At 31.9% G+C, this 144,179-nt stretch overlaps 1 long non-coding RNA gene across 1 annotated transcript; it reads left to right on the top strand.

Annotated features, from left to right (window-relative positions):
• Positions 1-1,981: 1,981 nt before the first annotated feature.
• LOC126885057 (uncharacterized) lies at positions 1,982-3,193 on the top strand. The gene is made up of 3 exons (XR_007698254.1): positions 1,982-2,062; positions 2,249-2,366; positions 3,073-3,193. It is a non-coding gene; the product is annotated as an uncharacterized LOC126885057 (long non-coding RNA).
• The last annotated feature ends 140,986 nt before the right edge of the window (positions 3,194-144,179 follow it).

Here is a 144,179-nt window from a genome sequence, read left to right as displayed (position 1 = left end):
CATTTGCATTATTTATTGTACAAATAATTTTTTTTTATTTTTGAAAGCTTTAAAATGAAGACCTTTCAATTACAAACGTAAAAAAAATTGTATAGCCAGATTAACGAATTTGTTGCTTAGATATTATAAATTGTTTATCCCAAGAGGTCAAATGTCGAAGGCTATAACTTTTTGAAAAAAAAAATCGTATAGAGTTGGTGAAACATCTAGTTTCCTTCTAAAGAGTTATACTTTCATATTCTGATGTAAATAAATGCGTAAAACATTTTTAAACCTCTAATTTTTGGGTTTGAAAATAAGGGGGCAAATTTCGTTATAAACATTAGATCTGAAGCGGCCCTGTACATCCTATGAGTTTTTAACTTACAGATTATTGTTGCTGAAGATGAAACAAAGATTTATAAAAAAATAAAAAATTTCTACGACCAACTGAAGCCGAGATAATTTTTGGGTTTGAAAATAAGGGGCAAATTTCGTTATAAACATTTAGAGCTGAAGCGGCGCTGTACATCCTATGAGTTTCTAACTTACAGATTATTGTTGCTGAAGACAAAACGAAGATTTATAAAAGAATAAAAATTTTCTACAACCAACTGAAGCCGAGATAATTGTTTTTTTTTTTCTTAAGTCGTAGTGCCTTTATTTATAACAATTAAGAAATTATTTTACACTCATTGACTAAAGAAGGACTCATATTATCTTAAAATAAAAATTATTATAAAATATAATTACATTTAATTATTAAAAATTATTTTTAAAATCGGTGCTTTTGCGAGCGGCCGAATTTTGCAAATCGCCCGGCTTGCTTCAAATCCGCGCGGTCGGAAAATTTTTACGTAACTTGTATTAAATTTTGACAGAAAAAAATTTAGTAATATTACCATTATAATATACAGTCTATTTACCACTGTATTTGTTTTTCTTGATAAATTTTATATGTGAAATTTCATTTCTGAAGAAATAATATTACAAAAATGATACATATATGTGAAATATATAACTATATTTTTAATTTTTTCATTGTTATATAAATATAATAATTAATGTTACTTCTTACTATAATATACAATATAAAACTTTTTCTTCTTGTAGTGACTATTCTTTTTGGATTTCACATATCGATGGCTTAGTGTGAAAACCTCATATCTCAATTTTTTTCGAAAATGACATTTTTGTGGTTTTAGTTTGAAAACTTTGTCTCTCACGGTTTACAGCTGTTAGAAAAAATCCAAATACACCATGTTTTCTTCTAGAGCCATAAAAAGAAAACACGTATATGAAGTGATTTCTTGATTTAGTGTGAAGACCACGTATATAATCAAGAATCTGGTACTTAATTTGGAGTGTTTGTTTGAGAGTTTTGACTTGGAGAAGTGTTTTGTGTGAACAATGATAAGTTGTCATGCAAGTAGAAACATTTTATTTATCTTAATTCAAAAGATTTGTACTGTATTAACCTGGTATTTGGAGGTGTCCACTAGGATATTAAAAATGAAAACCTCGTAAATAATCATGAACACAGCATAACTATCTATAAAAAACACGTATATCAAGATATACGAGGTTATCATAGTTACTTGAACAACGTCTATATCTACTGCAAGGATAATAATTACGAGTTTTTCATAGTTAGTATTTGTGTCTTCATTTTAAAAGCAATATTTGAACCATATAACAAAATATTATCTACAATAGAGCAATTTTTACAACGCCTAATAAACGCTAGAGGTCTAAGCGCAGGTGAAATTGACAACGGACCGTATAACAATATTTTTTCTGTAATAGACCGCTTTTACGGTACCTAATAAACCCTAGAAATTTAAACGCATTTATTGTAACTAAATATTAACCGACCAGAAAGAAATAAAATTTAATTTGGATGGGTCAGATGTTGACAAAACAATTATATTCTTCAAACACAACCGAAAACTCAATATAATACAGTAATATAAAAACCATCACCAATTCGATATAATTCAAAGCCTAAGCTAAATCTCCGACCCTATAATAACATCCTTTTCACAATAATCTCATTTTACAATCATTGGAACATTTTTAAAACGTAAGCTTTATCTCAGTGTCGATAGTACCTGATTAAGAATACGGGAGCTGTGTCAGTTGACTTGTATTCGTTCAGAAATTAGATTAATTTATAGCCTAGATTCAGGAGGGAGTAATAATATATGAAGGTATGATACTTGTTACCAGAAAAATCTATATACTCTAATCTAATATTTTTGTGTTATAGGTAATAATGTCAAGAGGAAGCTTAATGTTAAACCTTGCCCTCAAAGAGAAAACAGTTAACGCAGATCGTGTTTGTAGCAGTTCTAAATACATTCCAGTTAACAAAAAGTTTACTCAAGGTAAGTTATAAAATAATAGGCCCAGTACCAAGCCTACTTATGCACTAAATGTGTATGATGTTATAAAAAAAATCATAGGCTATTTTGCTACATCTTAACCTTCCGATGACCTAGGGGGTGAATTTTGACCCCAATGCATGTTTTTATTTAATTAATTCATACATATTTTCAATTTTAAACTCATTATTTTTTTATTTGACTTTAATATCATTCTAGATACCCTCATATTTTGTAATAAAAATATTTTCTGAATTTGAGGGAAACGAACTCCTTTGGCCTTCCATGTTCCAATTTTATATTAAGTAAATACCACCCTGTTATGTGGAATTGTATGTAAGAAACATTCCAATATTGAAAAAAAAAATTGTTTGTTAAACCTGTGGCGACGTAAATTAGTGTATATTTTAAAACTCTTTTAGTTATAAGTTCAGAATGATGATTCCTGTTTTTGTTCAATTGTAATTAAAAATATGTTTTACTAATGTTTATTTATGATTTATTAATACAATAGTAACAAAAAAATTACGAATACATACATTATTTTATTTTTTAAAACAACTTAATTTTTTTGTCAAATGTCATTTTTTACTGGGGGTAATTTTTTACCCCCGTTGGTCATCCCTGTAACAAAAAAGGTTGGTCATCGGAAGGTTAACTGAATAATTATATTCCTTATTATTATTACTATAGTTTTTAATTGTTTCAGACGAAGAAAATCAATCCTACTATGTAGGGCTAAAAAAATAATGAGTGCGCCTGTATTCTTCAGGTAAGAGTGGACTCTAAACAAAGTACAGACTGACATAATTAAGATATAATTAAAAGACTGAGACCATTAAGACATTTTATTATAGCATTGAGTTTGTTATTTAGATTAAAAGTCAATGATTTTATTGTTTCAAAAATCAATATATAATAATTTCCTCGTTTAATGTTAATTTTGTAAAATATGTCAATAAATTAAATAAATAACTTACTTTTATTTTTTATATAACCCTTTTAGTATTCAAATTTATGTTAGACATATATACATGAATCAATAACTGATATGAAAAAATCGAATATTTTAAATATCTAATATGAAAACCACGTATATATAGAACTTAAGAATTAACACCTCGTAGGTCAGATAAAAAATTAAATAATAATAATATACGGGCAAAATTTATGTGTAACTATCGAAATGTGTCCAAATTAAAAATATGTAAAGATAGTTTTTTGTTTTTATGTTATAATATGCAGTAAATAAGTTTTTTGCCTCTCCTGTAAAATTGTATTTTATTGAGATACGAGGTTTTCACACTAAGCCATCGATATATAAGTTTATCAAGAAAAACAAATACAGTGGTTAATAGACTGTATATTATAATGGTAATATTATTAAATTGTTTTCTGTTAAAATTTAATACAAGTTACGTAAAAATTTTCCGAGCGCGCGGATTTGAAGCGAGCCGGGCGATTTGCAAAATTCGGCCTCTTGCAAAAGCACCGATTTAAAAAAAAATTTTAATAATTAAATGTAATTATATTTTATATTAATTTTTATTTTAAGATAATATAAGTCTTTCTTTAGTCAATGACTGTAAAATAATTTCTTAGTTGTTATAAATGAGGGCACTATGATTTAAGAAAAAAAAAACAATTATCTCGGCTTCAGTTGGTTGTAGAAAATTTAAATTTTTTATAAATCTTCGTTTCGTCTTTAGCAACAATAATCTGTAAGTTAGAAACTCATAGGATATACAGGGCCGCTTTAGCTCTAAATGTTTTTAACGAAATTTGTCCCCTTATTTTCAAACCCAAAAATTATCTCGGCTTCAGTTGGTCGTAGAAATTTTTTATTTTTTTATAAATCTTCGTTTCATCCTCAGCAACAATAATATGTAAGTTAAAAACTTATAGGATGTACAGGGCCGCTTCAGCTCTAAATGTTTATAACAAAATTTGCCCCCCTTATTTTCAAATCCAAAAATTAGAGGTTTAAAAATGTTTTACGCATTTATTTACATCAGAATATGAAAATATAACTCTTTAAAAGGAGATTGGATGTTTCATCAACTTTCTACGATTTTTTTTTCAAAAAGTTATAGTTTTCGACATTTGACCTCTTGGGATAAACAATTGATAATATCTAAGCAACAAATTCGTTAATCTGGCCTTACAATTATTTTTTATGTTTGGAATTGAAAGATCTTCATTTTAAAGCTTTAAAAAGTAAAAAAAAATATTTGTACAATAAATAATGCAATTGTAAAAAACGGCCATTATGGAATTTCGCAGGCTGTTTTTCAATAACCAATTAACAAAATTAAACTTACCATAGCTCAAATTGTAGGTTTTTTAATTTACTACAACTTTCTATTAAAAAGTTTTTCTCTAAAATCAATATCCTAAGCTACAAAATTAAAAATCAATAAAAATTGCAAATTTAACAAATGAAAATTGCAATTAAAAAAAAAGCGCACAATATTTTTGGTTACATTTCAGTAGAAGTTATTCCTGGCATCGTCCTTTACAAAATCTGATAGGTTTCAAGAATTCCTGAATTATATCACGTTTTTTCACCCACAGCCTGGAGTATTAGGAATTCCATCTCGGTTGCTCTTATTTTTTGATTTTCTTATTTTATCTTAGGTTTTGAACCAATTAATTTTTTTGTGTGTCGTCTTGGATATTTTTAAAAATTTCAACAACTTTACCTCAACCTGTTAATATATGAGCTTTTATCTTTGTTTATTAGCCCAAAAATTATTTTGTACAGTGCCTTAGAATTAACTTCGGTTAAATGTAGGAGGCTTAATAATTATTTCATTGACAAAGGAACAAATCACCTACAGTTTACTTTTAACTGTTGCTAGGTCTTTTCAATCTCCAGGCTAGGTATTTATATTTTTGAGAATTCTTTTTACTTCCTCAGTCTTTTCTCTACTAGACCTTCTGTTTCTTCAATTTCTGCTCTTATATCTTTTTTCTCCTGCTCGATTTCTCTCAAATCTTCTTTTGACTCTTTAATTTCTCTTTTCATATCTTCCTTAATCACTTTTGAGGCCTCTCCCTTTCACATAAAATTCACGAATAACTCTTTGTCTTTCTGACGACATCTCTTTTCAGTTTCCTTTTCGTCCTGACGACGTCTCCCTTCATTTTCCTTTTATTCTTGACGGCGTCTCTCATCAGATTTCTTTTCCTGAATGCATTTGAACTGCATGAACTGCTTTCATTTAAGCGCACTTCTGCGCGTTGTTGGTATCAAACGAATTGTCTGGTAAATAGCTGACTGGGCGAGGATAACTCAATAAATTGATGAAGGTTATCACTTTATCACCATTAGGGGTAGAATATAAACGTGTTGAAAATAATGAGAATTAATATCCATAATAGGCCGGGCCGAAATTTTTTTTTTAATTTTTCTACACGGCTAGTTGCCAAAAGTTGGAACTAGCATTTATTATATTCCTATACCAAATTTGGGCCGGTTTAAAAAATATTTAACCGGGCCCCCTGGCCCCTAAAAAAATGTTTTTGGGCCGATTTTTTTTTTAAATTCTTGTACAAGGCTAGGTACTAAAAGTTGTAACTAGTATTTAAATACCAAATTTGGGACGATTTAGAAAGTAATTAACCGGGCCCCCCGGCCTTTAAAGAATTTTTATATTATTAAAATAATGTTTGGAGCTATTAAAAAAGCTTCTGTTGTCATATTCTATTATTAAGCAAAAGAAAGATAATACAGTAGACAGAAAAAATACTGAAGCTTTTAAATACCGTTTTAGAAGATCTAAACGAAATCTTCAAAGATAATACAGTGCTGGTCATCGACAAAAATAAGATTTGGAGAGGAGTTAAGGGAAACAGACGGCAACTCCAGCATGGGAATAAAAATTTAAACAAGTCAATATTTAAGGGCTACCCTTTGATGAAAGGAAATATCAAACCATGTTATTCGGAAAGGCGAGACGAATTATGAAAACTAAAGACCATATAGCTTTAATTGAAGGACCCGGCAGTTTATATTTTGGGTACTTGAATCTTAGCCAGTCTCATGTCATAGATATTGTCGAAGGAAAATTAGACTACTTACAACGCCATAATATAGGTCTAAGCAAATTAGGTGTTATGTGATGTGATGGTTCAAATGTAAATATGAGCTGAAAGGTGGAATCATTCGAGTTATAGAAATGCGAGTAAGTAAACCATTACAGTGAAGTGTATGCCCGTTGCACGCTAATGAACTTCACTTGCGATATTTTCGGCAAAAACTAGATGACCACACAAAATATTTATTTTGTCTCTATTCATATTCTGAGCCGATTGGATCCCTTCTTCCCAATTAGGAAAAAATGCCTCTTATTAAATTTAACACCATAGAAGCTGTCCTGCCTCTTGTAAATGAAAATGATCTAAGTTCAGATCAATAGTATTTGTCCAAACCAGCCTAAGCAATAATTGGAGATGGAATATTTTCTCAAAGTTTGGCAGAGAAAAGTCCAGGGGAGAGGGCACAAACACGTTGGTTCACGACAGCTAACCGCTTTCTTAGAGTTTATGTAGCTACAACTGATCCTTGAGAAAGCTTAAAGATTTTAGCTGAGTTTGTGATACAAGTATATTCACGTATTAGGTTTGAGATAAAAATCTAGCCAAAATTTGAATATGGTGCCATGCATCTATGGAAATCAATGCAGCCCTCGAGAAATTTTCCGAATAATGTCTTATCAATTTATCAATAAAGTTATTTAAGACAATGCTTAATTTGCGCACCCGGAAATCATTCAAATTTGTATGTTAACATATTAACGTCAACGTATTAGAGAGGATGTTCTCAGAAGGATTGTAAAATGTAGGAAGGACGGTATAAATTTGTGCTTTCATAGTATCCCAAATCCCTAAATCGATTTCGATGCAGAAGATTACATAGACCTCATAGACTGGATGAATAGTACTGTAACAGATACATGGTGAAACAAGTTCCAAAGTTTGACAATTTTCCTTGCCATACTCAAGCGGTGGAGAGGTGTGTGAAGGTAATTACTGATGCATCAATAAAAGTGTGTGGAATCTAGAGATGGTTATATTCGAGCTAAACTTGATGCCAGAAAGAACTAGCCAATATTTGAAAGTAAATGTCGACACTATGCTTCAAGGAATGAGTAAGTAAAAATGTTGAGCAAAGGAGGGTGGGCGAGTGGAACTCACCATGCAGCAACCTCATCGTGGTGAGTTCTGGGTTAAATGAATATACAAAATAATGTTAAATATGTGCATAATAGTTCAATATAAAAACCTTTTCGAATAATGATTCAAGCAAAAAGCTGCACAGTTCACAGCGCAAAAATAGTAAATAAATATGCATTGGTTACCTCTCTCTTATATTTTGAGTCCTGGGGGCCGGTTAAATCTTTTTAGATCATGATGAAAATTTTTTAACAAGATAGTAGCATTGATATTAATATTTTAGACACTAGCCCGCCTCAAAAATAAAGCAAAGAAAAATAATATTTTTATACCCCCGGTGGCCCGGTCAAAAATAATTTAATTTGGCCTATGTTTGGTACACAGTATTAGGACTACCATACACAACGTTTTTTTACTAGCCCGTTTATAATTTCCCAAAAAATTTTTTTTGCCCTTTTTTGGCCCGGCCTAATCCATAATTTACAGTACGAAGAATTGGTGGACCCATGTTCAAACAGAAGTAATTATCATAGAAAAAGAAGATAAGAAATTCAAAATACTGTCGATGACACTTATTAAAGTAAAATAAAAGCAAATAAAAAAACTATTTAATCCTAATTTTTTTAAAACATAAAAGAAAATGAAATAAAAAAGAGAAAATCGTTTAAAAATTTTAAACGCTTTTATGGTTTGTGTTGTTTTAACTGAAACTATGCAAGGTCTATTATTGATACTCGCCAGGCGCTATGTTCTACGAGCCAGAGGGATAATATATTTTTAAGGAAAAAACTCCAAGAGATATTGCGGATGATTTATGAACCATAAATCTCTCCTCTAAGCAGTTTTCCTCATTTTCTTTGGTATATATAGGCAAAAATACAAAAAAGCACAAGTAATAAAGTGTGCTTTGGAAGATTATTGTTTTCTTAATTGATTTTAGTTTTTTTGGATCCGTGAATCGTCGATAGTTTAAAAAATATCGATTGGTCCAATGTAACTGCTATTTCCTAATTACAACAAAAACTGCAAATATCTCTTCTTAAAAATATGTTGTTTTTGGATTTCGTCCAATTTGATAGAGATTTGTATGTTATCGTGTTTTCCACAATATAGGTTATTAGAGAAATATCAAATTGTTTTAACTTACGTAACATATTGCTTTAAAATATAGTTTTTGATGTAATTTTATTTTTAATTTAAATGTTTTGGAATTAACAATAAAAACAAGATAAATAAAACATTATACCTATACAGGGTAAGGCAGATAAACGACCTCTTAGAAATATCTCGAGAACTAAAGGCAACATAATCATGAAAATTTGAATAAAGAGGTTTTGAAGAGAGATCTATTTAATGAAAATATTTTCATATATTCGCTACTTCCGGTTATACCGGAAGTTGCTTAAACCTTCATTTTTTTTAATTGGACACCCTGTATATTTTTACATTTTTGGATTTTACTCGACGTCTTCTTTCTTAAAATATGAGGTTTTGTAATGTTATACAGGGTAGATTAAAAGATAATTCCGTTGATTTTAATTTCTTAGTAATATTCACACCCTGTAGAATTGTAGTAATTTGACATCAAAAACACTATTTATGTTTAAATAATTTTTAATTTTTAATATAATATTCAAAAAAATTTTAATCTAACACAATATTGTGACAAATTGATAGTATAGCTAGATTTTTAATTTTAGTATACAGGGTTGGTTAATACCGGAATAAGTATTTTCTAAGTTTTCTTAAATGGAACACCCAGTATTTTAGTATTGTAATGAAATGATATTTTATGGTACTTTTTTTTATTTTTTAAGCATTCCCTATACGGCTTTAATTTTTGAGTTATTGGTGATTCAAGCCAAACTTTAATTGCAACAAAAAATACGTGAAATTTTATTGGGTTGTCCGTGAAAATATTTAATCAAATAATTTTCGGAAATAAATATATACTATTCTAGAATGATCCTTAAAATTTCCAACAATGGAGCTATCAAAATACCTACGTAGTTCGGATTGTTGGTGCGATTAACAATTAAGCGCAAATTCAAGCAGTTAGGTGTAGGGAATACTTAAGGAATAAAAATGTACCATAAAATATCATTGTATTACAATACTAAAATACAGGGTGTGCCATTTAAGAAAATTCAGAAAATATTCATTCCGAGTTTCGTACCCTGTATACTAAAATTCAACCTTTATCTATACTAATAATTTTTAAGAATATGTTTAATATGTGTTTAATAACTATGTTTAAAATCATTTGAACATAAATAGAGCTTTTGATCTCAAACTATTACAATTCTACAGGGTGTGAAAATTGCTACGAAATTAATAAAAAACGTAATTATCTTTTAAACCACCCTGTATAACATTACAAAACCTTATATTTTAACAAAGAATACATCGAGGACAATCTAAAAATGTAAAAATATATAGGTCCTCCCATTAAAAAAACGAAGTTATAAGCAACTTCCAATATAACCGGACGTAGCAAATAGACGAAAATATTTTCATTAAATAGATCACTCTTCAAAACTCCTTCATTTCAATTTCCATGATTCTGCTGCCTTTATTTTTCGACATATTTCTAATTAGCCCAGAAAGTCACTGCGCATCCGCTAGGAAAAATATTCTAATTCTGATTTTTTGCACAATCTTACTCAAAAAGGATCCCTCTTAACAAATTTGCATGTTGCCAGGACCAAAGTTGGTCAAAAATTTTTTAAACGTTTTTTTTTTGTTTTTTCCTAGAATTATTTTTTTTGCATCGAACAAAACTTTTTTAGGTTTTTTGGATCATTCCAAATAGAAAAGGTCTTTAGTAACTTTTCTCTAAGGCTGATAGCTTTTGACATATAAGCGATTAAAAATTGAAAAATTGCGAAATCGGCCATTTTTAACCCTCAAAAACTCTCTGAAAAACTAAAAACTTGAATGTTGCCAAGGTAGGTAGATATTCTTTTAATATCGATTGATGAAATCCCGAAGAGTTTTTTGCAATACAGTATCAAAAACCCCTTTGTTTTTTAATTGCCAATCAAGCGTGCGGGACATTATTTTCCACCGTTGCATGTGTATACAGTATGGTGCAAATGAAAGGAATAAATTCGTTATTTCGTAAACCGGTGACTTTAAGGAAAAATCCCAAAACAAGTCGGTTTTTTTTTTAGGTTATAATATTGTGGCATATATAGTATACTAGTGACGTCATCCATCTGGGCGTGATTACGTAATCGATGATTTTTTTAAATGAGAATACAGGTCGTATGCCGGCTCATTTGAAAGGTTCTTCAATTCTCTATTCAGTAATATAAACATGTACATAATTATTTATACAGGGTGTCCAAAATTTTTTTATTAAATTAAATCATTTGGCAAATTGACAAAAAAATTAAATTATTGGACACCCTGTATAAATAGTTATGTAAATGTTTATATTACTGAATAGAGAATTCAAGAACCTTTCAAATGATCTAGCACACGACCCCTATTCTCATTTAAAAAATCATCGATTACGTCATCACGCCCAGATGGTTGACGTCACTAGTATACCATATATGTCACAATATCATAACTTAAAAATAAAAATCGATCTGTTCCGGGATTTTTCCTTAAAGTCGCCGGTTTACGAAATAACGAATTTATACCTTTCATTTGCACCATACTGCATATACATGCAAAGGTGGAAAATAGTGTCGCGCACGCTTGATTAGCAATTAAAAAACACAGGAGTTTTGAATATTGTATTGCAAACAACTTTTGGGGATTTCATCAATCGATGTTTAAAGAATATCTACCTACATTGGCAACATTCAAATTTTCAGTTTTTCACATAGTTTTTAGAAAAACTGTCAACTTTAGAGAAAAGTCACTAAAGACCTTTTCTGTTTGGAATGATCCAAAAAAACTAAAAAAATTTTGTTCCATGTAAAAAAATAATTTTAGGAAAAAAACAAAAAAAAAACGTTTAAAAAATTTTTGACCAACTTTTGGTCCTGGCAACATGCAAATTTGTTAAAAAGGGTCCTTTTTGAGTAAGATTGTGCAAAAAATCAGAATTAGAATATTTTTCCTAGCGGATGCGCAGTGGCTTTCTGGACTAAATAGACCGTTTATCTACCTCGGCCTATATAAAGTATCAAATTCTATATTTAAAACAAGTTCTTTTTCAACAAAATTTCCATGTTGAAAACCAATTCCAAATATAAAGTTTCTGAGATAAACTGATGATACGCTTAATTTTCAATGGGACTACCCGTATATTTACACCTTTGTTACATGTTATTATTGCCGATGCAATATCTAATCGGTTGGTAATGTAAAATCTATTAATGGTCAATATTGACCACTTGCATGCAGAAATTAGGCAAAATATTTTTGTTTTGTAATTAATAGATGTTGCTGTATACACAGAAAACGCCTTAAGAAAAAAAACTAAAAGTGGTATTCAATATTACCAACTTGTCTTTGGAAACAGAAATCCAGTCTGAATAAAAATTTAAGATTTTCTAACCATTTTCGGAGAAAGTATCGCTATCTGTTTTGTAATTCACTCTGTCTTTTAGTTCTTGTATAGTCTGTGGCATATTTACATACACTTAGCTTTATAAGCCTATAAAAATATTGTAGAGGTGTCAAATCCGGGGGTCCTGCTGGTCAACAGATTGCTATTTTTCTTCCAATCCAACGGCTTTAAAATGTATTCTTAAGAAACTCACGAACACTCCCTGTTGCTGAAAATGTGCTCCCTGTTGCTGAAAACAAATTGATCTATTCGCGAGATGAGGATTTATATCATCAGGAAAGGGTCTGGAAAATTCAGGGATTAACTCCAATTTTAAAAATTCCCACATAATATATCTCAAGTATCCCAAAAATAGGGTACAATGTTCGACAAAAATTGATCTTTTGTTGATACTGTGTATGTGCCTCAAACGGGTCTAGGATGTTTCATCGCCGCCGTTTCGATACCGCCAGTTCATCGCTGGCCGATTCGTCGCCGGCCGATTCATCGCCGGCCGATTCATCGCCAGTCAGTTAATAGCTATCTGATATATTTCCGAGTTTTCGACAGTTACAATTATTATTTATTTTTAGTATTAACTAGGAGAATGCGAGAAATGACGGCGATGAAATGGACTGGCGATGAACCGGCGGCATCGAAACGGCGGCATCGAAACGGCGGCGATGAACCGGCGGCGATGAAACGTCCCATTCCGGCCTCAAACGTAGCCTATTCTCAAAAAAATGAATTTATTCCATAATTTAGAAGCTCGGTGTATATTATCCTCTGCGTTCTTGGGCAGCGCAAAATGAACACTTTTTATTTTGCGCCTTGCGCATTCGCCAATTCACTTATCGGTTAATGTTTTGCGAAGTAATAATATAATGTAGGTCATTGGCTTTGTTTTCGTTTTGTCAGTATTTTTAACAATTTTGTGACAATACAAAATAAAACTATTAACAATAGCAGTATCAATATTAAAATAGAAAAGCTTTAACCATCATAGACGATTTTTTATTGAACTTATTAAGATGACAATGTTTTGGTAAATCATTATTATATTAATTGAGATTGCAGTCATTGTTTTTAGGTCATAGAATATCTGTTATTATTAAGAGTTTGATGCTTCAACAGAATATCCTAATTAATTTTTTTGGTAAATACGAGGAAATTAAAATGACGCAACATTGCACAAAAAGAATAATAAATATCTAATATTTTAGAATATTTATCCTGATACAGCAAATAAATTTTGCGACAGCTTGTATAAATATCATAACAATGCGATGTCATATTTATATCAGTGTGTTAAAATGTTTTTAATAAACCTGAATTTTTAACACAATTCCAACCAAAAAGCCTCTTAGCCTATCCGTAAATGTAAATAATTAAGGTAAAGTATCCATTATTCTTTCCATTAATAAAGAAACAACTTTCCACATCAGCCAATTAAAGTTGGCACAAAATTCTACGACCAATTTTTACCTCAAGCAGACCCGTAAAAGCTTTTTAAATATTTTATATTCTGTTGAAATATAACGGTGAAATCCCGTCCCCAGTCGAGCTAAAACCAACAACGACACAACAACGAACTTAATGAGAAGAAATGGAAGAGAATAGGAAGTATTAAGATATAGTGTTGGACAAGAACGTTACTAAGAAAATTTTAAGGGAATCGATAAGTAATTTTTAGATAAAAATCGGTTAGTATAATACTTTTTTCTACGCCCGTGCTAAAAGAGCTACTTTCACGCACGCATTTCGTTTCCGAAAGTTGCACTTTCCCGCACGGCGTGCGGGTAAAATACTAAGTAAAATACTTTGTAATATGGCATTAAAATATATTTTAATACATGCAATAAACTAATATTTAGATATTATTTACTAATTTATTTCAAATTTATCTTATTGTGTTTGACATAATATTTAAGAGGAAACAGTAGCAATCAACAGGTAGCAAAAACGCGTTCCAAGATTGCGGCTGTAATTTTGAATATTTTTTCGAGATATTTGGCACACGTATTCGTAATGTAATAAAGAATGGCGGTACAGAGCCCAATTTGAAAAAATATATTAATATGTGGAAATTACTCTGTAATTAAATACAATATTAAAAAAACGAGCCTGTACCGCCATTAAGAAGAACAAAAAAATACACTTTCTTCAAATAAACTTTTTTATCCGATGCCTAGAGTTTGTGTCATTTTGGAACTAATAAAATTTTTTATTTCATTAGTAGTTCCAAAATGACACAAAATATAGGCATCGGATAAAAAAGTTTATTTGAAGAAAATGTATTTTTTTGTTCTTCTTAATGGCGGTACAGGCTCGTTTTTTTAATATTGTATTTAATTACAGAGTAATTTCCACATATTAATATATTTTTCAAATTGGGCTCTGTACCGCCATTCTTTATTATATTAAGAACACGTGTGCCAAATATCCCAAAAAAATATTCAAAATTACAGCCGCAATCTTGGAACGCGTTTTCGCTACCTGTTGATCGCTACTGTTTCAAGTCAGATCAGTAGACAATTACAATGGTTTTGAATCGTCGCCATGGAAACCAATATCGTCGTCATGGTAAACCCATATTGAAAGTTTGGTTTTGACAATCTTGTCCAAGAATTAATTTGTGTATTTTCACTTCTAAATAAAAATTGATATAACTCTATTTTTTGTGGCTTCTTTCCAAACGTACGGCCCTAGAAAAAATATTGTTCTTAACTCATGCGGAAAGTGTCTTCCCCGCACTCGACTGCTTGCCCGAACTCCGCTATCGCGTCGTTCGGGTCAACAGCAGCCTCGTGAGTGAAAGTATCACTTTTCGCACTAGTTAGGAAAATAACTATTTTATGAATATAGAAATACTATTTAATGCAACCACTACTCAAAAAATTTTCTTTCCATAATTTTTTATCAACAAACTTTGTGTTTTGTCGTATCAATTGAAATATTACATTAGTGTGACCTTGTGTATATCTTCATAGTCAGAATTAAAAAGCTGTATAATACGACTGAAAGGATTGCTAAATATTATGATCGGTTTACACATTGCGAGGCACGTCGCTCATATATGAGAGACACAGATATTGTAACACACACAGTATGAGTAACTTTCGTGGCCGTAGGTATCAATGGTCCCTGAGAGTAGTATCCCGATTACAGCGTGGCACGCAATGTGTTAATGGTTTTTGCATAATAATTTTGCAATCGATGTTCCGCAAAAAATTGCATATTTGCAAACTTATGCTGGGCACAAAATAAGCAACTTAAATGGTAGCATTTTTTTGCAGATGAAAAAAATAAGTTTATATTTTCGAACACTGAAAAATTTAAATCTGTCAACTAAGTGGGACATTTTTTAAATTATGCTGGTGGGTTAACCGCTAGGTGCGCCGTGCAAAAACTGACACCACCCTAATTTTAAAATCTGCTCTCCCAGTTGACCGATCTAAAATTTTCAAAGTACGTTTAAAAGCTTGTGCTACTTCTTATATTATGTAAAATAGACTAGGCAAAATTTTTATTTTGGTCCCAGAATAACAATTTTGTAATTTTGAAAATTTTTTGCGCTCCCTGGATTGCAAAATTATTGTGCAAAATGTTTTAAACCAATCCTAACGAAAGTTAGCTGACGGTTTAGTCGTGTTATATAATATAATAGTTTTATTAGGCGGAAGGTAAAGGCTGTAGGTGATGTTTAAGTGGTCTAAAAAGTTAAAAAAATATATTTTTTGCACATTGTTCCCAATTATTTCAATATTAGTTTTTAAACAATAAACATTTAATGTTTAATTCCTAGATAGTAAAATTTTATGTAGAATTAAAAAGCAAAACTTCAACTTGTATATTTTTTGTGGAGCAATACCTGCCGAGCTATATGCAAAAATATGGGCACAAAGGGCACACATTTTCGATTTTTTCTGATTTTGTTAAATAAAAAATTAACCATAAGGTTTGCGACTGATTGATTGGTGATTATTGATACAAGGTACACGTGATGAGGTGAAGAAGTATCAGAGAAGATTGTTTGATAACGATTTTCGGAGTGAAAGTTGAAGCATCCAATATTAGTTAATTAAAAATGTTATTTTTATTACAACAATAATGGTGACTCAATCCGATGTATACATAATATTTCTATTAGACATGCCACAAGACAGCAGTTTCAGAACTGCTTTCATGGGAAAAATTGAGAAAATTAATTTATGTCAAAGGCCACGTGATCATAGATTTTCATCGCCCTGTATATGGTTAAAAATTGTAAATAGTATAAGTTAGTCATAAGCAGTGTTTCGTTGAAAGTGAAAATCGTTCAGTATTAAATTCTATGGACGGACTTATACAAATAATACGGTCGGATTAGAAAGTACATGTATCCATGTATTCGCTTTGAAGTGAAAAATAGGACGTTTATTAATGCTTCTTAGAAGGAAAGACGATAAACACAATTGTTGAGTTTTAGAATATCGGTTTTTTTATAGCATGTAGAAACAGGAAAGTAATTTTGGTATCTCCTAGAATTTGACGAAACGAAAAAGTTGTATACAAAAATAATTTTTCTTAAGAAATGAAATTAGGAATGTACTGTGTAGAGAGGATGTTTTGTGATTGGCGAGAGAGACGGTTGAAGGGAGAATAGAGTGTTTGAGTCTGAGTGTCGAGGAAGAAAAAAGGGACACTGTGTAATGAACATCTGGAGAGAGCAGTCCAGTGTTTTTTTGAAAAGTAAGAAGTCGGTGTAAAGTGGTGAAGTTGGTAGCCGTGTAAGCAGAATCGTGTTGAGACGAAATGGTTGATCGAGTTGAGAAGTTAAATCTCCTTGTGTCCGAAGAGATTCCTGTTTCTATCTGGAACGAGTAGCCGGTTGGTATCAATTTGCAAAAGATATCGAGCAAACTGAGGAGAGATTTCGAGCGAGTGTTGTTGTTTGTTTGTAAAGCAGTTTGGACGAGAAGGATCGTTCGCAGCATCCTAGGAGCACTTGTGGGAGAATCGAGGACTACACAATCCATGAGAAGAAGTAAAGAAGAGAAAAAAAGTTTAGTCAGATTATTTGTGAAACGGAGAGATTTGTTATATAGGCTATTGATTATATTCAAAATAAGATAGCTAAAAGGAACTACAACGTTAACGGGGTTTTATTATTTGATATGGTCAATGGACATCTATATATGAAAAAACCGCGGAGTGCTATCATTTAAAGGGGTGCGTTTTTAAGAAATGGGTGAATTAGTCCCTGGGCACAGGTTACATTAGGGTGAGTTCTATGCACTTTTGGTACAAATACGTCTACATAAAAATTTTTCCTGGTTAAATTTCCTATTTAAATATAACTTTTTAAAGTCAAAGATACTTTTTTTACAAAAATATATTCAAAAAAAAAGCACAAAGAAACCCAAAAGAAAGAAATTTTGTTTTTTGTCCCATAACTTTTGTCCACGGGGATATAGGTATAGACATTGCTTCACAGAAAAAAAACTTACATATTTTCTCTTTAAAATGATGTTTGGTAGAGGTTATTAGGATTTACAGTTTTCGAAATATGATTTTTCAAAGTTCGCCACTCACAGCAATTTTGGGCAATTTTCCTTGTTATTTCGCAAATATTGTTCGATAACTTTTTTCTACGTAACTTTAGGTATATGCAATGGTACACGTAATAGAAATAGAAATTAATTACCTTTAAAATGGTCTACTATATAACGTTGTACGACTTTTTTTAAAGAGATTATGGTTTTTCAAGGTTTTATACTTTTAACGATATTTTTATGATATATAAAAATAAGATAAAATTATTATATAACATATTATATATTATATAATACCTAATATAAAAAAAATATTATTTTTTACATTTTTTACGATTATTTTTGAAATTTTTCATTATAACTTTTTTTTCTTGTACATGAATATACTATCTATATACATATTGCGCAACAAAGAGGGCTTACTTTCTGTTCTTTAAAATGGTGTATCATCTATATTTAAATACATAATGGAAACCGAGTGATTCTTTGATATTTTTTTTACCTGTATTATTTAAAATTATTTCTTTTACAAAAATTACATAAACATTAGTCTTAAAAAACATCACTTTAGTTAAAATTATTTAAACGTTGACATTTAAAAAAATTTTAAAATCAAAGTCCATCTCTTCGTTAGCATTAGCTTCAATATCTTCCTCTGACACCTCAGTTATCTTAGAGTTCCCACAATTAGTACACATGCACATGCACCCTTTGCAGAATATTGAACAACTAATTCCTATCTTCCTACAAACGCAGTTTTTTGTACATCCTTTGGTACATTTACATGCTATTTTTTCAAGCAAAGTTTGTGGTGCAGGAGCTTTGACAGTAAATATTGGAATTAATCCATATTTTGAAGTTTGCCCGGCAGAGTCAAGTGGATCCAAAGCATTACCTTTAAAAAATAAGATTCAATCATAACACACAATCACATAAAAAAGTTATAATGAGGAATTTAAAAAATAATTCTAAAATCAAAAATCGTTGCAAGTACTTATTACAATTTGAAAAAGCATATCTTATTCAAAAATAACCTTAGAATTTTTTATAATACACCATTTTAAAGTAAACGGAATAAGCTTTCTTTTTTATTATATAATATATACCATATCGAAAAAAAGTTATAATGGGAAATTTAAAAATAATCGTAAAAAATATAAAACCTCGTTAAAAGTATAAGTCTTGAAAAGATAACCTCTTTAACAGAAGTCGTGCAACATTATAAAGTAGACCATTTTAAAGGTAATTAATTTCTATTCCTCTTACATGTACGATTGCATATACCTAAAGTTACGTAGAAAAAAGTTACAGAACAATATTTGCGAAATAACAAAGAAAATTGCCCAAAATTGCTGTGAGTGGCGAACTTTGAAAAATCATATTTCAAAAACTGTACATCCTAATGACCTCTACCAAACAACATTTTAAAGAGAAAATATGTAAGTTTTTTTCTGTGAAGCAATGTCTACACCTATATCCCCGTGGACAAAAGTTATGGGACAAAAAACAAAATTTATTTCTTTTGGGGTTCTTTGTGCTTTTTCTTTTGAATATATTTTTGTAAAAAAAAGTATCTTTGACTTTAAAAAGTTATATTTAGGTAGGAAATTTAACCAGGAACAATTTTTATGTAGACGTGTTTGTACCAAAAATGCATAGAACTCACCCTAATGTAACCTGTGCCCAGGGACTAATTCACCCATTTCTCAAAAACGCACCCCTTTAAATGGTAGCACTCCGCGGTTTTTTCATATATAGAGATTCATTGACCATATGAAATAATAAATCCCCGTTAACGTTGTAGTTCCTTTCTATAGTACATAATCAATAGCCTAATATTTGTTTATTTTGTATTAAGCAGATCCATAGCATAATTTAGTCATTCATAAATTCAAAGAAAAAATAAGTAATCTATTCAAAAGATGAAAAGTAAATTTTGTTTTTTTTTATATAGTAGTAAGAACAGTCTAACGAATTATTTAAATAAAAATTTTATAATAAAAAAGAGATAGCAGAAATAAAGATTAATTTATTAGATAAGAAATAGTTGCAACAAAATTGAGTTTTAGCATACATTTAAATCTTGTATTTATGGTATATTGGATAAATAAATAATATTTATAGAATTTATATGACATTGAGTATAGTTACTTTCACTGTTTTGTCCTGGACGAAGTAAGCAACTAGAGATACTAGAAGCCACAAACCAAAGGTAACACATTTAAGTAAATTAGCCCTGAGAATAAATTTTATTGAAAAGTTTTATTTAAAGGTTTTGTTTTCCATTAGTAATAATTAAAATAATTAATTAATTAATCAAAATAAGAATATGCTGATCAATCTCATAATATAGAGAAAATACAGAGCATTACAATACATATACTTATTACTAAATCAAATACGAACAACCCGAAATTTTTTAAATTCCTCTTCGTAAAAAGTAGTACTTTACATTTTCTATCTGAAAGTTAATTTCAATCATCACATTTAAAACAAATATACAGTGCGTGAATTTGAAAAGATACCACTCTCTGTAATTGGGCCCTAGAGAAAGCAAAAATAGGCAAAAGCACTTCATATTTAAAAATGAATAAATGAATATGGTTCGGCTGTGTTTTCGTTTTGCAACGAAATTGAAAATGGTTATTCATTTTTGATTTACATTTACTCTGTGTGGAGTATCAAGGGAACCATTTTCGTTGGAACTTTACCGCGCTGAGCAGATGGGACGTAAATTGTAAATTGTAGAATTCTCTCATCTTCCTTAGTCTCAGCATCCGTATGGCTTGCAAATTGTAGAAGCCTCGGAGTTGTAACCAGAGAAGGTTCCCATTGTTTTCATTCTGGTGGGGTGTAGAATAGCACTATGTTGTTTTATATGCCATTAGAGTGAAAACGTAGTCTTTTCACTTCATATTTATTTGTAATGTGGGCATTTTTTTGTTGACCAGTTTTAAAACTACACTATATCAAGCCTCTAGCGGGGGCGAAATCCCCAAAATCTTTAACGAAAAGGAAGGTTTAGTGATACCTCATTTTAAAGGTCGTTCAACTACATTTTTAAAAAAATCAAACACAATATATTGCCTGTTAGTATGAAGTTCAGAAATCCAAAATATCTTTTGGAGTATTGAACTCCAAATTGAATTTTTTTTTAGTATTTTTGCTGTATTTTTAAAAACAGCAAGTAAAGCCGTAAAGATATTAAGTATCGAGTTTAGAATTGCAAAAATAGAGAATACCACCCTCTCTATAATTTGGTGCCTAGCGAAAATCCATAAATAAAAATTAAGTAAATATATTAAGTACCGAGTTCAGAATCCCAAAGTTTTTTGTGAGTATTGAGCCAGAGATTTTTCTATAGGTACTGAAAAGAAATATAATGTGTGCGGTATTTTTGAAAAGGTAGTTGAACGACCTTTAAAATGAGGTATTAATAAACTCACCTTTCTATTAAAGATTTTGGGGACTGTGTCCGCCCCCGTTAGGAATTTAATGTAATTAAGTTGAAAATTGCTCTATAAAATAGGTCCTCCTCCCTCAAATAAATTTGACATATTTTTGCATATCCTTAGATTTTTAATAGAGCATAAATTATATAGGGTAGTACATTTTCAAAATTACTCATTGCATCTACAAACTATTTTAAAATTTATTAATTTTCGTGGCCTTAGAGATTCCAGAAAATTCATTATTTTTATTTTTTTCCTGTCAAATGCCTTCTTATTGAGATTCATAATTATATTTGCAACTTCCTGATTTTATTATTACGAAATATCTATGGGGCCTAAGCTTTTTAATTATAATTGTATATAATGTGCCTAATATTTAGATTTATTTATTCTTACCATACCTTGTTTTTATTTTCTATATCAAAAAAACATCTATTATAAAATATGCATATTTACATCATTTCTGATTATATTATTCACGATATTAAACATAAATAAAACATGATAGTCTAAGATACCTATCTGCTTACCAGATGAAACATTTTTTTTATTAAATTTCATACATAGACAAATAAGACCAGCATGGATTGCCTATCAAAATCGTGTCATAGCTACCCTTAAGGAGGGGACGAAGGGTAGAAATCAATATTCCAAACACATTTTTTTAAAAGTATGGTAGAAATATTTTATTTTTAAATTAAATAGGCATATTCAGTACAATTCATAGATTACTCAAGAAAAAATTTAAGGAAAAATACTGAAAAATAAGCCAACGATGTCAAATTTTTAAAAGTCACCTTAAAATATAATCAATTTTGCAGGGGACATTAGAACTCATCATTGGATCTGGACTCTGAAATCATCATTGGACTCATCAAGGACTGTTTTGCAAAAAGGGTGAAAATCAGCATATTTAATATAATTAAACAAATAATAAGCACAAAACAAAAAATATCTCGACAGCGCTACCTCAAGGAATGTCTAAAGAAAATATGTACAAAATTTCAGGTGAGTTGGTCAAGTAGTTTTTGAGTTACAATGTCTAGAGCCTGAAAAAAGTTTTGAGTTTTGAGAAAAACGCGTTTAAAGTATTGTCAAACTTTTATTTTCAATTTCTTTTTTGTCTGTCAAATAGTAAAGTGGTGCACACCGGAATATATTTTTAAATCGCGGAGTAATTCACAAAAGAAAATAAGAACAAATATTGATCGTTTCTCACTACGCTAAAGCGCGCTGGTACAAACTTGTTGCAAAGCGAGTCGAAGGGAGAGAGGTAGGGTTATAGTGTTGAATAGCCCTACCTTCGACTCGATTTGCAGCAGGTTCGCGCCAGCACGCTTGAACGTAATGAACAACGGTCAACAGCTGCTCTTATTATCTTTACTAAATTACTCCGCTATTCAGAAAGATATTCCGGTATGCATCATTTTATGATTTGAAAGACAAAGAATAAATTGAAAATAAAAGTTGACAACACATACTTTAAACGCGTTTTTCTCAAAACTGCTTTTTTCAAAGGCTGTAGACATTGTAACTCAAAAACTACTTGACCGACCCCCCTGGAATTTTGTATATATTTTCTTTAGATATTACTTGAAGTAACGCTGTCGAGATATTTTTTGTTTTGTGCTTATTTTTTGTTTATCATTATTAAATATGTTAATTTTCTTTTTTTTGCAAATAAAATTCGTTGTTTTTACTTTTGAGTGATATCAAAAAGTCAAAATTAGATAAAACTAAAAAACTCGACAGCATCACGTCGAGAAACTCATAAGCTAATAAAATCTTTTTGAATTTTTTGTTTACCATGATCCAATGCTGCGTTCTGATGTCCACCGCAAAATGCATTAAATTTTGAGGTGTCTTACAAATTTGCCACCGTTGGCTTATTTTTTAGTATTTTCCTTTAATTTTTTCTTGAGTAACATATACTCTGGGCTAATTAGCAAAATACAAGGAACATTTATCTACCATCAATTTTATTGCTGGAATCGAATCTTATTATTTTATGTATTAATAATATAGATATGCAAAGACCGCAGATAGTGTGCTACTTTTTTATAAACAAAATGGCGCCCGAAAACCGTGTTTTTTCAATTTTTGCTCCATATCTCTGAAGATTTTAACTTTAGAACAAAAACACTCAAATAAAAATTCACCGCAATTAAATTCTGCATATAGAGACGTGTTTTTTCCGATTTACTTCGACGAAAACTTTCCCCGGAAAAAGCGGGTTTTTCCAACAAAGTCTTTAATTTTCAACTAAACTTTTAGATAAGTAGTTGTTAATCAATAATTAAATGACTTGGTAACGTAAAAGCCCTTTCCGTATATATTATAATTCCAGAAGTCTATGGAAATTGAATGAACAGTTTAGCAACAATTAAAATGTTAATTAAAAATTTACGGTCGCTATAATAACGACAATAATTATGATGCATAAGAATAACTATGATTTTTTCATAAAAAGACGCTATACCTGTCTAATGTACTTTACAGAATTGAAATCGGACTATTTAGGCGGCCTCAGGAATATTTTAAAATTATAAACAATTTTTTGGTTTATTAACAAATAGAGTATCTCGGGAAATATTAAACTAAATAAAATTAAATGTTCAAATTGTGGCCTATAATTTTTGATGCAAGTATTTATTTTTTAAGAGTATATTGAACAGCAGTCTCAATTTCTGCTCTCGCAATGCTTTGCGTTTCCTACTCTCTGGATCATGTTTTGTCGAGTAGTGGGTCTAGCGGCAAAAACAAGGTCTTTAATCCGCCCCCATAAATAAAAGTCTAAAACAGTTAAATCTGGTGATCTGGCTAGCCTAAAAATAGGCTTCCACGACCTATCCATCTATCAGCTAATGACTCATCTAAAAAATTCTCTTACTATTCTGGAAAAATGCGCGGGACAACCATCGTGTTTAAACAACAAGGACCTACGAACTTCTAGCGGTATATCTTCCAGAAGAAGAGGCAATTCATTTCTTAAAAAAATTAGATAGCGTTCACCAACAATAGCATTATCGAAAAGAAAGGGTCCAGTTATCTGACTATCACCAGATTTAACTGTTTGGCGTGGGGACGGTTTGGTATTTCACTTTTATTTATGTATGGGGACGGATTAAATTTCTTGTTTGTGCAGCTAAGCCTACTCGAGAAAAAATGATCCAGAGAATACGAAACCCCATTCAAAGCATTTCGAGAGCAGAAATTAAGACTCCTGTTCAATATACTCTTGAAAGAGTAAATGTTTAAATCAAAAATGATAGGCAATAATTTGAACATATAAGTCGTCACTAAGTAGTTGTTTTTATTTCCTTGTTATATTTTATAGTGTTGTTTGTCCTATTGTTGTTTTAATTAGTACAAGTTGACATATAAAAAATGTTTATTTGTTTTTTCCACAGCACACTACTTTTCCTTAACTTCGTTTACCGGTGACAGTAACGGTTAGGTTTAAAATTTACACCTTTGTAAAGATATCTGGAGATAGAAAAAAGGCATCGGCATGCGGTTTTCGCTGTTCTGTTGCTAATTTGATGTAATTTTGTAATACAGGATTAAAAATGCATACTTGTATTTAATATTTTCCAAAGAAAACTAGATTTCTGAAAATAATTAAATAACGCCTCCTAGCTGGCATATTACTTAATAAGCTGTTTCGAAATTATAACTCTTAGATTGACGAAAAAGAGCTGTTTTCAACAAGACCAAGTGTGCAAAATTCAATTTAAAAGAACCGGATTTAGAGCCATTTTTTCATAACAAGGTTCCCACTCACCCCTACCTCTTATTTGCAAAGGTAGACTTAAACTTGTAAAATAAAATATTCGCAGAATTTTATGAAGAATACGATGATCGGATTTCCAGTGCCCTTTCATTAGGCAAATTTTGTAAAATTTTGATTTTTTAATTTTTGATATTCAATTACGCCCTCTAACGGTGAACCTACAATTATGAAACTAATTTCCAGGCTTTTCCCGAGGCACCTTTTGTTATAAATAATTTCTTCTCAACGCTGTACTATAAACGGCTCTTGAGATAATATATGGCCGAGAGCCATTCTTATTGGGACACCCGGTACAATATACCTAAGACATACCGACTAAAGGCAAATGTTTTAAACCAAATTTGATTTAATTAACTCAAATGCTTAAAGTATAATTAAATTCGTTACGCCACTGTAAGGAAGTATTAAGATATACTAGGAAATATAGAACGCTGGGACACACAGGGGTGAGACACTGAAACAACGAAAGCCATTTGAAAGTGGCCCGGAAGAAAGGGGAAGGAAATATGAAAGGAACTTGTCTCGTTAGCAGAGAATAGGAATATAATCCAATACCATAAGTTTTCGACGACAAAGTCTCTTTCTCAAATTGCGGTAGTAGTACGGTCATGTTTTGTACAAGTTATGAGGTTTAATTAATTTTTTTGGAAAATATTTTATATAATTACATAAATAGGTGAACGAAAATAGCATAGATATGTGAAGACGGTTGTTAGAAGTTTTATAAAACTCTACACAGTGAAGCTTGGGAATACGATTATTTTTAGAAAACTGGTGTCCTTATTGTCCTCTTTCTTTCGACACTAAAAGCAAAAAGTATCGCATAATTTTTGAAACAGAAATTTTTTTTAAAAATAATTATCAACTTTTAGCGGAATGTCGTAATGCCCGTCTACCGTCTTCTTTAGGGGTCTACAAAACCATAACAAATTAATGTATTTTTTGGAAAAAAAAAAGAGAAATCCAATTGGAAGCATAATAATGTATGTAAGTTAGCGGTGTTTTTAGTTATTGGCCTTATTTGTTCTTCTTTATTTATGTATTATTAATAGAGTCTAGAAGTTTGATTGGCTTATAATGATTAGTATTTAAAAAAACTGTTGTTAAAAGCGAATAACGAATTTTGGTCATTTGGTAAAGAATGCTATTTCCTTCAGAATAGACAAATTAGCATCAGTGATACGAAAAAATGTTTAAAACTGAAATTGGAGGTTATTTAATTCCCACGAACGTGGTTTGAAAAAATTTTTCTACGGTAAAAATTGAGTGAATCGTATATGATTGAATTAAAAAAATATTGATTTTTTCAATATAAAACTAACACTTTGGTAGCGAATAAATCGAAAACTATTAATTTTATCAAAAAAATGTATATAGAATATTTTTTGCTTAGAACGAACGGTTTTATCAACTTTTGTGGTCAAAATATAATGAAAAATTTACACCCACGAGATGGAGTGGCAATCACCCCCATGGTAAAAGCGCCTTTCGGCATCATATAGATTTTGATCCTTGGACTATCCACTACTTACTCTCAAATTTTCAAGCAAATCGATCTATTCTGCAAAAATTGCGAGGTGAAAAGCTTCGGTTCCTGGACTAATAAAACAACTTTCAGCTTTAGTTAACCCTTATCTGTCAACACATTTTGCTTACGTAACCGGGCAACTCAGGTCCGTTGAGCCCACCACTGTTGTTAAATGTACTATTCATATTTACCTATATATTTCTAATATTCTTTTTTTTATTTTTTATTAAATTTAAATTTAAATTGTCTAGATTAAAAAAAAGTAATAAACATTTGGAGCCAAATAAAGACTTAATTATTAAAAACTTTTGTAAATCTACCAGGCCATTTTATTTGAAAAAAGGGGTTGATATTTACGCATATCCTGGAAAAAGATTACGGTGTTGTTGGCTTTTATTATTGCGTGATTACACTTCTGAGAAAAGTATAAAGTACCGACAAAAACAATCTTTACAAAATGAATAAAACGCATAAGTCAGAAGAATATTATTATTTTACTTTTACAAATTGATACTTTGTAATATCAATTTACAATTTTAGTTGGGACTAAGCCACAAGATTAGCTTATTCTCAACTAGAATAGCAAACTGGTATGCCAAATTAAATTATTGTTAAGTATTACGTTAAAAAACAATAAAAATAAAAAAATGTAGATTAGTTATTTATTTTTCTAATATATTAGTCGATGTCAAACGACTAACATAAGATGCATTATTTATTTCAAAATATGTATAGGTACCTACCTAACAATACTATTGCATTTCATCAATGATTATCAGTTTTTAAAATTCATTTAGAACATATATAACACCTATTGTAAGCATCTCTTTGATGTTCACATCAAAGAGATGCTTACATTGTTTGCTACACGTTTAGACTCTATTATTGGATTTCCGAAATCATGAAAGCAGTTTAGATAATCCACAAAAACATTACCTGACTGCCAGATTAATTTCTGTAACAAAGATTTATACTTTAGGTATAAACACAAATAGGGTCCGACGGGCCCCTGTTGCCCCTTTACGTGATAAAATTATTTGGACGCACTAATTTCAATATCTTGAATATCTTGAAGGAAACATAGTTCTAAACAAATTCAGTGATTCACAAAAATTTAATAAAAATTTTTTTATCGGTTTATGATAAAAGAATAATTGTCGTCTCCGTGCTTGGATAAGGTTTAATCATACAATTTATTTTACAAAACTTTTTAATAAACGTAAAGCTGTTAGTTTTATGAATTAAATTAAATTATTATAGGGCACAAGTACAAACATAAATATAAGAGCTAATTGGGCGGTTTCAGTCTTTGGTTCACTCTGTGTTTCTTTCTACAGATTATAAAACAAAATATACAAGGAAATGAAAACATCGAAATGATAAGGTTCTTAGTTCAATTAATTACGTTGCATGCGTTATTTAAAGCTGCATTATAAAAAGAAAAAATAGCCGTGACGATTAAAACCCCTCTTTGAGGAGATAAGAATTAACTAAAAAGTAATAATTTACGAAATAATCATTAATTGTATAATCTGTGATTTATTGGTTGCCTTTCAACATTTTATAGGATGCAAATTGACACTAAAATTTATTGTAGTTGTCTTTAAAACTTTAATTTTATAAAATAGTAATTTTATATAAATCTGTCTTTCACAACGAGGCTACACAATCCAATTTTAACACAAAAGTCCACGGAGATAAAAGCCAAAGTCAAAGTAGTAGCGCAGTGTTTAGTTAAAAAGAGTCTAAAAACACTCCCAGAAAAAGGTTTTCGAGCGAAACTAAGCCTGCCATATTGTGAGATTATCTTATAGAGACCTGACAAAGAATAATATATTCAAAAAAGTTGCAGCGCTGAAAGGCATAATTACATTTTTTTTCTTTACAATTAAATCTGAAACATAGACTGACTCTAAATGTTACGACTTGCATCTTGCATAATCAGCGCTGTGAATGGAGGGTAGAGTTTAATTGCTAAAGTTTATGTCAATTCGTGAGTATATAATAGTCCCTAGTACATCGTCTTTTTTTTTAATCATTACAAAAGTCTTAGAAATGGTTTTGCTTCGTTGAGCGAGTCTACCACTTTCTGTAAATATTCAGAGTGCAAGTTGGACGCGTGTCCGAGTTGAACACAAAACACCTAAACCTGTAGATCTATCGCGGTTATGTTTTGTTATTACAAAACTCTTAATTTTCAATAAAAATGTATACCATTTTTATTCAGTTGCAATGCGAAGGCAAAACAATCTTATTTTTCACTTAGAACAGGTAGCGCAGTCCAGCACGCTGAATCGACGATTTTCGACTCTTATTGAAGTCATCATCGGAGAGGCGTAGACCTGCTACTCTCTGCTCGAAGTGACGAAACCATGAAAGTTTATTCCCGCATTGCAACTGACGTGTATGGAGTAGGTGACTAGCGCCATCTGGCACCTGAAAAGTAAAGTTTTCAATCTTAAAGCAACATTAAGAAAAATATTAAAAATATTACTAAAAGATTGCTGCAGTGGAAACAAGAGGGAATTCTAAAAAGTTACAATTCACAACCCCCGTCTGCAGCTTGGTAAAGTTCCAGCGGAAAATGAACCTAGTTACTCTATAGCAGTAATAATAATATAAAATAAAAATGTATACCATTTTTATTCAGTTGCAATGCGAAGGCAGAAAAATCTTATTTTTCACTTAGAACAGGGAGCGCAGTCGAGCACTCTGAATCGACGATTTTCGACTCTTATTGGTGCCATCATCGGAGAGGCGTTGGCCTGCTGCTCTCTGCTCGAAGTGACTAAATCATGAAAGATTATCCCCGCATTGCAACTGATGTGTATGGAGTAGGTGAATGGTCTTAATTTTAAATTGAAATATTTTATAAATGATCACAAAAGATTGTCGACTTCTTGTCCAACAAATTTAGAGCCCTGTTTCTTATTTTAACCCGGGAGCAGTCGCGCTCACTTTTGTCACGTCGATAGTCGCGCGTAGAGAAAAAATCTCACCATACAAATTTAAATAGGCATTTGAAACAAATTTCCATTTTACAATATTTTTATTTACTTGTCTTAAAAATACCTATTTCTAACAATTTTAAAGCTAATTGGTTCTCACCAAAGCCACAAATTCCACCTAAAAAAATAAAAATAGAAAAAAAATATACCCACTATATTACCCACTAAAATACACAGAACTTTGTGACTATATTACAAATGTTATAGCCTCAAAATTGCCTGAAAACGTAGCAAAGGATTATACAAATTAAAAACTCATACAGAAGTAAAAACTTAAAATTGTATTCTGGTATAAACTTGTTTATTAAAAATATATAAAAAGTCATCCAAATGGATTTCAAAACGTTTTCTTTCTAATTCAGAACATCTTCAGTGCATTCTGCAGAGTAGTTTGAAACTAGCACACTATTTAAAGTGGTAACCCCATAATATATGGTTTACATATTTTATATTAGTAGAATATGTTGACTACAAGTCGATGTGGTTAGATATAATATAATGCATGAATAAAGGGCAACATGCTTCTCTGCTCGAAAATGCTAGGTACTTGCCAGTTCAATGCGCACAGACCAACAAATTATACAAATTATACAATTATGCAGATTATACAAATGACAAATGACCAAGAAGGACTTAGCGCTGAATTGCAAATGGTACATGCAAACTCAAACGACCGACGCCTTAAATACAACATTTCAAGGATCTTAAAAAAGATAAACGGAATAGACAACTCTTCTATTAATTAGGACGAAAGCGACTGTAACCCTATTCAATAAAGACTCCGGCTGAAACACACGACTTACCCACTGCTACATAATCTCCAAAGAACCACCACCAATGTGCCAAAGATGCCAAACACCTATCATAGTTAACCATATTATTATAATATAATAATTGTTTCAATATCTAGAAAAGATTGGAATAGATGATAAAGATCTGAGACTTTTACAACATCTATATTGGAATCAAGAAGCTTCTATTCTGGTAGACGGCAAAGAAACAGACAAAATTTGCATTCAAAGAGGTGTCAGACAGGGTTGTGTGTTATCCCCAACTTTGTTTAACGTATACTCAGAAATAATTTTTAATGAAGCCTTGAAAGGACAATGTGGAGTTCGAATCGGGGGAGAAACTATTAACAACATCAGATATGCAGACGACACCGCTATCATGGCTGAAAATATCGAAGATCTTCAATTCCTTATTGATCGAGTCACTAGAGAATGCTCCAATAACGGACTTAACATAAATGCAACAAAGACAAAGTTACTTGTGGTTAGTAAACAAAACGTCGGCCCTATGCAACTAATTGTCAGTGATGAATCAATAACAAAAGTTAACCATTTTAAATACCTAGGGTGTTGGATAAACGAGACACTAAATCCGGATGAAGAAATTAAAACTCGTATAGAAATTGCAAGAGGAGCATTTATGAAACTTAGATCTATTCTGAGCAACTCTCAGCTGAATTTACAACTAAGAATCAAGTTCCTAAAATGTTATGTTTATCCTGTATTACTATATGGATGTGAAACCTGGATCATGAAGGTTAACATGATGAACAAATTAGAAGCCTTTGAGATGTGGTCGTATCGTAGAATGCTCAGAATATCTTGGGTTCAACGCATTTCAAACAGAGAAGTCTTAAACAGAGTAGGTCAAGGCGAAGGTGACTTAATGAAGATGATAAAAAAGAGACAATTTGAAATTCTGGGGCATATAATGAGAGGTGGCAGATACAGGATGCTGCAGTTAATACTCAATGGAAAGATCGACGGAAAAAGAGGAATTGGTCGAAAGAAATATTCATGGCTCCGAAACCTGCGTCAATGGACTGGCTTATCAGCAGATCAATTGTTACATGCCGCACAAGATCGAGAACGATATCGGCAAATTCTTATGGAAGCTACCCATGACTAAAAATATGGGCATGGTACTTAAAGAAGAAGAAGAATAATAAAATGTCCAGAGTACACTTCAGCGAAGGCGATATTCCAGATACTCAACAGCCTGAAAGAAGCACTGGTTACAAAATTGAACGAAGTTCGGTCTTTTATAAATCATTGTAAACTGTATAACAAATTATGATTCATTTTTTTGTAAACTGTAAATAATTAAAATATGTTTTAATATATTTAATAATATTCCAAATAATAATTCAAATTTCTTGCTTCAATAATTGATTTTATTCTCTTGAGGAGCAGTTTATCGAACATATTCGGTATTACAGGGAGCAGAGATATCGGTCTGTATGACGAAACCTCATTTGCTGGTTTTCCTGGTTTAGAAATCATAATGACTTCCGCCATCTTCTGTATCATTGGTACATATTTTATTGTGAATGTAGCTTTGATGAGGTTTGTTAATTTTACAATAGCTCTTTGGGGAAGATTTTTCAACAGCTCACACGTAATTAACTCATATTCCTGAGTTTTCCTCGGAGTAATATTTTCCCTTATTTCCTCAAGCACTTCTTTTGGTGTAGTCAGCAGAATTTCTTCTTTTAATTGAACAGGTTCCCCCCATCTTTCTTTAAGAATAAATTATGGAATCACGAAATACAACAGTGGAGACCATAGTTACAAAGGAGAAGCAGAGAAGACGGAGAGCTAGAGCCGAAAAATCATCGTCATAAATAATATTGAGTTTTTCCTGTGAAATGTCTCCACTCTATATTGACAATTATGACCCCTTCCAGGCTGATAGCTCATTGTATACAGGAAGTAGCAGTATGGGATGAACGGGGAAAGTTAGTGCAGTCATTAAAGATTTTCACCTCCTATTTTGTTAAACCTCCATCAATATGCATGAAAATTGGTGACTAGTTAGAGCATACCTCAAGAAATAAAAATGATTTGGTGCCAACTTGCACTTTTACCCTGGGGGGTGGATCCCACCCCTTCCCGCCGGTGAAAACAATTTTATTAAAAATAACCCCACAAATCGATAGAGGGACAAATTTAAAATAAAATTTGTTATATAATGTTATTAACATAAATAAATATTTTTGAGTTAATAAAGATCAAAGATTTGTCTATTTAAGAGCATATGCGTGAAGTTTTGGATGATAAAAAGAACATACTAATTAATTGTATGTTAGTAGAATATTATTTTTATATTATTCCAATATTTAATTGAATTATTTCTATCACTATAAACTGAATATGTCCAGAAACTGGGATGTCCAATAATGGGTATATTTGAAATATTAGAATATACTTTTGCTAAATTTATAATATCGAAATAATAGAGAAATAATATTTTAGTAACATACAATTAATTAATATGTTGTTTATATCACCCGTAACTTCACGCATGTGCTCTTAAACAGACAAATTTTTGATCTTTAATAAATCAAAAAGTATTGATTTTTTTCAATATCATGATATAACAAATTTTACTTACAATTTGTCCCTCTATCGATTTGTGGGGTTATTTTTAATAAAATAGTTTTCACCCACGAGAAGGGGTGGTATCCACCCCCAGGGTAAAAGTGCAAGTTAGAACCAAATTATTTTTATTTATTGGGGTATGCTCTAACTAGTCAACAATTTTCATGCAAATCGATGAAGGTTTAACAAAATAGGAGGTGAAAACCTTTAAAGACTACACTAACTTTCCCCTTTCATCCCTTATTGCTACTTCCTATATCCACTGAGGTGTCAGCCTGAAGGGGTCATAATTGTCAATATACAATAGACACATTCACATGCCAAACTACATATTACTTATGACGATGATTTTTCGGCTCTAGCTCTTAGACTAGAGGAACGCCACAAATGAGATGGGCTGAAGAAAACTGGAGGACACAACTGGAACAAAGTGGCGCAAAATAGAAAACACTAGATTGAATTGGGATAGGCCTATGTTCAAAGTTGGATTACTTAAGGCTGAAGAAGAAGACCAAGAAACTAATTTTCAACTTATAATAATAATTGACTACAGGCCCATGTCAAAAATGGATGGGTCATATGAACCAACACGTGACGTATATAGGACGATATAAGAGCATAAAGTAATAAGATTCAGCGCTATGCCGTCACTTGTAAGCAGTCCAACTGAGTGCTGGTGAGAATTCAAAAGTGCAGGTAGAGTGGGTACATTTTGGTCATATATTTTTGTACGGAATTTTTACCATCGATAGATCCATGAAAAATATTAAGAAAGTGCCCAGTGCCGTAAAAAAATGGTGAGCCACAAAGTTGGTAATTTTTTTTTGATTTTCTGACAATTTCCAGGGTAAATTTGGTCATTTCATTCTGTACGGCATCAATTTCATACTGTTTCAATACAATTTCTAATCCATTATTCCGCAACGCCGTAAAAAATCATGCGACAAGGGGAAAAAATCTAGGGTTGCAATCCCCTCTCTTTTTGTGGTCCGGGGGTGATTTGAAAAAGTACGGCTTCGGTTCCAAAACATTATCTAGCACTCAAAGTACTATTAAAAATAATGCCGTCAAAAAAGTATCGTTCATTTGAATGTATATTAATAATTATATTAATTTCATGGTATACTTGATTTATAAAGCTAAAAAAATCGTTTGACTCTGTACGGCAACTTTTATTTAACATGATATTGTAAAATAAAATTGTTATATAGTATTGCCGTTTAAAAGAAACTGTTCTAAAAAAATTATAGAGAAATACAAAAACAGAAATTTTTTAAATTATTGCAAAAGTTTAAATATTCATAGATTAATAAAATATATCAATTTTCTACATTTATCCTTTGTTTTTTTTTTATTAAGAAAAAGTCGCATCCACCTAATGGTTATTAGCGACGGAACAATACATAGGTTAAACAAAAATGTGGTACAATATAAGTATAGTACAATGGTAAGGTTACATGCATTATCTACAAAAACTTGTTATATTTTATTGAATACACCATCTGTTTTTAAAAAGTCAATTAAATTTTTGGTTCTTTATTATTGGCACCCAGAACAGACATATTTGATACGATATTAAAATCAATACGTTCTTGTGTATATTTTGGCATTCAATGTTTGACAGTTACTTGTGTGTTACACGATTCACAAATAGGTGGTTCAGATCTTGAGACCAAATATGAGTAAGTAAGCCTGGTATGGCCTAGTCGTAGGCGGTTCAAAACTGCTTGCTCATAACAACTTTTATATACTGTTTTGACTCTTTTTACTGTGTCTTTAATTGGTCTAAGTTTTAAATTTGAGTTTTGCCATTCATCGAGCCAGTCATTTAACACATATTGTTTTAACAACACTTTCAAGTCATTAGGGGCATATTGTAATACCGTTTCTGAATCCGCACCAGTCACTGCACTACGCGCACTTGAGTCTGCATCTTCATTTCCAAGGAGTCCAAATGAAGTTGACTATTCTACCATTTTGTTGAGATAAGTGAAACTCCAACGACTGCGGGAAAGTCGAAATAAGTGGTACTAAAAATGCAACTCCCTCACTTGCGCGAGCTGTGTTAGTTCGGTCTTTACGAAAGCATGTAAAATGTATTTGCGAATATGGGTTAGAAGATACATGATTAGTTTCCTGTAGACATATAATTTCGGGACAGTGTTCTGATTGAATGATATTGAGCATTGGTAAGCGATGGAAAAGCCCATCAACATTCCACTGTAAAATTGTGTTGAATGTTACGTTTCAGTTGAAGAGAGTTCACTCTCAGTAGTAGCTTCTTCACCGAGAAAACGTAGCAGTAGGGTTTTTAGCCTTATAAAACGATATTTTGTGGCTCTGTCTGGAATATATTGATAAGAGACGGTAAGCAAATTTACGAGACCAAGGAAATCAGATGTGAATTCTTTGACAATTTCGATAGGAGATTGGCTGCCTTGAATATTTTCAATAAGCATCATTAATTGGTCATAGCTTAAAATGGACGGTGTTGATTGTTTACTTAGATATGATTCAAGTGATTCGGGGATAGGTAATGAGCGTTTAGGTTTTTTATTCTTTTGAGTTTTTGTTTTATGAGGCTGAACAGGAAGAAGAAATGTTTGATTATCAACGACATTTTCAACGGGTGGAGATAATGTTTCCTCTATGGTTCGTTTGGTGGAGGGACAGGGTGATTCTTTCGTGATCGCTAGTGAAGTCTGTGAAATTATCTCTATATTTTCGGCTGTAGCAGTATTTAGTGGAGTATTTTCGTTAGTTTTTAAATCTTGGGTTGCTTCAGAAACGGGCTGTATAATTTCCACTGATGTAGAGTTAGAGGTGTTTGGTATGGATACTTGTGGAAATATTTCGGTATTTTTATTTTGATCATTATTAGAAGTTTGGTCTACTTGATTACCATCATTGGTAGGAGAGTCAGAAGATTGAACGGTAGGGGGAGTTAAGGGTCCTGAATGCTGAGAAGAAGAATTTTTATTGCTTGGACAGTTACTAGCAATGTGATTTATTTGTTTACAGATATAGCATGTCATACTATCCTGCGAAATGAATATTCTATAATTAGTATTATCATAATTCAGAAGAATTGAATCTGGGATCGTCGTGTTATGCGGACTAATAAACACTTGCCTTCTAAAACTTTTTATATGGCTATATTCTGGAAGGGAGGCACTGATCTTTAGGAACGTGATTGGAGAAACTAAGTTTAGGCCGAGATGTTTTAATTCCTGGATGATTACTTCGTGTGGGATAGTTGGACAAACATTTGATAGTACTATTCTTTCTGCAGGCGTTATGAGCCTTCTGGCCCTGACTGTTTCTCCATTTACCTGTATAGAACCATAGTTTGTCATAAAATCCTCAACAGCTTGCTTGCTACTTAAATACATGCATATTCGATTATTAGATAGGCGAGACGAGAATAAGATATTTTTGGGATTTATTAAATTACCTAAAGAAATAAGATAATCTTGCAGTGGTGTATTATTAATAGCGCTAAAAAGTATTGCGTTTTCTTTTCCTGGGAAGAAATTTTGCTGTGAAGCTGCGGTAGAATAAGATTTATTCGCTGGGACATCCTGTATAGTAACATCTGATGACATATTGATAATTTATTTACGGTACTACCGAAACTAATTACTTTCGTTTCCCGCAAAAAACAAAACTGGTAAATTGTTTATAATCCATAAACCTGTGTCTATTTACAATAACTGGTGTAGTATACAGGAATATAAACTAACAAAACTGGTTTAAATACGCAAATATACGATTAAGTAATGTATGTAGTATAAAACTTACAGTTTAAAGTTAGTTTGATCACTTTAACTATAATTAAAAACTGGTAGTTTCACTGGTAATAGACAAAATATCAAGAGCCGAGACACTACGTGTTTACAGCTCATTAACTTTTTCGGTACTCCTTATCCTTTGTTTTAAATAGTACTAGGATAAATAAATTTTGAAAAAATGATGCCGTACATTTTAATGCAGACCATATCTTTTAGGTTGATGAAAATGACGATACCATTTTAAAGGTGTAGTACTTTAGGGTCATTTGATACTGTACGGTATTTTTTTAACATATTTTTGAAGAGAACAATTATTAATAATATGATAAAATCATTATGAATTATGACGTGTAACTGAAGTTAAAGGGTGTGTAGGTACGAGTATATAATATCCAAGAATTGAAACTGTAAATCCCAGTATCAACAATTTTGTATACTATTTGGATTAATATAATATATTTACATGTAGATAATTGATTTGGTTCATTGTAATGATGTGAATAAAAAAAAACAACTATTTGTAGAAAAATTACTACTAGAAAACGACTACTTAGCACACAGTACAGTATTATAGGCAGGTGCAGATATATTCCGACAAATGCTAAACGTCGTAACAAAACGTTGCTCGTTAAGCGGTATAATATAAAGTAAATTATATTTATTTAATATTTTTATTGCTTTTTATCAATATGAGTTTTCAGATTTGTGTGGCGTTAACTTTTTATAAATTATTGCATTAAGTACAAATGAACTATCTAAATGCCGTATAAAAAAATATCGTTATAAATTTCACCTTACATTTCGTTATATGGATTTTTCTTACATTTCATTCCTGTGGATTTTTCCTTGAGCTTTTTTATCCCTACAATCCTTTGGACCAACGAAAATGTACGGCATGTAAAATAATGTTATCTATGCATAAAATACTTTCAAAATAAATTAATTTTATGTTGTTTCAAATCACCCCCCGGACCACGAAAAGAGAGGGGATTGCAACCCTCGATTCTTCCCCTTGTCGCATGATTTTTGTACGGCGTTGCGGAATATTGGATTAGAAGTTGTATTGAAACAGTATGAAACTGATGCCGTACAGAATGAAATGACCAAATTTACCCTGGAAATTTTCAGTAAATCAAAAAGTTTACCAACTTTGTGGATCACCATTTTTTTACGGCACTGCGCGCTTTCTTATTATTTTTCATGGATCTGTCGATGGTAAAAATGCCGTACAAAAATATATGACCAAAATGTACCCACCCTACCTGCACTTTTGAATTCTCACCAGCACTCAGTTGGACTGCTTACAAGTGACGGCATAGTGCTGAATCTTATTATTTTATGCTCTTATATCGTCCTATATACGTCACGTGGTGGTTCATATGACCCATCCATTTTTGACATGGGCCTGTAGTCTATATAAATGGTAATAAAAAATAATAATATACTAAGACTAACACTAAGTAAATATTTATAAGAAAATATTTCAGGTTTGCCTTTATTGAAAAAAAGTAACTTTTCAATCCTGATCATTTTCCGAATGCATAAACTTATCGATCTTCATAAAATTAAGATTCTAATGAAACTTTCATATTATTTTCAGTTAAGTGGGTAAATATTGATAGCGATTTTAATATATTTTCCATATAAAATGCGCCTACCATAAAATCTAGCAGGCAATTAATATTTAATTTCCAATCACTTAAAAACTTTGCTTATATTAATTTTTCCGCTAGAACTTACAGGAGAGTAAATTTATATTAAGGTCTATTTACAAACTCCCAACGACATTTTAATAAACTACTAAAAAAAACAGTATTTGAAGAATTAAATATTCTACACCAAAAACATTTCTATATGACCCCTGAAACAATGCAATTGTTTCGGACTGCAAAACAACTAATTATTATTACTTTGGGCTAATTAGCAAAATACGAGGAATAGTTATTTATGTACCAAGTCACTAGAGTGACTCTTTATCGAGCGAGTCTGATATTACGAGAAGAGCGAGCGTAGCGAGCGAGGCGAGTAACAGACAGTTCGATAAGGAGTCTTTACTGACGTGGTGCATACAAAATTTTATCGCCAACATATATTTTTTAAATTTAATGTCGTCCGAGCCACTGGGGTTATAAACGATAAGAATGGAAAATACATATTAAAAATATAAAGAGATTGTAATATTGGGTAAATACATATGTACTAACAAAAAGTATACAAATCCACGAGGAAAAATTTCCTGTAGTTGGCTGTATACCATTACAAAAACATAAAATCCTTTTTTAAAAGGTATATTTGTTAAAAGTATACCTGAGAAATTTGTGATACAATTAAATGTATTTTATTCCTATTTCCGTTAAAAACTGTATGATATTGTTGATGTTTGTATTGTGTCTAAGAAGCTCAGATATGTCCCTACGAAGGTTGAGTTTACGTCTTGTTTGCTGATATATTTGACAAATCGGTTAAAATATGTTTTATTGATATAACATAATATTTGCCAACATAACTTGATATTGGTTTTAACACTTATTTGCAATTTACTATTTAAGAACTTTTTAAATTTTAGAAGTCATAATAATTTCATGACAGTGATGACAGATTACTTGCAAGATGGCCGCTTTTGATTTTTAATCGATAGTTATCAATATTGAGTGATTACTAAATCGGTAAAGTTTTAATTTATTTTATATGAATATAATTACAAAATACTACAGAATTTCACTTTTTGACATAAATTTAGTTGATAATATCGCAAATTGTGTACAATATTTTTAATAATTAAAGTAAATAAATTGTAAGTCCACACAAATACTAGCCATTCGATTACTGCCATCGACCACTTACATTCAATTTCAGGTAAAGTAAAATTCTTCTTTCAGTACAATACAAGTGTTACTTTACTGCAGCAAATGAGGGAAAATGAGTAAAATAATGAATGATTTTAATGACGGTTGGCGATAAAAGTTATTTACCAGCAATTTTATTGCTCGAATCGAATCTTATGATTCTATCTACAATATTAATAATATAGGTATGCTTCTTTTCATGAGCATTTTTCAGTGCGTCACAAATGATAGAAAAAAGGTAAGTCCGTGTCATTTTAGTTCAATCTGACAGTTGTCACATTTTATTTGCAATTTAGCATAAAATCAAATCAATTGTGTTTATTACATTTATAAAATGGTATTTTCTTTGATTTGCATAGTCTTATAAATTGTACAGATTATATTCGTAGATGTATTATATAATTCGTAAATAATTGTTTTTCGATTATGGCGCCATCTATTGACAACTAGAATACATGTTATAAATATCACCGACAAAATGTAATCACCGACGTGCATTTTTTTCTGTCACATGCAATTTAATGCGTTAGAAAGAAATCGAAAAACCGTGACGCACTGAAAAATCCTCATGAGAAAAAAGCATATGCAAGGTCCGCTTATACTGTGCTACTTTTTTTATAAACAAAATGGCGCCCACAAATCGTGTTTTTTCAATTATTGCTCTATAACTTCAAAGATTTTAACTTTACACCAAAAACACCCAAATAAAAATTCACCGTAATTAAATTCCACATAGAGACATGATTTTCCCAATGTACTTTGACGAATAGTTTCCTCGAAAAATGCGGGTTTTTCCAACAAAATCTTTAATTTTCAACTAAAATTTTAGGTAAGTGATTATTTATCAATATTTAAATAACTTGGTGACGTAAAAGTCTTTTTGGTATAGATTATATTTGCAGAAGCCGATGGAAATTGCATGAGCAGTTTAGCAACAATTAACTTGTTAATTAAAAGTTTACGGTCGCTATAATAACCAAAATAATAATTATGATACATAAGAATAACTACGATTTGTGTATGAAAAGGCACTATAAAAATCTGATGCACTTTATAGAATTGAAATTTAACTATTTAAACGGCCTCAGGTATATTTTAAAATTCAAACAATTTTTTGGCTTATAAACAAATTGTTAAAAACGATATTGGAAAGAACACGGCAATATGCTTATTTTAAAAGAAAAAACGTTCCTGAGATACAACCGGTCAAAGTTTCAAAGAGTGGACAAATTCACTATAATTTTGTTTTAAGATGTTCCTGCCATAAAAATCGTACATGTCCATTTTCAATAAAAATCTCTAATTCTTTTCAATATATTAAAAAAAAAATAGATTTTCATTTTTAACTTCAAAGGGCTGTAACTTTTTTTATGAGCACATCTCTACTAAGGTAAGTTAGATTCAATCGTACTATTTTTGACCCAAGAATGTGTGGTATAATTTATGACCAATCTTTTCGGGACACCCTGTATAATAGCACTTGTTAAAGGGCGTTTAAAATATATTTTTACTTTTAATGACTTGTATGTTCGGTCAGATTTAGTGATTGCTCTAACTTGGAATAATTCTTTTCCGCAATAATGAAATCGATTCATATTTTCATGCACTCTTCAGAGTTTGTGTACCTATATGGATATATATTATTATGGATAAGTGAATTACTATATCAAATTTAAATAATTTGACAGTCGTAAATAGAAAAGCGGTAAGTATTTAACAATGTATTTTTCCTTTTATTGGTATGACGGTTTGGTATGACAGTGGTATAATTTATTAAATTTTTTAATATACTTATAAATTAAAATATTATAAACAACATTAAGATATGATGAGAGATTGTTGACAATATTATAAATATTAACTTATTGTATACTTTTTATTTGACTAATAGTCACAATAAAAAGAAGCATGTAACTAACAGTTTACATTGTTAGAAATTTGGGTCATATAATTTTTTATCCAACGCAATGTTTATTCTAAGCTTATCTCACTTTTAACTAGGTTTATTTATACCGTTTATTTTAAAATCCAAAGAGTTTTAGGTGTTAAGTATTACAATGTTCTATTTTATTAATGTTGAGGAAGGGCCTACAATTTTTGTTGTATTCTATTAGATTTCGCATCTTGTAACTCATGAATTTCTTATAGTTTCATATTATCGCTTGATCGCTTGATCGTCTGGGAAGAAAATGAGTGCAGAAAATTAACTACCTTAAGTTGATTTCCCTTTTCAGTTAGTTAAGTTAATGCTTCTAGAATGTATATTTTGAAAGTGCTCAATGCTTATAAACTTAAAAGAGTGGTTAAGTTATAGTTCCTATTATCTATTTCGTGTTAATGTCTACAAGTTTCAAATAGCTGTGGCGTTAGTCAAACTCAAAGGCACCTGAAGGAGACGATGTTTTTTTAACCTAGACAGTAGGTACGTATACAAGTTTATCTCCTGGCGAATTATTATCTATGATTGCAGTGATCAAGATATAAGTATTAGAACAGTGAATAGATACCTTAGCATAGCAAAATGTGATATTATACCTATATATACTTACTTACTTACTTACTTAATCAGTATACCCATTTGTACCTTTCGGTGTTGGCCCTTTATAATACAATTCATTAGATTACAATATTTTACAATCTTCTGAGGTGTCCTAGCTTTTAACTCTCTCTCTCTCCATTCCTTCCTATTGGATGCCATCTGTGTTGCGTCCTGCCAAGTCTTACCCTTATTCTGCAGTATCTGCGAGATGTCACTGTTTCGTTTTTTAATGGGTCTTCCTCTTCTGTTCTTCCCTATTGGTTTGGCGTCCCACACTCTTTTTACTTGTCTATTATTGTCCATCCGGGTTAGATGTCCGAACCATGCCAATTTTTTCTCCTTGATTGAGTCGAGTATCGGTTTGAATTTGAGTCTTTCTCTTATTTCTTCATTTCTGATTCTATCAGTTCTTTTTACTCCGATCGTTTTTCTGAGGTATTTCATCTCTGTTGTCTGAATTCTGCTCTGCTGTCTTTTAATTAATATCCAATTTTCTGCTTCATATGTCACCGTAGGTCTATATATTGTTTTGTATATTGTCATCCTGGTCTGTGTTGATATTTCTTTGATATTAAGGAATCCTCTATTTAGTGCTTGGAATAGTTTTTCTGTGTTTTCCATTTTGTTGTTAAGATCGTCTTTGATGTCTTCTTTGTTGTTGATTACTGTTCCTAAGTATTTGTATGAATTTGTCTGTATTATTTTCTGTTAGTCTATCCTTACTTCTATTTGATCTTCCGTCTCCTGTTTCGTTGATATTTTCATTATCTTAGTGTTTCTCTTTTCCAATCTATACCTTTCTTATTGCTTGTTCTTTTTCTATAGTTTCAGGATTTTCAGTGTTTCTCATGGATACTCTCTTGACCTTCTCCAGTGTATTCGCTTGCTTTCCATTCAATATCAGCTGGAAATGTTCCCTCCATCTTTCCATTATTGTCTTATTGTCGTTAATTATTGTTCCTTTCATGTTCATTATTTGTTTTAGTTTCGTTTCTTTGTTGCTTCTTAGGTTTTCAATGTTGTATAAAATAATTTTACGTTTTCTTTGCTGTTTTCTTACATTTTTTCTCCGAGTTTTTCCAAACTTTTCTTTTTCTATTTTTTAACTATCTCTTTAACTTTTTTTTTTGTCTCTTATAATTTTCATATTTTTGCTGTGTTTTAACATGTATGTATTCTTTCCATAATTTCTTCTTTTCTTTTATTTCTCTTTTCACTTCATCGTTCCACCAAGATGTTCGCTTTCCTCTGTTGTTATTTTTTGTAGTTCCACATATTGATTTAGCTGTTTTTATCATCGCATTTTTAAATTTTCCCTATTCTTCTTCTATTGTTTCTGTTATTTCATGTTCATTGTCCATCTCTTTCTCTAACGCTTCTGCGTATCTTATTTTCATCTGCATTTCTTGTTTAAAATTTTTTTTATGGCGGGTTTTAGGGGTAAGTGAATAGGAGTGGCAATCTTTTTTACATCTTTTTCGTGGTCCGAAATTTGATATTTTCAGCAAAATTCAGCTTGTTCGGAGCATGATACTATAAATAACAAGATAATATATTACGCATCTCGAAGAGAAGGGAGTCGTGATGTAACTGGAAACCCAATGGTTCGTAATGATTCGTAATGACCGAAGATTTCCGATTACATAAATTGCTCGCGGTTTTATAGTCCAGGCTGTATGGTCGCCCTCGTTAGGTAAACTATTCCGATTCGATTTTTTTGCACTTACTTGCAACTTACTAAAAAAGAGTTCCTTATAACAAATCGGCAGAATGCCGGGAGGTGCCGCGGTCAGAAAATTGTTTAAGCAATTGTTTTAAACAAATTCTAAACATTAATTATTTCGATTCACGCGTATCAAAAAAAAGTTGATTAATAGCAAGCTGAAAATCTGTTAATAGCTTAATGGTGTCTAGTCGGACAAACTTTGATGTACTGGAACACTGAAACAGAGGAAGTTTTAATTCTGGAACAGTTTAAAAATTTGGAACCAATTGATTTGTTACCCTTTCATTAAACTCTCATGCAAAAATCAGACTGATATTACTAACCAATATAATTTCTGTCATTTGACGTGTTCTTCGTGTTCCACTCATTAAAATGCCCAGTTGGTGATAAACACCAGTCTCATTTTTGCATGAGGGTTTAATGAAATGGTAACAAATCAATTGGAAGTTCTGTCCGACAAAACACATGGAACGTTTTGTAATCTGACCTTCCAAATTTTTAAACTGTTCCACAATTAAAACTTCCCATGTTCCAGTGTTCCCATACATCAAAGTTTGTCCGACTAGACACCGTTAAACTATTAACAAATTTTCAGCTTGCTATTAATCAACTTTTTTGGTAAGCGGGATCCAGACCTATAAGAATAAGAGTAATTCAAATAGCGGTGCTATGTTATGAACCGATTTTGATTTGATTTTCTTCTTGACAGATCTATAGCAAAAAAGGTATCTTGTGATTTTTCTCTAAAATTTATTTTTGTCGAGTTATACGCGATTTAATATTTGAAAAACGCGAAAATCGCCATTTTCAAGGCCTAATAAATCAGTTAAAAATTATTATTATGAAAGTTAGAAAGCGACCAAATCAAAGTTTTAAAGTCCACCCTATAAAATCCTGAAGAATGGGGGCTTTCAACTTTGATTCAGTTACTTTTTGACTTTCACAATAATAATGGCCATTTTCGCGTTTTTCAAATATTAAATCGAGTATAACTCAACAACAGTCAGTTTTAGAGAAAAATTACAAGAGACCTTTTTGGCTCATAATGACCCAAAGAATCAAAAAAATTATACGAAGTGAAAAAATTGATTTTTTGAAGTGAAAAAATTGATTTTTTAATTTGTTTAAAAAAATTGTTTAAACAATTTTCCGCGGCACCTCCCGGCACTCTGTATATTTGTTATTAGGAACTCTTTTTAAGTGAGTTTGTGCAAAAAAAATCGAATCGAAATATGTTACCTAACGGGGGCGACGATACAGCCTGGACTATAAGCTAACAAGAATTCAAATTACGGTCTCCAGTTACATCATGCGATGCGCGAACTTGGACGTATTTGCGCTATGGGAAGATGCTATCTTGTTATTTATAGTATCATGGTTCGGAGGATTTTCAGAGGTTGGGTGGCATTTTCATCGCTGAGGACTTAACTAATGTGTAGATACACACACCCAAACTTATATGGAATCACCATATTATTATCACAATATTATTTTTTTTGACAAAACTTTTTATTGTTGCGAAGAATAAAGGTTTTTATTAAAAATAAATAAATATATAAGAAAATTGGATAGTACAGCTCGGACGGTATAGGTTATTTGCTTGAGTTGCAAATTGAACGAAAATAAATAAAATAACTTTTGCGTCCAAAAACGAAAATATGCCTGATGTCGGGTTATAGAACTTACAACGAGGAAATATTATTGGTCTTGTTGAGAAAGTAATGTTCTCAGAGGGACATAGCTGTAGAGCTAGGCGTAATACAGGACGCTCTGTCCAAAACCTATGCTCGGTAACAAGAACCAGGAAAGCTCAAAAATAAAGCAAGGAAAAGTCGCCAAAAGTAATAAAGGCTCTCCAAGATCGTTTAATTGCCCAATCAGCTGGAAGAAACCCAACATTTCTCACCCGCAGCTCCAACGGCAGCTTTTGGAAGCTACAGGTGTAACTATTTCAGTTGAAACGATAAGAAGAAGAGTTTGTACCAAGAAGTATGCAGCAGGAGCTAGTTATGGGTCCAAAAGTTATCCAGGTAGCACAAAATTGATCGCCTAAATTGGTGTCTTCACCAACAAAACTGGAACATTGGGAATTGACAAAATGTGTTATTTTCAAAAAAAGTCAGGAGTTGTGTAAAATCAGATGACCCATGAAATCGTGTAGTTAGAGGTCGAGGAAGACAAGCAAAAACGAAAACTGTCAGATCTGTTTACAAATATACAAGGGAAGTGTAAGGTTCTGGAGAGGAATTATGATCCGTAAAAAAACTCCTTTAATTTTCATCCAATCAACTTTAACTCCTCACAGGTATGTTGATAACTTGTAGTCGGGCTCTGGAGAGGTGCAACAGGAGAAAATTTAATTTTATTGCATGATAATGGGCCTCTACATACCATTAGAGTGACTAGAGACATCATTGAAGCACAAGGTATCCCTTGTTTGGAGTGGCCTGCTTGCTCACTCGAGCTTAATCCTATAGATTATTTATGGGATGTGCTTAAAATAAGAATTGAAGCTCGCCGAAATAATCGACAAAACACTGCACGGCTGGTACAAGCTGCTTTTAAAGAATGGAGCAATCTACCACAACAAAATGTTGATAATTTGATTAGGAGCGTTCCCACGCAAACTGACGCTTGCATAACGACTAGAGGTCATAACAATGACTACCACAAAATACAAAAAAAAATAAAAACAGTTTAAACATTTTTGGTTTTACATTGAAATTTTGTATGCTATTGACTTTAAAACAACTACTTTCAATTTGTTTGTTAAATACTTTATTGTTTTATTTAATTTTTATGTATTTGTTATTAAATTCCTTTAAAATAAATATTGTTTGACTTCTTGTGTTTGTTTTTTTAAATTCGCACGAAATAGTAAGAAATATCAGATGATCCCATATAAGTTTGTGTGTGTGTATTTAATACAAATTTTATTTAAAAAATTTATTTCGCGGGCGCAACACAGTCACGATCGCCTGACTATTCCAGCGTTTTTTCTGAGAGAACGGTTCATTCTACACAAAAAGTGCTGATAAATATTTTGGTTTAAAATTACATCAGTTATATTTCTTGTTTAAAAAATTTTTTAATGGGTGGTTTTAGGGGTACGTCCGTGGATAGGAGTGGCGAACTTTTTTACATCTTTTTTCGTTGTCCCAAAATTGATGTTTTCAGAAAAATTTAGCTTTTTCGGAGGATTTTTAGAGGTTGGGTGGCATTTTCATGTCTGAGGACTGAACTAATGTGTAGTTGATTATAATGGGTTGGGATAAAGTGGTCTGTGGTCTCATAAGCAATGTTTATGAGACTTTGCATGCAAGTACAGTGACGCGGAAGGCATCTGTTTCCATTTTTGTTACTACTCCACTTCCGGTTTTCTCCGGAAATACCCTTAACTCATTTAATTTAAATGGGACACCCTGTATATTTTTGCGGATTTTAAAAGAACTTGTTATTTTTAATTCATAGATACCAAATTTGGTAGAAAAAATTTGTTAAAAATTGTCTGTAGATAATTTTTTGTATTAATACAACGTAGTAGGAAATAAACGAGTACCATCTATCTATACTATAGACTAAAATTGTTGTTTATATGCACTGCATGACTTAATTTGAATTTAGTATGGAAGGTAAAATTTTTACTGACCTAATTGACAGAAATAAGTTGTATTAAAAATGGTTCATTTAAGTGAAAAAATCGTATTGATATATTAATGATAATCTGTTATGGTAAATTTTCATTTTTTGGAAGTGAATTTTCCAAATCGATGGTTTGGACGTAAAGGATTCATAAAGTGGCCCGCTCGTTCTCCGGACCTCAACCCGTTAGATTTTTTTTTTCTTTGGGGTTATCTAAAATCACGTGTTTACGTTAGGCGACCAAGATTCTTGCAGGATTTGAGACAAAGAATAATTGATGAATGTGAACTAATACGTGGAGGAATCTTGCAAAAAGTGACTCACGAATTTATTTATAGGCTTGCACGCTGTCAGGAGGTGAACAGCAAACATTTTCAACATTTGAAATTATTTTGTTTATTTTTAATATTACTGGTCTAACGTAAATAAATTAAAATATTTTTTAACTGTAAAGAGATTTATTTCTTGTTTTAATAGTTTTTCTTCCAAATTTGGTATAAATGATTTAAAAATAACCAGTTCTTTTAAAATCTGCAAAGATATACAGGGTGTCCCATTTAAAATAAATAAGTTAAGGGTATTTCCGGTGAAACCGGAAGTGGAGTAGTAACAAAGAATATGGCATCAGATGCCTTTTGCGTCACTGTACTTGCATGCAAAGTTTGATAAATATTGTTCTTTTCGTTTAAAAGATATTTGCTTGGTTCCATACTTTATCCCAACTCTGTATATCTATAACTATTATTTCCAGTTTAAAAATCCTTAAACCTTCTAAGACTTTAAAATTAAAAATAGTATTCCGTTAGTACAATAACATTAATTTACAGATTTCTTTAACATGTTTTCATTTTCCGGAACCCCTATATATTTTTTTCCTCGTCCATATCCAGAAGATATAAAAAAATGCGTTTCACGAGTATACTTCTTTCCCATTCCCAATGGTCATCCAGCCATATATTTTGTCCTGAAAAGCATTTCCTACGAGAAAACTGTTTTTCTTTTGCGGCAGAAATATCATTCACATATTGAGTGAAAAGTGCGAGATCTGATGGCATATTTATTAAAATATATTCAAAAGCTGAAAGTCACAGCGTAGATATATATTCCTGGATTTATGAGAGTTATTTGGTCAAAGCATGAAATTTAATCAGATGAAATATATGGGCAGTGCAAAATATGTTTTATATGTATAGAATTTTGAAAAAGCGGCAGTTGCTTGATTTGTTTTAAATCATGCATATTTTCTGATGAAAGTCAAAGAATTAGAATATAATTCAATATTTTTTCATATCTGACGAAAAATAATCTTCGTATTTTTATTGACGTTAGTTACAAAACGGTGGTAAATAAATACAGGCGAATGGATAAGTAGTATTATTTATATTGTTGAAAGGAGTATCCAAGAAATATAATATTTATGCAGATAATACAAATATTCCTGCCAAGTTCACAGCTGCACTAAGCAACTGTTTACAACATCAACCGATAAGTAAAAATATATTTTATAACCAAAGACGTTAGAGGAAGTATCGTTAATAACGACAGTCCTATAGACTAGGAAATTAATGCCTGTTTGCACCAAGAGATCTTAAGATTAAGACGTGCCTTAAACTCAGCTTACGAAATATACGCGTGGCACCATTGAGTCTCAGATCAATTTTCAGCTTGCCACAATGAACTGACACGTGGATTGCTTAGATAAGAATCGAAAATTATTATACTAGGTAAGTGAGACTTAAAGTGGCCCTAACTACAAGCTGAGCTGGGCTAAGTTGGAGTTTAATATTTGTTGGTGCAACCTGGCATAAATAACATAAAACCATAAATTATTTATAGCCCAATAAACGACCGTTTTGGAGTGTAATTTCCAGGGGCGACTCCGAATTGCATGAAAATTTGGATTTAGGTTCTACTTACCCTCCACTTCAAAGTTGAATTCGTGCCGTTGGTTGCTTTTACTTGGGGGGTGACATTTACCCCTTCTCGGGGGGTGAAAAACGTGTGTTTAAAATAAGGCCGGAAATGGATAAATTGACTTATTTTAAGCACCTTTTGTTCTATAAAGTTTTTATGTAAGTCAATACTTTTCGAGTTATTCGTGATTTAAAATGTTGATTTTTCGACAAAAAAACTACGTTTTCAGACAGTTTTTTTCCAAATAACTCAAAAAGTAAATATTTTATCGAAAAAAATATTTTAGCAAAAGTGTAGCCTATAAAAGAACAAAAAAATTGTGTACCAGTAAAGTCTACAAATGTGGAAGCAAAGTTGTAGCTCATAAAAAATACGTTATTATTCATCTAATTCCAAATCGAATAATTCAACGCGAAATCACCGAAGAAAGAAGCGTTTTTCGGGAAAATTTTATTAACATTTTTAAGGTATCGAAAAAAAGTTTATTATTTGTTTTTTACAAAAGTTTACAGCATCAAAAATAAACGAGTTGCACTGAAAAATAAAGTTGGCCCCTTTTTTTTGGTAAAAAAAATCGTGAAATCCTCCCTCTATTTAGCAACATAAATGAAATTAACCGTTTGGCTTTACCATCTATTTTAACTGTATGTGTATTGTTTCTATTATCTGTAAGTTTGATTGGTTTGAAGTGCTTATTTTTGAAAACATTTGGTTTTATAGTAAAAAAAAAAATTTCTAAAAAATTTTGAAGAATTTCATTTTTTCAAAATAACTTAAAAAGTATTAGTGATAAGAAAAATCTTAAAGAGTAAAAAAATGTAGGTTTTGCTATTATAAATATGCTGGTTTCAGTTTGTTTCTCCGTAAGACAAAAATTGGTTAAGATATGGCTGTTCAAAATTTGCATACACTCGTGATTAGTGACCCATTCAAGCTTTCTCAATTATAACCCTTTCAAAAATAAACACTTTAAACCGGTGGGGCTGTCAGATCATATAAAAAATAGATAGGTAAGTAAATTGTTTGTAAATCGGTAGCGATTATTTTCATTTGGGGAGCTAAACACGGCGAGATTTTCATGATTTTTTACAAAAAAAAAGAGGGCCAACTTTATTTTGAGCGTAACTCGCTTATTTTTAATGCTAAAACTTTGGTTAGCAATTAAAACAAAGCTTTTTATAAACACTTTAAAAAAGTTTAAATGGGTTTTTCTCGAAAAATGCTTAATTTTTCCGTGATTTCACCTTGAAATATTCGATTTGGAATTAGACGAATAAGAACGTATTTTCATGAGCTACAACTTTGTTTTTATTTAGTTGATAGACTTAACTGATATACTATTTTTTGGGTTTTTTATAAGCTACACTTTTGCTAAGAATATTTTTTTCGATAAAATATTTACTTTTTGAGTTATTTGCGAAAAACCGTCTAAAAACGTAGTTTTTTTGTCGAAAAATCAACATTTTCAATGGCAAATAACTCGAAAATATTGACTTACGTAAAAAGCTCTATAGAACAAAATTTGCTTAAAACCAGTCATTTTATCCATTTCCGGTCTTATCTTGAACGTATGTTTTTTCACCCCCGAAAAGGGGTGACTGTCACCCCCCAAGTAAAAGCAACCAACGGCACAATTTCAATTTTGAAGTGGAGGGTAAGTAGAACCTAAATCCAAATTTTAATGCAATTCGGAGTTGCCCCTGAAAATTACACGGTATCGCCGAATTTCCCGTTCATTTACTGGGCTATTAATGATATTCAAAAAAAAATTGTGATAAAACTAACGAAATTATTTCTTGAGATTCTTGAAGTGTACGAAACTTAAAATTAAACAATAACTACCTACAATCGACAACCTACAATATTAAAACTTAATCTAGCTCCAAAATCAGTTCTTCAACGAGAACGAATTCTGAGAATGACTTTTTATGTAGTATTTCCTACATATCATATTTCAAAACATTACCAAAATGACAAAAAATAAAGCCTTTATAGGAAAAGTCAAACAATAAAGTTGCACGTAATTTTCCCTTGTTGCCATATTCTAAATTTGAAAGAATATAATATACAGTCCCTGGCCATATTATTATGACCACCTATTAATTTTCTTAAAAATCATCTATTCCACTACGTACAATTTGTTTAAAAATTATTTTTAAATTTAATTTTGTTATGTACTGTTTATAATATACATTATCTATAACATATATAAAATATTCCAAAATATTACATATTTATATATTTTTTAATATTATATTGAATTCCTGACCTTAATCCCATAAAATATATTTGGGAGCTATTAAAATGAGAAATTTCCAGTGAAAAAGTCACCAACAAATTTGTTTTGATTAAAGAACTAATAATCATTGGAACCACAATGGCAAATTGAAGCAAAGTGAATTTAACTGCATTCAAAATATGCGAAGACGGGTACTAGCGGTAATCATAGTTAAAGGGGGCTCAACAAAATATTAAAAAACTATAAATATGTGATATTTTCAAATTTTTTATTGCTGTTAATTATTAGACATATAATATAACAATAAAACAAATACTCCATATTTATCTAGTACCGGTCTGGCATACTTCGAATGCAGTTAAATTCCCTTTGCCTCTATTTGTCATTATGGTTGCAATGACATATTAGTTCTTCAATCAAAATAATTTTGTTTGTGACTTTTCACTGGATATTTCTGGTTTTAAAAGCTCCCAAATATTTTTTGACGCCAGTATAATTTTTCTATGATTCGTACGTCTTGATCATTAACTCCTTTATCCTTTAATATTTAAAACCATTTGTATTGCTGTCCACGATCAAAGGCTTTTCCATAGTCAGTAAATACCGCAAAGACGTCTTTCCTTTGATCTCGGTATTTCTTCAATAATCTTCTTCTTAATATCTAATGGAAAAACAATGTTTTTCCATTCTGTCCTGTCGGATACTTTCCTTCGCAACTGCCTGATGTTCATGGTTTTAGTATCCCCCTCTACATCGTCTATCCATCTTTTACGGGGCATTGTCTTATTCTATTTCCTTGGGGCTTCCATCTCTGGATTACTTTCACAGCTCGATTATCTGGCTTTCTTTCTAAGTGACCAAGCCAGATTAGTCTTTGAGACTTTACAATCTAACAATATCTGCGCTCTTCATTAGTTCATTAGTGCATAAAAAAAATTTATTAATATTTTAAATTGATTATTTCGTAATTTTATTTATCATTAAAAATATAATAAATTTCAACGTTAAAAGTCTAATAATAAAATGTTTTATAGCTCAATAAAATCTGGTTATCTAGAAATAACGCTATTTTGTTAAATCACAAGCTTTATATTCAATTTCTAAGCCGATTTGGCACTAGATCTAATTAAATGAACGGGATAAGCGGAATTGGAAAATAGACACAATCATAACTATAATTTCTATATGCAAAATTCATTAAAATACTCTCCTGTGTTCGATATCAATCAGATCAAATCTGAAATCCAAATTAATTTGCGGCTGAAACGTGGGCAAATTAAAATTCATCACAAAAGCCCGCTACAGGTTTTTGTTTTTTTTTTACGTCTTATTAGAAATGATCCTATTATGTTATACCTGGATATAATAATATAGCAACAAATATAATTAGTATAAATATTTAAGTTATGAGTTAAAAATAGAAGTTCACAGACCCTGATTTAGTAAACCGATCTTTTCTGTAACTATTTTTTGAAATTTTTTTAAAGAATTTTTATTAAATTTATAATAAGATTTACAGAAATATTTCTGTTTGATAACTAAAACGTGGTCTAAATTCATTTTGATTTTGACTAAGTTTTTTAGTAAGAAATCGATATAAAACTATGAAAATCGATTGAATTTCAACGCTTTTTAACGCATTTTTTTTGTAAGTATTAAAATAAAAATGAAAATCAGTCGATTTCTATTAATTTTTGCGTACTAAAAACTTAGTCAAAATAGATACCTTTTTTGACATTCAACCTTTTTTAAAATTTTGTTTTACTTGTTTTATTTTAAATCACGAATAGGTACTTTTTATATTTATTTTACAAAGTTCAAAATTCTATACTGATTTAGATTAAATACTAATTTTTTGTTTCAGAAAGATTCATATGTCATAAGTACATTTTTATACGAATTGTCCAATACGTTCTCTGACAAGGTTTTCAAATAGACAAGGCGAAAACGGCGGGTTCTTTGGAGAAAATATTCCCATGAGATTTTTTTTGCATAATCACATTCGTGAGACATTCCAGAATAAGATTCAAGGAGTCGCCCACGCGAAAAGTGGTCCAAATTTAAAAAAAAAAAATTTTTTTAATCAAATTGCAAAAATTTATAGTTTTTTAGGTTTTTTGGACCACTCTGGATAAAAAACGTCTCTTATAATTTTTCTCTAAAGTTAATCGTTTTCGAGGTAAAAGCATTTTAAAATTGAAAAAAAACGAAAAATTGAGATTTTCAATGCTTAATAACTCGGTTAAAAAATATTACTATGAAAGTCAGAAAGTAACTAAATCAAAGTTTAAAGGCCCCCCCTACAAGATCCTGAAGAAATTTTTGTCATTATTTGATTACTAAGCTGTTATTTTTAAGTAAAAATAAAGAGCGCCATTCACGTGTTAGGTAGCCGTCCATGTCCATGATAAGTGCGAAAGAAATGCAATTCAGGCAGTCCAATGGCGCATCTCACTCGCACTCACATTTACAGCCGTGTCAATACGATCTTAAAACTCATTATTAATAATTAAAAATAACAGCTTAGTAATAAACTAATGACACAAATTTCTTCAGGATCATGAAGGGGGGGCTTTATATTTGAAGTAGTCACTTTCTTACTTTCATAATAATCAGTTATTAAGTCTTAAAAATGGTCATTTTTGCGTTTTTCAAATTTTTAATTGATTATAACTCGAACACGATCAACTTTAGAAAAAAATTTTAAGAGACCTTATCTGTCCGGAATGGTCCGAACAATCGAAAAAAAATTTCTCCGATCCAAAAATATTGATTTTGGCAATTTGATTAAAAAAAATGTTAAAAAAATTGGACCACTTTCGCGTGGGCGACTTCTTGAACTTTATTCTGGGGTGTCTCACGAATGTGATTATGCAAAAAAATCTCATGGGAATATTTTTTCCAACGAACCCGCCGTTTTTGCATTGTTTAAAAACCAAATATTCAATAAAATAAAATTGGTTTCCATGAACACGATTCAAAAATATTAAGTATGTTCGCGGAGACAGTCTCTGACTAGTCCAACCCAAGTGAAGCATGCTAGTGGATCAACGATAATACATTAAATAAAATGTAATATGGAAATAAAGTGCGCATACGATTTTGTCATGGACTAGTCAGGGACTGTCTCCGCGAACAGACTTATTGTATTGTCTATTGATTTTTAAATATTATGTTAAAATAATTTTATTTCATCAAACTATGGCGTTAATTTCATTAAAACATGAACACAATAAGATTTTAAAATAAATTAGTAAATAATAATATCTCTATATTAGTTTATTGCATGTATTATAATATATTTTTTCTACGACCGTTTAATAATATACTTATTATTCGCTATTTTTTAATAGATAATAACACCCATTACTTTACCCGTGAGTAATAATTCATTACTCACGGGCTGAAGTTACTCGCGGGTCATTACTCACGGGTTGAAGTTAGATTCAAGTGATGCATGGCACTTTTAATACACCTATTAGCAAATAAAATTACTTAAACTTTTTTTTTATTTAGTAAAATAATCATTGTAATTTATATGAACAATTAAATTTGAAAAATGTTTAAAGGATTTTTAACTTTAACAATGGGTTACTATTTACATATTTTTACTATAAAATAAAAATGTATACCATTTTTATTCAGTTGCAATGCGAAGCCAAAACCGTCTTTAATTTTTACTTAGATTAGAGAGTGCAGCCAGCACTCTTATCGACGATTTCACCTCTTGTTAGAGGCTCTTCAGAGAATGCATAGGCTGCTTTCTCTACTCCAGGTAAACATTTTCAACATTTATTAGTCCCCCATTGAAACGGACGTGACAATATTTTATTTTACAAATATTTTTATTAGGTTGAAAAACTTAGTCTTTCATATTATTTACGTTTAAATTTCATCATTTGACATTTTAAGATTGACGTTATTAAAAGGTAAACAATAAACAATCGGTATTAATTTCGTAAAAGGACTTACGGATATGAAATTCATATCAATTAATTCTGTTTTACTTACTGTTCATTGTACAATAGATTTTAATTGAGAGCACACGTTCTTTTTCATGTAATTGCCTTAAAATATGTCTTATTTTTAAAAGCCACCGCCATTCCATGACATAATGACAACTACTGTTTGATTGTTTTATAAGCTCAACGAGTGTAATTCTAACAGTGTTGCCATAGTTATATAAAATATATTTTCTTATGAAAAATAAAATATTTCGTTTTAAATTATGTTAGTAGTTGATAATTATATTTTTCTACTAATCCAAATAAAAAAGGCCGTAGAAAAAGTATAGTATTCTACTTGCATGTAATGACTATTACTCACTCTGATGAATTACGACACTCGCCAACGACTCGTGTCGCAAACTTCATCATCGTGAGTAAAAGCCATCATTACATGCTCGTTGAATAATATGCTATTTCCACCTACCTCTACCGAAAGTATACTTTTCCGTACCTGATTGTAGGGAGCAAAGTTGTACTTTTCCTCCCTAGGGAGGAAAAGTAAAAGTGACGTCATGGTATTTCATTCATGAAATATAACTTATTGACGCCCTGTACAATATCTATTTTCTATTACGTAAGTATCTATACATTTTAACGTTTATTTAAAAACACTCTGTATTTTGCAGAATGGTAAAAAACAGTAAATTGTTATTCCGATTTAACAATGTTTACATTAATAATTTAACTTATATTTGACAGTTGATAGTTATATTTTACCTACTTGTTAGTTTTAGTTCTAATAAATTTTGTTGGTTAGTTACATAAATAAACTAAGTAAAAATGAAAAAATGACTTGTTATTTGAGGAAGGTGGAAAAATCATATGTATAACATGGGAGTAAAGTACCTTTTCCTCCCTTGAATGATTACTGCCCACCGCTACGCGTCGGGCCGTAAACTTCATTCTCGGGAGGAAAAGTAGTACTTTCCTCCCTTGTTATACAAATAGCTATTTCCACCTACCTCTACCGAAGGTATACTTTTCCTGGCCTCACTGTAAGGAGCAAAGTCGTACTTTTCCTCCCTAGGGAGTAAAAGTAAAAGTGATGTCATGGTATGTCATTGATGAAATAAGTTATTGACGCCCTATAAAATATTCTATTATCTATTACGTAAGTATCTATATATTTTAACGTTTATTTGTAGAACACCCTGTATTTTGCAGAATGGTAAAAAACAGTAAATAGTTATTTTGGTTTAACAATGTTTACATTCATAATTTGACGTATATTTGACAGCTGATAGCTCTACTGTACCTACTGGTTAATTTTAGATCTCTAATTAATTTTGTTAGTTAGTTAGATAAGTAAATTATTTAAAAATGAAAAAATGAATTGTTATTTGAGGATGGTGGAAAAATCATATGTATAATATGGGAGTAGTGCCTTTTCCTGCCTTGTTATAAAAATAGCTATTAAAGCCTTATTACATGGTACATATTCTACATACCCACACCAGTGCGGGAAAATTTACTTTACCGCATTGCAACTTTCGGAAAAAAAAATGCATGAGGGAAAGTGGCTGTTTTAGCACATCCGTAAAAAAACAATTTGCAAATTTTATTCACATTTTTCAGAACGGGTATGGCCGAACCTTTGCTGTAACAAACTTCCATACTTGGATCGTACTACATTAGTCCCAACGGTCAGTGAAGTAGTGCACAAAAGCAGAATATTTTTTAATTTAACAATTTTATCGGTGCAATCGTTTACAATTTTTTCAATCGTGTCTATCCAGCTTTAAAACTTTTAGAGTTATGGATTAAATTAAACAAAAATTGGCGCAGTGGCTTCAACTATATTTACAGAACACTTCAATCACGTAGTGCACTGGTAAATAAGCAATGTAATATACACAAATTTTTTCACTGCTCATGCTTTAAAAAAAAGTTTTTCCTATTGCATTACTTTTACTTTATGGGTCCAAGTCTAGAATTATATTGCAACCGCTCTAGATTCCAATTTGTACAAAAAAACGAGAGTGTAAAAAAATATGAAAACGAGGATATTAAAATCCTTTTTATTTTATTATAGTTATTTATGATATAAGTGTTAAAAGTACACATTTAAGGCACGCATGTGAAAGTTTGCAGAATGAGCGATAGCGAGTTCTGCAATTCACATGAGTGCCTTAAAAATGTACTTTTTAACACGCATATCATACAATATTTTTTCTACAAACGTAATTAAAAGACAATATCTACAAAAATTTTTACTTGAACTTGACTGACATTCCGTTTTTATATTTTTTTGACATTACATCAAAATTGTCTATACGGTCAATACGAACTGCAGTGCCTTAAAAATATTTTAAAGCACTAGTGCCTTAAAGTAGCATTTTTAGCGCTCGTATGGAGTGCTAAAAATTGCATTTCTAACAGGGTTGTAGAAAAAAAAAACGTTTTAAATGGAAAAAAAAATATATTTGCTTTATTAACCTTCAACTACACGCGCTGGCGTATTATGTACGCCAGATATAAGAATTCTACTGCAAATATATTTAAAAATTTAATTTTTGACCTTGTTCGTCTCTCTAACCTATTACTGGAATGTACTTTACAATTTGGTTTTAGTTTCGTTATAATCGGCGTTCTGGGAAGATCGTAATTTACAGTTTATTATTTGTTGTTTCCTATGGTGGACAATATACGCCACCATTATATTGATATAAGTCGTAATATGAGTAAATATTTTAATTGTTTTTAGTCATTATGGCACAAAATATATTTTTCTTTATAAACAATATTTTTCCCCTGTAAAAAATCGCATTTCAAAAAATTTTTTATTAGAAATTTTATTTATCATGGAATCCAGTTATTCCATGATTTCAGTTATAAATCCCAATTGGCTTACTGAGAAGGAACTCCAAGTATTCACTGATGCCGAAAGGTTTATAACAAACAACTAATGTATTAAAAAAAACAAATCCGCTGATTTTAAGTGTATTTTCTTGTGGCGGATAAAGTACGCCACGCGTGTAGTTATGTTATAACTTGATGCGCGAGTAGTTAAAGGTTAAAGTTTACTTATTTCGATAATATAGTTTGTCTCAGCTGATTTTATATTGAAAACCACTGAAGTAGGATGAAACTATCAATCAAAGTATGACTGAGTGGAGAGAAATATATTATCTAAATTAAAATTAATCAATCGCAAATGAATAAATGCGTAACATAGTCCAAGAAATGAAGCTTAAAATTGGACAAAACCTCGCAATTTTTACAGAATGGATCGATTTGCATCAAAATTTGGAAGCCAGTTCACCTTATCCTCTACTCCAAAATCTATATTGTGGTGATAAATTTGATCAGAAATGTGTTCAGATGAATTAGATAATTATATTCTAATACTATAACTATGTATATAAGAGTGGAGTCTACCCCTATTTGCTCAAATTTCGTCAAAATTGCTCAAAAAGTCTTAAGGCGGATAAAATTTGGGTCCGATTATTTAAGTAACCAATGGTAATAATGGTTTGATATTTCTTATATAATTTATGAGTATTTCAACCCTTAAAAATTATTTTTCAAGGGTGAAAACTACCCCTCACTCCGGAAATCCAGAAAAATGTTAGAAATTATGTATTAGTAAAGAGTACATTTTAATATTGACACCAAAACTTCAATAAAATTTAGAGCATTATTCTACCTATTTCCGTGCTCAACGTATTAACTCAAAAATCTAAAAAGTAATAATTTTTCTGCAAAGTATATCCCGAATCTCCTGTATGGCGAGAAATAATTTATAGCTGGATTATAGTATATTTCAAGAACAAGCCAACCGCTTCACAATATATTACGGCTAGAAAACATAATATTTTAAAACTTCAGTGCGAGAAGTTTTAAGGCCAATTAAGTTGAAGTAAAATGAACTTACAAATTTTTAAGTTAAATAAGCCATTCAAATGGTCGGTGTTAGTCGGTGGGCAAAAAAGTTGAGAGCGTTTAAGATTAATTTATAAAAAAGAGGAAATCCGATACTATGTATTTTTATATTCGTTAGAGATATTGTTTTGGTATCCTGACCTGGAAGTTAACCAGTACAGTTGCTAAATATCATCTCTTAAATTAAGTGCATTTTACGTTAGATATATCCGTTGAAAAATTACAAGAATGAGTTGGTGAATTTCCTGAGTAGGAGTTGCATCAGGGGCTCTGTAAGTCATATTACATTACATCAATCATCAGTAATAACAAGAATAACCATTTAATAACACAAGAACAACCTTAAATTATTTCAATTACAAACAAGAATTTGTTATCTTTTTGTGTTTTACACCGGTTAATTGGCTTGTTATTGTCTTAATACAGGACCGTAATCAGATCAAATGACTTATTTCAACATTTATTTAAATGGATAACATCAATTCCGAATTAGCTCAAGAAAGGAGCTCTATTCCACCACCAACACCTATAAAAACGTATTCATCCATTACCAGTACTCCTTCTAATGCTAGTTTTCCATCCAGAAAGCAATCTGTTGTATTCAGTTCATTGGAAAATGTAAAACTTGAAGATTATTTTATATCACTTGGATCAGTTATATCTCCAAAAGATATACTATTCATCTCACGTATATCTAATAACAGAATTTCTATTTATTTATCTAAAGAAAAATTAGTGGACAAATTTATCAATATTCATCAAGGAAAAATCAGAGTCAACAATCAAATAATACAAGGAAGAAGATTAATTACTCCTAGTGAACGACTAATATTATCCAATGTATCCCATCAATTCCACATCCTATTCTAGAAACAGAACTACAGAAACTAGGTGTTAAACTTATGTCTCCCATATCATTCCTTAGAATTGCCACGTTTCGTCCTGAATTTCAACACATACTAAGTTTCCGCAGACAGGTATATATTTCACCTTTAGTCTACCTAATACTTCCTGAATCCTTATCAATTTGTAATAACAATACAACCAATAGAATTTTTCATGTCTTTAGACCAACATTCATGTTATATTTGTAAAAATATCGATCATGTAGCCTCAAACTGTCCTGAAAAAAAAAAACAATAACTCCAGTTCAGTAATAAATAACACGGTAACTACAGCAGACACTATATCTGACGTGACAATACATTCAGCACAAATCCATTCTGAATCGAATCATTTTGTAGAAGATAGTCAATCTAAACAACACAAAAATAAAGACTTTAATATAACAAACAAATGCGACACACCAAAGCCAGAAACCGAGAACCCGCCCACAAATAAAGATATAAACGTTAATGAACCCGGACCAGAAATCAATTAATCATGGTTCACTTCATAAATTAACGAAGAGCCGACGCTACAAATACAGAGCAAAAGAACTTTTTCCGAAACAGTAACACCACCTGATACTCCTGAATGCTTTAAACTACCTACTACAGATACACGTTCAAAAAAGAAGAAAACTACCCAAACAAGAGAGACTCTTGATATAAAGAAACAGATGGAACCAACTAAAGCATTTTTCGAAGACGAAAAAAATCACACTGTTCTTAATTATCAAGAAACGATACACTTCTTTGAAAACGCATATGGTTCAGCTAACACATTGAATGTTGCTCAAACTTTCACAAAAGATATTGAGGGTTACTAGAATTATTAGACAACATCTATCCTCTGTTCGATGAAAAAATCATGAAAACACGTTGTACAAAAATTAAACGTAAAATATCTAAACAGTTGGATGTATTATATTCCTCCTCCGAAATAGATAGCGATCAAGTACAAGAATAAGGATTGTCAGAAAACCCTTTTTAGACATGAGTTTAACAAAGACTAGTAATCAAATGAATACCATATTACTTGAAGTGTTAATCCAATGTGCGGTAAGTGCGGTAACAGCTTAAGTGTAAACTACCGTACCGATAACGCTACGTGAGTGTTTCGAAGAAGACTGTGACTTTTCGTCAGTTTTAAGTTTTTTGAAATCAATAGGGTTCTACAACCAAATATCAACACTGTAAAAATCAATGTATATGTATTAATGTTAATTTATGTATCTATCTATATACCAACAAATTGTAAACATAAACTTTGTAATACCGAGCGGCGCTAATAACCATATAGGTTGATGCGCCTTAAATTTAAATAAATAAAAAAAAAGATATTGTTTTATTGTATCTCAACTTTTTAACTCAATAAGCATATTATGGTAATATGGCAATATATGGTGATATTTTTTTTATATTTTCTCGTAATAAGCCTAATGCGTTTTGAAATTATTTGATGTCTCGAATTTTCTAAACGTGCTGTACGATTTAATTGATTTTTTTAATATGTTATAGCCTTATTCCTTAACAATATCGCTCTAATAATAATGTTGCTAGACAAGTAAACTGTCATCGAGTACCGAGTGTACCAATCAAAATGTGTTTCTTTCTCAACGTTTACTTTCTTCTTCATCATGTAGCACTTCTATCGGAGATTGGAAATCATCAAGGCTCTCCTGACCTTGTTTACAGCTGACCTAAAGAGTTTATTAGTGGTGCAGCCAAACCACTCTTTCAAATTCCGAAACCATGACATTCTTCTACTGCCTGGATTCCGTTTTCCTTCTATTTTTCCTTGCATTATATTTTGAAGTAAAGTGAGTATTTATGTCCACTCATCAGGTGACCCAAATATTAAAGAGTTCACCACACCCTGTGAAATATTCTAGAATTTATAAAACACTGAAATTAAAGCCTAACTACAGCTTCAGGTTTCCTTAAGAGGATCGGTACGTATTTTCGGCTGCAATGCTATTCAAATGGGGATTCATTTTTTTCGAATCCTGAGAAAACTAATAAGTATTTTTAAAAAATTTAAACGCAGAATGAAAGACCACGTTATTAGCGAGGGCCGAAAGTCCCTGAGAACTTCGATAATGTTTATTTTAATAAGTTTCAGGGGTGAAAAACTAAGAGAAAATTTAGTGTGATTTTTAATTTCAAATATATCATTCAAAATAAACTTTTTATTTATTCTAAGGGACTTTCGGCCTTCGGTAATAATTTAGTCTTTCATTCTGCGTTTAAATTTTTCAAAAATATTTATTGGTTTTTTCAGGATTCGAAAAAAATAAACACAATGCCGTGGTAATATTTTCCAAATCTATCTTTGTCTTACAACGCACTCAGCCGAATATAATATTGTCAGCATATATTGTCAGACACTGACAATCAGTGACAATTTTAAATATTTGACATTGCATCGGGAATATGTTGAGTTATTGATTAAAAATTATTGAAATATAGTGTATTTGATAAATAATTGATTTAAGACATGAACTTAATAAAAAGTTATTTATTGTGTATTATTTGTGGAAGATCCAAGCAGAGAATACATCAGGATAATATATTCTGTGATCCAAGTATTTTGTTGTTAAAGATGTTCAAAATTGTAAGCGTTCCATAACAATATATTATTAAAAAATCAACTTTAACACTGTTCCTCTTTTCTCGATTGAGTATTAGTCTTTGTTGTACAAATAAATTATTACAATCACTGAATACATAGTTAGTAAAAAAATTATCGCATTTATTAACTGAATTAATAATTTCCAATTATAAAAATAACAGTTATCCAAGAACATTCAAAACCCATCTCTTTAAATTAATGATGACATTTTCAAGTAGAATGACGTTCTTGTAATGTTTACATATCCATACCAGTGTGAATTTCACTACACCTAATTTGCCGTGTAAAGACAGAAAAAGTAGGGATACACGTAAAATATTTGCGAATTATGTACCCATAGCCTTAACATTCCGGTTTTTGTTCATACGCTTATGTTGGATAATAAAAAAGTTAGGTACTTTAACAACTAGCCATATTCTTCACAAATACAGGGTACTTCTAAATAAGTGCGACAAACTTTAAGAGGTAATCCTGCATAAAAAATAATGACCGTTTATAAACATATTTCCGCAAATGCTTCGTTTCCGAAATACGGAATGTTGAATTTCTTCTTAAAAACTGACGAGTTATTTATTGCTGTAAAACCGGTTAAAATATACAAATGAAGTTTACTAGATTTTAAGAGACAGGTGTTTTTGAAAAGGTAGCTGAATGACCTTTAAAATGGTATCCCTCAACCCTCCTTTTCATTGAAGATTTTAGAGTCTGTTTCCACCCGCTACAAAACTGATTTACAAAATGTCCCCTTTATAAATAAATTTGACGGGATTTTGCATATTTTAAGATTTTATAGGAACGGAACTAGAGGTAGGTAGGTAGGGGGTGTTACCTTTTCAAATTGACACTCTGTATACATATATTATCCATTTCAGATGATGAACTATTTTATACGAATATTCTAGAATATTACTTATTAGATCTAAAGAGGCATTTACAGATCTAATTGCCCTAATATCATTCATCTGTTAGTCCAAACTAGCCACATAACTAATGCAAATACGCTGGCTTATTTGTTTTTTAAAAAAGTTACTATCATCAAAAATAAACAAGTTACACTGAAAAAAAGTTGACACTTTTTTGGTAAAAAAAATCGTGAAAACCTCCGTCTATTTAGCACTCTAAATAAAATTAATCGTTACCGCTTTACCATTTATTTTAACTGTAAAATATGTATTGTTTATATGATCTGTAAGTTTGATTGGTTTTAAGTGCTTATTTTTGAAAATACAATTTTTCGTAGTAAAAAAAAATTTCTAAAATTTTTTATAAATTTCCTTTTTTCAAAATAACTTAAAAAGTATTAGTGATAAGAAAATCTTAGAGAATAAAAAAATGTAGGATTCGCCATTAAAAATATGCCAGTTTAATTTTGTTTTTCCGTAAGACAAAAATTGGTTTAGATATGGCTGTTTAAAATTTGCATGCACTCGTGATTAGTGACCCGTTCAAGCTTTTTCAACTATAACCCTTTCAAAAATAAGCATTTTAAACCAGTGAGACTGACAGATAACATAAAAAATAGATAACTAAATAAACTGTTTGTAAAGCGGTAGCGATTACTTTCATTTGGGGAACTAATAAACACGGTGAGATTTTCATGATTTTTCACCAAAAAAAAAAGAGTTTAAATGGATTTTTCCCGAGAAGTGCTTAATTTTTGATAACACCTTGAAATATTCGATTTGGAATTAGACGAATAAGAACGTATTTTTCATGAGCTACAATTTTGTTTTACTCGGTTGATAGACTTTACTGATACACCATTTTTTTGCCTTTTTATAAGCTACACTTTTGCTAAGAATATTTTTTTCAATGAAATATTTACTTTTTGAGTTATTTGCGAAAACCCGTCTGAAAACGTAGTTTTTTTGTCGAAAAATAAACAATTTCAATCGCAAATAACTCGAAAAGTGTTGACTTGCATAAAAAACCCTATAGAAGAAAATTTGCTTAAAACCAGTCAATTTATCCATGAAACTGAAATTGATGTCAAAACTTATACCCGTTTTGTATTCTAGTTTTTGGGAATACATCAACCTTTCTTCCTTCGGGAGCCTCAAGCCGTCAACATCACCGGTGATGCTACTTATAAGGCGAAGACAACATGACATCTAGATAGACTGCAACGACTACCATCTCCAGCTTCAGGGGCCTAGGGTCGAACATCTGCCCAGGTCTACAAGAAATCTACAGCAGTACCATTCGACATCAAGAAATTACCAGCGGACAAATACTAAAAGCCATAAGTATAATCCAGAAATTGTTAGTTTTTGGCAAGAATTTGAATATATTTGTTAATGCATTTAATAAGTCACATTTTTATTAAATCTTTATGAACAATAAACATGATTAGTTAAAAATACTGTTTTGTTTGCTTTCATTATAAATTTTCAGAGTTCATATCTAAGATTAGAACAAGATGAACACACACCCTGGGCGACTGAGCTAGGCTGGGGTGAATGATAGCTATCAATCTTAGTTGGTTGAGATAATATTTTCGGCTATTATTTCAATTACCTGGGGTAGTCTATTGTCGTTTTCGTTTCAAAGTCTTGGAGTGAGGTGAAGACCTTATCTCAAAATATAACTCGATGGCACATTTTCACTAAAGCTCTATGCTCCTCTTATATTAGTTCAATAATCTTATATGGTATTTTTGTAGCTATTTCTATTATTTGCTATACCCCTTTGAGAAAATATTATACTATTACTATCATTTTGACATGATGAACTATTTTCTATGAATATTCCGTCATATATTAATTATTAGATCTAAAGAGGCATTTGCTAATTGCCCTAATATCATTCATCTGTTAGCCTAAACTAGCCCCTTAACTAATAAATATGCAAATACGCTGGCTTAGAGCAAGCCCTCGTTTATACAAAGATTGCATAAGTTCTCGCTGCTTTCTTGGGAACTACCTTGCATGCTTATTATCGCGTTTACCAGATAATTTATTTTTATTTATGGAATTTAATTATGCCGGGAATATAACGGCCCCGACACCGGAGTATTAGCCAGATAATTTATGCCGGGGGCTGGGCTTCATCGCTGGCGAAAAACAATTTTCTGAAATGTTCTTTCTCACGTTTAATTTTAATAGAAACTGAGTACGTAATTAGTTTTTTTAGGGTTATTTTTTATTATGCTTGTTCTCCTAATTCGTTTATCAATTAAGGAGGAAAACCATTTTCTTAATGTCCTTATTTTTGGAGAAAGTTTGCATTTGAACTTTGTTAATGTTTGCAGATATGCAAATTCTTAATAGTTTTTTCTGGTTTTCTGACAAAACAATTTTTCTCCTTTATAACTGGTTCCGTGGGAACTTTTTTACAGCCCATTTAATGCGATATTACAAATTCTGTGCTTTGAATTACCATCCTATCCGAAAAAAAAAAAATAGTTAGGAGAGAAAGAGATCTATAGTAATGATTTATTTATCGTTTTAATACAGATGAATATCATCATGATAGTTATCTTTTAACTGGTATCGTTTTCTTATTTTTGTTAAAATTAAGACTATACTAATGCATTTAAACATCTGTTTAACTGCACTTCAACTGAATAAACAATGTGTGCCATAAAAAATCATTGAAATTTATTGTAAAGCTTTTCATGCTCTTACACAGTTTTATGTGCATTAGTAATATATTGTAGCTGCTTCTTTTCCTACATGTACCCTGATCGATTATAGAGCGTTGGCTATCAAATATTGGCTATGTTACAATATACAATGTTAAAAGTAGATGTTGCTCTATAGTTTTACATACTCTACGTAATGAGAGTTGTTAAAAAAATGTAATGTCAAGAAATTAGAAAATATTTTTAATGTCAGTTATATATGTAATGTTCAAGTAGCAGATTTGCGCAGTGGAAGCGTGCTGGGCCCATAACCTGTTATAAAATGAGTTAGGTGAGCTAACTAGCTAACTAAATGACCATCAACGATTAAAAATTTATTCTTAATTACAGGACAATAGGAAATTTGACTGACATTATATTTTATAATTTTCTGACATTACATTACTTCTATTATCAATACTGTCAAATACATAAAGTGGCAATTATAGAGCAATACCCAATTTCAATATTGTATATTCTAACACTCTCCCTCAATATGAAAAGTAGATAAGCTAAACATTAGACCGTAACAAAACAAACATTACTCTAAATTCAAATGCTGACAAATTAACTGCATTTTTTTTGATTTTAACGATTTGGTCAACATATCAGCCACCATTTCATTCGTCGACATATATTTTAATTTAATATCATTGTTAGCTAATTTTTTACGAATAAAATGATACTTGACATGAATATGTTTAGTTCTTTTATGGTATACTTGATTTTCCGATAACTTTATGGCACTTTGATTATCATTAAATATAACCATCGGAAAACCTTCAAACAAAAACTTACAAGTCACATTGTTTTCAAATATTTCTCTACATAAATACGTTAAATATAACGATTCTTTTGCTGCCTCAGTTACGCCAATGTATTCAGCTTCAGTTGAACTTAAAGCCACGGTTCTTTGCTTTTGATATTCTCATGAAATAGAACCACTAGCCAAGGAAAAAATAAATCCATAAAACGACTTTCTATCTGAACTGTTATTGGCCCAATCTGAGTCAACAAAGCCACTTAAAGAAACATTCGACTTTCTGTAATTAATTCCTACAGTTTTTGTACCTTTCAGGTATCTTAAAACACGCTTGGCTACTAACCAATGTTCTTTCGTATGATTCTTATTAAACTGGCTAAGATAAGTAACAGAGAAAGCTATGTCAGGCCTTGAACAAACTGCTAAATACATTAACGAACCAATCAATTCCTGATAAGGACATTCATAAAAAATTCCTTCATTCGAAAGCTTAACATTCGGTTCTAAAGGAGTATTTACAATGCTACAATTAGTCATTTCAAATCGTTTAAGTATTTTATCAATATATTATTCTTGAATTAATTTTAATTCAAACTCTGACCTACTTCTCTCTATCTTCATACCCAAACAAAGTGTAATTGGACCCAAATCCTTAATACGAAAGTTTTTCTCTAATTCATTTTTCAAAACTTTAACCTCATCATGATTATTGTAAAAAACAAAAAAAATCATCTACATAAAGTGCTACAATAAGGATTGAATTCTCACTATTTTTAACAAAAATACATGGTTCAATTACACATTGCTTAAAATGCAGCTTTAACAAAATTTGGTATGCCTTTTTATACCACAGTCTCGAAGACTGTTTGACACCATATATAGCTCTTCTGAGCAGGCAGTCTTTATTTTCCGAGTCTGGTTCATTAAAACCTTCAGGTTGAGCCATATATATGGTTTCATCAATTTCACCATTCAGGAACGCAGTCTCCACATCTAAATGAACTGTATCTAGATTTAATTCAACAGCCATCGCTAACAAAAGCTTAAAATGACTAAAACGAATGACTGAAGAATACGTTTCTGAATAGTCAACCCCATATTTGTGGGTAAAACCCTTTGCCACTAACCTTGCCTTGTACCTTACTACGTCACCCTTTTCATTTTTCTTTATTTTAAACATCCATTTATTCTGAACAATATTTGTATTTGCAGGTTTATCAACCAATTCCCAAGATTTATTTATTCTGAGAGCTGTCAATTCATTCTGAATGGCTAATTTCCATTCATGGCTGTAAGTACTTGACAGTGCCTCAGAAAGGCTTGTAGGCTCAAATTCATTTGACATAGTAAGCATGGCAAAATCAGGTGCATTTTCCAGGTCTTTATCTAACAAAAAATTATTAAAAAATTTTGGTATGTTTCTAACACGCGTAGGGTAACGCCTAAGTTCTTTAACCTATTGTCCTGTAATTGAGTGAATTATAATCGTTGTTGGTCATTTAGTTAGCTCACCTAACTCATTTTATAACAGGTTACGGGCCCAATTCACGTGAACTATGAACAGGTGAGAAAATATGGCGACCTGCAATAACGATTATAAAATTCAAGTCGATAAACTTGAGGGTCCTGAAGACTGGGCAAAATGGAAATGGCACGTTTCGATGTTATTACGAGCGTATTCACTTGAAGACATTGTGAACGGTATGTGTAAATGTCCCAAGGTTAGTGCAAATGCAACTTTATTGGAAGTAGAGAAGCATCAACAGTGGTTAAAAGACGATGCAAAAGCGGCAAGTTTGCTAGCAGGTACGCTAGGAAAAACTGTTGCCGAACTCGTGTTGACATGTACTCACGCTAGTGAAATATGGGACAAATTACGTGCGCGATTTGAACGTAGCAGTACGCAACGGTTAAACATGTAGGTCTGGATCCCGCGTATGAAAAAAAAGTTGATTAATAGCAAGCTGAAAATTTGTTAATAGCTTAAGGGAGTCTAGTCGGATAAACTTTGATATATGGGAACACCGGAACAGGGGCAGTTTTAATTGTGGAACCGGTTAAAAATTTGGAACGGGCAGACCAGTAAAACGGCACATTTATTTTGTCCGACGGAACAGACTTAAACTCTCCGAACAGAGATTAAACTCTTATGCAAAAATCAGACTGCTATTTATCACCTGTCATAATTCCTGTCATTTCACATATTCTACATGTTCCTCTCATTAAAACTCCCATTTGGGGATAAATAGCAGTCTAATTTTTGCATGAGGATTTAATCTCTGTTAAGCTCTGTTCCAAATTTTTAACCTGTTCCACAATTAAAACTGCCCCTGTTCCAGTGTTCCCATATATCAAAGTTTGTCCGACTAGACACCCTTAAGCTATTAACAAATTTTCAGCTTGCTATTAATCAACTTTTTTTTCATACGCGGGATCCAGACCTAATGTTAATTGAAGCCTTTTTTAGAGTCCACCGTGATGAAAAAGAAGATATTAGCGCACATTGCGAAGTTGCAGAAACTGTTTGTAGATTTGAATGATGAATTTCTGAAACATGATGAAAATGTTTTATCCGAAAGAATGTTAAATGTTCGGATCTTATCAACTTTGGGTAAGGACTTTGATAATTTCAAAGATTTGTGGGACACGATACCATCAAAGAATCAAACTTTGAATTTATTGATTGAGATATTGTGTGCCATTGAATTACGTGACCAAAGTGCCACAGAATCTTTTGCGTTTGTTGCACGCACTAGCCCGACAGAAAAATACAAACAGAGTCAAAGTACAACTACTACAAAGTCGAAGAAAAATGTACGTCGTGCAAAAGAAAAATTTTCTTGTCACAGATGCAAGAAATTAGGCCATTGGGCGAGAAAGTGTCCATTGAAAAAATCTGCTGAGAATTTAGGCGAAAATAAAAGTAATGATGCTGTTTTTGAAGTTATACGTTTTTACGCGCGATACGAGGGTGAATTTTTATATGTTTAAACCTAAGATCCCGGCGCATGCGCATTATAACTTTGTTCTGATTGGATGTTCAAATGACATGTCAAAAATTATCCAATATGGCAGCTGTAGCGCAGCTGTGGTTTGGACGGTTGACGGTTTGGTTATGTATGGTTGTTGCGTTTTAAAATTTGTGGGAAGAGAAACAACCAAGGTTAGTTAGTAGTTATACTGCCTTTTTAAATAGTTTTCATATTATATTTTTGAAGTTATACTTCAAAATTTTTTAATTTATGTATGTATCAGTCCAGAAAATGTGTGGAAAGGATATATTAGTGTTTTTAAATATATTTTTCTACAAACGTGTTAAAAATGCAATTTTAAGGACTCCATAGGAGCGTTAAAAATGCTACTTTAACCCGGGAGTAGTCGCGCTCACTTCTGTAACGTCGATAGTCGCGTGTGAGATTCTATCTCAAAATACGAATTTAAAACAAATTTTTATTTTGTACTATTTTTATCTACTTTTTATATTGAAAATATGTATTTCTAACAATTTTATTAAAAAAACCTGTCTTAACGGTCACCTGCCAACATCGGCCACCTGTCCTAACGGCCAGTTTAAAAATTTCCCAAACCAATTATATGTAGAATACAAAAACTGGCAATACCGTCCACCTTTCTATATCGGACAATAGTTCTTTCATTTTTAGTGACCGTTACTGACAAATTATACTGTACAGTAAAACCTGTGCTAACGGCCACCTGCCAACATCGGCCACCTGTCCTAACGGCCAGTTTAAAAATTTCCCAAACCAATTATATGTAGACTACAAAAATTGGCAATAGCGGCCACCTTTCTATATCGGCCAATAGTTCTTTCATTTTTAGTGGCCGTTACTGACAGGTTTTACTGTACTACGAAAAAGGATGAAATGTGAGATTCTATCTAACGGCGCGGCTACTCGCGGGTTAAAGCTAATTGGCTCTCCCCAAAGCCATAAATTCCGCAAAAAGAAGAAGAAGAAGAAGAGGAAGAAAAAAATTCCTACGCCTTACTACACCCTTCCTCGAGGCACTTACGAAATTTTTTCAAAATTGCAAATTTTTTCATCAAGTTATCGCGAAAAAGGATAAAAATTGAGATTCTATCTCACCGCGCGACTACTCGCGGGTTAAGGCACTAGTGCTTTAAAATTTTTAAGGCACTGCAGTTAAAAGTGAATTGTCAAATTGTGAAACGTCAAAATATTTATATTTCATTTATTAACATTGATATTAATAACACAACTTGCGCAATTTGAAAAAGGTGGTTTAAAAGGTTTTAATTATAATTTTGTGTCTTGGGATTTGTCTTCCTTGGGCGTAAAATAATAAAACATCTATTTTTATATTTCACTTGTCACCGTGATGTATAATTATGTATATCTGAAAGGTAAGTGCATGCGGCTTGATGGCCTTGTTGGTAGAGCATTGGACCAAAAATCAAAAAATCGCGAGATTGAGGGTTCAAATCCCGGACGATTCATATTTTTTTCTTTTTTTTTTAATATTTGGCATTGTTAAGTTTTGGTTCATTTTTGGTAATTCTTGTTAATTTTTTGTATTGTAACTGTTAAGTAGGTATATTTATTTCGTTGAAATTATATTATAATAGAAGTATAACTTCTTACGTGCGTACAAAGTACACACACATTTTTTTTTGTCTGTTGTTTTAAGTGTTTCATCTAACAATTGTGTTGAAGCTGGGAAATGGTAGTGTGACAGTGGAGCCACAAATCATATCACTACAGATAAGCAATATTTCTCATCTTATACAGAGTTTGCTGAACCCGAAAAGATATCACTTGGTAAGAAGGATGTATGTATGCTAGCCTATGGACAAGGAACGGTGAAAATTCAAACGCGTCTGAATAATAAATGGAAAGATGCTGAACTGAAGAATGTTTTTTATGTTCCTGAAGCAAGCGCTCATTTGTTTTCTGTGAAATCTGCTGCACAAAGGGGGTTCGTTACAGTACTCGATGATAAAGGTGTTAATATACATGATAAAAATACTCTTGAATCTGTAATGACTGGGTACTTCAGTAATGGCCTGTATGAACTTGATATACGTGTTATGAAACCGACCAATCCCATTCAAGCACACTTAGTAGAGTCAACAGATATGTAAAGGTGTATCATGAAAGATTTGGTCATCAGCATAAGCAACACGTAAAGAAAGTCTTGAAGAAAATGAATATAGACATTGAGGGGTGCAAAGAAAGCTTTTGCGATGGATGTGCAATTGGAAAAATGCATAGATTACCATTTAAAACTAGGATCAATCGGCCACAAGTAACTGGTGAGCAGATTCATGCAGATGTGAATGGACCCATGTCTATAGAATCACTGGGAAGAGAACGTTATTACGTATGTTTTAAAGATGACTTTAGTAAGTTTCGGAAAGTTTTCTTTATGAAACACAAAAGTGAGGTATGTACTTTCTTAGAAAAATGTTTAAATGAAGCAAACACAAATAGCCATGTAGTAAAGCAACTGAGATGTGACGGAGGGAGAGAGTTTGACAATAGAAAGGTATCTGAACTTCTTGCGAGTAGAGGTATAGAGCATTGTATCACTCCACCCTATACACCTCAGCAGAATGGTGTTCCTGAAAAAGAAAACCGTACCATTGTAGAGTGTGCTCGTTCCATATTAAACTCATGCTAGTTGTCCAAAGAATTGTGGGCAGAAGCATGCAATACTGCAGTGTATCTTCTGAATCGCACAGGAAAGTCATCAATTGAGAATAAAAGTCCCTATGAATTGTAGTATGGAAAGCCAGTTGGGAGTTTGAAACATTTAAGAATATTTCGCACTGAATGTTATGTTCACGTAAACAAGAATTTTCGCAGTAAATTTGATGATTAGGCGATACATGGTTATTTGGTTGGTTACATGAATGACAGGGATGATTTTAGAATATGGATTCCATCTGAAAGAAGAATCGTATCGAGCCACGACGTAAGATTTAAACCTGAGGTTACATGCAATTTGCGAATTTTTAGCCGAAGTTAAAGCCAAATCAGTGAACCAGAATCAGTCGGAATATTTTAGTGTACATGAGAACTCCGAAGAAGTGAAAACTGGTATCAATGAAATTGTGAAATCTAAGAATATGGAAAGTGCGGAAAGTACGAGTGAAAATCAAGAAGTGAATAGAGAAGAAAGAAGCGATGATGGTGTTCAAGAATCCAAGCGTTACAATATGCGTGTAAGAAAGAAACCAAAATTGTTTGACTAATCTACTTTTCACGTTGAGGGAGAGTGTTACAATATACCACGTTAAAAGTAGATGTTGCTCTATAGTTGTACATACTCTATGTAATGACAATTTAGAAGTTAAAAAAATGTAATGTCAAGAAATTAGAAAATATTTATAATGTCAGTTATATATGTAATGTTCAAGTAAAATGTTTTCCTATTGTCCTGTAATTGAGTGAATTATAATCGTTGTTGGTCATTTAGTTAGCTCACCTAACTCATTTTAGAACAGGCTGTTGACGGCAGCTCGGAAAAGGGATGCAGAGGATCTGTTAAACCATTCTTTCAGGTTTCTAAACCATGACGTTCTTCTTGTGTATTGTAATATTTTAACGAAATAATACATTACAACGAAAGAGTTCATTTCCACCGACCACAAGTAACGGTTCCCACGCCTAGAAAGATCGAGAAAACAGCAGACGTGACGTCAGAGAATCGACCACGCGGTGCTAGAGATAAGCGCGGATCTCTCCTGAATGATCCAAAAGATAACGTTTTGTATAACTCGCGAATTTGTAAATTAAGTTAGTCACAGATAGAATTCCGAACTGTAAAGTTGTAAATAAATAAATATAGTCTTATATAAATCCAGACCGTGAGATTTGTTTAACTGAAAACTCGCTACAATATTAAAAAGTTTTAGTCGTATTATATTAGGAGATCTGAAATATGGGCCATTCCAAGAACATACGCCTGTTTTGGATTATTTAGACAACGAATATTTTACTGTGCAACATAAGAAGTACGAAAGTAAATGACGGTAATACTTATTTCAATAAACAGCAATGTAATTTGCAATTTACTTTCGTTCTTCTTATTTTGCACAGTAAAATATTCGTTGTCGAAGTAATGCAAAACAGGCGTACGTTCGTGGAATAGGGTTATATATATTATTTCCTTTGTACATTGAAGCACATAAAGTATCTTTTCTGTATACAGCTTTATTAAAGACAGATATGCATAAAGCCAGTAAGAAAGTAAGTACCGGGTGTCCCAATAAGAATGGCTCTCGGCCATATCTCAGGAACCGTTTATAGTAAAGCTTTGAAATAAAAAATTTTATAACAAAAGTTGCCTCAGAAAAAGCCTGGAAATTATTTTCATAATTGTGGGACCACCGCTAGAGGGCGTAATTGAATATCAAAAATTAAAAAATCTAAATTTTACAAAATTTTCCTAATGAAGGGGCACTGGAAATCCGATCGTCGTATTCTTCATAAAATTCTACGCATATTTGATTTGACAAGTTTAGGTCTACCTTTGGAAATAAGAGGTGGGGGTGAGTGGGAACCTTGTTATGAAAAACTGGCTGTGAGTCCGGTTCTGCTTAATCAAATTTTGCAAACTTGGTCTTGTTGAAGACAGATCTTTTTCGTAATGTAAAAGTTATGATTTAGAACCAACTTACTGAGTAATATGCCAGCTAGAAGGCGTTATTTAATTTTTTTCAGAAATCTAGTGTTCCTTGGAAAATATTAAATACAAACATGCATTTTTAATACCATATTACAAAATTAGACAAAATTAGCAACAGAATAGCGAAAACCGCATGTTAATACCTTTTTTCTATCTCGAGATATCTTACAAAACGTGTAAATTTAAAAACATAACTGTTACTGTCACCGGTAAACGAAATAATTCATTAAAAGTAGTGTGCTATGGAAACAACAAAGAAACATTTTCCAGCTGTCAACGTATATTAGGTCTTTTCAACGCTTCTCATTTGTTTCGAGCCTCGTTCATATCTCGTATATTAATATTATACACGGATTATACGGCATATGACAGAGGCTCGAAACAAATGAGAAGCGTTGAAAAGCCCTATTACAAAGAAATAAAAACAACTATTTAGTGATGACATAAACGTTCAAATTTTTGCCCATCATTTTCGTTGCAAACATTTACTCTTTCAAGAGTAGATTGAACAGCAGTCTCAATTTCTGCTCTCGATATGCTTTGAATGGCGTTTAGTATTCTCTGGATAATGTATTCTAGAGTAGTATATGATGGGCAACAATTTGAATATTTAGGTCGTCACTAAGTAGTTCTTTTTGTTCTGTGTTATATTTAATTTTAATAGTATTGTTTCTCTTTATATTGTTGTTTTAATTAATTATGTTTTTATACGTTGACATCTGGAAAATGTTATTTTGTTTTTTTCCACAGCACACTACTTTTCATTAACTTAGTTTACCGGTGATAGTAACAGTTATGTATAAAATTTACACGTTTCTCGAGATATCTTGAGATAGACAAAAGGTATCGACATGCGGTTTTCGCTATTCTATTGCTAATTTAATCTAAATTTATAAAGTATGATTAAAAATGCATACTTGTATTTAATATTTTCCAAAGAAAACTAGATTTCTGAAAATGAAAAATGAAATAACGCCTCCCAGCTGGCTTATTACTTATTAGGATGGTTCAAAATTATCACGCTTACATTGAAGAAAAAGATCTGTCTTCAACAAGACCCAGTTTTCAAAATTTGATATAGCAGAACCGGATTTACAGCCATTTTTTCATAACAAGGTTCCCACTCACCCCCACCTCTTATTTGCAAAGGTAGAGTTAAACTTGTTAAATCAAATATGCGCAGAATTTGATGAAGAATACAATAATCGGATTTCCAGTGCCCCTTCATTAGGAAAATTTTGTAAAATTTAGATTTTTTTATTTTTGATATTCAATTACGCCCTCTAGCGGTGGACCCACAATTATGAAAATAATTTCCAGGCTTTTCCTGAGGCAACTTTTGTTATAAAATTTTTTATTTCAAAGCTCTACTACAAACCGTTCCTGAGATATGGCCGAGAGCCATTCTTATTGGGACACCCAGTACAATGAGCAGGTTACTTGCCACAAGTTACTTGCCATTTGTAAACGTTTACTTGAGTCATATTTTAAGTCAAGTAAAGTAAAATATGAATCAAGTAAACATTTACTTAAATGTTATGCGTACCTATCTTGCTTCAAATCATTTCATGAACTGTAGATGTTTGAAATTGTCCTTTTAAGGTGCCCATGCACCTTTGCCAATGGTGCATGTTGGCACTAGTAGACAAATAAATAAGATTAAATATTGACATATTGTTTAAAAATTTTCCGACTTCCACAATGTTTATTTGATAGTAGATAATATTAACCCTTAAGTACTAACATCTTAAATCAATGGCGTAAACCCTAACTAACCGCCTGAGAGACGGGTTTAACATTTTAGTGATAATTTTTGTTTTTGTTAAATATTTTAATGCAAGAAAATATCTCGATGACTTACTGAAAGTATTAATTATCTAAAAAATACAGTAATTAATCTAGTTTTTCTAAAATTTTCTAGGAAGGGAAATATCCCACTTTCGACAAGCGATGCCGTCTGAGAGACGGGGTGTTAGTATTTAAGGATTAACCCTCGTAAGCCTTCATAAATTCAATGGTACTTATATAGCAGTATTCTAGGCCTTTTTTTATATAGAACAAAACAAAAAATGTTTCTTTTATCTACTCTATCTCATACTATGTACAAGTTTTTAGTTTGTGAAAACTGTCATTTTAGTAGGGGAGGAGAGTATGCTAAATGTGCAGTCACTCGAACCCTTTGGAGACCTATTGGGTTGTGAAGAGTAGGTTCTAAAACCAAAAAAATTTAAGTAAAGTTTTCCATTTTAGTGGACACTTTCCATTTTAATTTAATTTTCCATTTCCAACAATCTTTGTTTCAAATAAAAGTTACTTATTTTTACGTAATGAATCCGAAACTGCAATAAAAAATGGGGGCTCCTATTTAAAATTTTAAAGTAACCCCCACCCCACGTCCGTGTGGGGTCGTATTTGTTGCCATTCGATAGATTTTTCAAACATATTGAATAAGTGTATTTTTCAGTTGTTCGATCTGATACTCATTTCGCGAAATATCGCGGGATGTGTATTTAAAATTTTAAATTTACCCCCACCCCTCTCCGTGGGCAGTCGTGTTTGGTATCATTCGATAGATTTTTGACAAGTATTGAGCACGTATTTTTTAGTTTTTAGATCTATCGTTCATTTTGCGAAATATTCGCTTTTTTCTTGTGAAACTTTGTGACTCACCCATTTCTCTACGCCCCGCCCAAATCGTCAGATTTTTGAAATATATACTGTTACGCATGTTTTTTAGATAGATATTTTTTCGGTCCCCCCTTTATTGAACTCCTCTGTGTTAGAGCCAATATATGGTAGAGGTACAACTACAGGGTCCCAGGGTTCTCACCATATGGTAATCTGACGCGCTCGAGTTACTGCAAAAATCCCCGCTTGGACTCCCCTACCATTATAGATAGCAGTGCGTGAAGGATTTAAAGTGTGCGTGAAGTAACAATATATTTTATATGGGATTTTCTTTTTTGCATTGTTTTATGGCACACTTTCATCTAATGTCCTAACTTTCGCGTTGTAATCGTCACGACATGTGACCAATAAATTACAACAAAAGTTTTGACAGTTTTGTGGTTTGAAAGAAGTTAAAATTTTTAAATGTCAAAGTTCTAAAAATTGTAGAATAGAAATGAATTCCAATGACGAAGAGTTACAGTCTTTTTATTTGTTTATCGTAGATAAAATATTGTATGAAACTGTGCGTGAAGTACTTTTTGCGAACTGCGTTGTCGCTCATGCTCTAAACATCGCGTGCGTTAGCAAAAAGCATATTTCACGAACTGTTTCATAAATAACTATTTTCATTTGGGTTTTAATTATACAAATTTATTGCCAATAACACGATTTTAAAAATATTTTTTCTACTATTGGAGTTATCGGTTAAATATGGGTTCGGATAGCACGTTCTAATATCAATATTACTATCCTCAGAGCGGTTGATATGTTTAAACTAATAATATTTTGTACTTTTTTTTGTTAAAAGTTGGACTATATCAGTACATTGAAAACGCTATTCAATTGCATTCATTTAATCAAAACAGTATATAATTGATGGATTCGACCGTTACTTGATGGAAGTTCATTTTATCTAACAATAAAACACTGAAAACGTTTGTTTTCTATACTTCCACAAAATTTATTATAACTAAGTGACTACAGCTGTTTCGGCGGAGTGCCTTTCTCAAGTGATATAGTTTACAATGTGTTTGCCTTTTTAAGTCTTCAACTGAAGAGGTTGAGGAGTAGGGAGCTGTTTGTCTCGAGTTGGTCATTCAGAATTATATCTGTATTTTTCAGTTTATTAATTTCCATAGATTCTAAAAAAGATAGCTTAAGGCCTTTATTTTGAATATGTAGAATTTGAAACTCTTCATTGAAAGAATGATTATGATCTAGAAGGTGAAGTGCGTATGTAGAAGTGTCTGTTTTTCTATTGTTGAATGCCCTTTTGTGTTCTGCTATCCGTTTGACAAAAGTTCTGCCAGTTTGACCGATGTACGTTTTCGGACAGTCACCACAAGTTAGTTTGTACACACCACTCTGTAGTTGCTTTCTCTTTCGGCTTTTATTGTTCTTAATATACTTGCTTAAGTTGTTGTTAGTTCTGAAAGCTGGTGTTATTCCTTTCTTTTTTATGTATCTGGCTATCTTTGTTGTTATCTTGCCAGTATATGTGAGAGAGCAGAAGGTACTGGGTTCTTTCTGTGGTGGTGGATACACTAATTTCAGGGCTTTCTTATGGATTTTTTGGTTTAAAATTTTGTTAACTGTTTGTTCGTTATAGCCGTTGTTTACTGCTATTTGTTTAATGATGTTTAGTTCTATCTCGAAGTTATTTTTTGTCATGGGAATTTCTGTCAGTCTATGTATCATGCTATGGTAGGCTGCTAATTTGTGTTGTGTAGGATGGGATGATGAATTGTGTATAGTTGTGTCAGTATGGGTAGGTTTATGATATACGGAGAACTCATGTTTGTTGTGTAGTCTGGAAATCGTTACATCTAGAAAGTTTATGGAGTTATTCTGTTCTGTTTCTATTGTAACCTCAATATTATTATGAAGTGAATTAATATATGATAGGAATTGGTCAAGTTGTCTGTTAGTACCTGTAAAGCATACTAGTATATCATCCACGTATCTCCACCAATATAAGAACTGTTTAAATACGGGATGTTTAGAAATTGTTGTTTCAAGTTGGTTCATAAATATATCTGATAGCAATGGGCTTAGAGGATTACCCATAATAAGTCCTGCACTGTTGTTTGTGTATATTTGATTATTGAATTCAAAATAGTCTTGATTTATGCAAATTTCAAGAAGGTGTAAAATTTCAGATGCAATGATCGGAAAACAAAGACCCCACAGAAAAATACCGAAAACAAATTAAACTAGCCATTGAAAATTCAAAATCAATACTAAATCCAACAGAACAGAAATACCTTAATATTATGAACCCACAACCTCCTAAATTATACTCTTTTATTAAACTACACAAACCTGACCACCCAATAAGACCTGTAGTTTCTTTTTATACAGCTCCGTCATATAAACTTTCAAAAAAACTGTCAGATATTATTACAGAATACACTAAATTTTCACCTAAATTCACCGTAAAAAATACACTAGAACTAGTTAATAAAATACAACATTTTCAATTGACCAACAACTCCAGACTAATTTCATTTGATGTAAAAAATATTTTTCCTAGTGTTCCTCCTACAGAAACTTTTGTTTTAGTTAAAAATCTTTTAGACCATAATAGTACAAATCCGATCATTACATCTGAAATTTTACACCTTCTTGAAATTTGCATAAATCAAGACTATTTTGAATTCAATAATCAAATATACACAAACAACAGTGCAGGACTTATTATGGGTAATCCTCTAAGCCCATTGCTATCAGATATATTTATGAACCAACTTGAAACAACAATTTCTAAACATCCCGTATTTAAACAGTTCTTATATTGGTGGAGATACGTGGATGATATACTAGTATGCTTTACAGGTACTAACAGACAACTTGACCAATTTCTATCATATATTAATTCACTTCATAATAATATTGAGTTTACAATAGAAACAGAACAGAATAACTCCATAAACTTTCTAGATGTAACGATTTCCAGACTACACAACAAACATGAGTTCTCCGTATATCATAAACCTACCCATACTGACACAACTATACACAATTCATCATCCCATCCTACACAACACAAATTAGCAGCCTACCATAGCATGATACATAGACTGACAGAAATTCCCATGACAAAAAATAACTTCGAGATAGAACTAAACATCATTAAACAAATAGCAGTAAACAACGGCTATAACGAACAAACAGTTAACAAAATTTTAAACCAAAAAAATCCATAAGAAAGCCCTGAAATTAGTGTATCCACCACCACAGAAAGAACCCAGTACCTTCTGCTCTCTCACATATACTGGCAAGATAACAACAAAGATAGCCAGATACATAAAAAAGAAAGGAATAACACCAGCTTTCAGAACTAACAACAACTTAAGCAAGTATATTAAGAACAATAAAAGCCGAAAGAGAAAGCAACTACAGAGTGGTGTGTACAAACTAACTTGTGGTGACTGTCCGAAAACGTACATCGGTCAAACTGGCAGAACTTTTGTCAAACGGATAGCAGAACACAAAAGGGCATTCAACAATAGAAAAACAGACACTTCTACATACGCACTTCACCTTCTAGATCATAATCATTCTTTCAATGAAGAGTTTCAAATTCTACATATTCAAAATAAAGGCCTTAAGCTATCTTTTTTAGAATCTATGGAAATTAATAAACTGAAAAATACAGATATAATTCTGAATGACCAACTCGAGACAAACAGCTCCCCACTCCTCAACCTCTTCAGTTGAAGACTTAAAAAGGCAAACACATTGTAAACTATATCACTTGAGAAAGGCACTCCGCCGAAACAGCTGTAGTCACTTAGTTATAATAAATTTTGTGGAAGTATAGAAAACAAACGTTTTCAGTGTTTTATTGTTAGATAAAACAGTATATTCATCATTTTGATAACTACAATGTTTAACATTGATATTTCAATTATTTTTGGATTTAATTAAATGAACGTAACATAAAGTGTTGGTTTCATAATATTGTATTTTAGCTAAAGTATGAATAAGCTGAGTTTCATCCAAAATCTGATTTTATTACGAAATATTTTTAGGTAGTGAAAACATTCTATTATATAGAGAATATATTCTATATAGAAAATCTAAATATATAAAAAGTTTATACTATGAACTATATAAAAAACTATATGAAATATATAAAAGTTTCGATTTCCTCTAGAGATGGAAGTGGAAATCGAAAAAATAAGTAAAATTTTGTAAAATTTTGCTTTGTTTACAATCATGTTAAGTTTATAGATACTTATTAATTTTACTAAAGCCTAGAAGAATAAAAAGAAGCAATCATACGCTACTATGCTATGGTCTGTTTTTAAACCAAGAGGAGTAATTCAAATTTACCGAGCCGTAATGCTTGTTTGTAATTGGTCCAACCATAGGCAAGTTTAATCCACTGTTATGAAATTTTGACACTAATGACATTTATGAAATTTTGACAGAATTGGTTTTTCATACGTTAATTAAGTTATATCGGCGATTTTTTGTGTTTCCTGCATTATTCCTTTAATTAAAAATCAGTCAACTTTTATATAAAAATAAATGTTTTTAGCACTGTTTAGCGACGTATTAGTATACAATAATGTATGGATTACCGTCGAAGGCCGATATGATTAACCAAAAAACAATATGTATTTGGTGATTTTTCTAGTGACTTTCTTGGGTGTGAATCTGCCTTTCTAGTTTACTGCTCCCGGTTTAAACACAAACCAAGCTATACATATAAATTAAATAATTGCGACAAACTTTATTACGTCATTGTTCAAGAAAAACTGATGAGAGTTTGCTATATAAATGCATTCTTCTATTCCCGATATGCGGAGTTTTGAATTTTTTAAAAAAATGACAATTTATTTATTTTCTGAAACCGGTTGAGAACTGCACATGAAATTTGGTAGGTTCTAAAAAGTGATTCTTACGCATTTTTTTACATTAAATTAAGAATTTTCTATTCGTCATTTGCGGGCATACGGGTAATGGTCTCTATGTTTTAATAGAACAAGACGATTCTCCCTGAAAATATTTCAAATTAAAAATTAATTTTAAATTCATTTCACATTTCATTTGAGAGTAAAATTTTCCTCGTCTTTTTTCATATGGTGCACCGTTTTATGCAAAACTATAAAAGTTATTATAGCGCATTCTTCATTTTTTTAATACATTATCTAGAACTGTCTAATACCAGAACAGTCACAGAAAGTAACACTAATAAGATTTTAGCTAGACGCAAAGCCACAAGAAATTTGCAAAGTAACCTCCCCCGAACGTGACACAATATTCAACTCTTCGCCTCATTGACCCTTCGCCTCTATGAAAAGGTTAGCCAACTGAATTAAAATACCTCAAAATAAAAGTAACAAACTGCATTTTTAAACATTGACAAAAGAAAGAAAGACCATGGCAATGCTAAGTAAACTGAGCGGCCTGGGCTAATATCTAAAGAAAAAGACAGTAACTCCTACAGACTCCTAAAGACAGTACTACCTTATAGGGTGGTCATCTACAAGTCTGTAGCAATTGAACTTGGAACGGACGTCATTTTAAAACCTAGCTGAAAAATCTCAGAACAGCTGGAAAACTATTAAATTATAATATAGGAACTTTCAAATCCTTTGTAACGTGCTATCCATAACGTCATCGATATCGAAGAAAAATGTCGAGACGTCAAATTTGTGACACATGTTATGGCAATAAAAGAGGGATCATACCCTTACGTGTGGGGCTGGTTATAAGAAATACACTTAATTTCTTATCTGTACTTTATTGGTAGTTAAATTGAATGCACTGTACCTAGAGCTGATGCCAACAATGACTACATTCTCTCCTAAAACTCTCCCATGATCTGACTAACTTATTATTCTATTTAATGCTCATAAATGCGTGTCATTTTGTGTACCTATTTATTATACATGCGTGTTTATTTCCATTTTCCCTTTCGATTCGATGTCAACTTTTCAAATATGATATCATAATATGCTTATGCTTAATCAGCGGGATTCTCTGGGTCATTTTAAAACCTAGCTGAAAAATCTCAGCAAAAGCTAGAAAACTATTAAATATTACAAGAAATTTCAAATCATGTTTAACATGCTATCCATGAAGTTACTGATATTTAATAAAAATTTCGAGACGTCAGATTTGTGACATATATTATGGCAATAAAAGAGGAATGTTAGTCTTACGTGTGGGGTTGGTTATCAGGAATATACTTAATTTCTCATCTGTATTTTATTGGTGGTTAAGTTCAATGCATTGTACTCAGCTGATGACGACTATGACTACATTCTCGTGTTATTTTGTGTACCTATTTATTATACATGTTTATTTACATTTTCACTTTCGATTTGATGTCAACTGTGCAGATATGATATCATAATATGCTTATGCTTAACCAACGGGATACTCTGGGTCACAGTGTGTCCCACATAGGTACGTTGTAATACATCGATGGTATTTATTATTATGTAATATGTATAAACAATATCGTATTAAGAAATTAATGTTTTTTGAAGGATTTTTAAAAGTATCTGAATTATCTGAGTAAATTTTTAATACAATGTTGATATATAACTTTTACTGATCAAATTAAAAATAGATTCCACAATAAGGTAGCAAATAGGTTATATTTAAATTTTTGCCATTATTTTTTCAGTTTCGACCAAAATGGTTTATCTAAATTTCTTTCTAAACTTACTTACTATTGTTCTGAAGCTATTTTTTTGTAGCATTTATGTAATTTATTATTCTAGTTGGAGAATAAGCCACAATTTAAGTTGGAAAAATGATTTTATTTACGCTTGGACTTCCACTTTGGGGATCGTTATCTAAATATAAAATATTAATAAATGAAACAAATTTTTTGTTGCCTAGTAAAAGAAATCCTTCCAATAATTTAATTTATTCTGATTCATTCCTATCGGCAATTAAAACATATATATAGGTACCTATTGTATATCTTGAAGTAAAAGACTTTAAACTGGTAATGTTAATATTTATGAGTTCCGTTTCTGGGACGACTTTATTAAAAGATAGTTCATTAGATTACATGAAATCAACTTTAACTTAAGAATATCGGTCACAAAAATCATAGCATTTGATTTGTCTTTAAAAAGACAACCACGTGCAATGGTGACAGTAAAATTCTCGTGTTAGTGATTCCATTGCATAGTAAATCACGAATACCAGGAAAACACCTCATGATGATATTGGTCTTACTTTTAGTTTACTCTCAAAATTAACACCGAATTCTTATTTTATATATATGTTATTTTAAATTAATTATACATAGATATATAGGTAATACTAAAATATAAATTTATTACTGTTTTATGGATCTTTCTGAACATTTATTATTAAACTAATTAGATACTTTTACTTAAGTTCACACTCTGTTAACGTATCCATTCATTCTCTGTATGTAAATTATTTTGACAATTGCAAAGCATTGTATTTTCTCCTAACTTTAAAAAATTCTATGGAGAAATTGAAGATCTGATTTTGTTTCATAGTCCTGTCATATTATCCCGGAGGCATAACTGACATTTTTTTATAAATAAAAACACTGATTGACTTAAACATAAACATCTAAATAGAGATTGGACTTACGATTAGAATAGCCCGCATGTAGCCCAGATCTCAATCCTATTGAGCATTTATGGGATGAATTAAAAATAGCTATTCGCCGACATCCTAGGCCTCCAGAAAATTTGGTACAGTTATGGAGTTGGTAGGAAAAAATCGAACTATTCCCCAGGCAAGGATAACACACCTTTATTCGATGCCAAACAGTTTGTGAACAGTCATTGGTCCGAGAGGTGGATATAGCCGCTATTGAATTATTTTGCTTTGTTGTTAGTGTTGTTCTGTGTTGTTTATTTTAGCGCGTTTGATATTTTTAATTAAATAAACCTTCAAAGCAGTGTTTTTACTTACAACTTTTACAAGAAAAGAGATATTTGGATCGTTCAAAAAACACTATCCTTGGGATACCTCCAAGATAATACGAAAGGAATATGAAACAAAATCAGCCCTCCAATTTTTCCACTAAGCTTTTTAAAGTTAGGAGAAAATACGACGCTCCCATTCACCCCCCGTACAATGCCATCTAAGCAAAAAAAATCGTTACCGGAATAATAACAAACGATATCAATAATAACAAATATCAGAATACAAATAATTAAGCTATAAATTGTCAAACTTAATCAAACATTTTGAGTGGCGGAATTTTGTGCCGTTGTGTGTATATTAGCAGAATCAAATCTGCCAAAGTATTTATATACTTATTCAATATCACAAATAAATTCAAAAATACAATATTTTTTTGTAACAAATGTATAGAAATAAAATATTACTAATCTTAAAAACCAAATATGTTATTTTGACACGTGCGGAAAAGAATCAACACCACACTCCAGAATTTCCCTCTTGCTTTTATAACAATCCTAAACATCAGCATAAAATAAATACTAATCATTCTTTCAACCTCTCCTACACTCTCCATTCGCCAATTTTCTTCAAGAAAAAACCACAAACTTTAGCATATTTCCTTCTATTTGCAAACTAAACTTATCAGCCCTTTCCTCAAGAGCTACTACAAAAAAAATTGTAGAATCAGCATTAGGACTTTTTGAAAAAGGTAACGACTTACTAACTTAGTATAGGTACACTAGTATAGGTACACTCAAAAAAATTTAGTTCCTAATATTGATTAACAGTGATTGTTGAATAGTATTTCGTTGTAAGAATAATTTAATTTTTTATGTAAACCAAGTTTTAAACACTGATGATTGTATTTCGTTATTGTCACGATGATTTAATGCTAATTGTGAAAATAACTAGAGCGCATTAATCAATAACATTCAATTTATTCAGCCAAAAGTTAGTTTCGTATATTTAATAATAATATTAGTTCTGGCAGCAAAACACTTTCTTGAATGAAAAGATTATAGTCCGTTCTTTAACGGTAAAATATTGCAAAACCTCTAAATTTTAAAGAACCGCTTGGATTGACATGAAATTTGGCATACACATAACTAACAAGTCAAAGAAAAAAAGTGATATTGTGCCAATATGTGCTTTTGCCCTGGGGGTGGTTTTCATCCCCTCTTGGGGGTGAAAAAATATTCGTCCAAAAAAGTCAGAAAATGGATAAACTGGCTAATTTTAAGTAACTTTTCTTCTATAGAGTTTTTTCACTAAGTCAATGCTTTTCGAGTTATTTGACAGTGAATATGTTCATTTTTTCAACAAAATAACCACGCTTTTAGACGGTTTTTCGTAAATAACTCAAATAGTAAGTATTTTGTCGAAAAAACATTTTTAGCAAAAATATAGCCTGTAAAAAATTTTAAAAAATGGTGTATATATCACGTCTCTACACCTAGTAAAGGCAGAGTTATATCTAATGAAAAATAGGTTCATGTCCATCAAATTCCAAATGGAATATTTTAATGTGAAATAACCAAAAATTAAGCACATTTCGGGGAAAATTCATTACAACTGATTTAAAGTGTTTAAAAAAAGCTTCATTTTTGTTTTATAAAAAAAATTTCCAACATCAAAATTAAACAAGTTACGCTCAAAATAAAGTTAGTCCCTTTTGGTCTTGGTAAAAAATCGAGAAAATCAGCCCCTAATTAGTATCTTAAATGAACTTAATCGTTACGACTTCACAAGTTTCTTGACTCGCGTATATATTTTTTTTTTTTTTTATTTACAATTTGCTTCAACCACAAGGGTTATTAGCAATGAACTGTATTTACATCAAATTACAAAATTTAGGTATATTAAATTTGGTTAATGAGTCCTATAGTACGTAAAAAATTAAGAGTCTTACATGAATTACTTTCACTTAAACAATCTTTAATTGTAGTTGGTAACTGTTGATGTTGCCGTTCTATAACGTAGAGGGGACAGTCTATTATTATATGTTGCACTGTTAGTTCACTATCACACACATAACACATCGGAGGGGCTTCCTTCTTTAATAAAAAGTCGTGGGTGATCTTCGTATGACCAAGTCGCAATCTGGACATGAGCACTTGGTCTCTTCTCTTTGTAGGATGTTTCGACGGTGATATACTTTGTTTGATTGTTCTTAATGTAGAGTTTGATTCGTTCCAGTTTGTTTGCCATTTTGTCATGATCTTGTTTTTAAAATATTGCTTTAAATCAGTATGAACGCAAGTAGTTATGATGTCTGTTAAGGGATTCTCACTCGTATTTTTTGCTAATGTGTCAGCTTTATCATTTCCACTTATCTCGCAATGTGATGGTACCCAGAGGAACTGAACTAATCTTTGATTTTGTTGGCATATCAAGAGTTCCGCCTTAATTAAGAGGAGGATAGGATGTTTGGGGTATACCCGCCTCAAGGCCGTTAATGCACTTAGGGAATCGCTAATGATTATTGAGAATTTGATGTCATGTGTGTTAACAAACTTTAATGACTGGAGGATAGCAAAGAGTTCAGCTGAGAATATGGAGGTTTGGGGAGGGAGCTGGTAGGAACTGTTATAGTTATCTGTTGTGAAAGCCGCTCCTACTCCATTTGCAGATCTGGATGCATCGGTATAAATATGGATGTGATCATTAAAACCATTTAATATCTCTAATAATCTCTGATTGAAGATTTTTGCTGGTGTGTCACCTTTCTTGAATGCAGATAGGTTTGTATTACAAGCAGGAAGAGTAATTGTCCATGGTAATATGTGTTGGCTGACTTTAAAAGTATTGTAAGTGTGTGGAATTATTGTGTCTAAGCTCTGTAACGTTGCTCTCACTCGATGATAAAACGGAGGATCCAATCTTTTCCTACAATTAAATGTCGATGGAAATCTATCTGTAAATGTGTTTTTATAAACAGGTACATGTGGGTTAGTTGATACTCTTAAGGCATACATGAGGCTAAGGTATTCTCTCCTGAGTTGAAGGGATGGTTCGCCTGATTCAACATACATACACTCATCTGAGCTTGTGTAGTGTGCTCCCAGTGCAATTCTAATTGCTGAATTATGAACTGTGTCTAGCACTTTCAATAGTGAACCTTTGGCTGAGTTGTAGGCAACAGCAGCATAATCTAGTTTTGAACGAATTAGGGTTTTGTATACAGTCATAAGAGTTTGGAAATCGGCACCCCATTGTTTATGAGAGATACTTTTCATTAAGTTAAGGCCGTTTTGAACTGACAGACGGAGAGAGTGGATGTGGTCTTGCCAAGATAGTCGGCTATCCAGTTTTACTCCCAAGAAGTTGATCGATTCTGAATACTTTATTGGTAAATTTTTTAGGAAGAGTTTCGGTGGATTTACTTGTTTCTTTGGAGTTTTACTGAAGATCATTGCTTTCGTTTTAGTGGGTGAAAATTCTAGGCCAGTAGTATTCGACCAATTCTCTAGTTTGTAAATGGCTTGCTGTATATGGGTCGTCATTGTTGATATATTTTTACCACGACAGAATATAACAAGATCATCAGCAAATAGACGGGCTTTGACTAATGGGCTAAGTGACTTAGCGATGTCATTGATGGCAATAAGGAAAAGTGCAACACTAAGAGTAGACCCTTGAGGAATACCGTTTAATTGGATTTTAGAGTCTGAAAGAAAGTTGTCTATTCGAACTTTGAAGTTTCGCCTATATAAAAAATTATTAATAAACTTGATAATATTTCCTTTAATCGACCAACTTGACAGGATTCTTATGATATCTGATCTCCAGATTGTATCATATGCACGCGTTATATCAAAAAATACAGCCAGACATTCTTGACCACATCCAAATGACTCATGAATTACAGATTCAATATCCACTATGTTGTCTAATGTAGATCTGGACTTTCTAAATCCACTTTGTATAGGGCTAAGTAGCTGTCGATCTTCTAGGTACCACATTAGTCGGTTGCTTGCCATTTTTTCAAGTACTTTGCACATATTAGATGTTAGGGAGATTGGTCGGTAAGACTCTGGGTCCGATTTATTCTTGCCCTGTTTAAGAACTGGTACAATAATGGAATCGTACCAATCAATGGGGAAAACATTATTTGTCCAAATGAAATTATAAAGATCCAAAAGATATTGTTTTCCTTCCGTTGGCATAGCTTTTAAAAATGTCGTAGGGATGTTGTCAGGCCCTGGGCTAGTGTCTTTAACTTTGTTTAAAGTTTCTAACAGTTCATCCATCGTAAATATGGCATTTAGAGGTAAATTATTGTGGTCATCAAGATTTATACATGCATTATTAAATTTATTTTTATGGGCTAGGAAACTTGTAGATAGATTTTCGTCACTGCTATGTTGTTGGTATACGTTTGCTAGTACGGAGGCTATTTCTTGCTTAGTTGAATAAATATGGTTATGATGTTCTAGGTAATGAATGGTGTTAAATGATTTTTTCCCGTACATTCTGCTTATCATTTGCCAAACCTCAGAAGTCGGGGTAGATGAATTTAAAGATGATACATAATTTTTCCAGGCTTCTCTCTTACTCTTCTTTAAGGTGTATCTACAATACGCCCTTAATCTTTTGAATTCTAGCTGGTTATTTAAAGTTGGGTGCCTTCTTAATTTATAAAACGCCTTTTTTGACTCTTTAATTGCTGCTTCGCAGTGGGAATTCCACCACGGGACTGGAGCACGTTTTTTTGGAAATTTTGAATAACCTATGGACTCGTGAGCTATTGACGTTAAAAACTGTACGAGATGGAGTACTTTGGAGTTAATATCAATGTCTGTATCAAAGGGCTGAACCAACTGAGAAATTTTTTGTGAAATTAAAGAGGAATATAGAGACCAATCTGCATTTTTCAGACACCATTTATTGGATGGAATTGATGAGGAGATATGGTTATTGTTCGTAATTAGGATAGGAAAATGATCGCTTCCATGCAAATGGGATGTCACATCCCACGACAGAGTTGGTTGTAAGACAGGGTCACAGAGGGATAAATCTATTGGGGATCCATTGCCGGTGGAAATATTGAACCTTGTGATTCTTTCATCGTTAAGGATATTCATATTAGAATCTGTAACAATCTGTTCGATTTTACGTCCCAAGGAATCTGTTTTTTTACCTCCCCAAAGTATATTGTGGGCATTAAAATCGCCTAATATAATACGCGGTTCTGGAATTTGATTGAAGAGTTCAGTTATTTCTTTTATGGACGGGTCTAAGTTCGGAGGAAAATAAATATTACATATATTGACTTTGTGGGGGCCTTTTATAGATACTGCTGTTGCCTCCAACTCAGTTCTTAAACGTATTACTTCGGTATTAAATGAGTTATGGACATATATTACTACTCCCCCACTAGCATGGCTAGCAGTTATTCTGTTCTTATAATACGGAGTATAGTTTCTTAAATTATGACAGTTATCTTCTTTGAAGTGGGTTTCTTGTAGGCATATTACAGATGGTTTAAACTTAGCTATAATTAATTTAAGTTCTTCTAAATGGGTGTAATACCCATTTAGGTTCCATTGCAGTATACAGTTGAATGTTGTATTAAATTTCAGCAGAGGCGTCGCTGCTGTATTCACTGTGATCAGTAGAGAAAGCGGATAATAATAGCTGTTTATTAATCTTAGTTTTTAATCTTGTACAGCGACTTTTCAGATACTTGGGAGTTAATGCTGGATGGATTTTAGTTAAAAAATTGAGTAGTCCTTCGATATCTTCTGTATACGTTTTTGCAATGCTGAGAGGATCTGCAGAGCCGTATGCATTTTCAAAGAAATCAATTAGTTCTTCCTGGGTTAAATATCCGTTGTCAGAATTATCTTGGAAAAAAGAACTAGTGCATTTAATAAGATCTTCTGCTAAAGTCTTATTATCTTCAGGAATAGTTTTTGCTTTCTTAGATTTACGCAGAGGTTCTTTAAATGGGTTCTGGTCTACTGATGTTGAAGGAGACGTTATTTCTGACACCGCTCGTTTAGACGATTGAGTGTCAGAGGGTGTAGGAGGTTGATTTTGGCTGTGATTATTCATTTCAACATTATCTGGCTGGATAGGTGTTTGAATGGGATTTGAATCAAATAGAGAAGTATTGGTTGTTTCTTTTGATTGTGGACTGGTGGATTGTTGCGAAGATTGTGAAGGATGGATAGTTGGCTGAGCATCTGTTATGATAGGGTGGCAATTTTGGATATAATTTGGTTGAGCAGTAGGTGATGAATTTTCGATAGATGTTTGAGTGTTTGTATTTTTTTTGCACTGAGAGGCTAGATGACCTTGTTCTTTACAAATGTAACAAGACTGTTTTTCAAGTGAAAAATAAATTCGATAATTGATTTGTTCATAGTTAATTAATATAGACTCAGGAATATTTTCCAGATTTTTAGGAGAAATGTAAGTATAGCGTCGGAAACTCAAGATATGCTTAAATAAAGAGTTAGTTGTACCTATTCTTAGAAAATCCAATGGAGTTATTTGATGAATTGCAAAATTTTGTAGTTGAGTCTCTATAATACTGTGAGGTATTGATGGGGGGACATTAGAAATTATCAGTTTTTCGCTTGGTGTGACTAACTTCCTGGCTTGGATACGTTCCTGATTGATTACTATTGTTCCATTATCTGTTTTTAAAAATTCGGTGACTGTTTCTTCAGTAGTAAAATATACGCAAATACGATCATTTACAATCCTGGAAATGGCGAGAATTTTATTGGGATCGACTTTAGTTGCTATGGCATTTAAATAATCTTCAATTTTTGTATTTGGAAGTGAATTGAATAAAATGGCTTGGTTTTTGCTTGCGAATTTTTTGTTAGGTTGAGTCAGAGCGGTTGAATATAATTTTGATTGATTGGATGGATTAATGACATCTTGAGAATTTTGAAGTTCAGAAGATCTCTCCTCTGAAATTTCCTGCATATTGGGCCTATGTTGCCTGATTACGGCCCTTGTGCTTGGACAGGTTCATTAGTAATTAAGCTACTTAATTACCTCGTTACTGGTATTTATAACCGTTGTTTACTGTTTGTTGATTAAAAAATAGTAATAAAGATGATCTAACTTACAGTTTGATCCCAAAATCGGATTAAGCACTATATAATACACTATTATACCAACTTTGATAATTTTCTAACAAGTAAAACCACCTTAATTTTGATAAAAACTAAGAGCTAATCGGAAACACTGTTTACTAGTTAAGAAACCAGTTTCGAATCTCGCGTATATATTGTTTATATGATCTGTAAGTTTCATCGGTTCAAAGTCCTTATTATTGAAAGGGCTGTAGTTAAAAGGGGTTGAACGAGTCACTGATCATGAATGTATGCAAATTTAGAAACACCAAATCTTCATCAATTTTTGTCTAACAGAAAAACAAAAAAATACATGATATTCAGAAAAGCAAATCTGACTTCTTTTGTTTTTCGAGATTTTTGGTATCACTAAAAAATTTTAGGTTATTTTGAAAAAAAAAGCATATTTTTCAAAATTTTAATTTTTAAAAATTTTATTTTGAAACCAAATTTTTTCAAAAATAAGCACTTTGACTCGATCAAACTTACAGATCATATAAACACAACATAAGTAAAATAATTTGTGGAGCGGTAACGATTAATTTCATTTAAGTTGCTAATTAGGGGGTGGTTTTCCCGATTTTTTTTTGCAAAAACAAAAGGAAACAGCTTTATTTTGAGCGTAACTTGCTTAAATTTAATGCTAGAACCTTTTTGTAAAAACACAAATAAAGCTTTTTTTAAACACTTTAAAAAAGTTTTAATGGGTTTTCCCTAAAAAGTGCTTAATTTTTTGGATATTTTACATCGAACTATTCTATTTGAAATTTGGTGAATATGAATCTATTTTTCATTGGCTATAACTCTGGTTCTACGAGATCCAGAGACCTAACGCGTACACCATTTTTTTTTTAATTTTTCATGTGCTATATTTTGGCTAAGAACGTTTTTTTCGACAAAATACTTACTTTTTGAGTTATTTGCGAAAAACCGTCCAAAAAGGTGGTTATTTTGTTGAAAAATGAACATATTCACTCGCAAAAAACTAGAAAAGTGTTGACTTGGCGAAAAAGCTCTATAGAACAAAAGTTTCTTAAAATTAGTCAGTTTACCCATTTCCGGACTTATTTTGGACATAAATTTTTTCACCCCCAAGAGGGGGTGAAAGTCACCCCAGGGTAAAAGCACACATCGGCAGAATATCACTTTTTTTCTTTGACATGTAAGCTATACGTATCTCAATTTCATGTCAAACCAAGCGGTTCTTTAAAATTTAGAGCAAAAACCGTGAAACAATGGACTATTAGAAACAATTAGCTTGGTTTATCGTGACAACGTACTCATTAATACAATGTCCAAATGTTGTTAATATAGAGATAAATATGATTATTCCACACATGTAAACTAATTGTCATAACAACAGATGCATTAAAAAATCTACTAATGCGTTTATTATAATCCAAATAAAGAAAGTGTTGGTAACAAGGAACGCAGTTGTTAGGACAATAATTACTTTGCTTGAAAATTTGAAATATACCGTTTTTTCCGTATATCATGTTACTTCAAGCTTGCTGATTCTGCTCGAATCAAATCTGCCGAATCATTTCATTTCATTTCATTTCCAAGTAATACGTACTGGAAGTTTTTCGTATCTCTATTACTTAAAGAAGTTAAATATGAACCTACTTATATGTCAATACGTTTTCACAACTTCATTATACAACAAAACATTTTTGACCAAAATCGTATTCTTTATTCTGTCTTCTATATTCTATTCTGCCTTATTGTCTAGGGGTAGCGGGGAAGGCCCAGAAGAATACGTTTCTTCAGCTGATATCTTGAATCTTGAACCAAGGTTTAATGCTTACAGAATATTACCTACACAAAATATAAGTTTAAAGAGGAGCAGTGCATTCTTTTGGTAGGCTTAATTAAAGGTTACTATGAAGAAAAGTGGCTACAATTGTCTTTGTCAACGTTTGGAACAAGAAATTCCGGAGCGGTTCCCACAGAAAAATTAGTAATTATTTTTTATCAAATTTGAAATATTATTAATAAATATACTATTACGTGTTTTATCGTGTTGCCAAAAGGGGAATAATGTGTAACAAATACTGCAAAATGAAGTCTCCTTTTAAGTCAGCAGTAAGTAGCTATTTTGTGCACATAGTAAGTCAAAGAAAAAAACTCGCCACGAAGAAAATTTTAGTGAAACTTTAAAAAGGGGGTAAACCCTGTATAGTAGTTGGCTGTATACCTTCAATATAACAACGTAGAATGAAGTAAACACTTCTGTTGTATGTAGGCATATATGAATTTATTAAAAAATTCCTAAAATTTATCCGCGAAGGAGTGGAAGTACAAAACGTTTTCGGTCAGACTGACCATCATCAGTGTAAACCTGGAAATAAGTAAACCACTAAGATTAAAAAGCCAAAGGGTGAAGTTTTGACAGTGGCAAAAATTTTGAGAAAATGTGGTTACTTACGTCCAGTGTACAAGTAATTGAAACTAGCCACTTCAATAGGCATAAAAACCTCTAAAATACATTATTGTTACATTCTATATTAAAAAGTGGTCGACATTAAGTCGATGTCTTAAGATTTAAAGATAGCATGTGAATGTATTTTATTCTTGTTCGAAAATTGCACAAGGTAAGTACTTGTGTTCAGGTGAGAGGTTACGAACCAACTGATTATACAGTTTGGTGCCAGAAATGTATGACAAGATGTCAAATGAAGTTAGGTGGATTTTTCATCTGTCAACCGAAAAATTTTTAACAAAGAGTTTAATATTTAGTTTTAATTGGTATATTGAACAATGTACGTATTAAAAAGTTTAATGTGAGTTCTAATTTAAAATTAAGGTAATAAATTCCTTAGTACAAACTGAATTTAAAAAACAAAAATCTGCTTCAACAATATGTGACGTCATAAACTGTTTTTCAAAATTGAAAGAGTGAAAGAATTAAATTTAATTAAGTAAAGCTATGCTATTGTGATGAATGGATATTGTTGGAATTGTCTAAGAGTATTTGAAGGCCAAAGATATTGAAATTATGGTTGGTTGCATATGTTACAGGAAACTAAGGAAACTAATTATTATTGATAGAATAAGAAAATACTAATAATATCTGTAAATTGTGTGAAGTATAGAATGAAATGAGAGCTGAAATCAAAGAGAAAAATATCGTTAAACAATATGTAAGTGTCTTAAAAGAAAAATAAAAATTTTATTTTCTTTGATTGTAGAAACCTGAATGTAAAAACTTTTTAAGCTGCATATTGAGCTATTGAAAGTTATGATTTGAATAATAGGAATATTGACAAATGTTAAGATATTGGTAAAATTAATTACATATTTGTAGCTAAGAATTTATTTTTAAAAAATAAATAAATGAAATTCTGAAATATGGTTGCTTGCATATATATCAGGAAATTTATAAAGAAATAAGAAATAACTGTTGAAATCTGTAAATTGTGGGAGGTATAATAGAGAAAGAATTAAGAACTATTATTAAATGAGGAATATTGAGATAATTGAAATGTACACACTAAACAAAAAACTCTTGCCAACTGTTGAACTATTGAAAATTTAGATTATACCTAATATTATATTGATAAATGTTGAGATACTAGAGTAAAATTAATTATCGATAGCTGAGAAATTATTTAAATTTTAATAGTAATGAAAACAGAGTGGATGAATGAAAAAAAGAAATTTTTATTGTTGGGCAATCAGCCCTATTTTCTAAACTGACTTTATGTTACACTAATTTAGAATCAGATTTAAAAAAATGTTTGTAGTATTCAATCATTTTAATTGTTTACTTTCTGTTTACTTTCACATTAATTTTAATCCTTACAATTGCGCCACCCACTAAATCAGCCACGGAATCTAGAATCCACGCTTTCTAGCAGAGACACACGCAAAGAAAGAAGAAAAACGTGCCCAGAACGGCGTTGTCATATGTCAACAGGGGGGCGCACCCGATTTATCTCTCCTATATTTCACCCTAGGGGTTGCGCTTGTGACATTCACCGTCTGTGAGCCATATTCTGACTTGATGACCTCCACACTGTGGGGAATACCAGTTAATGTGAATACTGATAACTTTTGATGATTCCTGATAGCGAGTGAGCTACTCAAGACTATAATATTTATAAGGTATTAAAGTATGAGTTTTAATATTTTAAGGAGGGAGGGTTATTTGGAATATTTTATAGAGGTAAGGTAAAGTTAAATACACACATCAAAATGGTCTAGCTAGGGGACAAGAAATGAAAATATTTTACTTTCAAGAAGCAATATTTTCTGTTAAAATAAAATCTATTTATTATTGGTTGGATATAATGTTATCACAATTTACTATGCTACTCTGGGCTAATTAGCACAATACAAGGAAAAGTTATTTACCAGCAATTTTATTGCTGGAATCGAATCTTATTATTGTATATATTAATAATATAGGTATGCAAAGTCCGCAGATAATGTGCTACTTTTTTTGTAAACAAAATGACGCCCGAAAATGGTGTTTTTTTTCAATTTTTGCTCTATATCTACAAGGATTTTAAATTTACGCCAAAAACACCCAAATTAAAATTCACCGTAATTAAATTCTGCATAGAGACGTGTTTTTATCGATTTTCCCCGGAAAATGCGGGTTTTTCCAACAAAATCTTTCATTTTTAACTAAAATTTAAGATAATTAAATGTTTATTTATAATTAAATTACTTGGTAATGTAGAAGATCTCTTCTATAGAAACCACAATGATATTGATACATAAGAATAACTATGAATTATTTGTATAAAAAAACACTGTACCTAACTAATGTATTTTACAGAAATGAAATTGGATTATTTAGGCGGCTCAACGAATATTTTAAAATTACAAAAAGTTTTTTGGCTTATAAACAAATAGAATATCTCGGGAAATATTAAATTAAATTAAATAATAAAAACGATATTGGAAACAAAAACGGCAGGATGCTTTAAAAAAAATGTTTAATTGTGATGAGTGGTTCCTGAGATACGACCAGTCAAAATTGACCGCCATTTAAGGCAAAGGTATAAACAATAGGATCATAATTTTCGAACCATCACCTTTTTATTTTTGTCCTATTTCTGCACACCAATTTTCATATCTTGAAAATACTCATAACATATATTATTGTAATAAAAACTATCGATATTACGAGTGAAAAATGATAAAAGTAGCAAAATTCCAATCAAAAATTAGGTTGGAGAAAATGTAATCTCAAAGTTTAAAATCGGTATACGTTAAAAAAATGCATTTTCTCGGCTTTCCATGGAGCAATTTTCTTCATTCTTTTGTTGTTCTCAAGTAACTCGAGTAGGGCCATCTAACTAACGCATTATTAAATGTAAAAGTTGTTTTTTTTTTTGTTATAATAGACTAAATTAATTATAAGAAAAGAAAACTACATATTTTTTAAAATTGTAGACATTTTATAGATAAACTTACTACAAGTGTACATTTTAACATTAATAACACAAATATTCTTATTTAAAAGCTGTATAATTATTTAAACAATCTTTATTTAAATAAATTAAAAATTTTTGTTATAATAAATAAATTAATTTATTATAACAAAACAAAAGCAAATTTGACATTAAATAATGCGTTAATTAGATGGCTCTACTCGAGTTACTTGGGAACAAAAAAAGAATGAAGAAAATTGCTGCATGGGAAGCCGAGAAAATGCATTTTTTTAACGTATATCGGTTTTGAACTTTGAGATTACATTTTCTCTAACCTAATTTTTGATTGGAATTTTGCTATTTGGCAATTTTCTCCCGTAATATCGACAGTTTTTATTATAATAATATTTGTTTTGAGTATTTTAAAGATATTAAAATTGGCGTGGAGAAAGAGAATAAGAATAAAAAGGTGATGGTTCCAAAATTGTGATCTTATTGTTTAAATCTTTGCCGTAAATGCCGATCAATTTTGACCGGTTGTATTACAGAAACCACTTATCACAATTAAACTTTTTCTTTTTTAAAAGAAGCGTACTGCAGCTTTTTTTCAATACCGTTTTTATAATTTAATTCAATTTAATGTTTCCCGGGATATTGTATTTGTTTATATACCAAAAAATTGTTTATAATTTGAAAATATTCCTGAGGCCGCTTAAATTGCTCAATTTTAATTCTGTAAAGTACATTAGATAGGTACAGTGTCTTTTTATACAAAAATCATATTTATTTTTACGTATCATAATTATTGTAGTTATTATAGCGACCGTAAATTTTTAATTAACAATTGAATTGTTGCTAAAATGTTTATTCAATTTCCATCGGCCTCTGGAATTATAATCTATACAAAGAGATCATTTATATTACCAAGTAATTTATTTATTGATAAACAATTACATATCTAAAATTTTAGTTGAAAATTAAAGATTTTGTTGAAAAACCCGAATTTTTCGGGAAAAAGTTTCGTCGAAATAAATCGGGAAAAACACGTCTTTATGCAGAATTTAATTGCGGTGAATTTTTAATTGGGTGTTTTTGGTGCAAAGTTAAAATCTTTGGAGTTTTAGAGCAAAAATTGAAAAAGCACGATTTTCGGACTCCATTTTGTTTACAAAAATGGTAGCACACTATCTGCGGACTTTGAATACCTATATTATTATTATTATATACGATCAGAGGATTCGATTCCAGTAATAAAATTGCTGGTAAATAACTGATAATCTGCCCAGACTATGCCGGTTTGGGTTTTAATGATCTTCACAAAAACGGAAATTGTTTTAAGTTTATCTTTCAACTCAAAAGTATGTAATTTTAGTACTCTTGGGTTGAATAGTTTTTGAGAAATTTCGCTGAAAGTTTAGTTAGAATTTGTTTTTTTTATTGTCGTTTTAACTAAGTTAATCTGCAAAGAAATCATCTTGATCGTGAAACAGAGCTACGAGTTGTTGGTACGATACAGGGTGGTATGAATATCTGCGACGTGGCATAATCTGTGCATCCTACCAAAAGTACTGTATGATGGTTATGGCAGCGTTTTCAGGAAACTGGTGATGTAAGGGAAAGACACACTGGTCCAACAAGAGCAATACAATATAGTACATGACATATTTGTTCGCCATCAGGCATTAAGTAACTCCAATGTTATTGCTAGCCAGCTTAAAAGTCAGCTTCAAAATATTTATGGCAGTAACCTCTCTATTATGGGGCATGATTTTTATGGTCTCCAAAAGGAAATGTGGCGCTTTATAAGAGGTCAGAATACGGAGGCAAAGGGACTAATAAAACTAAAACACATAGAAAAGTATACATGGATTGACTATCTAACAAAGCTCTATGCAGAGGAAGAACAAATTAAGCTAGAATCGGAAACATCAGAAATTACCACAAATGAAAATATGAATATAAGTACCTATACAGGAAGTTTAAAAAACACTTGAAAAGTTGAAGAACAGAAAAGCTGCAGGTAAGGATGGGATACCAAACGAATTATTGGGAGCGGCAATGACAGAACAATTAGTAACATTAATTTACAATGCAATAAAATATAGATATCATAAAAACTATTGAAAACCTCTACCAAAACAACAAAATGGAAGTCAGAATAGATGGACAACTTACAACCTATAGTGAATAAAACAAGGTGAATAATTGAGTCTTGTTCTCTTCAATTTATTCGCAATTTAGTCTTCAGACAAAGCAATATTAATAGCCCAAGATAAAGATAGTCTACATAGATTAGTCCACATTTTTAATATAACAGCAAAAGAAATCAATATGAAAATTTCATCTCAGAAATCTATACCAATCTATCAAGAACAAATCAGATGTAAAATAGAAGTTGATGGTATCATTATTGAACAAGTAATGGATGTAAAATACCTTGGAATTGCATTGTCAGGTTGTGGAAACCTGGACAAAGAAGTAAGAAATGAAGTACAAAAAGCAAATAGACTGGTAGGATGCCTTAATAACAATATATGGCAAAACCGACATATTCTGAGATGAAATCAATAAATTATAAAGCCAGTGTAAGGCCAATAATGACATATTATGCATCAGAAACAAGACCCGATACAGCCACAACACAAAGACTACTGGAAACGGCAGAGATGAGAGCACTGAGAAGAATTATAGGAAATAAGCTGAGAGATCAAACGAACAGTGAAGATATTAGAAAACAATTTAACGTAGAGTGTATAAACGATTGGACAATAAATAGAAAAAAAAAAAGAATGGAATAACCACATAATCAGAATGGGGAGACACGTGTGGTAAAAATAGGAAAAGATAAAGCAAAAATCTGAGAAGAAGTATCGGCCGTCCGCGCAAAAGATGGGGGAAAACCTTGCATAAAGGTATCAATTCGCCAATGAACAAGCAGAATTGCTTATAAAGAGGAAGAAAAAGAAGATGAACGTCTCCATTAAAACTGTCTGCCATAGGTCAAAGGTAATCTTCAAGCTAGACGTCCCATTACAGTTCCATATATTCCTGTAGGAATAACACAAGGAGATTTCAATGCGAACATCAAATTTGGCAAGAAGGAGAATGGGTAAACATTCTTTTCACCGGTGAATCCATGTTTAGTTTACGACCCGATTCACTAAGATCGAGGGTGTGGCGAACACCTGGCAACACATCTCGCTTGCAAACTATTTACGAAGTTGACAGACATCAAGGAGGAACTTTGATGGTTTGGGCTGGGGTTTCAATCGGTTTTCAAACTGATCTTGTTCTAATTGATGCATTTATAAATAGCAAATAAATGTCGAGGTCATATTCTTGAAGCTATTGTTCGTCCAAACGCTGCACAATTCAGAAAAAAATTATGTGGTGATGCACGAAAATGCACGTCCGAATATGGCAAGAATCGTGAGAAATGTTTTAGAACAGAACAATATTATTCAGATATTGTCTTGGCCTGATCGATCCCCTGACTTGAATCCTATTGAGCACGTTTAGGATATGCTAAAAAGTCGTCTTCAACAGTAACGATTAGTGTTGATAAAGCTATGAAAAACTAACGATTTTGAATTATTTTGCTGTTTTTGGAGCAAGGCATTAATTTAAAAAAATTATAATACGCCACTTCGAAGGTTCTTGTATTTCTTTCCAAATACAATGCTTAAAATTTAGGTATAAATTATATCTTTTTAATGGTAAGAGAAAATTTTGCGAACTACACTGCGGTGCAAAAAATATCGATCCACTAAAAATTTGGTCATTTTTGATGTTTCGAATTTCCTAAATCTGTTGTCCGATGTAAGTGATTTTTTACCAAGTTATATAGTGTAGGAAACAAAGGTTGAACCTTGCAAAATGGACACAAGTCCGGTTTTATTTTTTTTCTGGTATATCAAGGGGTGCTTATTATAAGACTAACTTTTTCTGAAAAAATTTCGCCCCGGAACCTCCCTTTTCACCCCTTTAAAGGGGGTAATTTGTGGTTTTTGCGGAACGTAGCCCTTCCTGTAACTTTTACAAAAAATTTCTTTTATAGAAATATGAAGAGGACTATATTTTCTACGATTTATTTCCGACACCATCTCTCTATCATCCACCGTTTAGCAGGGGTGGTGCCCTAAAGTTGACAAGTTTTTAAAAAAGATGTTTTAAAAAAAATATGTTTTCCCCTAACTCTAACGGAAATTAAGAAGAGATCCTGCGGCAATTATTCGCAAATAATTGACTGATTTTTTGGTATAGGTTTCACTTAAGGATAATTGCCCTTTTTTTAATTACAGGGTGTTACATTTTAAAAAACCCCTTTTTATACCATCTGAACCGTTTAAGCTAGAGTAAAAAGACTTTTAACGATTACCCATGTACTGGTGCTATTTACAAATTTGTATAATGCACCCCCATTTTTTCCCGGAACCACCCCAAAAAAAGAAGAATTAATAAATAACTTGATTTTCTTGGAATCCTTCACACACAATAACCTTTATTAATATGCTTCATATATCATTTTGTGCACGTTATTATTACCCATGCATGGACACTAAAAGCGATTTCCTAGTACAACCCCTGTAGCCAAAAACAATAAATAAAATGGGGGGTTGAAATTTTTTTTTGTTTTTTGCTTTTTGATCCATATGGGCATATGCTTCATCAATAGTGCTTTTCAAAAATATATATGGTTATTGCAACATCTCGGCGAAAACTACCCCTATCCTTGAAAATATACTGCAGAAACTACCCCTATCCCTTGGCGAGCATGTGTTTACGATTTTCTCATTACCTATGTATTATTTTTAAACAAAACTTATACAAGGTTAAAGACCACTATTTACTCTAAAAATTATGTCCTATTCAGTTTTTCGTATAAGCAACCGTTACGGCACAGTGGCGCCGTAAACCTCATATATCTTTTGACGGGCTCCAGTTTTTGTTTTTTTTTCGTCATCTGTTCGTTTTATTGATAAAGTACTTATGCAAAATAAAACAACACAGTGTAACCTACAAATTATGACTTATACACATTTTACATTCTTTGCTCCCCAAAGCCACAGTGGTGGCCCAAAATAAATTTTTGCATATTTTCGCCACCTACATGTATTTTATTGCATTAATGCTACCTTAGCAGCACAATATTTACCCTTAGGTGGTCGCTACGCAGTGGCGGATCCAGGGAGGGGTGATGGGGGTGATCACCTCCCCCCTCTCAAACCAAGTGATATTATATTCAAAGATTAAAAATATTCATTTATTTTTATAGAGATTTAACTCTTATAAAAATAATATTAATATAATATAAGTATTTCTATAAAAATAAATGAATATTTTTATAATCTTCAAATATAATATCACTTGGTTTGAGAGGGGTGGGGGTGATCTCCCCCATCACCCCTCCCTGGATCCGCCACTGCTTTGCGACCACTTAGGGGTGAATATTGTGCTATTAAGGTAGCATTAACGCAATAAAATGTGTGTAGGTGGCAAAATATGAAAAAATTTATTTTGGGCCACCACTGTAGCTTTGGGGAGCAAAGAATGTAAAATGTGCATAGATCATGATTTGTAGGTTACACTGCGTTGTTTTATTTTACATAAGTACTTTATCAATAAAACAAACAGATGACGAAAAAATAAACAAAAACTAGAGCCCGTCAAAGCATATATGAGGTTTACGGCACCACTGTGCCGTAACGGTTGCTTAAACGAAAAAAATGAATAGGACCTAATTTTTAGAGTAAATAGTGGTCTTTAACCTTGTGTAAGTTTTGTTTAAAAAAAAATGAATAGGTAATGAGAAAATCGTAAAAACATGCTGGATAAGGTATAGGGGTAGTTTCTGCAGTATATTTTCAAGGATAGGGGTGGTTTGCGCAGGGATGTTGCAATAACCATATATATTTTTGAAAAGCACTATTGATGAAGCATATGCCCATATGGATCAAAAAGCAAAAAACAAAAAAAAATTTCAACCCCCCATTTTACTTATTGTTTTTGGCTACAGGGGTTGTACTAGGAAATCGCTTTTAGTGTCCATGCATGGGTAATAATAACTTGCACAAAATGATATATGAAGCATATTAATGAAGGGCATTGTGTGTGCAGGATTCCAAGAAAATCACTTTATTTATTAATTCTTCTTTTTTTTTGGGTGGTTCCGGGGAAAAAATGGGGATGCATTATACAAATTTGTAAATTACACCAGTACATGGGTAATCGCTGAAAGTCTTTTTACTCTAGCATAAACGGTTCAGATGGTATAAAAAGGGGTTTTTAAAATGTAACACCCTGTAATTAAAAAAAGGGCAATTACCCTAAAGTGAAACCTATACCAAAAAATCAATCATCTATTTGTGAATAATTTCCGCAGCATTTTTTTTAATTTCCGTTACAGTTAGGGGAAAATATATTTTTTTAAAAACATATTTTTTAAAAACTTGTCAACTTTGGGGCGCCACCCTTGCTAAACGGTGGATGATAGAGAGATACTGTCCGAAATAAATCGTAGAAAATATAGTCCTCTTCATATTTCTATAAAAGAAATTTTTTGTAAAAGGTACAGGAAGGTCTACGTTCTGCAAAAACCAAAAATTACCCCCTTTAAAGGGGTGAAAAGGGGGGTTCCGGGGCAAAATTTTTTCAGAGAAAGTTAGTCTTATAATAAGCACCCCTTGATATGCCAGAAAAAAAATAAAACCGGACTTGTGTCCATTTTGCAAGGTTCAACCTCTGTTTTCTACACTAATAGCCTTATTCATTGACAATACCGCTGTGACAATATTGTTGCAAGACAGTCAAACTGTCATTGTATACCGGGTGTACGAATCAAACTGTGTGTTTTTTTCTCAAAGTTCGCATCACCCTGTAGAATATTCTAGAATTTATAAAATACTGAAATTCAACCCAACTATAGCCTCAGGTTTTCTTAACATTTTTGTATTTCGATTCATTCGCTTATATGGGATAATAAAAAAGTTAGGTACTTTAACAACTGGCCATGTTCGTCATCAGTACAGGATGTTTCTAAATAAGTGCGACAAACTTTAAGGGTTAATTTTCATGAAAAATAATGAAAATTTGCTTTATAATCATATGTCCGCAAACGCTTCGTTTCCGAGATACGGGATGTTCAATATTTTTTACAAACTGACGATTTATTTATTGCTTTAAAACCAGTTGAGATATGCAAATCAAATTTGGTGGGTTTTAAGACGTAGCTATTACACATTTTTTGACATACAATTAAGAATTTAATATTTACCATTGGCGCGTAAACGGGTATTATGACCGATAATATTACCCGTACGCACGCTAATAGTGAATATACAATTTATAATTGTATGTTAAAAAATGTGCAATAACTACGTCTTAAAACACACCAAATTTCGTTTGCATATCTTAACTGGTTTTAAAGAAATAAATAAAACGTCAGTTTGTAAAGAAAAATTGAACATCCCGTATCTCGGAAACGAAGCGTTTGCGGACATATGATTATAAAGCAAATTGTCATTACTTTCTCATGTAAAATTATCCCTTAAAGTTTGTCGCACTTATTTATAAAACACCCTGTACTGATGACGAACATGGCCAGTTGTTAAAGTACCTAACTTTTTTATTATCCAACATAAGCGAATGAATCGAAAGACAAAATGTTAAGAAAACCTGAGGCTATACATGGGTTTTAATTTCAGTATTTTATAAATGATAGAATAATCCACACGGTGATGCGAACTTTGAGAAAAAAGCACAGTTTCATTTGTACACCCGGTATACAATGAAAGTTTGACTGTCTAGCAACAATATTACTACAGCGATATTGTCAATGAATAAGGCTATATCGTGGTAAAAAGTCACTTAATTTGGACCACAGGTTTATGAAATTCGAAACATCAAAAATGACCCAATTTTTAGTGGATCGATTTTTTTGCACCGCAGTGTAGTTCAGAGAAATAAGGGAAAAAATATCCTGTTGGTGACACACCCTCTCCAGGCCGAAACCAAATTTTTTGAGTAGTATGGACATCTATATTAATAACCTACATGTTTCCTGCAGCCAATTTTGATGATATACATAGTTATAAACAAATGAAGATCAAAAAACGGTAAATTTTCGCTTTTTTCTTCTCTAACCAAAAAGGTAAGTATTTTAAACAAATTTGAGAGTGAGAACCTCATAAATCGTATAAAAAACTTCAATATGGCGTTCGCTGAATATGTCTCTCCTTATTGGCTGCTTAGAAAATTTCAAAATAAATCATAAATTTTGAGTTTTTATAAATATTCATAACTTATGTAAAAATTAACTTGAACGTTCTTATTACACAAAATGGTAAGACTTCTGGTGCTTAAATCATGCCCTAAATTTCAAAGCAATTGGTCGAATAGTTTAAAAGATATTTAATTTGTTTATCCCAAAATTAATTTTTTTTTGCAACGCTATAAGTCAGAAAAGGATGGAGTAATACCAATATTTTGGATAGTTTATGAACGAAGAAAATTTATACCTATTATTAATTTAATTAAAAAAAAATAACAAAAAATAATTCTAAATACTGCAAAATTATTTGACAAAAATGTGAAATAAAAAAAGGGGGGCTAACTTAGTCCCTAATTGTCCTAGGACAATTGTTTTCCTTTCTAATTGTGTATTAAAATTCTGTCTTTCCAAGTATGAAAAAATAGTTTTTCTACGGGTGACGGTTAAAAAGTTATTCTAATTGTTTATAAGTAAGCAAAAAATCGACGAGATTTTGCAAAATAATTTTACACTGTTTAAAATAATTTTTGGTCATTTTTTTAAATTAAGTCAATAGTAGGTATAAATGTTCTTCTTTCATTAACTGTCAGAAGTCTTACTGTAACCTTATAATTTTCTGACTTATAGTGTATTACTATATGGATGTGAAACCTGGATCATGAAGGTTAACATGATGAACAAATTAGAAGCCTTTGAGATGTGGTCATATCGTAGAATGCTCAGAATATCTTGGGTTCAACGCATTTCAAACAGAGAAGTCTTAAACAGAGTAGGTCAAGGCGAAGGTGACTTAATGAAGATGATTAAAAAGAGAAAACTTGAATATCTGGGGCATATAATGAGAGGTAGCAGATACAGGATGCTGCAGTTAATACTCAATGGAAAGATCGACGGAAAAAGGGGAGTTGGTCGAAAGAAATATTCATGGCTCCGAAACCTTCGTCAATGGACTGGCTTATCAGCAGATCAATTGTTACATGCCGCACAAGATCGAGAACGATATCGGCAAATTGTTATGGAAGCTACTCACGCCTAAAAATTTGGGCACGGTACTTAAAGAAGAAGAAGATTGTTGCAAAAAAAATGAATTTGGGAGAAACAAATTAAATAACTTTTAAACTATTTGACCAATTGTTTTGAAATTTAAAATATAATTTAAATACCAGAAGTCTCAGCAGTTCGTGTAATCAGAAGGTTCTAAGTTAATTTTTACATGTTATGAATATTTATAAAAACTCAAAATTTATGATTTATTTTGCAATTTTCTAAGCAACCATTTAGGATAGACATATTCAGCGAACGCCATCTTGAAATTTTTTAGACGATTTATGAGTTTCTTAGTCTCAAATTTGTTTAAAATGCTTATCTTTTTGGTTCTAGACGAAAAAGAAAGAAAATTTAATGTTTTTTGATTTTCATTTGTTTATAACTATGTACATCATCAAAATCGGCTGCAGGAAACATAAAGGTTATTACTATAGATGTCCATACTACTTAAAAAATTTGGTTTCGGCCTGAAGCGAGATGTGCCACGAGAAAATCTTATTTCTCTGGACTAAACCTATACTTCAAAAAAGTATAGGTTTTTTCACTTATAGATATACCTAGGTTAACGGAAAAAATCGTGATTCGTTGGTTGTTGGTATGTCATAAGAAAAATTTATTTTCGCTGGTAAATATGCTTACTTCCAATGTTTGCTAAGGTTTTGTGTTGGAATTTATGTTACCAAAAGAAATAATTTTTTTCTCGTCATTTTAGCCCGCAAGGTATATACTAGATGAATAACATATTAACGTTTAATTATCAGCGAGATAAACCTTATCTCAGTTGCCGTAAAAATAAATAGAAATACCTTTGAGTTCTAACTAGAATATACATATCATAAGACTGTTTTACGATCACAAAATATTAGTAATATTTACTCAGAGCGTCATCGATAACAACAGGTTTCATGAAATACTCAGAATATGCGAGATAATAAATATTTTCTTCTTGCTGATAAATTCTTATCCATAAAGATATATGAACAAATCAGTAATAATTCCCAAAAATAAAAATTTCTAGAAATAGGTATAATAAGTAAATACCGTTATTGGATGAAAACAAGTTATAGTATAAGAAGAATTTGGGAATGATGACGCATACATGTTAGGCAATCTACTAATTTTATGATGTTCAAATCAAATACGTCATTTGTCAAGAAGATAATCAAATGAAAATTGGTTTAACTATAACAGCGCTATTTACATTACTCTTACTCTGACAGGTATAAAAATAGACGTACATATTCACGATGCGTTTGAATAACTTTTAAAAAGTCTATTATAAAAAAATGCAAAAGTTCATACAAATAGGTTTACAAGAAGCTCAAAAAACACTTAAAAAACTGAAGAACAGAAGAGCTGCAGGTAAAGGTGCAATGCTAACTGAAATACAGAAATATTGTGGAACAGCAATGGCAAAGCAGTTTCCATTAATACAGTTGAGTCCACGAGTCTTTACCCGTGCGTCATCAGTCATAATTTAAAGCATACGAAATGAGTCGATGATAAGTCGGAAATTGAAATTTACTAAACGCAACAGAAAGTGACAGTAAGTAGCTACTGCTCCTATTACAGGTTAACATTTGAGTTAATGTCAAATATGTGTTTAAATGTGTTTAAATTTATAAAACACAATCAAGTACCTGAGAATGGGGAACTAGTGAAATAATTTATTCTACTGAGGATAAGATACCACTAAAATTTTACTAATAAATAAGAGATATCGGTAAATTTATTATACGAGACCAGTATTTCAGTGTCTACTTGATTTAAACAAAGCATTTGACACAGTAAGATTCAAATATAATATAATCCATGGTCTGTAGAACAGAGAAGTTTCCCTAGATATTCTAAAAACTTCTGAAAATATCTACCAAAACAACAAAACGGAAATCAGGCTAAACGAACAAATTACAGAATCTATAGAATAATGCAGCGGAATTAGAGATGGGAACTTATTGAGCACTATGTTTTTTAATTTAATTAGGATATATAATGGGAAACACATAAGTGAAACACTTTTCGACGCAGTATTGATAGCTCTAACAGGGAAAGAAACGAAAGACAACAAAGAACAAACAAACTAGACCTGAAAAAACTGGAGATGCAGAAATGTAAAGAGAAGTTCGAACAAGAAGTCGCAAATGAGTTAAGGACGCTAGAACTGCACTCCATAGAGGGCAAATGGAGTAATCTCAAAACAGCAGTACTGACAGCAGCAGCGTCCACCCTGGGAAACAAGAAAAAGGAGAAAAGAGGAGCATGGTTTGATGACAAGTGCAGACAAGCAATAGAGGAAAGCAATGAAGCACATAAAATGTACATTACAAGAAGAACACGGGAAATACGAACATTATTTAAAGTCGCAAGACGGAAAGCAGACAAGATCTGTAGAAATTCAAAGAGAGCCTATGAAAATGGACAAATAGAAAAAATGAAAGAAAATTCAAAAACAACGAAATAAGAGGGGCTTACAAGTACCTAAAAAAGATAAAGAGTGGGTATAAACCTCAAACAAATATATGTAAAATGAAAGTGGGCAAATAATCAGTGACCAACAGAGAGTCACAGAAACCTGTAAGCATTATTTTCAGACCCTACTTGGAACACAATAGACATGGAAGATGAAATCGGTATGATCTACGTAGAAGAGAATGGAGTAGAAGCTCCAACATATGGCAAGAAGAGAAAATACCCGACGACTGGAATAAAGTAGAGTATGTCCGATCTATAAAAAAGGAGACAAACTCCAGTGCGAAAACTACCGTGGAATCTCTCTACTATGTACAGCATATAAAGTGATCACGTATATTATAAACCAGTGGCTCCAACCACTAGCAGAAAATATTATTGGAGAGTATCAGACGGGCTTCCGACGGTGACGATCGACACTGGATCAAATATTTACAGTCAAACAAATCTTGAACAAATCATCTGAACGCGATATTGATGTTCACAACGTGTTTGTAAATTTCAAATAGGCATACGACTCCGTCAAAAGGGACAAACTGTACTATATATTGGCTGAATTGGCAATACCACACAAGCTAATAAGACTCATTAAAGCCACAATGGATGAAACTCAGGCATGTGTACGAATACAAAACCACCGGACAGACTTTCTCAAAATTTCGCAGGGACTAAAGCAGAGAGATGGGCTGGCCCCAACATTGTTTAACCTGGCACTGGAGTATGTGGTTAGTAGGCAATGCAAACTGGGCGAGAAAATCTACTGAACAACCGAACGGTTCAACTGGCCGCTTATGCCGATGATATTAATATATTAGTAGAACATCAACAGGAGCACAGGAAACATATGCAGAGTTAAAAACACAAACAAAAATGCTAGGTTCTGGAAATTAACACAGACAAACAAAAATAATGACTTAGACGAGAGGAAATATAGTCCCACAAAACAATATACATGAATATGACATTGAAACGGTTGGAAAGTTTACATATCTGGTAGTAGAAGTATATGCCGACGGATCAGAAGATGGAGAAATACGGAAGAGAATAACGCAGGCAAACAGAGCTTTTTGCCCTCTCCCATATATTTCGGTCTAAAAGTGTCCACCGAAATATACAGATGAGAATCTATAAAACCTTAATTCAACCAATAACAAGCTATGGCACCGAAGCCTGGGCCCTGAAAGAAACATCCAAAAACACACTTGACACCCTCTCATGGAAGTATCAACCCACCAATGAACAAACATAATTGCTTATAAAAAGGAAGAAGAAGAACATTTTGATAAATCGATAAAGGTTCCCAAAACCAAACCTTTCTAGGATCAACAATTTCCTACTCACGCCACATTCCCCTGATCTGACATCGCATAATGTTTGTACATGATACAAAGACGACTCGTCTTTGTACCATGATGTTTTTATCTGGAGAATGTTAGAGGAAAAAATTTTGAGCTATCCAGAGTATCCAGGTAACATTTTTGAGGATTCTGAAGAATATATTTTAAAATTCGCATGATCATTAGGAACTTTATAACAAAGTGAAGCACATTTTGATACATTAACGTTATCATCCCCATAACTAAATACTGTTGTACTGTATATTCTACTACTACTGCATGTAGGTTTATAACGTTCTCCGCCGTTTCTGGACTTCCAATCGCCATTTAGTCTGGTTGTTCAATAGGTCCTCTTCTATGTCTCTTCTACCTGGTTTTCTCTTTCCTTCTGGCTGTCATTTTAGTATTTCCGTTGGGATTCGTTGTTTATCCATTCTTTGTATATGTACGAACCAGATCGTTGTTTTAATAATAATAATAATAATAATATAATAACTTCGGTCAAGAAACGATCGGCTACAGACAACAGCTGTATGCCGAATTTTGCAGGGAGTACCCAGATATTCAAGTATCGGAGCAAAGAGTATCAGATCAATACCGGGTAATCATAAGAAACAACCTTATCCCAGAGGCTAGACGCAATACGATCAAAAGCGAAGTCGAACGGGAGATTAACAACCAAGGGCTAGTTTTAGGTCAAGTCCCTAATGAAATCCTTGATGAGCAGATCCCTGAGATTCCCATACCAGAAACTCAACCTGACAATACACAGCAGGAAAACAACGAGTTGCGCGATAGTCTAGCAAACGAAATGGCGCGTGCCGTACAAGAGTTTAATGGAACAAATCCACTTAGCAGACCACCGCTACCACGAATAAACTCTTGTAAGAAACTAGGTGCGCTGTTACAAATTGTGAACACTGAAGTCCTACCCAATTATGTCGTAGAAGCCCACACATTGGAATATCTGCATATGCTAATCTACTGTGCAGCAACAGCAATTGCTAATGTAATGGGCGTTAAGATCAGAACACGACGGGGTACTAATAACGGAAGGACTGGTAACAGAACTGCACCCTGGGAAAAAAGACTTCTCGGAAAAATTGAATTACTGCGTAGAGATATTGGTCAAGTTACAGAATATGTAAGAGGTGTAACAAGTAGAAAGGTCATTAAGAGAGCTGAAGAAATAATGCGGAGCACTGCAAGACACTCGAGATACGATCCAGAAAATAACACAGCCCAACAGTGTCTGGATACATTAAAACAAAAACTCTCCGTCTATTCAGGACGATTAAGAAGGTATAAAGTTAGTAACAACCGAAAATGTGACAATGCACTTTTTGAGAACTCTGAGAAGGCGTTCTACCGAAAACTCAATTCCACCGTAGAAAGTGTCGACAAGTCTTACCCAAGCCAAGAAGAAATTCATGAGTTTTGGGGAAATCAACTTTCCACACCAGCTGTTTTTAACAACAATGCTGGCTGGATAGAAGATACGACGGACAACTGTCACCACTACGTCACTGCTAACTACGAACCATTCACGACTGAAGAAGTCTCAAATGTCATCAAAGAGCTTCATAACTGGAAATCTCCTGGACCAGACGGAGTCCAGAACTTCTGGCTTAAAAAGTTTTGGAGTATTCATGAGTGCTTATCAACATTAATTAATCATGTTATTTCTAATCCGCAGGAATTACCATCATTTCTAACTCAGGGAACTACTTATTTAATACCCAAGGATCAAAATAACACCCAAGATCCATCCAAGTACCGCCCAATTACTTGTCTTCCAACTTTGTATAAATTGGTCACATCCTGTGTAACCCGGCGTACCTACCAACATTGTGCTCTAAACAATATCATAGAGCCTCAACAGAAAGGATGCGCTAAGGGTTCCATGGGTTGCAAAGAACAGCTTATCATCGACTCAGTCATTTCTAACCAGGCATTCACTAAAAAAAGGAACCTTTTTACTGCTTTTATTGACTATAAAAAGGCCTTTGATTCAGTACCGCATGAATGGCTAATAGATATATTGAAAATATACAAAGTCGATGATAACATAGTGACCTTTTTAAGGCATATAATGAGAGATTGGAAGACTAAAATTCACCTCCAAATACCTGGTGAAAACAATATCGAAACCGAAAATATCGCAATCAACCGGGGCCTATTTCAAGGAGACTCGTTGAGTCCATTGTGGTTCTGTTTAGCTTTGAACCCCCTTTCCCAGCTATTAAACTCCACTGACTCAGGTTTTAGCATTAAAAGCAATAATACTGTGGTAGCGAAGCTCAATCGTCTGTTGTATATGGATGATTTGAAATTAATGGCTTCCACTCGAGAACACCTAGAAGAGATGCTAAAAACTGTAGAAACATTCTCTAATGATATTAGTATGCAGTTCGGTCTAGACAAGTGCCGTGTTTTGAATATAGTCAGAGGAAAGGTACAGCCCGGTGGATTCGATATGCAAAATGGCCAGAACATCGAGGCCATGGGCGACAACGATATGTACAAATATCCTGGAGTAAAGCAGGCGCGGAAAATTGACCATAAGCAAATGAAAACTGAGATAACTACTGAGTTTATAAGAAGGGTAAAACAGCTGCTTCGTTCACAGCTTAACAGTAAAAATTTGTTTAAGGCACTAAACACCTACGCTTGTTCCGCGCTTAGCTATTCATTTGGTATTGTTAAGTGGACAAAAACGGATATAGAAAATCTTCAGCGAAAAGTACGAACACACCTCACAAAGGCACAAAAACACCACCCTAAAAGTGCAGTAGAACGAACGACATTACCCCGGTATTTAGGAGGAAGAGGGCTTATGGATATAGGTGAGCAATTAGATAAACAAATTGCTAATTTAAGAACTTATTTTCAGATGCAGGCTGAGACATCTACTCTACACAGCGCCATTTGCGCAATAGATGACACAACACCGATCAAACTGAGGGAACCAGAAATGCGCTTAAACCACCTTACTAAGGACGAAAAACTGCGCGCCTGGATGGGTAAACCTCTGCACGGGCGACATCCCAATGAGGTCAGCCAAGACTATGTCGACAATACAGCGTCGAACTATTGGTTGACATCAGGAAAGATGTTCCCTGAAACGGAGGGTTCATTACTGGCCATTCAGGATCAGGTTATACCAACCAGAAATTACCTGAAATATATCGTCAAAGACCCTCAGGTTCAAAACGACAGATGCCGATATGGATGTCAAGCCCAAGAAACCATCCAACATATTACAGGGGGCTGCCAAGCATTTGCTGCAACTGAATATAAGGAACGGCATGACGCAGTGGGAAAAATCCTTCATCAAGAGATAGCTAACAAGTTGGGACTTCTCCAAACGGACCATCTGCCATATTATCAATACGTTCCTGAGAGTATGCTTGAGGATGGCAACTACAAGCTATACTGGGACCGCACTGTGCTCACAGACCAAACAGTGGCACATAATAGACCAGATCTCGTACTAGTTAATAAATTAACAAGACAAACAACACTAATTGATGTGGCGATACCTAACAACAATAATCTACGTAGTAAATTTACTGAAAAGATCGCCAAGTATAGAGATCTGGAAATTCAAATACGGAGACAATGGAGAATGCAAAGTACCCAGACGATACCTATTGTTATATCTACTACGGGAGTCATTCCGAAGACCCTCCTCGAAAGCATAAAAAAGCTGGGTCTCAATGAACATCTTTATAAGACCATGCAGAAAGCTGTACTACTTGCGACGGCCAGAAGTGTACGAAAATTTTTGGGAGATACACCTGCATTCCAAGTCACCTAGGGCTCGATAACACGGAAAGAGTCCCACCAGAGCTCAATCCTTTTGATACCGTAGGTATCTGGGATGAGTCAATTTTCCCCTTAAAGGGAGTGTGAGCCGTATGGCTAAATCTGGATATAATAATAGCTTTTATTCCCCAACAGTTTCCCATTTACAGAGGAATACAAAGAATAAGAAGTTATAACAGCACTGCATGCTTAATACAAATAATAGAACTTAAAATCTAAGGTTGCGCAACTTAAAGTAGAATAATAAAACAAAAAGAAAAAGAATAAAATAGAGGTCAAATATAGGTAAATATTACAGAGATAATAAAACATAAAATTTATATGCTTATATGTGGTAACTTATTAGAAATTACAAATAAGTATTGCATTTGTTTTTCAATTCCGAGACACTACAACAAAAAATGTCACAAACAGATGAAAGTTTGTTTGCATTAGCACACATCATATTAATCGGCGCTTTTAACATTAGATTTGTTTGAGCTCTTTTGCACAGAAACGTCTCATTTTGTCTTGATGCAGGCCTCGGAACAAAAAAATCTAATTGATTTAGTAACACTGCACAGTCTATCCCACCGTTTAATAATTTATGTAGAAACAATACTGATGCCTGATTTCTACGTTTTTCTAGAGAAACAAAGTTAAACTTTTCTAATAAATTAAAATAATTGCAACCCCTAGCAGGGTAAACGCCGTCAACTTTAAAACTAAGAAATTTTAAGAATTTCTTTTGCACCCTCTCAACAGCTGTTGTATATTGAGCATAAATAGGATTCCATATTAGAGATCCATATTCCAATTTTGTTCTCACTAAACTAAAAATAGACACGACAGCGCATTTACATCAGTAAAATTCCCACAATTTCTAAATATAAATCCATATGTGCGGTAAGCTTGACTGACAATGAGGTTAATATGAACGTTAAATGTTAAATGAATATCAAAATGAACCCCTAAATCTCTAATTGTTTCAGTTCTCTCCAAAATTGTATTATCAATGACATACGAAAAAAAAATTGTATTTGTTTTACGACTAAATGTTAAGACTTTGCATTTAGCTATGTTTAAATAAAGTCTATTGCTCAAACACCACCTTTGAAACAAATCAATTTGTTGTTGTAACATAATGCAATCATTTATATTGGATACCGAATCATAAAGTTTTAGATCGTCAGCAAACATCAATTTATTACAGCTTATGGACTCACATAAATCGTTAATGAATATTAGGAACAATAACGGACCTAAATTGGAACCTTGTGGAACGCCACTAGTTGCAAGGTAAGTGTCTGAACTATATCCATTGTAACAAACATACTGATTACGATTATGTAAGTAAGACTTAAGAAGTTGATAGAATGTCTCAGGAAAACCCATCAAGAAAATCTTTCTAAGAAGTATGACATGGCTAATTTTATCAAAGGCCTTGGAAAAATCGGTATAGACCACATCAACCTGTCCTCTTCTCTCTAATGTTTCGCACAAATACTGGCTGAAAATTGATAAGTTGCTAATTGTTGATCTAGAACTCATGAAGCCATGTTGATGGACAGATATAATATTTTTCGTGCACAGATAAATGCGACTATATAAGATTGTCTCCAAGAGCTTTGCGACATTGCATAATATAGATATGGGTCTATAATTACTAATGTTCGCCCGATCCGATTGTTTATGAATTGGACATACTTTTGCTACTTTCCATTTATCTGGAAAAATTTAGGTTTTCAATATTAGATTAAAAATTACTTTCAAAGGCAAAAGCAAAGATGGTAGACAGTCTTTTAATAAAAAGGACGGTATTTTATCCGGACCATTTGTGAAGTTGTTTTTCAGTTTTTTACCCCCTTGTATAATTTCTTCTTCTGATATTGGTTCACAACTAATGTCTAAAGGTATGTTGTGATCGAAATTAATAGCAAAATGGAGGCGAAAATACACTTTGAAAAAAATTTCCAAACGCGTCAACAATAGATTGGGGGTTATCAATTTGTTCATTGTTATAAGACATTCTACCAGGTATTCTTGAAGACTTGTTTTTGTTATGTATAAATGACCAAAAAGATTTAGGTTCATCTCGTAGTGAGTACTGTATCTTTTGTAAATAAGATTGGTAAGCATTTTTAATTTCTTGCTTAATATTTGACCTAAATCGACTAAATTGGTGATAATAAATAATATTATTTGTAGATAGGAACTTTTTATGAAGTTTTGTTTTTACTTTGATTTTTTTAATTATTTCACTAGTATACCAAACCGGATATTTATGCTTAAAGTTTTTAAAAAGCGGTACATTGGCATCTAAAATTTTATAAAATTTATCATAGAAATGTTGAACTGCAGTATTTACGTCCGTACAATAATTAAAAAGTGCCAATCAGTTGTTATGAAATCGTTGTACAAAGATATGAAATTAGCTTTTTTATAATTATATGTTTTACTGTTGACATTTGTGTTAATATTATCACATTTTTTACGAAGCCCACTCATTATAATGGATAAAGATGGATGGTAGAGATCTTCGTTTACTAATGGCACGTAATCTCTAGAAACAGTACAATTTGTATTACTAATTACTAAGTCAAGCATCCTATTGTAGTAATTTAAGATGTTGTTACATTGCCTCATATTTAAAAAAGCTAATACATTTTTTACTGAAGCAGCCTTCCTGTCATTTAGATTATTGACTACAAATGTATACACCTAGTATAATAACTTTATCAGAGTTTAGTACATCCCAGTTCTCTAGTGCTTCTAAAAAGAGTTCAAACTCATCAACTGTGGTAGATGGTGGAACGTACAAAACTGCTACAAAAAAAGATTTAAAAGCTAGATGACATTTACATACTAAAAAATCAACCTTTGGAAAATTAGTATCAAAATCAGAAGAGTTAACCAGTTCAGATTTAATAGTTCCGTCTACAGCAAGTAACAGCCCTCCACCAGTAGAGGGATCTAGTTGATTAAATTTACGATCACTGCGATATACTTCGTATTCACTAGTAAACAGTTCACTCGAATTAACATCTGCTTTTAGCCACGTTTCACGGAGTGCAACGATGTTGTATTCACAGTCACTTATATTTGAAATAAAAGAGTCAATTTTGGTGTTGAGACCTCTTACGTTCTGGTAATAAATAGATATATCACAAGTACTGAGGCTGCTGGGGGGACTTAGTTTAAAGGTTCCACCTTAGGTATATCATTGAAGTATTTAATTCGGCAGTTTTCTCCGGCATTTGTTCGGCCCGCTAACTCTTGCTTAATTTTTTAAAATATTCCATCTGCCTTTTGGTACGGTCTGCTGCTATGATGAACTTGTTAAATTGTCTTGATGTTTTCAACTGTTTGGAGTTTTTTAGAATTTTTGTTACGGTGTATTCATTCTCAAATGCTACTTTTATAGGACGAATCTTATTGTTGGTGAAATAGCCCAATCTATACGATTTAAAGTTAATGTTTAACAAGTCAGGAGCCACTACACCCATAACACCTCTGACAATATTTCCATCCGATTCGTTCTGCTCCGCTATCGATTTTTGTTGATCAGGTTCGGGAACATTAAAAATGACAATATTTTTTTTTTCGTTTTTGCCGCTCAGATATTTCAGAAATCATTTCTTCGAAATCAAAGTATGGCGAGTTTAAATTTGTATTTTTTACTTCTTTTAACTCTTTGATTTCGTTCTGCAGTTTCAGAATTAGAGATTTTAATTCCTTTAAATCTTTTCCTACCGCTCTACATCCAACACAAGTCCAATCATACCCTTTTCCGCTATTTAAAGTGCGTACCTCGTTAGAGGTAATATCCACACACGAATGTTTGAATTTATCCTTGCATACGCAACACGTAACCATTAAATGTTCCTCAAATAATTGTTTGCAACAATTGCAAGCGATCCGTGTAGGCATGATGATATTAGAAACAATAAAGTCGGAACGCCAATGGCAACTTATCAGTTAAAAGTAATGAGGCGATAAAAAGAGGATTGCTAGACCGTATTTGTATTTGAGGTTAGCAAATTTGGGCAGAGCAAATTTCAATTAATAGAATTCCTATCTGCATACGAACATTTATAGAGATGAACTAAGTATTTATAAATACCTCTGTAGTCAAAAGCACAATTATTTCCAAATAATTCACTTTAAATCACTAATTTACTACTAACAATGAAATCGATTATGTTTACAGACCAGTGCCACACACATGATGATAAGTCATCCGTGATTGTTCGTTTGATTTTCATTATTTTTCTAATGCTTTCGTTGGTAATCCGTTCTCTTCTAGATCTTCCGGCTGCTCTTCTCTAAAAATCCGTTCCCGTTGCTCTCAGAGTTGCCAGAGGTCTTTCTTTCAGTGGCCATACTTTACAGCTGTATAGAGTGATACTTTTCGCTATTAGGCGAAGCAACGAAGCACTAAAAAGCCCAAAACCTAGGAATTTTGTGCAGTAAGATGTATCGTCATGCAACTTTTTTCACTCGATTCGAGAGAGTGTCAGGCAATTTTTTGAACTAAATTTATCTCCGGCAAAAAAGTTTGTGCATGAGAAAATGCATTTTCAAAGTGCATCTCGAAGAGATAGAAAATGAAAAATTTGGAACTCAGGAAATATTGACGGAATTAAGTTCAATTCTTATACTTGGGGGTTTTGGAGGTCACTGAATACAAATTTCATAACGGCGATGGTGTCAGAGGTAACTGGTGCCCAGGGTGGAGCTCGTTGCCTGGGACGATCGAATAATTCGCAGGAAGATCGAATAAATCGCGAAATGAAAATTGGATCGAAAAACTGAAAAATACGTGTTCAATATTTTTTAAAAATCTATCGACCGACACTGAAGACGCCCCCCCCTCCACCCCTGGAGGTGGGGTGGGGGTAACTTTAAAATCTTAAATGGAAACTTCATTTCTTATTACAGATTTGGATTGCTTACGTAAAAATAAGCAACTTCTATTCGAGACATTTTTTCGAATTGTGGAGCTATAATCGGAAAAAACGATTTATTGTGATATCATAGGTAAATTATAGAAACAGTCTAATATCTGGAGAAACACACTTTCAAATGAAAGACCAAAAAATTTGAGTTTAAAATTTTTCAAGAACCTATCGAATAACATCAAACACGACCCTCCACTCTACCCCCTGGAGGTAGGGTGGGGGTAACTTTAAAATCATAAATAGGAACTTCCATGTTTTATTGCAGATTTGGATTCCTCATGAAAAATAAGAAACATTTATTTGAAATATTTTTTAAAATTGTTGATAGATGGCGCTAATAAATAGTGTTTTTCCGATTATAGCGTTATATATCCACAATTCGAAAAATTGTCTCGAATAATAGTTACTTATTTTTACGTAAGGAATTCAAATCTACAAAAAAAAATAGGGGCTTCTGTTTAATATTTTAAAGTTACCCCCACCCCACCTCCAGGGGGTGGAGTGGAGGGTCGTGTTCTATGGTATTCGATAGGTTTTTGAAAAATATTAAATTATTATTTTTGACTTGTTTTTTGGGAGTGTATTTCTCGATTTATTACACCGTTTCTATAATTTAACTATAATATCGCGAAAAAATGGTTTTTTCTGAATATTGCGCCATCTGTCCACAATTCTAAAAAATGTCTCGAATAAAAGTTGCATACTTTTAGGAAAGCAATCCAAATCTGTAATAAAAAATGGGGTTTCTATTTAAGATTTTAAAGTTACCACCACCCCACCTCCAGGGGGTGGAGTGGCGGGGTCGTGATTAGTGTCATTCGATAGAAGTTTGAAAAATATTGAACAAGTATTTTTCAGTTTTTCGATTTAATCTTCATTCGCGAATCCCGCAAATAATTCAGTCGTCTCAGGCGATGAGTTCCACCCTGGGCGCCAGGTACCACGGAGACCATCGCCGTCATAAAAATCGTGTTTAGCGACCCCAAAAATCTCTAAGTACAAAAATTTAACTCATTTCCGTGAATGTTTCCTGAGTTCCAAATTCTTTACTTTCCATCTCTTTGAGATGCACTTTAAAGAGGCATTTTCTCATACAGAAAAAATTTTTCCGGATATCAATTTAGTTTACAAAATTGCCGGATGCTCTCTGAAATCGAATGCAAAAAGTTTCATGACGATTCATCTTACCGCACAAAATTCCTAGGTTTAATGCTTCGTTGCCTCGACTATAAAGTCATGATTCTAGTATATACTTATAATTATAGCCTCAAATGTCTGTATATTCTTAAGTTATTAATTTTTAACTCGTTTGGCCAACAAAAGATATTTATAAAAAGTATATTTATAAAAGTGGTAGGTATGTGGTTATAGTTGTATAGTTGTAACATAATTATGACATAAAATCACCTAAGATAGTTCGCAAATAAAACGTAAATTTTTAAAACTCTAGACCTTAAGATCAACGTTATTGTTATATTTATGTAGAGGTATATTATTGTTTGTAGTGTATTACACACAATCGAAATTAAGTCATCCACACTTTTTTCATAGATAAGTAAATGCGTTTAATTGCCCGTTAATTACTGCAAAGGACTAAATTTATATCACTTGTTTAGAGTTTGCACACAAAATGGGCGATGTCTGTATATTAATATAGTTATAAATATATTTAATAAACATGTACAACCAAATAATTTTGGGTTTCTACCTTTTTTTGGCATAATTGCGGCACAAATAATATCCCGGTGAGCCGGATTGACCTTTAGAATAATAGTACAGTAAGAGGTGGGGACTTGTGTCTAGTTATAAATAAAGCTCTCGAGAAAATGGTTTAGAATTGTAATAGAGACAATACTAGACTATCAGTAATGTTTATTGAAGGTATCTAGGAGTATCTAGGATCGGTATTGTTAAAAAATATGAAAATAGATGAAGATGTAGGCAGGAGAAGTAGTAAAAAGATAAAATACAAGGAAGCAAGTTGCGTGCTATTTGAATGAAAGCTTCAAATTAAACTGAAAGAAAAATTTAATAAAACTGCCATAAAACCAGCTATATAAACGGAACTGGAAGTTGAGCAGTCACAAATAAAGTGTGGCAACGGATGAATGTGGCGGAAATAATAATTAGTCCGTTCTTTAACGGTAAAATATTGCAAAACCTCTAAATTTTAAAGAACCGCTTGGATTGACATGAAATTTGGCATACACATAGCTAACAAGTCAAAGAAAAAAAGTGATATTGTGCCGATATGTGCTTTTGCCCTGGGGGTGGTTTTCACCCCCTCTTGGGGGTGAAAAAATATTCGTCCAAAGAAAGTCAGGAAATCAATAAACTGGCTAATTTTAAGTAACTTTTGTTCTATAGAGTTTTTGCACTAAGTCAATACTTTTCGAGTTATTTGGCAGTGAATATGTTCATTTTTTCAACAAAATAACCACGCTTTTAGACGGTTTTTCGCAAATAACCTAAAAAGTAAGTATTTTGTCGAAAAACTTTCTTAGTAAAAATATAGCCTGTAAAAAAATTATAAAAATTATGTATATATCACGTCTCTAAACCTAGTAGAATCAGAGTTATAGCTAATGAAAAATAGGTTCACATTCGTCAAATTCCAAATGGAATACTTTAACGTGAAATAACCAAAAACGAAACACATTTCGGGGAAAACTTATTACAACTTGTTTAAAGTGTTTAAAAAAAGCTTCATTTTTGTTTTATAAAAAAAATTCTAGCATCAAAATTAAACAAGTTACGTTCAAAATAAAGTTAGTCCCTTTTGGTTTTGGTAAAAAAATCGAGAAAATCACCCCCTAATTAGTATCTTAAATGAACTTAATAATATAAATCGTTGCGACTTCACAAGTTTCTTGACTCGCGTATATATTGTTTATATGAGCTGTAAGCTTCATCGGTTCAAATTCCTTATTATTGAAAATGCTGTAGTTAAAATGGGTTGAACGAGTCACTGATCACGAATGTATGCAAATTTAGAAACACCAAATCTCAATCAATTTTGGTCTAACTGAAAAACAAAAAAATACATGATATTCAGAAAAGCAAATCTGACTTTTTTATTTTTCGAGATTTTTGGTATCTCTAACAATTTTTAAGTTATTTTGAAAAAAAGCATATTTTTCAAAATTTAAATTTTTGAAAATTTTATTTTGAAACCAAATTTTTTCAAAAATAAGCACTTTAAATCGATGAAACTTACAGATCATATAAACACAATATAAGTAAAATAATTTGTGGAGCGGTAACGATTAATTTCATTTAAGTTGCTAATTAGGGGGTGGTTTTCCCGATTTTTTTTTTCAAAAACAAAAGGGACCAAATTTATTTTGAGCGTAACTTGCTTAAATTTAAAGATATAAACTTTTTGTAAAAACAGCAATAAAGATTTTTTTAAACACTTTAAAAAAGTTATAACAAGTTTTTCCCAAAAAGTGCTTAATTTTTTGGATATTTTACGTCGAAGTATTCTATTTGAAATTTGGTGAGTATGAATCTATTTTTCATTGGCTATAACTCTGGTTCTACGAGATCCAGAGACCTAACCTGTACACCATTTTTTTACTTTTTTATAGTCTATATTTTTGCTATGAACGTTTTTTCGACAAAGCTCTTACTTTTTGAGTTATTTGCGAAAAACCGTCTAAAAATGTGATTATTTTGTTGAAAAATTAACATATTCACTCGCAAATAACTCGAAAAGTGTTGACTTGGCGAAAAAGCTCTATAGAACAAACGTTACTTAAAATTAGTCAGTTTACCCATTTACGGATTTATTTTGGACATATATTTTTTCACTCCCAAGAGGGGGTGAAAGTCACCCCCAGGGCAAAGCACACATCGGCACAATATCACTTTTTTTCTTTGGCATCTAAGCTATACGTATGCCAAATTTCATGTCAATCCAAGCGGTTCTTTAAAATTTAGAGCAAAAACCGTGAAAGAATGGACTAAATGCTTAGGTGGATTAATGGAGTGACACCAAATGGCGCCAAAATAAGAGAGGCTAGATTAAGAGAATTTGGGCATGTTCAATCGCATTAAAATATTGATTGATTACAATCGATATTGTCATTCGACAGACAATACAAGTCAACAGTAAAAATACTACATTTATGGACAACAATTTATCAGTTTTCCTATCTGTCTTGACTGCATCTAATAATATACATTAAAAACATAAACAACAAATTAATTGAGCCGCTACCAAAAGGACACGTTCTAATTCTAATCATCCCAAACTTACTTAGTAAATTAACAGGGAAATATTTTAAAGCTACTTACCCATTGCAAAACGTTGGTAAAGAGTATTACGTATTTGATGATAGCAATCTGATTTTCCAATTTGGCGAAGGAGGCATCTTCCTGTGTGTCTGCTTTGGACATCATTTTTCACAAGAAAACTCGCGACACCGTTATAAAGAGATATAAAATGAAACCGATAGTACCGCACTTTGAAACAAAGCTTACTGAACATAAATCTTTGAAATTAAATTCGCCTCACCTATTTACCACAGATAAGATAACAATTTTATCGTTAATTGAACAATATCATGTACATAGTGATTCACCTGTTGAATAGTTAGCGTTACAGAGTTTACAAAATGTTTTTATATACAGGTATTTCTATAAATTTATAACATAATATTCAAAATGTAAGTGAAATTTATTCTTTTTTGTTTGCTTGGATAAATAAATTAAATTTTTCTAAATGTCAAACCAAAGACTAATAGGACATTCTCGCACGGTTTTTGCTGTAAATTTTAAAGAACCGCTTCGATTGACATCAAATTTGGCAAACGCATAGCTAACTTGTCAAAGAAAAAAAGTGATATGGGGCCGATGTGTGCTTTTGCCCTGGGGGTGACTTTCACCCCATCTCGTGAAAAATATATGTCCAAGATAAGTCCCGAACTGGATAAACTGACCAATTATAAGCAACTTTTGCTCTATAGAGTTTTTTCACCAAATCAATACTTTTCGAGTTATTTGCAAGTGAATATGTTCATTTTTAAACAAACGAACCCCGTTTTTAGACGGTTTTTCGCAAATAACTTAAAACGTAAGCATTTTTATGCTATTAAGCTATAAAAAATTGAAAAAAAAAACGTTGTATATATTAGGTCTCTATACCTAGCAAAATCACAGTTACAGCTAATGAAAAATGTGTTCATATTCGAAAAATTCCAAATAGAATAATTCAATGTGAAATATCCAAATAATGAAGCATTGTTGGGAAAACATTTCAAGCTTTTTAAAGTGTTTAAAAAAAGATTTATTTTTGTTTTTATAAAAAATTTTAAGCATCAAATGTAAGCAAGTTACGCTCAAAATAAAGTTGGTCCCTTTTGTTTTGGCAAAAAAATATCAGGAAGATCACCCCCCCAATTAGCAACTTAAATGAAATTAATCGTTACCGCTTCATAAGTTACTTTACTTATGTTGTCTTTATATGATCTGTAAGTTTCATCGATTCAAAGATTTTTCATCGATTTTTGAAAAAATTTGGTTTTAAAATAAAATTTTTAAAAATTTTAATTTTAAAAAAAATGCCTTTTTTCAAAATAACTTGAAAATTGTTAGATATTCTAAAACTTTTAAACAATAAATTAAGTCGACTTTATTTTTCTGAATATTGCGCATGGTTTTGTTTTTCTGTAAGACGAAAATTGGTTAAGATTCAGTGTTTCTAAATTTGCATACACTCGTGATAAGTGAGTCGTTCAAGCCTTTTTAACTACAGCTCTTTCAAAAATAAGCATTTTGAACCGACGAAACTTACAGATCATATGATCAATACATACGTGAGTAAAAAACTTGTGAAGTAATAACAATTAAGTTCATTTGAAATGCTAATTAGGGGGTGATTTTCCCGATTTCTTACCAAAAAAGGGACCAACTTTATTTTGAGCATAACTTGTATAATTTTGATGCTAAAAAATTTTTTTAAAAAGAAAAATAAGCATTTTTTAAACAGTTTAAAAAAGTTAAAATGAGTTTTTCCCAAATAAGTGCTTCGTTTTTTGGTTATGGCACGCTAAATAATTCAATTTGGAATTTGACGAATATGAACCTATTTTTCATTAGCTTTAAGTTTGCTTCTATTAGGTGTAGTGACCTTATACAGTGTGAGTCATGAGGAACTGTACATACTCCTACCTCGTGTAGAGGCTCCTATGGGGAATAACAAATGACCATTAAAAAGTGTCTGCTCCCATTGTTTAATAATATACAGGGCGAGTTTCGCATTTTGACAGAAATTTGTATTCGTCATAATTTTTGAACGGTCAGATCGATGTGTCTCTTATTTTGGTCAATCGTTACACTATTACCACCTAATCACCTGATTTATTCAAACTAGAAAAAAATCAGGTCCGGCTTCAATAAAATTAGTTCGTTTGGGTCTTAGAAAAAATTTCACCCTGTATACGTTTTTTGAAAACTATAATATGAATTTTACAAATTAGACAAATAGACAATTAAAATGACATATTTATTTTTTTCCCCACGCGATTACTTAATTTTTTATAAAAAGATCAAATTTGAGTATGAATTAAAAGTTTGGTAAAGTGAACCATAGATTTAAAAAAAATAACTTTTATTACAAAAATTAATTTTTTTTGAACAAATACTTAACTTATGTTACCACCCAATCAACTGATTTATACAAACTAGAAAAAAATCAGGCCTGGATTTAAAAAATTAGTTCGTTTTGGTCTTAGAAAAAATTTCACCCTGTATACGCTTTTTGAAAACTCTAATATAAATTTTACAAATTAGACAAGTAGGTAATTAAAATGGCATATTTATTTTTTTCCCCACATAATTATTTAATTTTTTATAAAAAAATCAATTTTGACACTGAATAATTAAAAGTTTGGTAAAGTGAACCATAGATTTTAAAAAATTAACTTTTATTACAAAAATTAATTTTTTTTGAACAAATATTTAACTTATGTTACCACCCAATTAACTGATTTATACAAACTAGAGGAAAATCAGGCCCGGATTTAAAAAATTAGTTCGTTTTGGTCTTAGAAAAAATTTCACCCTGTATACTCTTTCTGAAAACTCTAATATGAATTTTACAAATTAGACCAATAGGCAATTAAAATGGCATATTTATTTTTTTTCTCCACACGATTACTTAACTTTTAATCAAATTTGTCAAAATCGGAATTTTAACATAAAACTGAAAAGAAAATGAAATCACGGTTTAACTCGCTACAACTCTGTTTCATTTTAATATTTTTTTTCTGAAATTTTACAGCACATATCTCTTACGATTGTGAATACGAAAATTGTTGTAGACTTTCCGTCTTCTTATCATAAAAGTTATGAATTTTTAAAAATAAAAGGTCCAGACTCGTGATTTGCAAAGTTAAATCGCAAAAATTAAGGGAAAAAATTTAAGATTTATCTATTTGATCACGTCTATGTTAAACTATAGAGCCCAAAGAGAAGTGTTATGGGTTTTAGATCTAGACGTGGTACAGAAAAAAAAAATGGTGAAGCTTTTAATTTTGTGATAAACGTTGTTTAATTTTTTTTATGGCAAAATTCCGATTTTGACAAATTTGATTTTTTAATAAACAATTAAGTAATCGTGTGGGGAAAAAATAAGTACGCCATTTTAATTGCCTATTTGTCTAATTTGTAAAATTCATACCAGAGTTTTCAAAAAGCGTATACAGGGTGAATTTTTTTCTAATACCAAAACAAACTAATTTTTTAAATCCGGGCCTGATTTTTTTCTAGTTTGAATAAATCAGTTGATTGGGTGGTAACAAAAATTTGTTCAAAAAAAAATTAATTTTTGTAATAAAAGCTAATTTTTTTAAATCTGGTTTCTAGTAAATATTGTTCACTTTACCAAACTTTTAATTATTCATAGTCAAATTTGATATTTTTTATAAAAAATTAAGTAATCGTGTGGGGAAAAAAATAAATATGCCATTTTAATTGCCTGTTTGTCTAATTTGTAAAATTCATATTAGAGTTTTCAAAAAGCGTATACAGGGTGAAATTTTTTCTAAGACCGGAACGAACAAATTTTTTAAATCCGGGCCTGATTTTTTTCTAGTTTGTATAAATCAGTTGATTGGGTGGTAACATAAGTTAAATATTTGTTCAAAAAAAATTAATTTTTGTAATGAAAGTTATTTTTTTTAAATTTATGGTTCACTTTACCAAACTTTTAATTCATACTCAAATTGATTTTTTTATAAAAAATTAAGTAATCGTGTGGGGAAAAAATAGATATGTCATTTTCATAGTTTTCATAGTTTCATAGTTTTCAAAAAGCGTATACAGGGTGAAATTTTTTCTAAGACCCAAACGAACTAAATTTTTTGAAGCCGGACCTGATTTTTTTCTGGTTTGAATAAATCAGTTGATTAGGTGGCAATAGTGTAACGATTGACCAAAATAAGAGACACATCGATCTGACCGTTCAAAAATTATGACGAATACAAATTTCTGTCAAAATACGAATCGCCCTGTATATTAGTAAACAATGGGAGCACACACTTTTTAATGGTCATTTGTTATTCCCCATAGGGACCTCTATACGAGGTAGGAGTATGTACAGTTCCTCATGACTCCCCCCTGTATATACACCATGTTTTTCACTTTTTTACGTGCTATATTTTTGATAAGAATTTTTTTTTCGACACTTACTTTTTGAGTTATTTGCGAAAAACCGTGTGAAAACGTGGTTATTTTGTAGAAAAATTAACATATTTATTCACTCGCAAACAACTCGAAAAGTATTAAGGTGAAAAAACTTTATAGAACAAAAGTTGCTTAGAATTAGTCAATTTATCTCTTTTTGGACTTATTTCGAACATATATTTTTCACCGCAAAATGGGGTGAAACTCACCTCTAGGGCAAAAGCACACATTGGCACAATATCACTTTCTTTCTTTGAATTGTTAGCTATGTGCATGCCAAGTTTCATGTCAATCCAATTGGTTCTTTAAAATTTAGAGGTTTTGCAATATTTTACCTTTAAAAAACGTACTATAAACTTAGGTTTAACATTCTTTTGGTTTTCTATCATTGTTTTTGTTAATTGAACTTATTCCAAATGCTTTTCATTCTCATACTCAGCTTGAATATTATGCTAGAGGATTCGCTGCCATTAACCCTTATCCGGTCAAGGTGGGTCCAATGGACCCGAGACGCCACTTTTTTTATCATAAGCTGATAATAGTTATTTATGTACCAAGTCGGTAAAGTGACTCTTTATCGAACGAGTCTGATATTACGAGAAGAGCGAGGCGAGTAACAGACGAGTTCGATAAGGAGTCTTTACTGACGTGGTGCATACAAAATTTTATCGTTAACATATATTTTTTAAATCTACCACTGGGTAGAACCACTGGGGTTATAAACTACAACAATGGAAAATACATATATTAAAAATAAAGAGATTGTAATTGTAAAAAAAGTATACGTGAAAAATTTTTGATACAATTTAATGTCTTTTATTCCTATTTCCGTTAAAAACTGTACGATATTGTTGAATATTTGTATTGTCTCTAAGAAGCTCAGATATGTCCCTGGGAAGGTTGAGATTACTTCTCGTTTGCTGGTATATTTGACCATCGGTTCAGATATGTTTTATTAATATAAAATAATATGCGCCAACATAATTTGATATTGGTTTTAACACTTACTTGCAATTTACAATTTAAGAACTTTTTAAATTTTAGACGTCATAATAGTTATTTCATGACAGTGATGGCAGATAACTTGCAAGATGGCCGCTTTCGATTTTTAATCGATAGTTATCAATATTGAATAATTACTAAATCCGTAAAGTTTTAATTTATTTTTTATGAATATAATTACAAAATACTTAGTCTTGTCGCCAGTGGGGGACACAACCGCCTCCTTAATTCAGATGGGCTTACCCAAGTTTTTTTTATGTATTTTGACCCGTAGAACACGAATTTTTTGGGTAACAGTCGATCCGGATGTCGATAAGATTGTTATAAACAAAGAAGTTGAGTAATCACATAACAGCGATTTTTCGCAAAAGAAAACATTGTTTTGTATTTTTTGGGTCATTTTAAGCAAAAAATGTTTTTACAAGTTTTTTCGTAGGATGCATAGTTTTCGACATAAACGCGGTTGAACTTTTAAAAAATCGAAAAATTGCAATTTTTGAACCCGAATAACTTTTGATTGAAAAATAAAATAGCAATTATGCTTACTGCATTTGAAAGTTCAAGTCAAATTCTATCGGTTTTGATTACTTTCATTGCTAAAAATTAATTTTTTTATTATTAAACAAAGCTATAAACACATAGTGATTAAATAATATTTTCAATGTATTTTCCATTTGAAATCGAATGAGTAGGCGCGCATACACACAATTTCTACGTAGATTATATACATTAAAACGCATGCATTGGGCACGGGAAACACTATGTGTTTATGGCTTTGTTTAACAAATAAAAACTTAATTTTTAGCAATGCAAATAATCAAAACCGATAGAATTTGTCTTGAGCTTTCAAATGCAGTAAGCAGAATTGCTATTTTATTTTTTAATCAAAAGTTATTCGGGTTCAAAAATTGCACTTTTCCGATTTTTTGAAAGTTCAAGCGCGTTTATCTCTAAAACTATGCATCCTACGAAAAAACTTGTAAGACATTTTTTGCTGAGAATCACCAAAAAAATACAAAAAAATGTTTTGTTTTGCCAAAAATCGCTGTTATGTAATTCCTCAAGTTCTGTGTTTATAACAAACTTATCGACATCCGGATCAACTGTTACCCAAAAAGTTCGTGTTCTACGGGTCAAAATACAAAAAAAAACTTAGGTAAGTCCATCTGAATTAAGGAGGCCGTTGTACCCCCTGGCGACAAGACTAACTACATAATTTCACTTTTTAACCTAAATTTAATTGATAATATCGCAAATTGCGTACAATATTTTTAATAATGGAAGTAAATTAATTCTAAGTCCGCTCAAATACTCGCCATTCGATTACTGCCATCGATCACTTACATTCAATCTCGGTTAATTTGATTAATCGCGGCAGGTAAAGTGAAATTCCTCTTTCAGTACAATAAAGTGTTACTTTAGTGACGGTTGGCGGTAAAAATATTTATTAAATTTTATACATTAGTGAATTTGTATAAAAGTACATTTCCGTTAACATAGTCACGAGCTATTCCAAATAATCATTATGATCTTTAAAGTTAATGCGTCGAAAAAATTTTGTTTCGTAAAGTGGCAACACGGGTCCGTCGGACCCTATATGTGTTTATACCTAAACTATATGCCTTTATTGGACTACTTCTAGCTGCAGGGCACCTGAGTGCCAATAATCATAATAATGTAGATGTACTTTGAAGTAAGTTTTATGAACCTCCCGGACCTAAGATATTTAAAGACACCATGGGGATAAAACGATTTAAAAATTTTTGTTCAAAGATTTGTTCAAATTGACGATGAAGTATGTAAGAAGAAGGAATAATAAATGAGCATCTAAATATGCGATGTATGGAATAAAGTCAACCAAAACTTTCAGAATCATAACGGTAGCGGAGCAACTTGTTTCATAACGAGGAAAGTGTCCTTTCTAGGAAGGAAGCAATATATGTCTTCAAAGACAGATAAATATGGCATGAAAATATGGCAGGCCTGTGACTCGGAAATATATTACCCTTTTGGTGGAGCATCATACAAAACAAACATATATGCAAAAACGGAAATACAGTAGCAACAGACCTTGTATCTCAAGTTGTAAAGCAACTCGTCGAACCTTATTATGATTCTAACAGGAATGTGACATGCGATAGAGAGAAAGGGAGGTATTGACGACGATATATTCGGATTGCGGCAAACCTTAAGAGGAAGAGTAGACATAGGGATACTGAAAATGTGGAGATCATAAGGGTTGAATGATGTATGTTATCCCCACTTCACTTCAAAATTTACTCCGAAGTAAAATTAAAAAAATATGGAAATGCAACAGAGGGAATAAAAATGACCGGTGAGTCAACGAAAAACTTAACATTAGCCAATGACATGGTGAGCTTTTTCAGTAGCATAGGTCAATTACAACAGGCAATAAATAGGATAAAGGGTTATTTGAGTCAGTGAAAACTATGCCCTGAGCCTCAACTACAAGAACACAAAATGGATCCTGATAGCAAAAAAAAACAATCTACTCGACAGTTATGGATAAACGACACATTAATTGACCATAGACAATCAATGTATAACTTGACACAAACCTAAATAGAAAATGGGCGCCCACTAATTAAGGCGAGAATAGAACTAGCTAGAGCTGCATTTAATAGTATGAAAAGTTCCGCATATCTAACCAAGGATTTTTCTGTTCTTCTAATATTACGACTAGTTAAATGCTGCTAAAATCTTTCAGATCTTAGTAGAATGATGTGGAGACTTTGACCCTAACAGGGACGCTCATACAAAAACACGCTCAGATGGAAGTATTCGAAATGTGGGTGTACCAAGTCCAAAGTGATTTTTCCCTAAATGCAATGAAATTAAGATAAAAGGACATTGTAGTTACAAAGCATTTAGTTTCAAAATAAACTATTAACCCATGTACCTACTCTATTTCCGTATTTTGTTTAAATTTTTGTCTTCTATGTTAATATAATGAAACATCCCTGCGCCATAATTTCGTCACACAATAATAGTCAATGAACGACATATATAAACAAGATAAAGCTGTCGTTATCTTATTCAAACAAAATTGTTAGATGTGGAAAATATTTCAAGCGGTTGTGTTTTAGTTCGTTGAATTAGCAGGATGAATCATTTCTATTTTTTACGTACAAAATATCTTCGAAAATTAATGAATAATTCCTAAACCTTCTTAAGTAGGATACATTATTTAGTTTGAGTTTTAGTTAAACAGAATTGATTCAAATATACTGTTACACCTCTTGTAAATACTTTTATTCAACTCCAACAGAAATAATTACAATACAACTCCTTAACACAATCTGACAACTTTTAACTTCAAATACTGAAATACAACTCAACTATAAAATGTCAAACACATAATGTTATATAGATTTCTGACGTTCTAGACGTCACCAGACATTTCTGAGTTAATCCATGACATCCAGAACATTCTCGTACGTGACTACTTCTTCTTTCACGTCGAGTAACTTTTTCTATGTAGGATCAATCTACGGAAATGTAATAACACTGCTCCCTCCTTTATTTATAGTTATTCGCCTCGAATAACTGTCTATCAGTGTCTGGTTGAAGCAAACACGGTGGATCAGTTTCATAATATGGGGCTAATCTCTCGATATGAACTACCTTGGGTTTACTTCTAGCAGAAAACTGGATGTGGTAGACTAGGACTAGAGCATTTATTTTATTCAAGACGGTGTACGGACCTTCCCAGTTTCGTTGAAGTTTCGGATAAAGTCCTTTCTTGCGTGTGGGATTGTATAGCCATACTGGGTCACCTCTTTCGAAAGTTGTCCCAGTAGCAAGCACATAGAACCTGGACTTGGTTTTAGCACTTTGGAGCTTCAAGCTTTACGAGCAAATTCGTGGACTTTTTCCAAGTCTTCTAGGTACGTCAGGGATGAAGGTTCTTCTTCGCAGGTAGGCAATTTTCCGAAAATAAGATCTTGAGGAAGCTTCATTTTTCTTCCGCTGCTCATAATTGGTGGAGAATAACCGGTTGCTTTATGTTCGTAACTTCTGTAGGCTAACAGAAATAGAGGAATTATCCCAATTTTTTTTATTATTAGCAACAAACATTGAGAGATATTGACAAATAGTTCTATTATGTCATTCGATCATTCCGTCTGATTGTGGATGGAGAGGCGTTTTGCATTTTTCGCGAGTTTTCTTAATACCCAAGATTTTCATTAATTCTTGCCATAATTCTGATTCAAAATTTCGACTTTGAAAAGAATGCAACTCTAAAGGAACTCCATGTCTTGATACGACGTGTGTTGTAAATGCTTCGGCTACTCTAGTCGCTTCTTAATTAGGAACGGGTGCAATTTCAGGCAATTTAAAAAAATAATCCATTTCAACCATTAAGTATTTATTTCCTCTATCGGTTGTCAAGAGTGGACCGGAAATATTCACTGCAAGTTGTTCAAAAAGCTCTCCGGAAAGAAATTGTGCCATTTTACCAGGACTTCTTGTTTCAGTCATTATCTTTCTTTTGACTCTTCTTAATGTTTTTCGGGGAAATCTGTTCACTATCTTCTTCCTGTTTAACCGTGGTCATGCAGAGATTTACTTCTTCGGTTAAACTCTCTTTTCCTTCAAGTCTCTTACAGTACTGATATTGTCGTTCTAAACAGGATCGGCTAGAAAGGATATCAGCATTGTTATGGAGACGCCTTTTCGATGTACTATGTCGAAGTTATACTGTTGGAGTCTATCCATCGAGACACTTGTCCTTCTGGCCTTTTAAAATTCATGAGTCACCGCAAAGCGCTAGGGTCTGTTCTGATTGTAAAATTTCTGTTATAAAGGAAGGTATGAAAATATTCTAGGGCTTTTATGATAGCTGGGAGTTCTTTTCTGGTAACACAATAATTATTCTTTCCTGCCTTTCCTATTGTTTTACTAAAATATGCAATAACTTTTTCTTCACCTTCCTGTTCTTGCGATAATACGGCGCCAATACCATGCTGAGATGCATCACAATCCAACAGAAATTTTCCATCTTTTCGTGGATAGGCTAGGATAGGTGCTGTTGTAAGTCGTTTTTTTTTATCTACGAAGAAATTTTGACAATCTCGTTTCCAGTCAAATTCAATGTTATTTTTGGTTAGTCGATAAAGGGGCTTAGCGATGCGGAGAAAATCTTTAATATATTTTCGGTAGTATGAACAGATGCACAGAAAACTTCTAATTTCTTTATATTTCATGGTTTAGGCCAATCTTTAATAACTGAAATCTTCTCTTGATCAGTATTAATTCCATTGCTGAAACTATATGTCCTAGATATGACGCTTCTCTTTGAAATAGCTAACATTTCTTATAATGGAGCTTTAAATTGGTATTTCGCAATCTGTTAAATACCTCGCTTAAGTTTTTCAGATGCTCATCAAAAGTTTGGGACAAAATCATTATATCATCAAGATATACTAGACATGTTATCCAAATATCTGTAGTAGTTTAAGGCAATTTATCAGTTGATACTTATTTATTTTTTCTAGCAGACCTGGATGTCAAATATTGCCAAAGTCTGTCGCCAAAATCCCGAACGTTACATACCGAAATTTATGTTGTTCTGAACCTTGTGGCATTTTATATAATCAACTATTTTTAATGGGAAATAAGCCACAATTTTACCAAAAAATGATTTTATTAACGTTTTGAAGCCCAAATCGGGTTTCTGATACTGAACAACTATAGTACGGTATAACTAGACCCAAACCCAGACATCCAAAGTGAAAGTTATCCTCCAACACCAAATTGTTCTATATGGTCCACATAATGTTTAGAAAAAAGTCACACCCTTTTGAGCGTCGGGTTTGGGGAGGAGTGGGGGGAGGGGGAAATCGGTAAATTCGTAGTTTTTTAAGTTTTTCTTCAATAGTTCTAAAACTATGCATTTTAGCATAAACAACCTTCTATACAAAAATATTGTACATAAAATTTGAAATAAAAAAGGCCCTATGCATAATCCTCCTAAAATGAACGGTTTCAAAGTTAGGGAAATAGTACCTATATTATAATTGGTCCAAAAAAAGGCCTAACCCAGACATCCAAAGTAAAAGTTTTCCTGCAACACAAAATTGTTCTATATGGTCCACATATTGTTGAGTAAAAAGTTACACCAATTTGAGCGTCCGGTTTGGGGGGGGATGGGGGAGAAATCGGTAAATTAGTAGTTCTTTTAGGTTTTTCGTCAATATTTCTAAAACTATGCTTTAGCGTAAATTATGTTCTGTACTCAAATTTTCTACATAAAATTTAAAACAAAAAAGGCCAATACATAACTGTTATAAAAGCAACGGTTCCAGAGTTACGGAATGTGAAAAGTGGAGGTTTTCGATACTTTTTATATTTTTTGGGCAATTTATAATATTATTACAAATAGAAATTTTTTTGTAAATAAAATGATGATATGTTAGTGATAATCCCTTGAAGAAACGTCATTCTCACTACCCAAAATAATCATCAATTTTCCAAATAATATAAAAAGTATCGAAAACCTCCACTTTTCACCCTCCGTAACTCTCGAACTGTTGATTTTATAACAATTATGTATTTGACCTTTTTTGTTTTAAATTTTATGTAGAACATTTGTGTATAGGACATTGTTTACGCTAAAGCATAGTTTTAGAACTATTGACGAAAAACTTAAAAAAAATACTAATTCACCGACTTCTCTCCCATCTCCCTCTCAATCCGGACGCTCAAAATGATGTAACTTTTTACTGAACAAAATGTGGACCATATAGAACAATTTGGTGTCGGAGGAAAACTTTTATTTTGATGTCTGGGTTAGGCGTTTTTTGGACCAATTACACAATTCTACCTCCGTAACTTTGGAACCGTTCATTTTAGAAGGATTATGTATAGGACCCTTTTTATTTCAAATTTAATGCAGAACATTTTTGTATAGAAGGTGGTTCATGCTAAACCGAATAGTTTTAGAAATATTGACGAAAAACCTAAAAAACTACGAATTTACCGAATTCTCCCCCCTCTACCCCCAAACCCGACGCTCAAAATGGTGTGACTTTTTTCTGAACATTATGTGGACCATATAGAACAATTTGGTGTTGGAGGATAACTTTCACTTTGGATGTCTGGGTTATGCCATTATTTGGATCAATTTTATCATACTACTAGTAGTATTTTGTATTTTGACAACAAAACCCGATTTGGGCTTCGAAGCGTTAATAAAATAATTTTTTGGTAAAATTGTGGCTTATTTCCGATTAAAAATAGTTGATTACCGAAATTTATGTAGTATTTCTTTTCCTTTCAACTTTTAATTCAATAATTCAATGCGTTTATTGGACATTTGATTAGTGTTCTCAGAAAAAAAAAATAGTGCTGAGATTATCTATGCAAGAACCGGTATTGGTCCTTATAAGTAATTAAGTTTCAAATAATTTGTTGATCTGCACAAACTAATATTCGGATCACTGTATTTTTCTAATTAAATTTTTTACGTTGTGGCTGGTAAGGGTAATGTTTCGCTGAATACTGAAGCGCAGAAATGATCATATTTTGAGAAGTTGTTCTGTTGCCCATATGTTGATCTTGTATGTTTTTGTCTACTGAAAACGTTGCACTTCGTTGTTGATCATTATGTAAGGCACACATAAAAAGATGGGTCACATTACGGAAATCTCGACCCTCTCCAATTAAAGTAATCATTGTCTAGATAGCTTTATTTTCAGTTAGATGTCTCAATCTATTCATGCTTATACAGAAAAATACTTATAATTTGATCCTTCGTAGAAATTTAAAGTGTTCTGCTATTATGTCTATGTAGAGATGCGATAAATTTATTCAGGAGTATATTTTCAATTTTGACTTAAGGCCATTTTTCACTAAAGCTTTCGTAAATCATTGAAAATATCCTATTAAAACGTTTAAAAAGGTTGTGAATTCAAGTTTTATATCACGGTTTTGATTTTGCAAATAAAAATAGTTATTTTCCTAACAAGTGCAGAAAGTCATTCTTTTCCGCACGCGACTGCAGTTTGCCGAACGACGCGAAGCGGGAGTTCGGCAAGCAGTCGAGTGCGGAAAAGAGACTTTCTGCAAGAGTTAGGAACAATATTTTTTCTAAGAGTCTTTAAAAATTTACCAAATCTTAATTAATTAATTTAATTAATATGAAAATATATACACAAATTAATTCTTTGACAAGGTTTTCAAAACCAAACTTTCAATATAATTAGTTAGCATGACGATGATCTTGGTTTCCATGACGATGATTCAAAACGACTGTTATTGTCTACCGATTTGACTTTCGAATATTATGTCAAAATAATTTAATTTCATCGAATTGTCGCGTTAATTTAATTAAAAGAGGAACACAATAATATATATTTGAAATAAATTAGTAAATAATATCTAAATATTAGTTTATTGCATGTATTATAATTACTTTAAGGCCATATTAACATATCTAAATTAACACGGGTGCGGGAAAGTAAAAACCACGTGCGGAAAAGTAACACGCGTGCAGAAAAGTAACACGCGTGCGGAAAAGTGAAACTTTCTAAACTAAAATGCGTGCGCGAAAGTAGACATTTTTGCACGCTCGTAGAAAATAGTTATTTTCCTAACAAGTGCAGAAAGTCATACTTTTCCGCACGCGATTGCAGTTTGCCGAACGAAGCGAAGCGAAGCTCGGCAAGCAGTCGAGTACGAAAAAGAGACTTTCTGCAAGAGTTAGGAACAATATTTTTTCTACGAGCATTTAAAAATCACCAAATCTTAATCAATTAATTGAATTAATATAAAAATACATACACAAATAAAATCTTTGACAAGGTTGTCAAAACCAAACTTTCTATATAATTGGTTAGCATGACGACGATCTAATAACATCGAATTAAATTCAATGCGGTGCCTAAATACCTGTTATGTACGGGTTTTAATATTTTAAAAGCATAGAAACGATGTCAAACAAAGCAATTATTGTGAAGAAGCACGTCACATACTTTAAAATTTATCTCTACTTACGAATTAAAAAATAATTCAGTGATTTAGATGGCATCAAGTGACGAAGAACAACCTCCATCTATTCTCGACGTTGTCAATTATCTTAATTTGTTACCGGAAAAATCAGCAAACAGGTACAAGAAAGAATACAATATTTTTATGAGTTGGTGTAAAGAAAAAAGTGTAAATAGCTTAAAAGAAGAAGTGTTTTTTTGGCTTATTTTATTAGTCTATCCAAAATCTGCAAACCAAATACTTTGTGGTCCCGCTATTCCATGCTCAAGTCAGTATTAAAAATTGAAAAAAATGTCAATATAGGCGATTATTTTAATTTAACAGCATATTTGAAGAAAAATGCGTAGGATTCATTTGTACGTTCAATATAAACAATGTAAAAAAATAAATAGATAGAATTAAAATTACATATTTTGTATTTGATAATAATAAAATTGTTAAAAAGTTGACTTAATTCTTTGACAATGTTGTCAAAACCAAACTTTCAATATAATTAGTTAGCATGATGACGAACTTGGTTTCCATGACGGTGGATACGCGTGCGGAAAAGTAAAAACCGCGTGCGGAAAAGTAAACCCCGTGCGGAAAAGTAACACGCGTGCGGAAAAGTAAAACTTTCTAAACTAAAATGCGTGAGCGAAAGTAGACATTTTTGCACGCTCGTAGAAAAAATAAATTTTATAATTGCTGTTTGACGTTTTGAATTTTATTTGACAAAGCGATTTCCAGAGTGAAAATTGAAAAGCCTAATAACAACCTTATAATGTAATTTTCATTACAATTCGTCGCCTTAGAACCAAACTATTCTATGTCCACTTTTTTTCGAAGTTAAGGTTGTACTTCTAATTCAGTGTATGTCCAAAGCGGTCAATAATATTCCAAGTCCGATTATCCCATATAATATTGTAATTATGACGTGGCTATTTTATTCTATGTCCACTAAACCTTGCAAATATGCGGCCCAAAATATACTATGTCCTCTGGCCCAATAAGAATTGTGGAATTCATATCACGTGAGGACATAGAATAAGTTGGCTCAAATATTATTTCGGTCACATTTTTATTATTAATACGTCTCCGAAGTTTGTTTGGATCGCAACCGCAGGTTTGTTTAGTAGTTTATCGCGTAAAAATCGAATAATAAACATGAGTTATTCAGAAGAGGAAACTTTTCAAGACTCTGGATCAGAATATCAGCCGTCAGTATCAAGTGGAAGGCAAAGTTTGTAAGTCGCATTAAATTATTTTGAGGTTAGGTTTACTTTTATATTTTAATATTTTCTTAGATCCGCTGTGGATGATGGTTTAACTTTAACCGATTTGGTTTTAATATATTCCAGTGAGTTTAAATGAATCTAATGGTCCGGCAAATTTAGATGTTCAAGCGTCCACGTATTTTTAAAACTTTACTTAGGATGACTTGAAAAATAAAACTTACTTTTTTTTTCTAGCACTAGTATTGTTTCTGATAAAAAAGCAAGGAAACGAAAACGAAGCTCAAAAAATTAATGGAAAAAGAATATAAGAAAAATATTGAGACAATCAGGTCAGGAATATAAAAGCTGCAAGGGTGGTACTGTTTCCGGAAAAAGACCTAAACGAAACTGTGTTAACTGTCGTTTCAAATGCCTTGGTAATTTTACTAAAAATGAAGTAGTGTTAATCCATAAAGAGTTTTAGAGCAACACTGATAGCGAAAAAAGATTTTTTTATGATGAAACTACCGAAAGAATTTTAGTACAGTGGAAAAGAAATCGAAATGAGGAACGGAAGAGAACAAAAACCTATTCTTTTAGATATTATTTTGTAAAGATCGACCAGAAAATACGAGTCTGTCAGGCCTTTTATTTAGGCGTTTTGAGTATCAGCCAGATCAGAATAGCATATTTTTATTCTTATAAACGTCCGGGCATCACAACACTTAATCGAGATTTGAAGGGCTCACGGACAAGAATAAGAAATAAAGATGATACGAGAAAAGTAATTAGAGATCACTTAAACATGTTTCCCCGCGTTCCTTCTCATTACTGCAGGAGCAGTTCCTCAAAAGATATTTAGACTGATCAGTATCTTTAAGTAAAATGTATGACCTGTACATAGAATATTGTAAAGAAAAGCATTTAACTACAGAAAAAAAAATGGTTGTATTATAACATTTTCAATGGGGAATTTAATATAGGCTTCCACAAGCCAAAAAAAGATCTTTGTGAGATTTGTTCACAGTATGATTTTAAAAAGAAAGAAAAAAGTTTAAGTGATGAACTAGAGGAGAAATGCAGAATCCACACACAAGCCAAACTTTCAGCCCGAGAAGAGAAGTTAAAAGATGCGAATTCCACTAAAGCAAATGAATCTGCTGCCATTATTTGCTTTGATGTGCAAGTCGTTTTAACCTGCCCCCAAACACAGATTTCTAAAGCGTATTAAAAAAAAATTGCTGTTTATAATTTGACAGGTTGTGATGTAATACAAAAGCAACGATATTGTGTGTTATGGCATGAACTACTTGGTGGAAGAAAAGGTGTAGAGATTGCAAGTGCATTGTATGCTTTACTCAAAAAATTTATAGACACAAGACCTAATGTTAGAACCATAACTTTGTGGTCAGATTCATGTGCGCCACAAAATAAAAATTCCCACATGTCTGCAGCCTTATTACATTTTCTTAAGAATCATCCTACTCTAAAAAGCATTACGCATTAAGCATTACGCAATTTCAAGTACGTGGTCACAGCTGTGTTCAGGAAGTGGATGCTATGCATAGCGTTTTGGACCAACATCTAGGTAAACTGGAATTGCATAGTCCTCTCGCTATTCTTAAAGCTATTAAGAATTCAAGAACCAAGAAGCCATATAAACTTATTCAGGTGCAAAAACATAATTTTTTGGATTTTAAAACTTTATCAAATTGTTTAATTATCTCTAAGGTCCCATATAAACACGTTGTCCAGATTTTTTACGAAAATAACGCAAATAGCGTAAAATATAAACTAAAGTTTAATGAACCATAAATGCACTCAGTGACGTTTTCAAAAGGCAGTTGCAAGCTAAATTGTTTCAAGGCGTTTCTAGGTGTTCCAGATCCTAAAATTCAGTCCCCCCTGCAGACCTTCCAGAAGACAAAGTTGCACATATTAGGTGCCTAGCAAATCATTTCTCAGCAATTGATTTACAATTCTGGAAATGTATTATTAAAGAATTTTAAATTGTTTAACTTTTATGTTTTCAATGTTGTTTATTTGCGAGTGTACCTAATACAATAAAAAACGATTAGTATTATTAAAATATTTAACTACTTTTCACTAATAATTTAAGTTTAATAGGCGAGCGTGAGATACCCCTAAAATGACCAGGTACTGACCACGGAGAGGTGAATGGCTAATTTTATTCATACTTTATATTTTTGAAGGTGGTGAAAACGAAAATGAGGTTTATTTTGAATTTAATGTGGGGGAACATTGTCAAAATCGCAATTTTAACCTAATAATAAAAAAAAAGAAATCACGTTTTTTTGCGTTTACATCGCTACAACTCGATTCCCTTTTAATATTTTTTTCTAAAATTTTTACAGTATATATTTCTCACCATTCTTAAGAGAATGATACTTACTTCAAGCTTTCACTCTCATTCTAATAAAAGTTATGAACTTTTTAAGTGAAAGGTGCAGATTTCTGAATTGCAAAGTTCAATCACAAAAGTTGAGCAACGAAGTTTGAAATTAAGCTTTTTAATCACATGTATGTTAAAGTATAGAGTACAAAGAAGTTTTTTGGAAAGTTTTGTAGAAAAAAAATAGTGCAACTTTTATAATCGACATTAGAAATCCCCAATATAACGGTTATTTTTCGAGATACTGACCACGGAGAGGTAAATGGCTAATTTTATTCATACTTTATATTCTTGAAGGTGGTGAAAACGAAGATGAGGTTTATTTTGAATTTTATGTGGGGGAACATTGTCAAAATGGCAATTTTAACCTAAAAATAAAAAAAAAGAAATCACGTTTTTTTGCGTTTACCTCGCTACAACTCGCTTTCCTTTTAATAATTTTTCTGAAATTTTTACACTATATATTTCTCACCATTCTTAAGAGAATGATACCTATTTCAAGCTTTCAGTCTTATTCTAATAAAAGTTATGAATTTTTTTGAGTGAAAGGTGCAGATTTCTCAATTGCAAAGTTCAATCGCAAAAGTTGAGCGACGAAGTTTGAAATTAAGGTTTTTAATCACATGTATGTTAAAGTATAGGGTACAAAGAAGTTTTTTGGAAAGTTTTGGATCAAACTGTTTTATAGAAAAAAAAATAGTGCAACTTTTATTATCGACATTAAAAATCCCCAATATAACGGTTATTTTTCGAGATACTGATCATGGGTGGTGAATGGCTAATTTTGGTCTTAGATTATGTTTCTGACGGTGCTAAAAACGAAAATGAAATTTATTTTAAATTTTAGGTGGGGGAATATTTTTAAAATCGCAATTTTACGATAAAAATAAAAAAAGTGAAATCACGTTTTTTTGCGTTTAACTCCCTACAACTCTGGCCGATTTTAATATTTTTTTCTAAGATTTGTACAATATATGTTGCTCACTTTTTTTAAGACAACGGTTTTATGCCTTAAGATTTTAGTCTTATTGTACTAAAAGTTATGAATTTTTTAAAGTACAAGATGCAGATTCGTGAATTGCAAAGTTTAATCGCAAAAGTTGAATGGCAAAATTTAAAATTTATCTTATTAATCACGCTTATGTCAAAACATAGAGTACAAAGAAGTTTTCTGGAAAGTTTTAGTTACAAATGATTAATAAAAAAATGGCGCAACTTTTAATATAGACGTTATACATCCTCAAAATAACACTTTTTTTCGAGATAATAACCATGGGAGGTGAATGGCTTATTTTGGTCTTATTTTATGTTTTTGAAGGTGCTGACGATGAAAAAGTGGTTTATTTTGAATTTTATGTGAGGGAAAATTGTCAAAATCGCAACTTTAACCTAAAAATGAAAAAAAAAGTAAGGTCACGGATTTTTACGTTTAACTCACGACAACTCTGTTCCATTTTAATATTGTTTTCTAAAATTCCTACAACATATATTTCTCACCCTTTTGAAGACTATGAAAGTAACTGCAGTCTTTCTGTCTTTTTTTATAAAAGTTATGCATTTTTAAAAATAAAACGTGCAGATTAGTGAATTGCAGAGTTAAATCGCAAAAATTATGTGACAAAATTTAAAATTTATCTATTTGATTTCGTTTATGTTACACCATAGAGTTCAAATAAGTTTTATGGGGAGTTTTAGGTCTAGATGTGTTATAGAAAAAATATGGTGCAACTTTAAATTTTAAGAAAAACGTGGTTTAACTTTTTTTATTTTCAGCACCATCAAAAACATAAAGTAAGACCAAAATTAGCCATTCACCACCAATGATCATTATCTCGAAAAATTAGCGTTATTTTGGGGATTTATAACGTAGATGTTAAACGTTGCACCATTTGTTTCTATAAAATATTTTGAAAACTTTCCAGAAAACTTCTTTGTACTCATGTTTTATTTTTGAATTTGATTTAAAATCTATATTTCAAATTTTGTCAGTCAAATTT

The sequence above is a fragment of the Diabrotica virgifera genome, chromosome 5, assembly GCF_917563875.1.
Source record: "Diabrotica virgifera virgifera chromosome 5, PGI_DIABVI_V3a".
NCBI classification, from domain to species: Eukaryota; Metazoa; Arthropoda; class Insecta; order Coleoptera; family Chrysomelidae; genus Diabrotica; species Diabrotica virgifera.
The sequence above is the reverse complement of the archived record's forward strand: the minus strand, read 5'-3'. Positions and strand labels throughout refer to the sequence as shown.